The sequence below is a fragment of the Dermacentor andersoni genome, chromosome 3 (assembly GCF_023375885.2).
Source record: "Dermacentor andersoni chromosome 3, qqDerAnde1_hic_scaffold, whole genome shotgun sequence".
Taxonomy (NCBI): Eukaryota; Metazoa; Arthropoda; class Arachnida; order Ixodida; family Ixodidae; genus Dermacentor; species Dermacentor andersoni.
Window position 1 is genome coordinate 166,226,369 of NC_092816.1, and position 144,179 is coordinate 166,370,547.

General features: G+C 46.6%; 1 protein-coding gene and 1 long non-coding RNA gene across 5 annotated transcripts; both read left to right on the forward strand.

Annotated features, from left to right (window-relative positions):
• Positions 1–6,183: 6,183 nt before the first annotated feature.
• LOC126524504 (2-Hydroxyacid oxidase 1-like) lies at positions 6,184–55,399 on the forward strand. Of its 4 annotated transcripts, XM_050172806.3 has the most exons (6): positions 6,184–6,434; positions 16,932–17,098; positions 28,668–28,759; positions 39,094–39,252; positions 40,775–40,844; positions 54,717–55,399. In XM_050172806.3, the coding sequence occupies exons 1-6, from the start codon at positions 6,202–6,204 to the stop codon at positions 54,782–54,784; spliced, it is 789 nt and encodes a 262-aa protein (XP_050028763.1). In that variant the 5' UTR covers positions 6,184–6,201; the 3' UTR covers positions 54,785–55,399. The 4 variants fall into 4 exon arrangements, with proteins under 4 accessions (XP_050028763.1, XP_072142899.1, XP_054923316.1 ...); XM_072286798.1 differs by lacking the exon at positions 39,094–39,252; XM_055067341.1 differs by lacking the exon at positions 54,717–55,399 and having other exon boundaries at positions 40,775–41,290.
• Positions 55,400–76,916: 21,517 nt separating this feature from the next.
• Positions 76,917–96,304, forward strand: LOC126524500 (uncharacterized). The gene is made up of 4 exons (XR_011893148.1): positions 76,917–77,025; positions 79,660–79,730; positions 92,458–92,550; positions 95,921–96,304. It is a non-coding gene; the product is annotated as an uncharacterized lncRNA (long non-coding RNA).
• The last annotated feature ends 47,875 nt before the right edge of the window (positions 96,305–144,179 follow it).

Sequence of the window (144,179 nt, forward strand, 5' to 3'; positions counted from 1 at the left end):
TGCAGTACGGAAGAGATGAGTATGCTGGAAATTGGCTATGGGACTCGGAAGGCCACTGTCTGCGGCAATAACGAGCAATGTGTCCACCTCGGCTGCACCGGAAAGAGATAGGCTTATCGTCGGCTATTCTCCATTCCGGCGGGTTTCTGCAACGATGAAGGGTGCACAGACCACGATGAGCCTGTCCGCAGCGACTGGGGCGGCGTCAGGAATGTTGATGGCTAAGACAGTAGAGAGGATGCCAAGGTTCGCAAATTCCTGGTTCGCAAACTGCCCGAATAAATGAAACAGCCGTTGTTGACGTCTCAGATAAGGTGGGTTTATAAGAAGCCAGATATACGACCTCGAATTTTTGGTGGACGATGAACGTAGTGTCGTCTGATGCGGATGGCTGACAAGGAGTTAGCTCCCAGGACTACGTTGCAGCAGTGTTCGGTAGAGACTGGGATCGATGCTCCGCACCTCCACCAAATAAATGTTATGTGGAAGCACAGTAGGTAAACAATTTGCACGGTGTACTTAGAAGGGCTACCAAGCACTGTCTAACATGGAAGCCAGTCATGATCAAGCAAGGCACGTGAGTCAGAGGCCAGTTATGGGTACGTTCTACTAACTTCAAGTGTTCACACCATCGTTTTCGAATAGCACGTAGCAATACGATGCAGTCAATGGGTAGAGAACGTGTATGTTTTGCCTGTTCTAGCCCTTCAAGCGAAGGGTACTAAAAATTGAAGTTCAAATTGAAAAGTTCAAGAAATATGACGCTATAAGCGTGGACAATGCAGGTTCTGCGTATTGAGCACCGTGTGCTATTTTTACGTTTGTGCTGAGGTCGTACAACGTGGAAAACTATATTGACAAAATTTCTGTGTTGTGTGGAAAACATGGGCCCTGGAAAACTGATTTCCATTGCTTGGTCTGTGCTCACTACTTTTGTTTCGCAGGCTGCGTCTTCTTCCATGGATGCTAAGGGATGTTGCCATAAGAGACCAGACAACGACAGTCTTGGGCCAGGAAATTTCTCTGCCCGTGGGATTCGCACCGACGGCCTACCTGAAGATGGCACACCCGGATGGAGAGGAAGGATCAGCAAAAGGTTTAATGGCTGCTCAGTTTTGCAATTCTCGGAGAACCTACTGCAGGGCTAGTTTCGCTTGCATTCTAGCAGGCCATATAGATGCAAAATTGCTTTCAACCACAAATACAATATAGACGAGAAGGAGCGCTCATCTTCGTCTGATTTCACGTCCTTATTTCCTTTCTGTTCGTGCACTATATTGCGCTTTCAGCGTTGTGCCCGAGTCAGCTAGTAATCCGTTGGCATTCTCAGGCTAGTTACTTCACACACTTTTCGGTGGCTGTGTATCTATCTATGTTCCTATTTAACCGTTTTCCCGCATACCTGGGTCACTGATCGAATGGATAGCGCACTTGCTTGTTGTACTCAGGGAACAGGTTTCGAAACGAACAATAGGAACAACTTGGATCATTGAGTACGTGTAAGTTGTCTACATACGTGCCGCTCTTCAATGAGCCTATTTCCCGCCGACGTAGAACTCTTTAGCTGCGGGATTGGCTAGGTACGACGTTTCAAAGAAGCTCTCTGACGCCGATTTGGAGCACTAGGTATGTGCCACTCAGTCTGTGCTGGTCTTCAAACAACCTCTTCCATGGCAAGTCGGGTCATGGAATTTAACTTTACTATTCTTTAAGTACAGTAAATGGCTTATAGGCCATTTAAAGGCGGTGGTATCAAAGTCAAAGACTGCTACGGTGCCCTCTATTAATAATAACAGTGTACAGACGTATGAAAGACGAACCAACTAGGTAAAACAAACATAGAGGCGCAATCGCTAAATATGTAACACAAATAATGAACAAATTAAGTACAACTGTCATTAGACAATCCTATATTGCATAAAAATATTGTGAATACGTAAGATCGCAAAGGTAGTATACTGAATCATGTAAACTTAAACATGTAAAATAATCTTAAGGGCATGTATAAATGCGTGAAAGGATGATGAATATTCAATGGTTGGTGTTGGGTAAAGTATTCCATAGACCTATAGCCATGAACGACTGTGTCGTTCGTACATAGTCAGAATAAACCATAGGCAGTACAAAAATTTAAGCTGCGTGCATACCTCGTAATTTTCTTCTTAAGGAGATACCTGGAATCATGCGAAACCTGTTTAGAAAGTAACCTAATCAATGGAATTGTGAAATGGTAGCTGAACAAGGTCGCCACAAGGAGGATGTCATCTTAACGAATTTAACAGAGTAGCATTCGGGAAGAAACCGGTCTTAGTGATGAAGTGTATTCCTTGCTTTTGTAAGTACTTAGTAGAATAGATTTGTCAGTAATATGAATTTCCCGAGGAAAGAGTGCCGCAATTGGTGTGACTGTGAATGAAAGCAAAGTATAATGCTAATAACGCATCTTTGAAAATATATGCTCTTGGTTTCGTTGATGCTGTGATACCGAAGGTGCACTTTTGCTTAAGGCAGTAGGCCTCATTGAAAAGTTTTTTTTTCTTTCACAAGACTGATTTCTTGTTTATAGAATTTCATGTATGCCCAGACATTCAGAAATAGGTTGCGAGAAAAATCACCTTCCGATCACCACTAGTTTGGTAGTTACAGTGAGTTTTAAAACCCATACCCTCCTATCGCGATACCGAAAAGCAGTGCTATCTCTCCTAATTATATAAAAATATAAAAAGGTTTGAGATGTGTGTCAATATTCAATGCAACTTGAAATTCATACTGAAGCTGCTCGGCGGAATCAGCTTGGCTGGAAATTTTGCTGGGTTCTGTAAGGTCGCACAAAGGCACTGCGTTTTTTTTAGATGTTGAGGTTATATCCCGATAACATTTGAGTGCATATTAAAGATAATTAGTCAAAAAGAAGACGCCTGTAATGCCACTTGCAACGTAGCGCTTCGAAAATTTTTTTTGTGTTTTCGGCAGTAGCATCTACTAAATTATTTATCCTAACCATAATAGAATTCCAGAAGTGAAAAGTTATTGATATTTAGCCAACACGACGCAATTCTAAGATCCCTGCCTCTTTCATTCTCAAGATGCTTTACAAATGTATCCTGACAATACATCTACTATTCTAAGTCGAACTTAAGGGGCAGGTTTAGCTTGGGGGCCACTATTTAAATACATGGGCAAAGGACAACGATTTTTGAGCAACCAGTGCACCGAATTTGATGAGTTATGTTAAATTTAAAAACGCAAGTTATAATGTATCACAAGAAGCCAACAAACAAAGCCACCATGGAAAACAGGAAAAAATACTTGTACTTCCTAATTGAACTAGAAAAATGATAAATAATGGCAAGTAAAGTTGATGAAAAAGCAACTTGCTGCACTTGTGGAACGATCCCACGTCTTCGCATTATACGTGCGACGCTCTAACCAATAGCTGCCGCGGCGCCGTTTCCCCATCCACTTGCTTGCGTAACTGTTTTTACTACTAGAACTAACCTTGGCAGTGTTAGCCAGCGCCACGACTCACAAACCTGCGCGGTGGATGTGGAACATCCTTTCCTCCGCTGGCGTCTCGAGTACGCGATCTTTTTGGGTGAAGACAACTGCTCAATACACCCACACATGCTACCTGAAAGCATCAATGTTGCTGGATTCAAGACCCTCGTTATGAAATGAACGAGAAGGAAGGGAGTTAACGCAGGACCCTAATTCTTATTATTCATATCATAAGAAGCCAACAAACACCAAATGCACTGGCTAACACTCCCAAGGTTAGTTCTAGTAGTGAAAACATAACTACCCAAGAAAGTGGATGAGGAAACAGCACCGCGGTAGCTGAATTGGTTAGAGCATCGCACGCGAAATGCGAAGATGATTCCCCACGCGCGCCAAGTTTTTTCATCCAGTTTCATTGCCATTAATTTATCATTTCATCAATTCAATTAGACATCATCATCATCACAGGCCTGTTTTATGTCCACTGGAGGACGAAGGTCTCTGCCGGCGAGCTCCAATTACCCCTGTCCTGCGCCAGCAGATTCCAACTAGCACCCGCGAATTTCCTGATTTCATCGCTCCACCTAGTCTTCTGCCATCCTCGGCTGCGTTTCCCTTCTCTTGGTACCCATTAAAATCTCTCGAAGGCTATTCACTGCGTGCATGGAAGAAGTATTCAAACTATTAAACTGGGAAGGCTTAGGAGTAAGCATCAACGGCGAATATCTCAGCAACCTTCGGTTTGCCGATGACATTGTTTTATTCAGTCCCATGATCACATAGTAGTGGCGCCCACTGATACGGCGATGCAAAATGTGTTCATAGCTATTTACCTAGAGAGCATACATGCCATGAATAGCGTAGTCCACTTTTGAACTCGCGTGAGCTCCGCCGAATGTTCTGCATAACATGAGTACCGCGGTTTTATCTGACGTCTGCTACAATTATCGGCGATTTCGTAGTGACTTGCTTTCATAGGGGCTTTCCTTTATCCACACAAGGTTCCGAAACCTAATTCCATTCTTTCAATTCATCCCTCTTGCCCATGTCCCGGTGTTTTAGACGCCAATGTTGCTTTGGCACAGTATCCTTATTTTTTTTAGGTATCGCGTAGCCAATTGTAGCCGTATTGTACACAGGGTGTTTGGGTAAATGAGTTAGCAACATCAATTACAAAAAATATTTATGCGGTTTTACTTGCCGAAACCACTTTCTGGTTATTAGGCAAGCCGTAGTGGAGGACTCCAGAAGTTTTGACCATCTGGGGTTCTTTAATATGTGCCTAAATCTAAGTACACGGGTGTTTTCGCATTTCGCCCCCACTGATATGCGGCCGCCGTGGTGAGGGTTCGATCCCGCGACGTCGTGCTCAGCAGTCCAACACCATAGCCACTGAGCAACTACGGCGGGTCCAGCATGAATAAAATTGCCAAGTTAACGAATTAAATTTCTCGCTAGCGCATTTATTTCAGTCGCAGACCTAAAATTGACGACGCAGTAATCGGACCAGATAATAAAGTATTGAAGTCCACAGAGTCAGACGATCCATACTAATGCCGGACTTGAAGCCCAATAGTCGTAAACTTCATGAGCGCCTACACGCTTCCAGATAGCTAACGCTGCTAATTTCTGCCGACTGAGCAATAAATCGTGCACGATTTCACGCATAAAACTGCAACCTTAATAGGGAAGGGCACATCGGAATGTCGCCCCTAGCAGGTGCCTGCAGCGGTCTTCCGAACCTTCCTGCATAACGATCGCGGGAGCATAACCTCGCGGCGATTTCCATCGCCCAATGCTCTCCTGGCGGCGAGTGGAAACAAGGGCGCGAACTCGCGGCTGTCCGCTGGGTGCGTGAGTGGTCTGCTCTCGAGCCTTGCAGTTTCGTCTGGTGGTGAAATTAGCGGGGAAAAAGAAATGCCATACTCCACAGAAATGAGAAATGTGAGCCTTTGGCAAGCTTGGAAGTGCTGTGAACTCTTCTAACCACGGGCGTCAAATCCTGCATTATGATCAATCAGCTGTCTTTCCCGTTTAAAAATTTCATTGTGGTATTTACTCTTCTATGGCTCGCACTTTATTCTTCCCGGGTGCTTGCGTTAGACGCGACAGGCTTGTGGCTACTCACTGAAATTTTGAACTGCACTGAGACGACTATGCAAATAAATGCAACCACTTTCCGCCGTCTATAGCACACACAGTCGCCGATCAATTTTCGGACACAGACTTGTGCCATATTGTGGCGGATCGCGGGTGTTACCCAGCACACGAGTATCCTCGGCGCGCTTAGCGACATTTTTCTTTCTTTTTAAATAAATTTTCGCACTTCTATAGATGATGCGGGATTACACCAGGACGCACCTTAGACGGTTTAATACGATATTGTAATTTTACTAATTACTTGCCCACCTTCTGGCTTACGCAAAGCATAAGTCGAGACAACGGTTTCTGTGTTTGCTAGTGCAGGCAGCTAAGGTTGCTGGTGATTTAGTGGGAACATTAGCTAATGAATAACACTTTTTATTGGTTTACACGCCGATCATAGTAAATTTTTCATAATAATTCCGTGAATACAGCAGCGGTGTAACTTTTTCAAAGACAAAAGAATTGGGCACTGTTTTACACAACGCATTTATTTTTCTATAATGATGCCTACTTTCCGTGAATGTTTTGCTTCCAGCCGCCAAGGACGCGGGAACAGTGATGATTCTCAGCCCTATGAGCAACACTTCCTTGGAAGACGTTGACTCTGCGGCGCCGGGTGGTCTCCGCTGGATGCAGACGTTCATCTTCAAGGAACGCGACGTCACTAGGAGCCTGGTGCTTCGAGCAGAAAAGGCTTGCTACAAGGCCATTGTAGTCGGTGTCGATTGGCCGCTCTCGGGAAGAAAGATATATGACACTAAGTGTGGCTTCGACATCTCTCCTAACCTCACGTAGGTTCTTGTGCGCTACCTCAAGCTATTTCTTTTGCTTTTGAAAAGCTCATAAGGCACAGTTGGGGTATTGACAACCGCATAAGAAACGCATTTCACATCAATATGCATATAAAGTTACACAACCGGGGCCGCAGATTGCATTGGTGTTATTGCGATTAGCATTGTTTGGGAATCTACCTACTTTGCGGTATGTTAAAACGAATCTTTCTTTGCGACCTCCTTCGACTTTCCCGCTCCTGCTGCTGCTGCTTGCTGCTGTCTTGCCGAATACCTCTTGCCGAGTACGTGGCTCATAGTGAAAGTAACCGTTGTTATCAGGCCGTTGTCATTTGACCTTTGTTATCCATGCTTGCTCTTGGCCAGTCCTTGACGAATGGCCGGTACAAGACATAGTGCAAACACCGAATACACTGCGAAAAGAGGCAGCTCTTGCCGAATGCGTTGGTAGTACTGAAAATAATCGACAGTTTTAGAATAGCATTTGCAAGTAAACGTAAACGCATTACCAACGTAATGAAATAGAGTCGTCCTTGCTGCGCATGCTTCGAACGTTATTGGGTTTCTGTGGTTTAGGCGTGCTATGATAGCGTACCTTATTATGCGAGTTTAACGTTCGTAAAGTTTGCCGACGCTAAGAAATAGCGTTGTAAAACATGGCGGCACCCATAGCTCCCGCTTCAGCGTGAATTCTCGTGATGGCTACGCTGCCATTCGCGTTGATCGCCGGAACTATTTTAATGAGCTTTCGCTTTCTCTGAATACAGCTGAAAAGTTATGAGCGCATAGCGCGTTCATTTTCTGAGATTGTTCGCCAATTCTGGCACCCGTAGGCTTAACGAGTCGCGTCCGTAGAGGAACAGCAAAATAGCTGCTAATGGATCCTCTTGGCTTCGATAAGTTTGGCACTATGCACCAGACGGCGCCCTGCTTTATAACGGCCTCTTTCCATTTGCGTTTCCGTACGGTAAACTAGACATGAAACGACGCGCACCGTAACACCCCGAAAAGGTGCTTGTGTTTAACGTTCGTATGGCGACAAACGCTATTCTAAAACTGTCTAATATCGTCATCAAGCTGATGTCGACGTACCATAGTTATCACTGCTGGATTCCCGAAGCAGTCTTGCACGATAGGCCAGGGCCGAACATAGTGTAAACAAAATTTCGAAAACACCTAACCACGTCTTACCAGCTGTGAATGCGAAAGCACTGATGTCAAATTGAACGCCACTGAACGGTGCTTCGAGGTATGAACTCCTCGTGGTCAAGCGAGCGCGTTGAGGCGTTCATCGCGCGTTTAAGGCGAAAGCCTTAGACGGCTTATGAGACGAGAAATCCGGTGTCCGGCGTTGTGGCATAGAGTAATATAGCAAACATAAAGAGTGGATACACCCGCAAGCCCCGCGGCGGACTTTGGTCCTCAGCGCACTTAGCCAAATCAGCGAAACGCACCAGCCTCCAAGATGGTCGCCGCACGCCGTCGTATCGCGGAGGCCATGATTTAATTTTCGTTTATTTTATTATTTTGTTTTTGCGACCAGTAACGTTGCGTAATTCGAGTGATTTCATGCAGGGGCTTCTGCCGCTGTTTACTTGTGGCGACGAGGGCACAAATGTGTTTTACTATATGTAAGTTTTTTTTTTTTTAATTCATATTCGTTGCGTTTCAAGCTGTAGCTTAGCGCAACAATTATGCCAACTGTTAATGACCAAGTAGAACTTTATCGTTTGTGATATTGTACTGATAACAACTCACACTGAAAGGAATGTCTTAAATAAATGTGTCATGTTCCTTCAATACCAATCAGCTTGCTGGACAGCCAAGAACACGAAAATTGCAAAGGATTAATTGCGACAGGATGGTGATAAAAGTGGCAGACGAATGAAAACGGGAAGTGCGAAATGCAAGTAATGGAGAATAGTCGTAAATCAATGGCGTGATGGCAATAAACGTTACAAAAGCGTAACAACACACACAAAAAGTTTCTAGAGAATGAAAAAAAGCTGCACAGACAAGCCAGCAATTAATTTACTCAAATTGACATTGCTTTAGAAGGAACGAATATGACACTTTTTCTTGTACTTCTACGAAGAAGGGTAAATAAAGATAGCAAATTTATGTGAATGGTTGCGTACCAAAACAAAATGGCTACAATAGCAATTGGGCACGCCCAAGATCCTCATGTGGAATCTGCAATCCAGTGAGCCCTTCATTAAACAGCTGCAGGATACTGGCATCTCAGTCAATTAAGCACTCCGTCTGTATTGAAGGTCTTCATCTGCTGTCTTCGGAGCCTTGTAATCGTGTTCTGATAATGGCAAATTTGCCCTTGAATATGCATGATGTCCTTTGGTTGCAGAGTATATTTTGTGGAAGGAATAGCGGAGATTCCTGCAATACGTTGAATGACAGGCGAAATGTAAGCAATACTGGAGGCTTGAAAGCTATTGAATGTTGATGCTACGTTCCTTCGTGTAAGTAACAGTGCTGCCTTAAGCTTTTAAATGGAGATGCTATGTTTCTTCGTTTAATGCATATTTTTCTGATCTAAGGTCTTGGAAGCACTGTTATAAATGCTAATAAACAAGGAACTGAGGCCCGTGCGGGCCGCACTTAGGCCACGTCGCCGATCGCTTTCAACTCGCCCCTACGGCATCCACCGAAGGCGTCTACTGCAGTGTCCGCGTCTCGCGTGGCCAACACTTAGTAGACGCCACGGTTGTCCCTATTCTGGATGGATAGGCGAGAGAGGAGGACATCGATTAGGCATAGCAGCCGCCAGAAAAGAGCGCCTCTTCTCCCTCTCCTGAACCCCGGCCTCAGAGCCGATAGAAGAGGGCACGTACCGGGCCGCTTTCCTCGCTCGCGCACGCGAGGTCGACCCGCGTTCGCCGGCTCGCCCTCACAAGCTTTCACTCGCACTTACGGCGCGCGGAGATCGTTCTATCGCCTTTGCACTTTACAAGGAACCTCACGGCGACGCCGACTGCAGAAATGCGCCTGGAATTTTCACATAATTGCTATCGGAATATGCAGAGAATAAGTGCGAAAGAACGTGCAAAAGAACTTCCTGTGGCCTTACTATGAAACGACGACGAAGCAGTACAAGACGCTGGCAGAAGAACCCAACAGCGATCCCCTGGCGTATTTTAGAGACTAACGACGCAGCGAGCCCGACCGGCAGGGCTTCGCACGCTTTGGTTCGTGCTGCCTGTCAAGCTGCTAGCCTCGGCCGTAGGCGCAGTCAAATTTTTTCTTGATGTGCTCTGCCACCTAGCATTAGCGGCGAATCTCCATATCTCGGCCGCGAAACGTCTCGAGTGTCTACTCATGTCGTTTATATGTGACTCTGTGGTGACATTACCAAAATGCATGGCCCCTAAATTTATAGGGAGGCAAGGCCTCGACCTTTTGTGAGAGTTGAATCCATTACCTGCGCTGTTAATTAAGGCCAATTTAATTAAGACCCACGACCTTTGTCGGCGTTTTCTGAGGTGGCTGGCTGTAAAGAAAGACACTAAAAAGAAAATGCGCGCTGTCATTTGCCGTTTCTAGCCATCGTTGGTGGAAGGATGGGGTTTGAATACGAGGAGAAAACGCAGACAGAGCGGGGCGGGAGGGGTTGTTGGGAAGGGGGCAGGATAACTGTCCGGATAACTTGACAGAAAAGATAGTTGTCATAGGGGGCCTGCGTTTGTGGTTTTTAGAAGAATAATCCGATCAGCCGGACAGTGCAGGGGCAAACCAAGGCACATTTGTTGAAACATGGCTCGAGTGGCCTAGTACAGGGCGCCCGGAAAATTTTAAAGGTATTAAGATGGCGACATCGACTCGCATGGAAACAAGGGGAAGGGGGTGAAGTAGACCCGGTGTATCGGTGTTGGTCGGCCTTTAAAGGAATGTTATCCTGAGTAGATCAGCGTAGGCGTTGTCACGGTTGTGTACAGAAGTGACATGACCCCGTTTCCCGCAACGATTGCTAGAAACGACAAATGACAGCGCTCATTTTCTTTTCAGTATTTTACACATTGCTGGTGTTGACAACGACCACACGTTACCTCACCCTAATAATCCGCTAAAGCTAACCCGCCGAAGACGACAAGGCCGCCTTTGGCAAAGATAGGTTCAGCTATCTAAACATTGGACAGCCTTCGTGAGGTACTTTGCCGGGTTACTATAGCGACGTAGCTTGCGGTCGTTGTCTGCGCCGCCTGTCTGTAGAGAGACTAAAAAGAAAATGAGCGCTGTCATTTGTCGTAACCTTACATGTTATGTAACGTCTGCTAATGATGACGATGATGATTATTATTATTATAATTATTAGCATCCCCTTCGAAGCGGGGCCGTGACAAATAGCCACCTAGCCTGGTTTATATAATCCGGTATACTGTACATGTTTTTTTTTTTTATTCTAGCATTTCTGTTACGTCCCCGACATGTTTCTTGTTCTTATTTCCTCAAAACTTCTTTGTCCACTTTATGTCACTACCTATGTTTGTAAAGGATCAGGTCGCGCCAATTTCTTCCCTGTTTTTTTTTCACTAGTACTCCAAACATCTCTTGCTTTTCCCCGCTGCTTACCGGTTGATGGTTCGTCCAGTTTAAATCCAAGCGCTTCTGGAAGGTATAAGTTACCTCCGGGTCTCACTGGGTGAATCATTTCTGATTCCATTAGGATGTGCTGAGCTGTCTGCAGATTTAGCTGCAGCATTCATATGTCTCATCTTGATGCGAATATATTTCCCAATATTTTTTTCTTCGCCCTTAGGCAACCAGCTCAACCCTCAGATAGCAGTTATCGCACAGATTTTCCTTTCTAATTTAGTTCTTGCCATTTTTGCGAACGTCCATGATATTGACACGTGTACTTATCTTTATCGGGCGACCACGTTTCGCTGCTTACCAACTGTAATCGCACAGCGATGGACGCGCCTGCATGTATCCGACGTTTCTGGAAAGTTATCGATGCTTCTACCCGGCTGTCGGTTGTCGCCGCACCTTGTGTTATCTAATTTCATCGCGTAACGCGAATGGTGTAGAACTTTGTGGAAGGCACGCGGGTCCAAACGATTAGTCTGGAACATTCGACGACTGCTCTATAAAAGCCGACGCGCTTGACCCGCTGATCAGATTTTCGACGATCGCCGACTGTGTTCGCCGCTATCGTTGTGCTTTAAGTGTAGCCTGTTTTGTGGGCACAGGTTCGCCCAATAAAAGCTAGTTTTGTCTTTCACAGTACTGCGACTGTGCTCTTTAACGTCACTACCACGTGACAATATTTTTCGCTTCTATTCTGTGCACTCAGTTACCTGTCGCTCTTTCTCTCACTCCAGGTTGTCTATTTACACTTGCAATTACCCTATACTTGATTGCCAGCTTCCTGGACCTCTTACCCCATTCCGTGTCTACGCTTTTCAGATAGAGATACTTGTGCACTTTGACCTGACCATTTATTTTGATCCATGTTCGTGAGTTTTCAAAGCTAATTTTGTTGTGCGCTTCTCTCACTTCAACAGACGCCTAACCCATGTCACCCTGCACTGCCTCACTTGTGGTTTTACCGTGCACTCCAAAATCCAACCGCCCAACCAATTTTTGGTTGAGTTGCATCCCCGAGAAGGGATCTGGCACTCAGGAATATTGCGACATCTCTCGGAATATGGGATACGTGAAAACATACCTAATGTAAATGAAACTTGTTTATCCACTCGTAGGTTCCGTGTTATAGTTGGCAATGCTTTGTCCAGACCATTTTTACTGCACACAGGAGTACTCCAGGTTGCAGTACTTAGTTTACATTTTTAACGCGACAGCGTTAAGGAGCTCGTGTAGCAGAAAAGCCAGTGTCGTCGGTGTCGGCGACGTTGGCCATGAGCGATAAATCCTGGGAGGCATTTCATGAATAAAAAACAACTTGCAAGATGGGCCGGGTGGGAATCGAACCAGGGTTTCCTGAGTGTGACACGGAGACGGTACCACTCAACCACGACTTCGATGCTTCAAAGCGGTACAAAAGCACCTCTAGTGAATGCGGCGTTGCCTTAGACACGTATCGTCGACAGTTATACTGCGGTGTATATCGGTAATTACGAGCATGCAACTTACAGAAGTCGCAGTTACACGAGTAGCGAAGTACGTTTCCGCTACATTTCTTCTGCGCTCTGCGCACACGCAGAGCCATCTTGCGGCAAACACAGAAGACACCTTCCTCGCAATGTGCGGCGCTGCCCCGACACGTGGCGCGCCACTCCCCCACTTCTCCCCTTCGGGCCGTGCGGGGACCGGTACGAGGATGCCCCACTACCCTTGCGTTTAATAAGTTTTCTCGCTCTCTCCCCTTCTAACTTCACTCGTCACTAGAACCCTCGTGTTTTGGCGACGTGGCTCCTCTTTCCGCTCACAGCGCGATTCCTAGGTACAGCGTCCGATGCGGGACGCCGCTGACGTGATCGCTGCGCCGTAGCGCGTCTGGTGGGAAAGCGTCCCCTGCAATGTGTGCCGAGCTGCTTCCGAGGAGTCATGCGTCTGCGTGATGCTCCCAAGCGAGATAGAGGACGGTGCCATCGAGGCGCCAGCCCTATGATCTGTCGGCCTTGATGGCACGTCGAGGCCCGGCTTTCCGTGCCGATCACGACGTTTGGCTCGCGTAGATCGTTTCTCCCTCGAGACACCGAGTTCTTTGGTTCGTTCCGCTTGCTCAGGCGCACGTTTCGTTGCCGTGCCGAACGCTGCGTTGCTCGGCGCTCACCGCGTCATTGGTGGGTGCAAAGTCCGATGCGGAGCGCCCCATAATTGATCGCTGCGCCGTAGCGCAATGTCTTACACCCCTTGCTTGGCGGGTCGGCGAGAACGCTGTGGCGTTCCACTCTTGAAGCCGAAGCTTAAGCTTCCTCCAATTTTTATTGTAATAATTAATTCACTGCGTTCATTTATTACACGAAGTATGTTTTCTGCCAATTATTTTGGTGACGTGCAGATAGGATTTAAATCCTGCAACCTCGCAATCTGCGAACGGCACGTTTAACTTGGCCGGACCAAACTGTCGCAATGGACAAACGAGAATGAATTTAGGCTTAGTCTCTTGAATAGCTCCTGTGTCCTTCTTTAAGAAATAGAGGCCTGGTGCCAGATCCCCATATTGAGCTGCATGTTTAGGACTTACGGATATATAGAGAGAACAAATATTGAAGCAGAATTTAAATCACTAAATTAACCTTTATTCGACACCTAAATTAAGTTAAAAAGAAATGCCTAAAAACCATCAGCATTCTTAAAATTCTGTCACATGCAGCGTGGGGCAGCGACAGGAAGCGCATCATGAACCTTTAAAAAAAGCCTCATCCGAACATGCTTAGATTACGGGGGCATAGTGTATCAATCAGCTACTGCTAGTACCTTGAAGATGTTCGAACCTGTCCATCTCCTAGGCAATCGCCTGGTCACCGGTGCCTTCAGGACAAGTCCGATAAGAGTCTGAGTTGAAGCTAACGAGTCGTCGCACCATCTTCAGAGGTCGTACTCCAATTTCATGTACTTTTCTAAAGCGATTATCTCCTTTTACATAACCGTGAAAGGGCTGACATATGCAACGTTGTTGGAAAATTGACGTACTGCTAGGGAACCATTATCTCTGCGAGTAGGAAAATTTTCTAAGCAAGTCGCAGTTCCAATTCTTGAGCCTAACCTGATGGTCCCAGCAAAGCCATTGCCACCGTGGCAGTGGCAGTTCATAGAACGCGATAGATATTTCACTGGTGTGATAAGCCACGCTCCAAGGCACGTATTCGAATACATTTCCTATAACATCACTCGAAGTACTCGTAGAGAGAATTTTACACCGACGATTCTAAGAGACACGCCGGCGTGTTTTATGCAGTACTTGGTCCATCCTTTAGAAAATCTGATGCCCTGCCCACGGAAACAATTATTTTTATGGCTGAAGTCTTGTCGGCTATGAAACATTTAAGGAAATGAAGAGTTAAAAAAAACAAATATATTTACACACTTTCTAAACGTCGTAGAAGCGCTAATGTCACTGCATAAGCATAAACCCTGTACTTGTGTCCTATATATCCTGTCCTTGTGTCCCTCCTTGTGTCCCTCCTTGTGTCGTCCTATATACCCTGTCCTTGTGTCACAAGGACAAACCATTTTCTTGTGTCCTACTTGTGTCCAAGCTATATTCGGGCCTTTGCACAATGCATGTGCCTCACCAGCCTGTCATCATATGCTGAGTGCCTGGGCATAGGGGTATCGAGGGTAAAATGCAAATTGATCAAATTGTCACATTATATGCATCGCAAGCTATCAATCCTACCACTCTTGTCCCTGCTCTATATATCAAACCTTTCCTACGAACGAAACTCAGAAGCCACTGGTGGCACTTGTGGGACGCTGAAACAATTAACAATATTGAAGTAATTAGGCCACAGTTAGGTCCCTGGCCCCCCACAATGAAAAAATGATGTACTATTATCTCGTCTCGGAATAGGACAGACACATGGCACCCACAGTTTTTCCCTCATTGATAATGAATCTACAACTTGTGGTAGATGAGGGGAGAGCCTTACCGTCCGCCACGTCCTCCTGGAGTGTCTGCAAGCAGAAGCTGAGAGAAAGAAACACTTTATTATAGCATACTGACAGCAAATACCTCTTCACCGGTTAATGTTACTTGATGCAGAAAAGCTTTTTGACACCAAAGCAGTCTTCGGTTTTCTGAATGATGTTGTGCGACATGGTATGAGCCCAAGAAATTTGTAGCACATCGTCTCGCCAGAGGATGCCGCTGTGATAGTAATGTTTTGTATAGCACATGCCTCCAGACCTTTGCGTTTCAAGGTCTCTATCAAGGCCTGATGCTTCTTGCATATTTTTGCCTTTGGCATATTTTGTATGTCATAATTTTCTTTAGCAATGCATTTTTCATGTTCATAGCACAGCTCATCAGTCATCTCCTCAATCTTAGTAGATCTAGATTCTACACACTTTATAGCGACTGCATTTTAGCCGTAACACCTGCCTCTCGTATCTCATCGCTCCGATGACATCTCATTAAAACTGGCCTGGAACTCTTTTGCCATACATGGTTCTTGCACCAGAAAACACCACATTCATAACTTAGTTTTGCTAAGGGTGCTCTCTGACGAACTTGCATAGTGCATAGTGCCACTTTTCCACCCAGCGAAAGATGCTTGGCGCTTTTCGCTTTGACATATTATTTGCCATGTCAAGGTGCTGCCTTTTCACTGCCCAGCTGCGCCCTTTGAGCGTTGGACCTGGGGCAGCCCGCATCTGCAATAATTCATATTGCCCTAGTGACTTGCACCGTCGTCATGCAATTGGCGTCATGCCGTCATTGTCATTACATCGATGTCGTTGAGTCTGCTTCATATAGTCATCCTTATTGTCGGCGGGGTCGTACCTTAGTCGTCATCCCTTCATCGTCATGAGTGGTATGTGCATGATCGAGGACAACAAGTATATATTGAGCAAGGCAGTTGCCAGTAAAAATGTGTTCAATTGGGAACTTGTTTCAAATAATAGGGGAGGGTGGCTGAGCAATCAACAAACTTGCAAATGATCGCTAAGCAGCAACAGCTTAAGCCGATTTCCACAGCTTGCGCGATACGAAGATATTTCTTGTCTCCATCTAACCTCGTTTACCGAGTGACACAAGTTTTCCGCTAGAATTAGTAGCTTATTATATGCTGGTCGATATATTGACGAGCAAACAACAGCGGTCACAAGGTGGGTGCCCCAATATAGACAACTTGCTTCCGCCTACTGCCTCACATTGTCGAGAACTTGGTGCGCTACCTATGCCTCAATGGTTATGTTCCCGAACACGCAATTTTGGCACCACCTATGCGATACTGGTAAGTGTCCACATTTGACCAATTACCCAGGATGGATGCGCCAAAGTGTAACAAGGGTTATGTAGCCCAAAATAATAAAGCCATAGCGCCACGCACCGACGTCGTAGTTGCGCCGCCAGATATTGCAGAGGGTCTAGATCTATGCGCGAGAGAAGAGACTGGACGCATACGCTGCCATATAGAAGCCTCATACATGACGCATTTCGGCGGTGACAATTTACAATGACACTGCTTTGCTTGAATGCTAATCGCATTAACGTTGACATTCTTTGTGAGATGGATTCTGCCAAAAGCTTTCGACTGAAAGTTTGTATCTTCGCGCCCTTATGATCTACCCTTCCCCCAGACGAGTTTGTTTGAGAGCGCTGTTAGACTGAGTGTGCGCAGCAACTTCCTGTGTCATTTCATCTGGCGTGGCAAAAATCTGGCTCACTTGATATGGGCGCTCAGGTGATAAGCACGAGCTCGAGTGTTCTATTCCCACTCATGGCGAGTTCGTTCGCATGCTAGTGATACGCAAGAACGCTAGTGAACCTAGATTTAGATTTAGCTTTGGAAAAATCCTGCGTGTTGTTAACAGCCTTTCGGTGTGACTTACGCATTTCTATTATTTCAGGAATGCCAACTTTGAAGGCAGGGATTTCGCTAGTCCGAAAACGGCCCAAGGAAATTCGATTTCCAAATTAAAAAAGGCTCTCATTGACCCGTCTGCAGTGTGGGACGACGTGGACTGGCTGCGCAGCATCACCAAGCTCCCAATCGTCGTGAAGGGAATCATAAGGCGTGAGTACACGAGACGCGCCGCACTTCGCCGTTCTCGAAGCTTCTGCTTTTAACACGCCTTCCGATAGTATCTTTAAAAAGGCCACTCTGACTCATAATTGGAAAATGCACTCCGGTATAGATGTGGCAGTTTTCGCGGATTAGATACATAATTGACCAGAAAATGTCACTTACTGCCATGGGCACGTTGCAAGTGCTAGGCGGCGCCCTGTCTTTCCCACCCCTAGCGCCATCTGACGAATGGTTGCGCGAATGCGGTATTATTACTCACGGCGCCAGCAGCTCGCGCTGCGTGTTTGGCGCCCTGTCAAATGGTAGCGATGGCGCGAAACAGCGTGCCGATATTAATTCTAACAGGGTTTCGCGAATTACAAGATCTTGACAGCTTTTTTAGTGAAAAGAATTTAGAGAAAGGAAGTCGTCTATTTGAAGTGGGGCACGTCTACGACGTGAGGGAAGTGTTGAACTCACACTGGTCGGAAGTGACTGCTATGTGTATTCCGCAGACGAAAAATAACGCACCAACGAAATGCGTGATGCTCAGCGTAAGTTACTTCGTTATCTGCGGGGTGGAGGCATGAAATTATAGGTGACATTGATTCTTGAAGATCGGTGACAGCAGACAAATCCTAGCGTGGAGCTGCGATTGCCGTGCTGGCATCGCAGGGAATTGCAAGCACGCCGGCGGCAGTTTTTCTGTACATACAGGACGGCAAATGCGAATCCAAAACAGCTCATCCAAGAACGTGGGGCGTACGAACGACTCGTAAGACCTACCCGAGGTATTCTAACGTTGCTCTGCCCAAACACAAAAAAGGTGAGGAACTTACCAGGTTTGTTATACTACGCTGGCAAAATATTTTCGCCCAAGTTACTGGAAGTTCGATACTTTTATGTTGCGATTTTTTAGTGCGTCCAAAGGAGGTTCCAATAAACGACGTCGTCAAATATTTTGGTGATCTCAACTGCCCCTTAGCCCATATGCTGGGCGCAGAAGGGTGTATGCCAGCTGAGCCAGCTGCAACCCTTCCTCCTAGCTCTCAGCAAGCCTTAGCGCTGTTTGAAAGGGAGAGAATTGGGAAAGAGTTCCACAGCTTTACTGCGGAACAGTGAGGAAACAAACTACTTTGTTTGCTGCATATCCTGGTACGCACTGCAGGTGTCCCGTTGCTGCCATCATTTCTGTAAAAGCAACGAATTCAGTGTTAACGCACTTGACATAACGTCGGAACATAAAACAGCTTATGCCTTCGGACGAGCGCGATCCAGTGTTGACGCCGTTCTGCTTCATACGGTCGGCTTGGAAACCTGTAAAACTTTGTTCCTCGTGAGTTGGTGTACCTGCCGTTGCAGTCCACTAGGCAACAGCTCGAGTTGTACTTCGGCATTGCTCAGAAAAGGCAACAGCTACGCGCGAAACAGTGCACAGACAGGCTTTCCGAACGCAAGCGGGCCGGTCGTATCCTGCCGGGTCCGCGCTCGCCGCCGCCAGGGGCGCCCTACTAGGCGCGGGAACTACGTTCGCAACCTGCCTGTAGGCATTCCGGTTATGCCTAAAAAATGTCTTCGAGCGCGAGCCAACCCAACCTTCGTCGTAAAAGGTTAAACACTTGCCTCCTATCAGAAGGTCAACGCCCTCGTTAATTGCTAAGGTACACCGCGAAGCTGGTTTACAGCGTCGTTCTTAATGAGCTATCGTTAATTGAAGCCTACAGTGTTCACCTGTCATATACACACGTGCAGTTGTTATCCTTCTCCGGTGACTGTTTTTCACCGACTAACAAATATTAAACGTTATCGCTCGGCGCAGGACGTGCCTGCATGTGTCGGAAGTCCTGTGTTCTTCTAGTCTTCGTCTGTGTCACTTCGCACCACAAACGAACAATATGTTTCTTGAATAACATCGATACTTCTAACCATTGTACATTGTCACCGAAGCTTCTGCAATCTGATGTGTGTGCGACGCAAATTGTGTAGTGATTTATGGAAGGTCCACGCGGCACCACCTTCTGCAAGTCATGCATAAAAGCCGACAGGCTTGATCCGCAGAGATTTCCGACGATCGCTGACTTTGGACACCGCTATCCTTGTGCTTGAGTGTTACTTGTTTTGTTGGGCCCAAGTTCGCCCAATAAAGGGTTAGTTTCGTCATTCACAGTTTTGCTACTGTGCTCTTGACAGTCATTACACATTACATCTGGTGGAGGTGCTTTTCTGCCTATGTACCGTACGCACCGCCCAACTGAGAGCCTAGTTCAAAGTGTGAAGAGGACGACAGCGTCACCCCGGAGCATCGTGCCAGCGGCAGGCTAGAAAACCCGCCCCCGGAGTACGGACTTCTACCTGAGGTGACTAGAAAGATTGTGACAAAGTCAACAACCACAATGGCAGCCTCAGCGTATCCCATTGTGTTGAATTGCCCAGGGAGCCACCGACCTTCCGCGCATCATCGTTTTAAGACCCGGAAAACTGACTGTAAACACGAAATTATACATGCCTTCCACGCATCTATGAATTTCCGAGACAATTCACATGATCGCTGTGTGCACTATAGACGGAACGCCGAAACGTGCTGCGCAGATCTGCGTGGTTTATAAGTCTGATGTTTCTGAAAAATAAAACCAGTTGTAGAAAGCGCTCGTCCTTGTGTCCTGTTGTTTTTTCCACGTTTATTCAGCGCAAGCTTTCACCATGAAAATGCGCACCCGACAATACTACCGTCAAGTGCTTTCATCGAAGAGCGAAATCCAAGCACAAGGCTCCGACGACTTCCAAGAGACCATGAGAGCCGTTGTGAGCGAATAACTGCGCAGGATGTTCCCTTCCACGTAGCCACAAGTAGATTTAAATGCTGACATCGTGCGAGAGGGGATCTAGAAGTCATTCGGAGTCCCTGAATTGGCACGGCCTCAGCCGGAAGCGATGACCTACGCTGCTGTAGCGCCCAGTCACGCTCCCCTTCCGCCCCCGCGCCAGGGGCCAGTAACGCTGGAATTACGTCGTTCGCCATCGCAAACGCCAGTTCTCCCGCTCGCCGCCCAGCGCCAGGTACACAAGGACGACAGATGAATGGCCCGATCCAGACGACCGGCTGCTCAGCTGTCACAGGGGTGACAGCTGAGCTGCTGTGCTGATGTGTTATAGATAGCAGGCCCTCTATACCGCCGGAACTTGGGACGACGAGGCTATGCTGTGAACGCGCTGCGCGCGCAGCAAGCTGAACGGCCTCGTGATATCACCTATTACCTCGCCGCTACTCAGTGGAGCCCTCGACAACCGCCCCATTTGCCGTCATCAGGCCGCTACCTGCCACCGCAGCACCGATAGTACACTGGCTCATTACATGGAAGGTGCCTTAGTCCCTAGCTGGAAAACTAAAAGCAGCAACAGGTGGATGTGCGGTTGCTGTTCGTCGAAATGCCGGAGACCCTCTGCCGCCACCGAAGAGTCCAAAAAAACCCTCTCCACGACGTAGCGACGACGCGATGTCACCCGAGCGAAACCTCGAAGCCATTGAAACGGCGCCTAAAGAATACCTGAGAACCAGACCTAACTTCAAAGAGACAGCGCGACGCCGCCTTGACCCAACGCCTAGCCCTAACTGCAACGCAAAAGAAAGAACCACTGACCTCAACGTGTTCTTGAAGGCCACGCAGCCACCGCTTTAGTGGGCACAGTAGCCGACTGCATCATGAGTGGATCCTTTACTGCCAAGTTTAAGAAAGTCAAGACTACATGGGAAGGCACCAAATCCAGACAGCTAGAGGACGCCTGATAAGAAGTAGAGGAACGACTGGAATCGGCATCGCAAGAATAACCGTCCATGACCAGACCTACTCTGCGACCTTCGTTATCCTCCAACAGTGCTCGCGAGACGTGAGTCCGCATGTACTTCCAGTGTAACACGGCGCAATCGTCGACCTGAAATTGAAGTCGACAACGCTATTCGAAGACAAAGTGATACCACCGGAGAGATACTTGAGTCACCATGCCTTGAGTGTGTTTGAAGATCAAGTCAGCATGCCGCATTACTCTAGTATCATCATTTTCTCTGGAACCAAAACACCGAAAGACATAGAAGGCGTCGTCGAGGGCGACCAACATTCATTGCTATAAGGGCTATGAATTGGGCTAGTTCGTGTGCATTCATTTTTCCTGCGCTGGGTGCTGTAAGACGCAACGGGGACGAAAGGAACGCTGAATTGCGCTCCCCTGTGTCACCTTGTGTATGCTTCATTTCTAGTGTCCCCGTTGCAGCTTACCGTACTTAGAGCAAGAAAAATGAATCTAATGCGAGAGCGTGAAATTTGGGTCGCAAAAGAAATCGCTCTATTGCAATGAAGAAAAGCGAAAGTACTGCTGACAAACTTCAGCCAGGAGTACAAACACCTCATTATGGGCATGACGATAGCATATATCGAGGAAATTGTGCAAGCCGGCAATGCGTTGGTCCTCTCGGATTCTGCCGCATTTACTCCGACGGCCATAGTTCCAGAAACAGCCTTGGATATCAATCCGAGTGTCCGCATGAGTAACGAGTGACAGTTCAAAAGTATCATCCGACAATAAAAAGATTTCCTTTCGATGTCATTGAGAATGTGACGAAGACAAGTTGCCAAGCATCACATAATAGATTAATATTGCGCTTGACCACTAAGCCAGAGCCGCTACTGAGTTTTGTAACAAGAACCTATAAAGCAGAAGTCGATGATGTGCAGCGCCATCAAATCATCGAGCCGTCGAAATGCCTGTGGGCGTCTGCTATTGTCGTACTGAAGAAGAAGATTGGGAGTCTGCTTTTTTTGGCGTCCATTATCGTCACTTCAGCAAGGTCACCAAAAAGGGCGTATGCGCCCTCCCACGCATAGACGACGCACTGGATCGACTCTGCGACGCAAAATATTTTTTGTCTATGGATCTTAAGAATGGCTACTGGCAAATCAATGTCTACGAGAGCGTAGAGAAAAGACGGTCTTTATTACGCACGACGGCCTCTTCGAATTCAAGGTCATGCCGTTTGGCCGTTGCTCAGCACCTGCAACATTCCAGCGCGTGGTGGATACGGTCCTGACAAGTCTAACGTAGCAGACATGTCTAGCCTACTTGGATGGCGTCGTTGTCATTTCCAGCAACTTCGACGATCACCTCGGCCTGTTTGTAACCGTTATCGAGGCAGTCAAGTTATTGGGGCTCACTCTAAAGCCGGAAAAGGGCGCTGCGCATACGAAGAGCTCATGTTCCTGGGCCCCGTCATTATCAAGTTCGGAGTACGTCCTGACCCACAGAAAATTGCTGCGATAACTAAATTACCGCAGCCCATTGACAAGAAAGCAGTGCGCGGATTCCTTGGCCTCTTTGCCTACTATAGGCGCTTTGTTAAGGACCTTTATCGTATCGCTGAACTATTGACCCATCTCACGTTATCAGACGTCGAGTTGTGCGTGCAATCCTTGTCGTAGCGCGTATGGGCATTTTCATTGGGCAGTGAGAAATTCGCAGCAGGGCACAGCGGACATTTCGCATGTGCTTTTGGACACAGCCGGAGCACACTGAAATTCTCATGCGTAAGCTTTGTCCACTAAATGCGCTAAAATTCATCGTAGGCCTGTTTGTTTACAACACTTGAATTCTCTTCTAAAAATCGCAGGACTGGTTTAATTGCGAAGCAGTCACGGGAATAGATAATTCTGTAATAACAACGGTATTATTTGAGTAAAGTGGCCAATTTCAGACAGACAATGCAGGCGTGATGTTTTGGACAAGTCCGGCCTGCAACAAAAAGCGCCGGATAAGATGTGATATCGGGCGTTTAGAGATGGTGTTGAATTGACCAGTTACGTGCAGACCTTCTCTGTACATAGGCTTAACCACAGGTGCCACTTGGCTCTATTTTTCTCTCTGTAAAAGTAATAATATTATTGTTTACCATACTTAGGGCACGCTATGGGTTAAAGAAGGTGGCTGGGGAAGACTCTGGATTGGTCACCTGACGTTCTTTATCGCTCGATCAAATCTTAACTGTATGAGAATCATATATTGACAGGTTGTATAGATTGTTGTCTCCATGAGAAGCATTATGCTTAAATGTAGCCATCGATTTAGCTGTTTAGGCAAAGCGGTGCCTTTTTGCTTATTACAGCGAAATTGTATACCTCTACCGTCCAAGGAAATTTTCGTGTCGCTGTGGTAAGCAAAAAACTCCCCATACGAGGGCCGATCTCGGAGATAGTGCGATGCCGGCCCGACTCTCGGGGGAGGTGAAGCAGGCGTTAAGCACTCCCCATACGTGGGCCGATCACGAAGAGTGTGCAATGCCGAACCGACCCGCGGCGGAGGTGAAGCAGGCGTTAAGCCATCCCCATATTTGGGCCGATCCCGAAGGTAGTGCAATGCCGGGCCGGCCCGTGGCAAACCTGCAGCAGGCGTTAAGCACTCCCCATACGTGGGCCGATCACGAAGACTGTGCGATGCCGAGCCGACCCGCGACGGTGAAGCAGGCGTTAAGCACTCCCCATATGTGGACCAATCCCGAAGATAGTGCAATTCCGGGCCGACCTGCGGCGGACGCGCAGCAGGCGATAAGCACTCCCCATACGAGGGCCGATAACGATGATTGTGCAATGCCGAGCCGACCCACGGCGATGAAGCAGGCGTTAAGCGCTCCCCATACGTGGGCTGAGCCCGAAGATAGTGCAATGCCGGGCCGACCCCCAGCGGAGGTGCAGTTCGCCATTAAGAGGTCCATATACCCAGTTTCGTTGGTCATCCTTCTTCAGAGTGGAAGGGCACTTGGTTTTTTGATACTGAGGCATTAAAACGTTAAGGAAGAAATGTTAATGACTTGTCATTTACCTGTTGGAAGACTGCATTCTACTTTCATATGATGGTAATATTTTTTTATCAGCGAATGATGGTTAACAATCTCACAAAACGGGCAACAGAGCGCTACATAGAAACCAACTTTTGATAAATGAATTAAGACCAACTTCATTATGTTCACATCAAAGAATTCCAATATGGTGAGCGCAAACTGTGTAAAAATTATTAGCTCATTGTTCTTATGCTAATACCGCCTCCCGTTCTTGTGTTAAGGAACAAATAGCACGTGCTTTTTAAAGGGATGCCAACAATGGCTGCGTTGAAAACAGGCGCACATTTTGAAAACAGGCGTAACACCACTGAGCATTTGTTGTGTGCCACTGAGTATGTGCTGATCTTCAATGAAACTTTCTGATGCGAACTTCAGTCTCTGAGTACGTGCCGGTAGGTACGCAGAGCTCTTCAATGCAGGTATTTGAGGCTAACTTGGGTAACTAGATACGTGGCATTGGGAATGTTGCGCTGTACAATGTCGAAAAATATTCCTAAATTTATCCGATGCTTAGCAGAAATATGTCCACGTCGCATAAATTGCTCATGGACTTGCAACACGAAGCATTAGGAAGCTGCACCACAAATGCAGTGAGTATGTGTGGCTTATTATTCAACGCCTTTCACGCCAATGCGTCAGCGAGCTGCGTCCTTAAATGCACTTGGTATGTGTCACACTCACCAATGAACCTCTCGCCTACTTTTTCGACTGAGTGTGCGCCAAGCGAGTGAACAATTGTCAGCGTTCTCAGGCAACGGTGCGCCGCGTCATTCGTTTCGGATGACAGGCGCGGACTTCTCAGCAGCGCCCGCTGCTGTACACGCATCCCGCTGCTGTACACGCCTCCCACATAACTCGTTTCGACAGTGGCGATATGTGGTGTCGCTACACTGATTCAATGCTAGCGTATTATTGTCGACAGAAACCTTCAGATTAATTCGCCGGCATTTTTTTTCTTCCCCTTTGTGCCTGCGATCTCCCACCGTCCCACACTTTTCATTTCAATTTCTCTGTGCCGCAAGGGACACTTACTTCTCGTCTTTTGTGTCGACATCTTCGCGAAGCACGGGAACGCATGACATATACTTAAGCAGCGAGCGTCCAACTAACTCGTCCATTGACCTTTATCTGCGCGACAAGAAATGTAAAGGCTCCCGTGTACAAGAAGAAAAAAATGTAGTGGAATGAAAGAAAGACAACGACTTGGTTTTCGTCTCGCTGAACCAAGATTTGCAATTCCTAGTGAGTACAGCCTGGCGTGGCGTTTCAGGAGCCGACCATCGTTTGCGCGCAGGTGCGAGTAAGATAGCCAGCGAGAGAGAAAATATGGGGGCTTTGGTCCTTGAATACGTGACTTTGTCTAGGTATTACGGATGAGAAGTTTCATTGCTCGTTTTGCATGCGTCTGTCCCTAGGCGTGCCGGAATTGCGGAGTGAGGTCGCGCGGAAGCCATGCTCCTGCGAAAGTTTGATTATGCTCTGACCCGGGCAGCCGGCGCGATGGAATATTTGAAGTAGAGGGCACTAACGACCCATTTCGAGATCAATGTGTGCAAAGGTTCGTCGCGCGTACGCGAATCGCAGAAGCTAAGAGTACGTTACACAGACTTCCTCTCGCTTGTGGCACTCATGCCGAGTCAGTCATGCCGGGTTACACCTTTCTCTTGCCTTGCGGCGCTGTAGCTGCATAATACCATCACTGATTTCCCCAAAGAGTAGCAGGGACCGGAGTAGAGGCTGCGCCTGGCATCCTGGATCAGTATCGTAGCTCACGCCAGGCTAAAGATACATCGGACTGACCTGCTTTGTTTCCGTTCTGCTATCTCCATGGCTCCAGCCTACCGATTTTCGCACGTGTTTGCGCACGAAGAAGTTTATTGAACTTGTCGCGAACCGAGAGGCTGCAGCGGAGCGCCTGGACCAGAGGATCAGCGTAGCAGGCTTTCAGAACCGACTAGCACGTGCCGTGCTTGAGCCGCGAGCACGCGCTGCCAAACTTTGTTTTTCTCATTTTTTGACATGCCGACCGACGGCTCCAGCCTTTAGTGTCCGCACTCACCGGTGTCGGTGGGCGCTACAGGGCCCCCCGCCCAGACACAACGATGAAATTTACTCGTCGACGAAGTGGAGCGGTGCTGTTTTGGTTACATGCAGATCCACTGATACGCCAGTGACATCCGCGGGGAGCTTCGTGAGAGGGATTGCGAGGTATGCCAGCTTTTAGGCGGTCTAATGAGGCTACCTCTTCGCGACCATTCGATAGGAGGGTGGTGGGCTTCGGCGCCTTGTGGAGGACACGTTACGGCCCGTCGTAGGAGGGTGTAAGAGGTGCCTTCAGAGCGTCTCGTCTGAGAAAAACGTGGGTCGAAGATGCAAAGTCCGAATGCAGAAAGATGGTGTGGCCCGAACATTGAGGCGGGATGACGTGCAGTTGCTGAATACAGTCCTGTAGGCTTTGAAGGTACTGCACTGGCTGGGGCGAGGCAAGAGAAAAGAACAAGTCTCGAGGAAGCCGCTGGGGTGGACCATAGACCAGTTCGGCCGAAGAACAGCCAAGGTAGTGACATACAGCGCGTAGGCCAAGAACCACCATAAGAAGGTGGTTGATCCATTGCCCTCGATCCAGGCGCGCAGTGAGGGTGAGCAGGCCGTGGAGTCACTTAAACACGCCGTTGGAACAGGTATAATCTGCAGTGGTACGGCAGTGCTTAGCGCCAAGCACGTGGTTGAGGACAGTGAAGAGGGTACAGCCAAATTGCTGACAGCGATCAGTTGTCACATGCTGGGGCAGCCGAAGCGGGAAACCCATGCTGAAACGAAGGCTTTGGCGACCGTTTCTGCAGTGATGTCTGAAATGGGCACGGCTTCGGGACAACGGATGAAGACGTCAATCATTGTTAGAATGTACCGACAGCCGTGAGAGGGAGGAAGTCGTCCAACCAAATCAAGATGGAAATGGTCAAAGCAACAGCCAGGCGGCAAAAAAGACTGCGTGGGAGTCTCCATGTGGCGAGTCATTTTGGTGCTCTGGCACGTCAGGCACAAACGTGCCCACTGGCGAACATCGAGGTTAATGCTTGGCCAGATGTAGTGCTGTGTAACCACGTGCCGCGTGGCTCGCATGCTGGGATGGCAGATGCCGTGAAGGGATTGGAACACCGCATGACGGAACGCTCCGCGAAGAAACGTCGTGCTATGTTCGTTTACTCTCCGTAACACTGGCTCTTGTGTCCGACGGACGGCAAAATTAGTAAGTCGAATGTTTTCTAAATCATAATGTGGGGCAATGTTGTCTTGTCTGATAACTGTTGCATATGAATACATAGCGTCGCTAGGAATTACGAATGATTCTGTGAAAAAGATCCGCATATGTCGCTATACATTATGTCTGTTTGCTGGTAATAGTACATTTCATCCATTGAAACATGTTTTGTTTGGTCAATTATATTGGTTGCATTATTCGATACGAATAAAAGTGACGTTGCTTTTGAAGCCTCTGTGGCAGTGCGTTTAGTTGCATCCTATTCGCTCACTTTCCTAAGGAAGTTACTGGAGCAATTGCCGTCAATAAAAGCCTAATTATGTTCCCATTAAGACATGTACCACTCTTATAGTTAAAGGACACGCTGGCGTTTCAGTTGAGGCGAGTCGCAAGCTCGTCTCAGCCTCAGAAGAAAAATAACTGCTGGCGTAGCGATCGAAATGCCGGACGCTAAAGAAATTCAAACACTCGCGCCAAACAGCATACGGTCTTGACGTCACTGACATTTCCGGTTGTGACGTCAAATTTTTTTTTTTTTTGCTTGCTGTTAGTTGTCCCCACGATACGTAGATGGCGACGGTTGCAATGAGCCGCCATTTTCTTGACGTATGGGCTTCTATGAAACCTTCGCTACCAGTTTACATATACCTTGGTATTGCTACTGTGCTCTTCGTCGTGACTGCAACGTGACAATATATAGATGTATATGTTCAAATAGCCTCTCACTCGAGCTGGCCCCATTCAACTGCTTTTTTCAAACGCGAGCTCATCCGTAAAACAGCTCCCGCGTAAACGCCCTAAGGGTAGACTAAGCTGCGGGGGCGCCACCTAAGATTGCCGCGCAGCTTGCATAAGAACGACGAAGCAGGCACGAGCAGATGAACAACGCGCTCTCGTTCCCGGCTTGGCTGGTCGCTGTAGCCACACAGTCACTTCATGTTCGTCTTTCCGAATAAATTATAGGGAAGACGGCACTGCCCATTGGCGATCATCAGGCCTTTCCACAATATAATCAATAAACTGCTTCTGATGCCACTCTGACTAGTTCATTTGTGGACAACATATACGGCTCCGCTATTGCGGCGGTTGACGTTGTCTAAGTTGAAATTGTTCGAAACCGCCATCAAAAAACGATAAAGGACGCGTTTACCAGATTAAACCATATCGACGGCAGCACAACCACAGGACTCACAAACAGTTGGTGACGAAAATATAATTGTGCTTGTTCTCGTGTGTTCAATAACTGCGCGACTTGGTAAGTAATAGGAAATCGTCTTGAGACTTCTTTAATGCTCCATTTATCGTGGAAATATTGGCGATGCAATTCTATTTTGTTTCCACGCCTGCCTCCCGTTATACTAGTTGTTGAATTGTTTACTTAGTTGGTAAGTTTAAGAAATTCAGAGTCCTGAGTGCTGCTCGATATTGTGTTGCAGCGGAGGATGCATTGACCGCGGTGGAGCACGGCGTCTCCGGAATCATAGTGTCCAACCACGGCGGTCGACAGTTGGACGGCGTTGCTGCAACGGTAAGAATTAGGCGGAGCATCGGTATCGCAGATTCTGCAGCTTCCACGAATGTCAAGCGGCTCAACAACGACCGCCACGCAGACAGCAATACAGGCGGCGCCAACAGCGCATGACACAAAATTGGAAGAAAATATGGCGCTTCTTTGCTGGAACATAAGCGAAATGAGCATCGAAATTCCGCTTCATACCTGTCAATGGCACGGCTGGTCTTTAAGCAGCCTGCCACAACCCCTGTGGCTCGTTATTTGCATTTCGCAAGCTTCCCGTACCAGTTTTATTGTAATATTGTTACGTGAAGCTGAAGCCGAATACTATTTACAACATATTTACAGGGAAGCTCACGGAGGCCAAAAGGGCGACGCTATATCAAGCCGGTACACACGTCGTCTTCGTCTTCCTCAGTGCAGCCACACTGGCGGCTGTTCCGTAGCATCACCCCCGGCTGTAGAAGCACCGTCCCGGTGCTTAATCTACACATCCGCGGTGAAAGGTGTGCGGTATGCTTTTAGTCTTGCCACGTGAACGATGTCACTTGCAGCTGATGATGACGCTGAGAGATCGGCGGGGATGATTTCATACATGACATCGGTCACTTGTCGTACCACACGGTAAGGGCCAGTGTAGCGCGACAGCAGCTTTTCGGAAAGGCCCACACGTTGAATGGGTGACCAGAGAAGCACCAGAGAACCCGGAGAAAAGTGCACGTCACGATGGTGGCAATCATAGAGGCATCTCTGATGCTCCTCTGAGGCCTCGAGACGGGTGCGGGCGAGCTGCGCGCGTGGTCGGCGTGAGCGATCGCGTTGCGGGCGTATTCAGTGGCGGAACGTGTGGCCGAGGGCAGCAAAGTATCCAAGGGCAACACGGTTCTCGGCCATATAGGAGATAGAATGGTGAGTAGCCGGCGGTGTCGTGACGCTATGAATTATATGCGAACGTCACATATGGTAAGTGAAGATCCCAATCGTGGTGGTCGGTCGCAACGTACTTCGAAAGCATGTCGGTGATGGTCTGGTTGAGGCGCTCCGTGAGGCCGTTAGTCTGTGGGTGGTAGGACGTGCTGAACTTGTGCTTTGTCGAGCAGGAGCGGAGGATGTCCTCGACGACTGCCGACAGAAAGCTGCGGCCACGGTCAATGAGTAATTGGCGCGGAGCACCATGCACTAAAATGATGTCATAGAGCAGAAAGTCAGCAACGTCAGTAGCGCAACTTGTCGGGAGGGCTCTGTTGATTGCGTATCGCGTAGCACAATCGGTAGCGACGGCGCCCTATTCATTTCCGGAGCCCGAGAGAGGAAATGGTCCAAAAAGGTCTGGACCAACACCGAAAAAGGGTTCGGGTGGGATATCGATCGGCTGGAGACATCCAGCTGGAGGTGTGGAGCGCTTCTTCCGGCGCTGACAGGGCTCACAAGCGGCAACGTAGTGCCGCACGGAGCGGGCGAGACCCGGCCAAAAGAATCGACGGCGTAAACGGTCGTATGTGCGCGAGACACCCAAGTGTCCAGCCAAGGGAGCATCGTGAAGTTGCTGGAGGACAGTCGAACGCAGGTGCGATGGAATGACGAGCAGAAGGTCAAGGCCGTGTGGATCAAAATTGTGGCGGTATAATGCCCCCTCCTTAAGGAGAAACATCCGAAGAGAGGCGTCGCCAGGAGTTGACTCCAGACGGTCGATGAGTGCTCGTAATGCAGGATCGCGCCGTTGCTCGTTGCCGATTTGAAGCAACTGGCACACAGGAAAAACGCAAGCGATGGCGTCCGCATCAGCCGGTTCGTCGACGGGGTAGCGGGACAAGCAATCGGCATCCTGGTGCAAGCGTCCCGTCTTATATACCACGGAGAAGGTTTATTCTTGCAGGCGTAACGCCCAGCGAGCGAGTCGTCCCGTGGGGTCCTTGAGCGAGGATAGCCAGCAGAGAGCGATATGATCAATGACGGCACAGAAGGGGCGTCCGTACAAGTATGGATGAAATTTCGCAACAGACCACGCAAGAGCGAGGCACTCGCGCTCTGTGATTGAATAATTGCACTCGGCGGGTGATAGAAGTCGGCTGGCATAGGCTATAACGCGATCATGTCCACGCTGGCGCTGTGCTAACACTGCTCCTATGCCGTGACCACTGGCATCAGTACGAACTTCCGTTGAGGCAGACGGGTCAATGTGGGCCAAAATTGCAGGCGTGGTAAGGAGAGTAGTCAGCTGCGAGAAAGATGCGGCATGGTCAGGACCCCAAGAAAAAGGGGCGTCTTTCTTCAAGATGTCGGTAAAGGGACGTGCGATGGTCGCAAAATCCTTCACAAAGCGTCGGAAATAAGAGCACAGCCCTAAGAAACTACGAACGTCCTTAGTAGACTTCGGAACAGGAAAATTCGTAACGGCACGAATTTTGTCCGGATCGGGTCGCACGCCTCTGGCGTCTACGAGTTGTCCAAGGACGGCGATTTGGCGGCGAGCGAAATGACATTTTGACGAGTTCAACTGGAAACCGGCGCGGTGGAACGCGTCAAGAATCGCTGAAAGACAGTCTAGATGCGTGTCGAATGTGGGCGAATAAACGATGACGTCATCCAGATAGCACAAACAGGTGGACCACTTGAACCCCTGAAGCAAAGAGTCCATCATTCGTTCGAAAGTGGCGGGCGCGTTACAGAGACCGAAAGGCATCACCTTGAACTGATAAAGGCCGTCAGGGGTAACAAATGCAGTCTTCTCTCGGTCCATGTCATCGACGGGTATTTGCCAGTATCCGTACCATAAGTCGATTGAAGAAAAATAGGTGGCACCGTACAGGCAGTCTAGAGCGTCATCAATACGTGGCAAAGGTTACACGTCCTCTTTTGTGAATTTGTTCAGGTGGCGATAATCTACACAAAAGCGCCACGTTCCATCCTTCTTTTTGACAAGTACGACGGGAGATGCCCAGGGACTACAGCAAGGCTCGATAATGTCCTTTGCAAGCATCTTTTTGACTTCCTGTTGGATAACAGCTCGTTCCGACCGCATCCCCCCATCCCCGACGGACGTTTGACCTAAGGGTCTATTGTCAAAGTCAAAATGTCGCGATAGCCTTCAAGAACGCGGCAAAGAGCTTCAGCTTGAGCAGGTGTAAGGTCAGAGGAAACCATCTTCTTAATGTCGACGTCAGTACCGTGCGATGACGTCACGGTATGGGCTGAGCTGTAACGATCTTGCACTGTGAATGGCTCGACCTCTTCATCCTGCAAAGCGCTAATTATAGCCAAGGAGATCCCCTGAGACAGAGCTTGCGCGGTTAGCGCGAAATGGACAAGTGGAAGGCAGGTGCGATTGCCCGTATTTTTCAGCACAGTGTGCGGAACGCTAACACCATGTGTAAGCATAACGGCCGGAATTGGTGCGGCCACGTAATTGCCGTCAGGTACAGCTGGTGAGGACAACAAGTCGACGTGTGTCACAGAGTGAGGCGGTACGCGAATAAAATTCATGCAGCTCAGATGGCTTTGAGGCGGGTCCTAAGGGTCGGCAAAAAGAGGCAAGTCAAGGCGAAGAGAGCCGGCCGAACATTCAATGAGGGCAGAATGATTGGCAAGAAAATCCAGACCGAGAATGAGTTCGTGAGGGCAATGCTCGATGACGGTGAAGAGAACTACGGTGTATCTATCAGCAATGGTGAGTGGGGCAGAACACATGCCAACAATAGCGACAGTCCCTCCGTCGGCGACTTGTACAACTCGGTTCGGGGCAGGCATCAGAACTTTCTTGAGCCGACGGCGAAGAGCAGCACTCATAATGGGCACATGCGCCCCGGTGTCAATCAACGCGCACACGGGAACATTGTCGACGAGAACGTCCAAAAGATTCTTGTTCGTGGGTAAGGTGAAGCGACGATTTCGTGCCAATGTCGTCAATGCAGCTTCACCTCCAGAAGTTGCACTGTCTAGTTTTCCGGTCGGGGGTTGCGGCGAGTAGGTCGGAGAAGGAGCACGGCGTGACGGGAGCGAGCGAGATTGGCGGCGGGAGGGAGAAGGCGAGCGGGAGTAGCGGGGTCGTGTCAAAGGTGTCGCAGGGTCAGATGATGGAGCGGGAGTAGAGGGGGCGAAGGAAAAGGATGCGCTAGAGGGGTGAGGGGGCTAATCAGGATAATAGCGCGTCGGAGAAGTCCAGCGGCTGCGGCAGTGGCGAGCGACGCGTCCAATGCGTCGGCAGTTAAAACAGATCGGCTTGTCGTCCAAGGTTCGGCATTCGGAGGGGTTGCGCTGTCCATATGAGGAGTAAGAAGAGCGCGGTGGGCACGTGCGTGGAGACAAAGGTTCCGAGCGTACGGACCGAATGGATTGCAGGCCGACGTTGGACAACTCTTGACGGACGACGGCCTGGATCAAGGAGATTGTCACCGGACAATGATCAGCTAACGGGAATGAAGGGGCCGCTAGTTGTGCCGCTTCGACCTCACGACGAATAATGCTGGTCAACTTGTCACATCGCGACGGCTGATGGAAGAGGTCGTCACAGGATGACGTAGCAGCTGTGTTGGTAAGTCGCGTGATGTGCTGGTATACCCGGCGGCTTTTAGCATGCTCGAGATGGCGGCACTCCTTGAGGATGGTATCGATGCTGTTCGATGTTATCTGTTGATGGTATCGATGTTTGTAAACACCAGTAAAGTGAAGGCGTCGTCAGCAATGCCTTTGAGGACGTGATTAACCTTATCGTCCTCTGTCATGTTCGGGTCAACCTTTGCACAAAGGGCCAAGACGTCGAGAATGTACGACACGTAGGACTCGGTCGACGTCTGTACACGTGTGGCAAGGGCTTTCTTGGCATTGACTTGTCGACCAAACGGATTGCCAAAAAGGTCGCGTAGCTTGTCTTTGAAGAGATCCCAGCTCTAGATCTCCTCTTCGTGTGGAACCACGCCAATGGAGCTCCGTCGAGGTAGAAAAGTACGTTGGCAAGCATAATAGTCCGATCCCACCTGTGACTGGTGGTGACACGTTCGTATAAGCGTAGCCAATCGTCAACATCAGGACTGCCGACTCCGTTGAAAACACCAGGATGCCGAGGTGGGGAAACGGCGACGTAGGTCGAGGCGGCAGGCGGAGACGGTTGCGTAGATGAAGTGCCGCCAGCAGGAGGCGAAGTTGCATTGTCGCCGTTGCGACCGCTGTGAAGCTCCATGACGGGTACGGGGAACGTCCACCTCCACCAAATTAATGTTACGTGAAGCTGAAACCGAATACTGTTTACAATTTATTTACAGGGAAGCTCACGGAGGCCAAAATGGCGATGCTACATCAAGCCGGAACACACTTCATCTTCGTCCTCCTCAGTGCAGCCACACTGTGGCGGCTGTTCCGTAGCAATATCATTTATGTCGACACTCCAGGTGATTTACCACTGTTGTAGTTGGCGACTTGGCGTGGCCGTCACCACGATATTCCGTGAAAACACCAAGTACGACAAATAACGACCACGTATCATGTGCTGTAGGTCCGAGTAAAAGTGGGCGAGGGTGGGCGAAGAAAGATCGTCGCTTGATATCGCACCCGCAAGTTAGGAAGCCCGCCGTCTCCCATTACGCGTAAGTCAACAGCGGGCGACGGGGAGAAGGACATCCTGCTCCGACCGCGGCTGCATATGGCGCTGCCGAGTGCGGCCGCGTGGGCCCTATGCCGAAAATGATCTGCAGTGGGTACAAAGGCTAGACTAGCCGAGACCAGGTGACTTCGTGTGCCCTGGGTTCTCGGCTCTCAGATCGCGATGAAGCGATAGGCAGAACGATAGGCTATTCGTTCTGCTGCCGCTCTTCTGCTACATTTGCACAGGAACATTTGGCGTCCACAGCGACCGGAAATTTTCCACCACCAAAATGACGCATCGTTCACCTTGCTTGCTCACCGCATCCCCAGAACTTCAATATACTCCGAAAGAGAAGAATTCGGCCTCCATTTCACCCTGTAAAAGCGGATGTACAGTGAAGCTTTTAGGTAAGCACAGCCGACGTTTGACGACGTTACACACGCATGACTGCCACCAGAAGCGATGTACGTCATGTGCGCGTGCAGGCGTGCGGAAGAGCACCATACATCCTCATTATTCTAGGCCCTCCCTCCACCACGCACAAGCACATTATTGAGCTAAATAAATATTTAAAAGTAAATTGCGTCTGAAGATGTGTAAAGTACGACTTACACACAAGCTGCAGACATGGTAGCTTGAGATTGTTATTCCAACATGCAAGAAAACATAAATCTGCTACGCGGAAACTAAAAAAAAGCCCTTTTACAGATGCTGTTTGCGGTCTGTATGAGCTACCGCGGCCGCAAGCTGAAGGCGCCGTTAGTACAGCATACTTGCTCATTCTTGTAGGCCCTCTGCCTGGTGCAAGTGCGTTATTGGACTAACTGAATTTCTCAAAGTAAAATGCGTCAAGAAATTCGTAAAGTACGACTTAAACACAACTGGCAGATATGATGGCATCGGATTGTAATTCGAATACACGAGAAAGCATAATTCTGTTATGCGGAACTCAAACACAAAGCCTTTCCGCCCCGTTTGTTTTTAGTTGAACATGTCACGAAACATCCCGACCAACTAAAGGCTAGCAACTCTGCTGTAAAAGCAAGATTGTGCAATAGTTTACCTCTAGCGCCATTTGCCGAGTATGCATCAAATGACAAGCGCCGCGGGGTATCCCGTATGTTCAAGCATGCCCCATGCTTCCACCGCCTGCGTCTAGATTGCGTGCTTTTTTTTTTCACGTTAATTGTAAAGATAAGCCCCGAGTAAGAAGAAGCGGTATTTCTGGGTCACTCGGCACGTACATTTTACACCGCGGCTCCTAGGTGCCCGTTCCTGCGGCGAGCGTTAGCGTTGTCCCTTGTAACCGAGCGAACGATCACAGCGAAGGATGAAAGCGCAGCGGGAGATGAAACACGGCGACAGCGAAGAGAGCGCGAAGAGGAACGCGAAGAAGGAGCGTATGGCGAAAGCGTGAGAAGAAAGCGTAGTGCTGCGCAAGACGAGCTTTGCGTAGGAGATGGCTACGAGATGGCGCCAGTGTAGCGCGCTTCGTCTGTATTTAAACAAAGCTCTGCATGAGCGCATCTCTGTCACTAGCAGCAGGTGCAAATTGCGCCCACAGATCACCCACGCGCTGCCTGTCCTCATCTAGCGATTAGCGGGATAGTAGCGACGTACTTCGCTCTGTTTGTAACGTGCCGCACGAAACAGATTTTCCGCGCGAGGGAATATATCGTGAAATGAACGCGCGTATGAAGCTGTGCTCAGATCTCGCATTAGGGAGTATCTTAGGAGAGAGAGAGAGAGAGAAGAATACAGGAAGGCAGGGATGTTAACCAGTCAATAGTCTGGTTGGCTACCCTACACTGGGGGATGGGAGAAGGGGAAGGGAAAGAAGGGAGAGAGAAGAGAGAGAAGGTGTAGGTACGTGTACGGACAGCACTTCAGTTAAAGACGCTCGAGCAAACCAGAAGTTCTGAGAAAACACACAAGTGCCTTCACTGCCTTCTGAGCCGATGATCGGTCGGGACGGTGCTCTAATATTGTCTGTTCACTCAGAGGACGATCATCTAGTTTCCTCAATTTGTCGGACAAATACTGTCTTTGTGCTTGAAATTGAGGACAATGCCACAATAAGTGCTCAATGTTCTCCTCGCATCCGCAAACATCACATGCAGGACTATCAGCCATTCCAATTAGTGCTGAGTAGGCATTGGTGAAGGCCACTCCAAGCCATAACCGACACAGAAGAGACGCTTCACGCCGGTGCACACCGGCTGGAGGTCTGAGTTGAAGTGACGGGTTTAGTCTGTGCAGTCTTGTGCGCCTTGTATGTACGGTATTCCACTTTGCTAAGGAGATCGTGCGTACCAGAATGCCAAGTTATCTCGCGGCGTTGGTCCTTGAGAGCGGAATGGGGACGCAGCGGTCTTCTTGGTTTGACGTCCGAGCTGCCTTATCGGCGTCATCATTTCCAATGATACCGCAATGACCATCCACTGAAAAAAGATATCATGGCCTTTTTCTCTTAAGTGATGGACAAGTTCCGCGATTTCCCACGTGAGCTGATCGCGAGTTCCATGTCGGAGAAATGACTGCACACATTGCAAGGCCGGCCTTGAATCACAGAAGAGTGCCCATTTTCTAGGACTTTCAGTATTTATCGCTTGAAGCGCGTCGCGGAGAGCCGCGAGCTCTGCAGCTGTAGACGTAGTGACATGGGAAGTCTTGAACCGCTTGGTTATTCTCATTGCTGGTATAACTACAGCGCCGCCGGAACTGGTTGATGTAGTTGATCCATCAGTGTAGACGTGTGTGCAGTCGTTGTATTTCTCGTACAAGAGAAGTAAAGTTAGTTGCTTGAGCGCTGATGATGGTGACGTACGTCGAGCACCAGAAGTCCTGCAAAAGATTATCTGCTGCCCTGTTTCTGGATGTTAAAGGAGCGTATGATAACGTAACGCACGAAGCGATTTTCAACGCACTAGAGGCAGTAGGACTTGGTGGCAACGTATATTTTTGGATAAGTAGCTATCTACATAAGAGATGCTTTTTCGTACATACCGAAGATGGCCCGACCTCCCAGTATTACAGTGACCGTGGGGTGCCTCAGGGCGGAGTACTCAGCCCAACGCTCTTCAGTCTAACACTCATTGGACTCACCGACATCCTGCCAGGCACCGTTAGGCTCTCCATCTATGCCGACGACATTTGCATTTGGACGTCGGCTGTGACGCGACTGCAGCTTCGCGCGCGGCTTCAAAAGTCAGCTACTTTAGCATCATCCTACCTTCGAGAACAAGGACTTTGTATATCATACGAAAAGTGCGCAGCCGTGGCATTTACCAGGAAATCGATGTCTCCATACGTGATATCCGTCGACAGACACATGATCTCGTACAGCGCGAGTCACAGATTTTTGGGGGTGGTCCTTGACAAAAATCTCTCCTGGACCGCTCATGTGAAAAAACGCCTGAGAGGAATTTGCCATATGTTTAAGTTCCTTGCAGGAAAGACCTGGGGAGTGCCAATACACTCTATGCTGCAACTGTACAGGGTCCACTTTATTGGATTCCTGCGGTACAGCCTACCGGTCATGTCCAACACCTGCAGAACTAACCTGAACATAATCCAAAGCATCCAAGCCCAAGCAATCAAGATATGTCTCGGTCTACCACGAAGTGCGTCAACGACTGAAGTTATTGCAGTCGCTCAAGATTTCACTATTAGAACGCACATTAGCATTGAAACAATGCGTGTGCACATAAGACACTTCGCCCGGACCCCTACCCACCACCTAGCAAGTCTCCCAGTAGATAGGCCCCACACGACATTCAGTGCGACTGTCTTCGCGCACCGTGCCTCTTTCAGGTCAGGTTACGCACCTGCGGCAAGGCCTTAATTCTATTCCTCCATGGTGTATGCGCCGTGCTCAAGTGAACCTTACAATCCCAGGACTTCAGAAAAAGTCGGACTTGCCATCTTAGGAGAGGTTAGCATAGGATACAATAGTATAGCAGAGAACTAGTTGGCCTAATGAACTTAGAAAATTCAGACGTCGGGCAATTGCACCATGGGAGCCTACTATAAACTTTCCAAAATACTATAGTCAAACACACTTTGCGTCTCTAAAGGCCCTCTAACCGTCCGTAGGCCACCTGCACATGCGCAGTCTGGCGAGAGCACTACCACGGCAGCGGTGCCGGAGGGCTGGAGTGGCACCTTTTCGCCTTTAGTGTCCGTATAATCGCAATCGCAATAAAATTGGCTATGACGAGAAGTGCTGCTGTATGCACCAGGTAGCGCACAAGTGCTGTCACTGGGCAGCGAGACCGCCACATACGGGCATGACTAACGCTAAACTCACATCTATTGTTCTTATGATTGCTTACGGATACAACCTTCAGAAATCTTTACCTCTATCAAAGGGGTTTCAGTTCAGTGTTGCTGGCTGTTTGTCACACACGAAAAACCCAGAAACGTTTTACTACACTTAGGTGCTGAAGTCGGTGGCTACTTATTTGCTGCATTGCAAAGTCTACGGCTTACTGCTGCAGCGAAGTGAGGAATGCAGGTGCTGCATTCTGGGATGTATCAGTTATAAGGGGTTGGACATATGTCAAGTAAAGATTTTTTTTACTTTAATAAAGACGCATCTCCATTGTTGGAAAGCGCAGCAACGGTAGTCTTTGTGGAGATGTGCATGGTTAGTAGCCACCCGGAATGTCACTCTTTTGTTCCACGTGTTTGGAGCTGATGTAGGCAACTACATTACTTATCTCTTGCTGAATTTTTCAAGTCTCTACAATCGTTGTGCACGTATATGCAGATCGAACTTCTTCCCGACATAATAAAAGCGGTCAACGGGCGTTGCGAGGTGTACATGGACGGAGGTGTGCGCATGGGTACTGACGTCACGAAGGCCATAGCAATGGGAGCGCGGGCTGTTTTCGTCAGCCGACCTGTCGTCTGGGGCCTTGCTTACAATGTGAGTGAGACATGTTGTTGGAAGCTCTTAAGGCATAAGCTCGCCACAAAAGAACGGCCAATCAAAGAAATTCGTAAAGCTACATAGCGTCGGCCCGACGTTATGGCGGTATAAGGCGATGCAACATTCGTATTTCGTGCACGCTCATACCAGGCTCGTTTCATGCAAACTTTCCTCGAGAATATTGTCGGACGATATGTGATAACTTATGGTTTAATCAGGCTATGCAAAATACCTGAAAAGTAAAATATTGTCTCAATGCATTTCCCGCAGTAAAAATAACACAAGAAATTTTAAACGTGCCAGTTTTTGCGAATTCTATTTCTTTTGATCTACAATTATATTCTTAGAGTCAGGGTAGTTTGAGCCCCGTTAAATTGTCTGTACTGTGCCAAATCAGACCTCGAACTCCTAATATTTCAGTGTTCTGCTAATAGTAGATAGCTTTCTGCTTTTCTGTCATCTCTGACTAATATATCTCATAGCGGATTTCAAAAAGTAATAAATGTGGGGTCTAAATTGGCTCAATGCCAATTGCTGGAAGCATCATTAGGAAGGCGGTAAGGCTCTGTTGCTAACAACAAAGCTTCCTGCTTGAATCAATATTCACAGACGGACACGTCAACAAGTATACCGGGCGTCCCATGTAGACAAGTTTCAAGAATATTCAAATGCCACGTAGCTAAACGTAAGCAAGCTAATGTTGTTTGCCGCCACATAGAGATACCCAGATTTTTTTTCGCACTCCGCTTATTTCGTCATTCCTCTTGAGTAATTAATCACTATCTCTAACATTATAATTATATCAAACGCGTCCTTGAGAAAATGGTAGAGTAACACGAAAAAATTCATCAGCCCTTCCAGTCTGTGAACAAGGACGAACAGAGAAGCAGTGGTGCGTTTTGCTTCAATCGACGCACTTTGTATACAAGTATTATTATTACTATTCTTGTTATTATAAGGTCGCCTTGGCGACTATGACGTAACCCCAACACACAACGCCCACTGGCGGTAATAGTCTGTATAGGACGCAGGTCGCCGTTAAACCGAGCCTCACGGCGAGCGACGATATGCGTTAATTCAGAGCATTCGTGAGAAATTAGACACAAAAATTTTTTAGTGTTGACGTGACGCGTAGACAGACGGACATCCGCCATAGCCGCAGGGTAGCTATATACAGCTTCGCTGCAAAACTCCCGATGCAGGTTTCTGTTGCTCAATACGTGCTACGTAACAGCGTTTTTGCAAGCGTAAAAGAAGCCTGCAAATATACGCAAAGTGCCCCGAGTGGCCAGCCGCACGGCAATTTTGTACCAGTTCAATGCCTAATACAACTACTTTCTGGAGGACAAGGCCCTTGTGCTGGAAAATGTGGTCTCGATAAAGGTGGGCGTAAGCCATGCACTCTTTCAGCTTTATACGCTATACGTACTTGCGGGTTTTTTTCCAAGGGCATTTCAGTCAATTGTGCGTAAAATACACTTGCGCTATTTTATTGCAGTTACGGTATCGATTTTTACAGGGGCAACAAGGAGTGGCGAAGATGGTCAGCATATTCAGAGACGAGATCGACAGAGCCCTGGGTCTCCTTGGTAGGTATGAGCCTTGCATAAGACTGCGACTTGGACACGCATGTGCTCTTTTGCCATACGATGTTGCGATAGAGGTTCGTGGGCACACGGGCTCAGCACACAGTGATGAAGCCGTATCGATCCGGCGTTCCCTTTGTCTACAGTATATCAGGGCGCGTACTACATTTACAAGCGCACCGAACATTGGAATGCATGCAACACTTAGACAAGTCTAGAGCCGGCTTCAAGTTGACTATGCGATAGAGTTCGCCGACTTGAAGTGTCCGTTCCTCTTGACGGGCGACACACCCACGCGCAGTACCACGGCGGGGTCCACGCAGTATGCCGACTGACGAAGGCCGCAACATCAGGCGAAGCTAGCGCATCCCGGCGCCAGGGAAAGGAAAGACGCTCACCGCTCTGGGCTCGTGGATCGTGATTGACCCGTTGACGGTGAGCTCCAGTGGCTCCGGTAGGGTGGCTAGAAGGGGAGGTGTGAATACCGGCGGCACAAACGTGACCCCACAGCACACCGATGCCGCGGGGCGGCGCTGTTGACCAAGGCGGGGTAAGCACGCAGCCGAAATGAGCGCCTAGCCAGCCTCGCGTCAGCTGCATCTCTACCACCGAAGTGAAAGTGAGCCCGTTTCGGGTATCCCGTGCTTTCTGCGAGCGTCAAAGAATGAATCTTTATCATGAAAACAATGTTATGTCAGCCCAAATCATTACTCCTGTGAAATTTTACGGGCCCAGTTCGCACTGTATCGAGATTCAAACGCGTTTTGTCTGTGCGCATTTCGTGAGCTGACTTTGGGTGTTAGGAGCTAGTGGGGGCTTTGCAATAATTTCGACCACTTCGGGTTCTTTAACGCGCACTGACATCATACGGCACACGGGCGCCTTGCATATATATCGCCTCCCTGAAAATGCGACCGTCGTCCTCGAGATCAGCAGTCAATCACCCTATGCGTTCCGTAAGACCTGTAAACTGCAGACATTACCTGATAAAGTCTGGACGTATTTACAAACCACTTTTTGTCTGCACTTGCAGACCTGTAGCATGTCATTTTGACGCTCATATAAGGAATTTACTATGATTGCAGACAGTGAAGCAACAGATCTGGTCATGAAATCGTTTATTTACAAGCGAGCAAAAAAATTTACAACACACAAGGTTTCAGTGTTTTCCGTTTCTTCTTACCTGTCTGTTGATTGACACCTTTAAGCAAAAATTGAATCCATGTGAGGCAATAAAAACGTATAACTGAGGCTGTCAGGGTAGCAGAACGGTCTAGGCAACCAATCTTTGACATTTAACCAATTGACTGCAAAATCTCGGCCACAGCTTTGGCATGCTAGCGTATTACACTGAATTAAAAATTATGCGGTGCTACGTGCCAAAACCACTTTCTGATTATGAGGCACGCCGTAGTGGAGGGCTCCGGAAATTTTGACCACCTGGGGTTCCTTAACGTGCACCTAGATCTAAGTACACGGGTATTTTCACATTTCGCCGCCATCGAAATGCGGCCGCCGTGGCCGGGATTCGATCCCACGACCTCGTGCTCAGCAGCCCAACACCATAGCCACTGAGCAACCACGGCGGGTGTTACATTGAATAAACGAGTGAGCTTGTTTTCAAGGGCATTGTCCAGCTTATAGAACGATTCTGAGGGATATAAAAGGCCCTCAAGGTCCCACTCTTTGGACGCTTGTGGTGGAAGCTCTCTGCGGATATTGCCTTTATGGTGCTTCGCAATCTTCACAATGTGTGGGCAAAACACGCCTTCTCGCTACATAACCTGCAATGTAATAAACTAGCCGTGCGTCGCTGCGGCGCTCAACATAACTTTGGTGGTCCACAGCATCTCGCCCTCGAATGACGGAATGTCGGGAGGAACACTCCAAAACAGGCGACGAGACCAACTGGCAGCGGAGGGCGCAGGCCAGCGCGGGAGTACCACGCCGTAATACCACGCCGCGAGCAGCAGCGCCATGTTCCCCCTGGTGGCATCGGTGCGCAAGGGGGTCACGCGCGCCCGAAGGAAAGCGCCGCCGGTATTCACACCTCCCCTTCTAGCCACCCTAGCTCCGGCCCACGTACAGGGTCGTCAGCACTGCTAGCGGCCACGCGATCTGCAGCGCTGTCTGGTTGCGGCGGTGGCTCGCAGGTGGGACCACAGGCACGGCCAACGGGGCGGACCGTCAGCCGCCGGAGCCGTTCCCTGGTCCCGATGAACCTAGGACGGTTGCCCGAGCGGGCCGGTAGCTGCTCGTGCGTTGACCCGGTCGCGTTCCAAGAGCAGGTGCCAAGGCTGCAGCCGTCGCGACTGCCACTGGAGCCCGTTCTCCTGAGTCGTCGCCGGTCCGTCCGATTGCGAACCGCAGCGCGCGCTCTCCTCGCGTGCCACGCTACTACGCACCAAAACACTGGAATGCATGAAACACTTAAACAGTCTATAGCCGGCTTCAAGGTGCGCATATAATTGCCCGTGACTACGCGATAGAGTTCGCCGACTCCATAACATTTTGATGACGATGATAAATCCTTCCGTACGTACTACGATGCCTTCAAGATCCCTTAGAAACTGTTTTGCTGTCGTAGACGCCGGATTCTGCCCGGACGCTACTAGCGTTGGCACATGCGCCATGTCCTACTGAAAATCGCGTTCTGTCGCCATTCCGTAACATTTTGGCGACAAACATTATCCACGTACATCGAGCCTACCTGTAAGTTGCACCTGCAAACTATATTTTCCACTGCATCTTTCACTCCTCCTGCCCTTATTTCAAGCAGTATTTCTGCACTTTCTACGGCTGCCTGGTTCCTGCTTCCTACTTCTGCAACCAAATCTTCCACTTCTGCTGCCCGGCGCTACAGCGGCGTCTTCCTGACCTCACCATTCGGCCCTGCCTGCTCCTGCTCAGCATGAACGCAGCAATCTCTCGCCCCCCCCCCCCCTCACCCTTTTTGTCATGCCCGGCATACCGGCCACTCCATGGCTAAAATGGCGACGTGTGTTGCAGACGCACGTCGACGCCGCCGCCAAGGCCGCTACGGCGGAACACAAGAAAGCACAACTTCAGCTGCAGGTTGCTTAGTTTTAATTCCTTCAGCTGCTAACGCCTGCAACCAGCCATTGAAGGCCCAAATACTTCTACATGTCCAACCTAATATTAGAAACGTTTGGGAATATGTGACCATTTGAGCTATCTCACTAACAATGTGGGCCATGCAATCGACTTGCAATTGAATTGGTATGTCCATGTCTAGGATGAACCACTTCACGTATCGCCGTAGTATATATGCTCAAGAGAACAGCCTCACAGCCATAGTTGCCATGCCAAGGAATTTTATAGTATATGCACTATTGACTCCTTTTTTAGAGTTATTTTATTTTTTAATCTGTTGGCTGTACGATCCGGCGGCGGCGGCAAGATTATTAGAAAACTTGTGGTTTATAGTAGCCGAGTCTGTAACGGCATCTAAAGCTATGGGGATAGGTAATAATTAAATTGTGCACGGCGCAATATTGCTCTTTCAGCACTTTGGCAATGTTACCAATACTTCAGTCGTGTGCTTCTTATCGGCCGCTGCATCTTAAGATATCTCGGGGTCCTACTTGCATGCCATGGAAATCGGTTTAGGCGAAGCTCGTCAAAAAGAATGCTCGTCAAAATTTTCCAAATAGATAACGACATCATCGAGATGGACGAGGCAGCTTTTCCATTTGAGGTCAGCGAGAACTGTATCCATCATTCGCTGGAATGTGGCTGGCGAGGGACAGAGGCCGAAAGGGAGTACTCTAAATTCGTGAAAGCCGTCCGGAGTCACAAACGCAGTTTTTTTAGCGGTCCCGCTCATCTACTTGGCGCGGGCTGGGCGACCGACCCCGCACCACGCTCGAATACGTACGGCGAGTCGGAGAAAACCGCCGCGGCGAAGGGGAGCGTGACTGGTGTCGAGTTGATGGGGATCCGCACTGCTGGGCAACGTATTCTTCAATTTCAGGAGGACGCTGGCCGAAACTAGGTCGCGGCGAGTTTGCTGAAAATCCACGTAGTCCGAGCTCTCGATAGGAGCACAGTCGGTAGACGTGCCCAGCTTCGCCACAGTGAAAGCAAACCGGACGGCGATCAGGTGCCCACCACACGTCTGATTTCCTTGTGGCACGTCGGTGGTCCTGGTAATACGAGGCTGCTTCGACTGCCTGTAGCATGGTCGGGCACGCGGTGCGAAGCGGGGAGGGAGGTGGGGCAGGTTGCCTCAAAGCTTGGGAATACGACATACGGGAGCTGTAAGTTCTTAGCGGTGTAGCTTCTGTGTTGAAGGTGGTTCTATCAGCGCTTGCTGGACTTCGTCACAGAGAACGCTGGACAAGGAGTTGAGCGTCGGCTGTGAGGGTATCGACGACGGTGCACGTGTTTGGTATGAACCGTGCAGACGCCCTAACTTCATGGGCAGAATTCAAATGCCGGATGCTTGACACGTATGCGAGCCCAGATCGCCGAGAGTTACCTGAGCGTGATCTCCAGTCCCGTATACAAATGTCGAACGAAGGTGTCGAAATGTATGTCGAGGACATGACTTGTCTCTTTCGACGAGCCGACCACAGCATGTCGGAAGGAAAGAAGGTGCGGTACCTGATGCGCGGAGTGAAAGAGCAGCTGTTCGGTGGTCTCGTGCGCAATCCTCCCAAGACTGCGTTAGAATTTCTTTCCGAGCACCTGTCCCGTCTCGCTTCTATGTGTTGTCTTTTTCGGCGCTACAGCCCTCTTCTGGAAACATGCACCAACTAGCCCCCCAACAAGTATTACTCACGGTACCGACAGTTTCTTGAGTTCTTCGGGGATTACGGAACGAATGAGCTCTCGAAAGAAATCGACGTGGCCCCCGAGAGCTCCGAAGTAGTCCGTAGGTGAGGTAGCGTTTACTTGGTGTTCGTATGATGGTGCCCGCTGCCGAAGCGTCTGTTCCATGATGACGGCACCGGAAAGAAATTCTGACACAGTCTTGGGTGGATACTGAACTGCTGAAAAAAAAAATTACTTTATCGTGACTAGTCTGGCGTATTGTTTCTCCTCTTTTATACACACACGCACTTTTACCATGACATTGACAGGCGCTGCCTGTGATGACAATTTCTGGGGTAATGTGTTAGGGAGCTGTCCCTGATGGCCGTCAAACATTTAGGGCGGCGCAGGAAAGGGGGATTGCCCGAGGAACGAGTGTCGCGGCGGCGCCGCCACAGCTTTAAGAGCGGGTGATCGATGCGGTTATGTAGTCGTTTTGTCCTTGCAAAGTTAACGTGGTGCACACACTGCCAATAACATAACGTTCGTGACGGGCAAAACATGGTCGATGGGCAGAGGCGTTTTAAAGCGCAGATTTCTTTGCCTCTTTCTTATTACTTTGCCGCTGGTGGCGATTGTGCTGCTGTTTGATGATGGCGGTGGAGGCGGCGGCAGTAGCAGCGGCAGCAGCTGTAGTAATTGTTATTTTCGCAAGAAGTAGTTATTGCACTGTCCGCTTACAATTGTTGTGCTGCCGTTGCTTTCATGCGTTCGTCGAAATTCCGTAGTCACCATTGCGTTGTCATCACGTTTTTCACCCAATTCTCGTCATGTCATTCTCGACACTCAGTCTGCATGATAGAGCAGTTGTCATTCCAGCATTCGCATACAATTGTTCTTTCGTCGTTGTCATACCATTATAAAAATGTTAGCATCGTCCTTCCATTGTGGTCGTGTCATCGTCGGCAATCCTGCTCCGACAAGACATCGCTACGCCCGCGTCTTCATTTCAATTCAATTCACTTTATTTCAACACCACAATGTTGAGGACCGCAAACAAAAAGCCTTTTTATGGCTTGACAAGGTCCGCAGCCCTTTTTAACAAGCAGTGACAGTGAAGAGGGTAAGGTGTTACTACATATTCAGCTAGAATCACCTAAGTCCCAATAACCCGAGTGACAGACACAATGCATATATATATATATATATATATGTGTGTGTGTGCGTGTGTGTGTGTGTGTGTGTGTGTGTGTGTGTGTGTGTGTGTGTGTGTGTGTGTGTGTGTTGGTGTGTGTAAAATGAATTCAAGTGAATCAGAATGTATATATAGTACACTTGTGCTCGTATCCGATTGAAACCGAGAGAAAAAAAGAATTAACGCTAATTACTAATGCACACTATACATATATGAAATCTACAAATGCGTCACGATACATACTGCAATGCACAATTCGCCAAATTCACTGTTACAAATACACACTTTCTTCCTTTTTTTTCGGAAACTTAGAAAAGACAAGAAAGAATCACAATAACGAAAGTTATACAGTGTAAATTTAGTTTAGACAAGACGGTAACGTAAAGCTCAACATTTGATATGTGTAATTAGTCCTTGCCCGTGGCATCTCCCATAGTTCGCAACTGCGCGTATTTAGCCTCCCATATCTGCGTTTTAAGTTTGAGATAGTATTTAGCGTTTTATTTCATTTATTACCCGTCTTACACAGATGAATAAGTGTTTGCTCGTAAATATCAGGCATACGCAGTAAATTCAGTTTATCTTTTTTTTTTTTTTAAATGGGCGCGTGTGTGTGTCGTGGGGAATATCCAGTATACTACGGACGGCCTTTTTTTATTTCTGTGCAATGTGGTGATAAAAGAAAGTGTCGTAGTATCCCAAACAAGATGGCAATGGTGAATTTGAATGAGAAGCAAGGACTTGTATAGGAGAAGATTGATGCTTTTAGGCAGAAAATATCTTAACCTGCACAAAATTCCACTCACACGGAATATTTTAGCAGCGACTAAATCCACATGCAAGCTCCACGACATATGTTGTTCGAATACAACCCCAAGACATTTAACACTATTCACAATCGGAATAATAGAATTTTTACGATATAATGTTAAGTATGTAGCGACATTACTATTTCTCGGTCTGAACAGAACAGCTGTTGTTTTCTTAGTATTTATACTAAGTGAATTTGCGGTAGACCACGAGGACAGTTTTGTTAGTGCTTCATTTGCGATACCGATAGCCTCTGCGGAATTCCGTGCGGTAACCAGAATAGTTGTGTCGTCCCCGTAAATAATAAATTCCACATTATTATCTATAGTAACTAAGTCATTCATACAAATACAAAAAAGCAGGGGCCCCAGAATTCTTCCTTGTGGCACTCCTGCGTGAACTGGCTTTAAATTCGACGCATATCGTTCTATGATCACTTGCTGCATACGGTGTTCAAGAAACGACTGTATTAATTCAAGAAATACGCTACGAAATCCATAATGTTCAAGTTTGTTCAGTAGTGTAGAATGATTTATACAATCAAACGCCTTCGAATAATCAACAAAGATACCCAGAGTATATAAGTGCTGTTCAAACAACTGCAATATAATTTCCTTTTGAGTAAGTAAGGCAGTTTCTGTCTACTGCCCTTTCACAAAGCCATACTGCATACTAGTGATCAGGTCGTGTTTGATTATAAACGATGTCATGCGGGCATGTACTAGTTTTTCTATACCTTTAGAAAAAATGGGCAACAGAAATATTGGACGGTACTTTGTTAGCTCGTTTTTATCACCACCTTTGTAAAAAACTACTACCTTCGCAACCTGGTCTTTACGGGAATGAGCCCCTTGAAAATATAAAGTTGAATACGTGTACTAATGCAGGTAGAATCAAGTCTAGGACATGCTTAATTGGTATGATCTCGAATCCTTCGACGTCAAAAAATCTGCGGTTTTTGATAGACACAAAAGTAGTAAATACCTCATTTTCCGTAGTAGGCTCTAAAAATGCAGATTGTTTAGTCCTGAAGTCAAGATAATTGAAAGAATTAGGATCATGAACACTGTTTACTAAGGTTGTAAAATAGTTATTAAATGTATTTGCAAGCGTCTCATTTGGTAAAACTTTATCACCTAATGTGATTTCTCTTATAGTCGTGTTCTTATCTCCTCGCCCAAAAAAACCATTAATACGTTTCCAGACAACATCAGCTTTCTTTATTACGTCATTATTGAACAAATTATCCAAATACTGTCTCTTCTCTCTACGCAAAAGACTTTTTACTTTGTTGCTTTGTACCTTAAAATTATGCAAAGCTTATTGAGCCCTGGTGTCAATAAACGTTTTGTAGAGGCGGTTTTTGGCATGAATTTCACGGATACAGTTGTTATTTATCCATGGTTTTTTGGCTTTACGTGCTGGTTCAACTACTTTGTATTTGAAGCATTTATCATAGGTATCCTTAAACCCAACGCAAAGGTATTCATAAGCAGTTTCTGGATCACTGGTACGTATCACTTCTGACCAATCTATTAGCGATATTGACTCATGAAAACACTTCAGGCTTTGCATATTGACATCACGAACCATTTGTGGGAAACGGTGTTTGCATGTTGAAGATGAACACTGGGTCACGAAAATAAATATTGGAAGGTGATCACTTATATCAGCACTCACAACACCAGATAAAATGTTAGAGTGGTCGATGTTGGTTATGAAGACGTCAATTAATGACGATGTATCTGTTGAAATACGAGTAGGACTGTTTATAACATTTTCAAAACCATTTGATTTGATTGTCTTGCTAAGTTCTTCTCGAGAAGTAGAAGCCTTTAAAAAATCAATGTTTAGGTCGCCTGCCAGAATAAACTTGTAACCATTATCAGTCACCCAGCACAAGCATTTTTCCTTAAAAGACAGAAAGTTCTGCGTGCTCGATCCTGGCGATCGATATAGGACGCAGAAAACATTATCATTGCACTGAACAGTAAGCACTTCATAATCCAACGTAACAAGGGAAAAAGATGCAACAATGTTGCAACGGGGTGTGCTTTTTGCCATTAACAGAACGCCACCACCTCTTCGACATGATCGATTCGTAAAAAATGTTGCGTAGCCGGGCAACTTAAGAACTTCCGATTCACATTGATACCATGTTTGTGTCACGATCAGTATGTCAGGAGCAAAGCCGAAAGTAGCGATGAGCGCAAGAATCTGTTCCTCTTTATTTCGGGCAGACTGCGCATTAAGATGGATAAAAATTAGGCAGTTCTTATTTTTGCCATACAGGCTGCTAACTTCATGCGGCGCAAGATATAATGCGTGCGTAGCGCTTCCAGACATGACGTCATCATTAGTAGCGATGAAACCTTGGTTAGCCAATTTTTTCTAGATCAGAGACATGCATTATTTGCAACGACCAGGAGGATTCACTGTTCCTAGCGAAAATCTTGCCGTCCCGCGTCCAAGCGAAACGCCAATTCTTTTCCCTTTTTTGTGCAATCGTCATGCCCAAAAGTTTTTTTCAATTCAGAGTACAGGTGTTCATTGACAAACACAGCACAAGACTGTGTAGCCAAGATCAGTGGCTGACAGTCGCTTCTTTCGAATTTTGTTGAGGACTGCGTCGCGTTTTGATCGGCTGCGGAACTGTACCACAATGTTGGACTGCCCGGAATCCCTCGTCGGAACTTTGACAGATCTCAACATCATTTTCACTAATAGGCTCCCCTACAACTTCTCCGACTTTTCTAAGAATGGTAGAAAAGTTCTCGCCCTGTGAAGTTGGAACACCTTTGATTTCCAGATTCTTTTTTCTGGAATAGTGGTCTAGTTGTACAATTCTGAGCTCAGCTTCCAGTACACGCTTCTTCAGTAGTGTGCACTCAGAAGTGAGGCAAGCATTCTCAGCCTTGATTTCAGCGTTTTCATTCTGAATATCTTTCATGGTGGTACACATTTCCTCAAAACATTTGTTCATATGATCCAGGCTATTCTTAATCTCTCTATTTTCCTTCCTAAATTCTCTCTCCAGAGATGCGCGCATATCACGAATTCCTTGTTTCAAATCTTTCAGCATTTTTTGCTCTTCAGGGGACATTGCAGCAAAAACAAACTGACACAGAAAAAAAGAAGACTTTGGCAGTAGTAACAGCAGTAAAAAAGCAACGTGAATAATTCAGTCGCACATAGTGCCTAACCTGCGAGGCATTGAAGAGGAGACACAGCCTAAGCCGTGCTGTCCCGCTGCTGCCGCCGCTGCCAAGTGAAGTGTCCCAGTTCTTGCGTCGGGTTTACGTAGAGCTGGCACTGCGGTATGGTGATGACGTAGACCGTGACGTACAGGTGGGCTCGTGGCTTGTCACGGGATTATTATGGGCGGCCAGATTTTATCGGCGGCCAGCCGTCATCACAATATCGTCACGCCGTCATCGTCGTACGATCGTCTGCACTTCAGCATCGCCATCCCATGTTCGTGATGTCAGCGTTGTCACATCGTCGCGGTTATTCCGTCGTCGTGATGCAATTGTCATCATGGCGTCGTCATCACGCCGTCGTGAGCGTTTCATTGTCCTCTGTTTCCCTTAGCGATTCCAGTGTGGTCACGCTATTAGCGTGAGGCCTTCGGCGTTATTCCGTATTTCTCATTGAATGGTCATCATACAATCGTCGTTATGGCATCAGGGTCGCGCTAGTATCGTCATAGATTCGTCCTAGTGCATAACATGTGCATCGTAAACCACTCCAAGTTCATGCTGGAGGGGGGGGGGGGGGGGGTTGTTTCCCAGTTTGAATGTGCCCAGCTAGGTTGTGTAGTCTCTGCTACCAAATAATCGCTAAAAGCAGCAACACTGTTCTTCAAAACCACCATTGAAAGCTTAGCCTAAACCGATTTCCATGGCATGTAGGACCCCGAGATATCTTAAGATGCAGAGGCCGATAATTATGACTGGACCATTGGCAACATTGCTAAAGTGTTAAATGTGCAATATTGCGCCGTACACAATCTAATACCTGTCCCCATAGCTTTAGATGCCGTTACAGACTTGGCTACTATAAACCACAGCTTTTCTTATAATCTTCTGCCGGCGCAGACGAGTCGTTCATCCAATAGATAGCAAAAGATAACTCTAAAAATGGAGTCAATGGCGCATACACTCTAAAATTCTATGGCATGGCAACTATGGCTGTAAGGCCATAGTTGCCACTAGAACAACCCTGATGCCATAAAGACGATTATACGATGACGATGCAATGAGAAATAGTTGCCATACTATGCTCTTGAGCATACTACGGTGATACGTGAAGTGGCTAATCCTAGACATGGACACAACAATTCAATTGCAAGTCTATTGCATGGCCTACATTGACAATGAGATAGCTCAAATGTGCACATATCCCAAAAAGTTTCCAATATCAGGTTAGACATGTAGAAGTACCTGGGTGTTCAATGGCTTGTTGCAGGCGTTAGCAGCTTAAAGAATTGAAACTAAGCAAACTGCATTTGAAGATGTGCTGTCAGAATATTGTCAGTAGCTGGACAATTTCGAATAACAAGGCACCACGTTTACACCTCTGAATACGCACGCACGCACCAGCATTGGGGCCTTGTAAACAGCCTTTGACACTACGTCTGAAGCTTAGAAAACGTTTCTTTTTTCTGAATTCAGACGAGTAATATTATTGTAGTAACTGTAGACACTAGAATTTTTCGCTACAATTTCCTAGTATATAAAATCCTGATATCAAATATGATCTACTACGTTGGGATAACAAAAATACGGGATTGCAGTCCCGGGAAACAAAGTGGCAGCATACAGCATGCAGTCACCAGCTGTTCGAAGTCAGCGGGAAAAAAAAAAAAACAGAATGAAAGCTGCTTGTGAAGGCCGTGACGAGGGCGCATGTACAGCCCGGCCCGTGAGTCTCGTAGTAGAAAATGTTGATCTGGGCGGCCAGCTACGGCCATCGCGGACAAGTGTACTGCATGGCTTGACATTGCTTTGCTTGGTGCCAACTTTTCTCTCTGTCGTAAATTTAATTATACCTTGGTTCAGAGCTACACCGCCGTCCCCTCCTTCATATTTCTCGTGGGGATATAGGGTGCACCCTACAACAAAGTCAATTCGTTTCATCTGTTAAGGCAGATGTATGCATGTCTTTTAATTTTACTTTGGTGCCTTATTTCGTTAAACATTTCTGTATTTCTGAAGACATTTAAAGTAATGGCAAAGTAGCTCATAAGCAAAGAAATCCTCTTCCTCTGCGCCGTAGGATACACTTTGTTTTTAGCCACTTGTTTCATTCATGTTTCCTGAGCCATGGCGAAGTGCAACTGAACTACAGCTAAAGCTTTCCCTGAAGCTACATCTATACTTCAGTCTAGAAATCAGCTTAACTTAGGTGATTGAGTTAATAAGCCCCGATGGTCACGCCGGCCATTGTTCATTGGGAAGTTGTCTGACCGTGGCATAATGCGATACTGCAATAAAAAAACGTCACATAAAAATTACTTGGCACGAGCCCCTCTTTCTGGCGTTCGTTATTAAACCACGGCATGAAATAGAACGCGCAATTCCGTCGTATAATGTTTTAGTAAGGTGAAAGCCTTAAGTGGGTCATTGCACGGTGACCTTGAGGGAAGCACGGCAGGCGCAAAAAATTCTAAGCAGCCCGCGTGACCTTCTCGGGGCGAGGGGCATGTGCAGACGGAATGAAGGGCGAGCGCTGAGAGAAAAACACCTGACCTTTTCTGAGCGAATGGCGGGTAGGGAGGGAAACGACCGGCGCGCGCAGACGGAAAAACAGGTGTTGAGTCACTTACGCCACGCGGTGGCGGTTGCGGTTGCGCCGACAGTCGACTACGAAACGAGAGAGCCGGCGATGGAGGACGCTCGCCCGGGCTCTAGCGTATTGCCCGGTAGGCCTCTGAAGTACGTTACGACCGTGGATGCTACGACAGCGGAGCGAGAATCGAGATGTGCCGCGCGAAGCAGCGCGATCAAGTCCTTCGACCGCGAGTAGTACTTTCCCCTACTGAGATGATGCAACGTAATTGTGTTCGGCTTGTGTTGCATATTTGTAACACTTACTGACGACAAGCATGCTGCACCTTTAGGCAGTCCATTAAGCGCCCGCATGTGTCATTGAGGAGGTCGACATAAAAGCAGCACACGTGTATTTCGCACTGAGGCTTATGTTTTTCAAGAAGTCTGGTCCCCGAGTGAATAACTTAAAGGGACTTAGAACAAATTTTCATGGCACTTTTTTTTAATGCAATGGAAAGCTTACCGGTCAGAGTGTCTAGTCATGAAGGTGTAATGCGGAAAACGCATTCGAACATTTTTTATCAATTTTTCGGCCTGCAATCAGGATGTAGTCATTCCCTGGAAGAATGCTGGAAACGGTTATAGGTGCGCGCGATAGCAATTATACGCTGGCACTAATGGAAGGCAGACGACAAGGGCGGCCATAATAGTGAGAAAGTATTCTTTTGGTTATGAAGTTGATGTTCCTACGAATAATGTTGGCGAAGTGTGAAAGTATTTCTGCGATAATATCTACGTATTTTCGTGGTTTCCTGTTCAACTTCTTTGGTATTTAACCAGTCAAAACAAAACCGTTCGGATCGAAAACAAGACGATGCGTTCACACATGGTACGTAGTTCAGCGTCTGCCTCAGGCATGCTTGCGCTTTTGATTTAAGAAGCATATAATAAAGCGCAAGTGTCTAATAATATAGGAACTGTAATTTTACGCAATAATTATGTCGTACATAATAACAGCCGACTTACGTACAGTGATCTCATTTACTACATCCGATACACCGAGATTCCACCGTCAGACCTCTCAACATACTGGTTTTTGAGACTTTGTTTGCCAATTTAAAACTACAATTGCTACCTAAATCGCGAACGGCATGCTGGATTCTATCACTATAAATCATGAACCTTTCATGTTCATCAAAGTCTCACAACACATTCTGGCCAGTCGTTAGTCCCTTTGAGGCATTACCAAGTGTGCAGCAGGCTTTCGCCTTGAAGTGTTACAGAGAGTTTAACACGCTGCCAAACTTTTTTTTTTAATTGCAGGTTGTTCTTCCCTGAAAGACTTGACACCAGACCTAGTCGTCCGTCAAGAATACTACTCGAGACTGTGAAACGGATTGCCATTCTTACACAAGAAATGCCAGGATATGGCTTTATGGCACAGGGCCATGGAAGTTCCAAGCCCACCATAGCCATATCCTCGGCGAATAAAATTTTGATCGCTGTCAATGCCCTCACTATTTCAACTCCTTCAATAACTCGTATACGACAAATATTCATTACTTGTCTCTCTCTTGCTCGGATGCCCGGTAGGCCCGGTACCCGGAACAAGGGTGCACCGCAAGCTTGTCCAACCTTGGGGAGAGGCTGGTTAGTTTTGTTTTTTGTTTTTTTTTAGCTGTCGTGCTTCGGTGATGGCAGCCCGAACCTTTGGATTAGCCCAGCGTTGTCGTTGCGCTTCGACTTCAGCTTCCGAAGGCCTGGATTCGCCCGGCAAGCGCGTTCACGGGCCCGGTCCCGCTACCGTTCCTTCAACGCAGCCTGCTTTCCGGCAGAACGAACGAAACACGGCCTCCCCATATAACTGGCGGGCCTGAACTGGCACCAGCACGACGAGAATACTGCTCACTTCGCTGCGGAGAAAGAGGTCAAGAGGTGGTAGCTCATCATATTGAAGAGCGACTGTCCAAGGGGAACTCCCTTGTCCAGCATGGTCTCAAATACAATAAAGGAAAGAAAATGGGCTGATTTAACCTAAAATACAAAAAGAAGTAAATGCAGTAAACGACAAACTAACCAAAAGCTACACGGTACTCAATCAACCCTTCCCAGAGTGCAAGCAAAGAGGAGCTAGATGCGACTCGTCAGCATCCTCCCATCTGGTGCAGTTCTTCCCTGAAACAGACACACAGAGACAGCAATATTTCTGGGTGTTTCTTTCTACGTCCTCATTCAATATCGCTTAGACATTAAATATTTGTTAATTAGTAAACAGATGTCTACAAGTTTATACGGCCGATAACAACTTCTATCCTTACTTGGTATAGCTACCTACGAATTTGCCCCCGCAAGGTCCTCTGCGTCAGCAAGGGTTTCGTGTGTTGCGACACCACGTACCCGCACACATGAGGGTTGGGCCTTTCCGCGTGTAGCCATGCGCGGCTTAGCCGTGTCTGCGGAAGGAGGATCCTCGCGGTTGAGCCGATGGCGGGTGTTCGGACTTTTAAGGCCCCTCGGCAGAGGCAACACACCTGTTTGGCCTCTGCTTCACACAGACGGCACCTCCAGACTGATCCGCCTGAAGGAAATCGGCAGTCGCCTTTTCCTGTCCTCCTCTGAAGTCTGCGTATTTCGCCCTCGCCTTCTCATCATTCTTGTCTTCTGTTTGTTTCTTATCGCTCCCAAATTTCCGGACGGGAAGAGTTAAGCATTTGTAATATATCCAGTTATAGATAGATAGATAGATAGATAGATAGATAGATAGATTAGATAGATAGATAGATAGATAGATAGATAGATAGATAGATAGATAGATAGATAGATAGATAGATAGATAGATAGATAGATAGATAGATAGATAGATAGATAGATAGATAGATAGATAGATAGATAGATAGATAGATAGATAGATAGATTACAGCAGTGATGTATGGCTGCAGGGCGTCTACAGGTTTTACATGGTCCATCTATATAGGTCGTGAAGCTCGGAACGAAAAGCGTGCCAAAGCCTATCGCCAAGGGTATCAATTAGTGATGCAACATTGAAGCGCGACTAGGTGAGAGGGGTAAAAAGACAGGCACTAGAGAACCTATGCGTAAAAAATGCTCTAAAATTTTTCATCAGAATACTGGCATACGAGCAAATTTTCCCTTTCAGATATTTTCCTTGCACTGTTTTTTTTTTTTTTCTATTTCACAATTTACTATTTCTTTCTGGGCGACCCCCATCAACGAGTGATTCTGGCGCAAAACTTGGCAAGGCTGTCCAGGCCAGCTCTCATGCCGTTCGGAGTGGTTGCACACTTGAATGCGGCGGCATGCGGTGGTTTCGTGCAAGTTTTTTTTTTACTAATTTTATTTCCTTGCGTGTTTGTTCAAAGTGTGGCGTGCGCTTCACTTCAAGTTTTCCGTGACCTAGCGCTCGGCATCCGTTGGCGACAAGTGTAAGCGCTGGTTTTTTCTTATCGTGCAAGTTCACGCTGCGGCATCCGACGCGCCTGTCTTCTCGTCGTGGCGATAAATTCGGAACGCCCCTCGAAGAAACGTCGCGCTACGTTCGTTTATTCTCCGTACGATAGACTCTGAGCGTCCGACAGGCAGCAAAATCAGTAAGTCGAATGTTTTCTAAATGATAATCTGGGGCAATGTCATCTTGTGTGATAATTCTTGTATATGAATACATGGTGTCGCAAGGAATTACAAACGATTCTGTGCAAAGCGTTCGCATAGGCTGCTATGCATTACTATGTGAGCTGGCCATGATACTTTTCATTTATTGAAACATGTTTTCTTTGGTCACTTATATTGGTTGCATCATTCTAGACTAATAAACGTGAAGTTGATTTTGAAACCTCTTTGCCAGTGTCATATATTTCCACCCGATTCGCTCACCTTCCTAGGAAGCTACTGGAGCAGTTGCCGTCAATAACAGCATAATTACATTCACATTAAGGCATGCGCCACTCCTAATAGTTAAAGGACACGCTGGCGTTTCAGCTGAGGCGAGTCGCAAGCTCGCCTCAGCCTCGAAATAAAAATAACAGCTGTCGTAGCGGCCGTAATGCCGGACGCTAAAGAAATTCAAACATTCGCGCCAAGCGGTATAAGATCTTGACGTCACTGCAATTTCCGGTTATGACATCACTCTTTGTTTTCTATTTTTCGCTTAACTTTAGCTGTCCTCACGATACGTAGATGGCGACGGTTACAACGAGTACCATTTTCTTCACATGTGGGGTTCTATGGAAGCTTCGCTCCCAGTTTACATATACGTTGGGTATTATCCGAACCTAGCAGCGTTCCCTTGTAAACAGCCTGTTTACAAGGGTGATTACAAGGTTTACAAGGGTGCGCTCGCGAACATACAAACCGAGCGGACCTAAACAGAGATCCTGAGGATTTCACGACAGTGATCCCAATGTACTCTGACATACTAAATTACCATAGAGGGACGAGGATCAGATATCCCCAGCCCCACAATGCACTCACTCAACAACAGGCAGTTTACTGGCGAAAGCTGCAGACAGAGACTTTCCCAAATTTATATGTACTATGCAAAAAATTCCCAAGTCAATACAGGGACACATGCCCATGCTGCGGCGCAATACCCACTCTTTATCAAATCACATGGGAGTGCAATACGAATAAGGCATTCCACAAGATAGAAAATCCGAGTGCGGAGCAGTGGGAGAGCGTGCTCTCCAGCGGTGACCCTAGCCTCCAACGGAGGCTGGTGGATCATGCCCGACGAGCAGCCACGCTCACTGGTGCCCTGGAATAGGGGCGCCAACCAGGCAGGCCGGAGATCGTCATCAACCAATAGAAGATGAAGACATCCGGCGAGACCACTGAATTACTGTTTCTAGAGCAATAAAGTTTACTTCCTCTTCTTCCTCCTCCTCCCCTTGTCAGGATCGGTAGTGGGTGGCTACCATCGCCGCTATTTTACAAGGTTTGCATGGCAAACGCTTACCGCAACTTCAAAGATCATCCTCAAAAGCGAGGGCGCAAAGATGCAACTTTTCAGTTATTCATTAAACATAAGGAAGACACCTTTCCAAAGTATCATGTCCTTCACAGGGAGGACCAGGCAACTGTAAGAAAATTGTCATCTTGTATCTAAATGCCTAGCAAACACGATTAGACCAGGCTACAAAGCGTCAAAGTTCGCAAGCGGACTCCTCCTCCTCGAACTCACAAAGAAAGATCAAGTCGTAAAGCTCACTGCACTCAGCAATATAGGTGACATTAACGTGACGATCTCTCCACATTGCTCGCTCAGCAAAGGCAGAGGAGTAATATCAGAAGACTTCCTGAACCGCCGTGACATACAGTTGCTTGGAGCACTTCAAGAGCAAAACGTAATTAAGCTACAAAGAATCCTACTACAACGAAATGACCAACAGGCTCTTACGAAATTTGTAATAGTGACATTTGGTACCAGTACTGTGCCCGATTCAGTTAACGCAGTATGCTTGAAAATCACCGTCCGACTATACATGCTAAACGTGAGGCTCTGTTTAGACGGCCAGAGGCTCGGGCATGCAACGCAATCATGTAGAGGAAAAGAAACATGTACGAAATGTAGTGCCAACAACCATCCATCTGACAACAGCAATGCTCCTGCACAATGTGTCAGTTGCAAGGGTGATCATTCAGCATACTCACGCAACTGCCCTTGCTGGAAAATAGAAAAATAAATCATCCTAATCACTCTAAAGAAAAAGATCGCATTCTTTGAAGCGATGGCAAGGCTAAGGCACCAACCTCAAGTAAGCTATGCAGGGGGTAGCGCCGCACCAGTTTCAGGAGTCTACAGGGTCCCTGTGTGGTAATCTTGTAGAAACTCCATCCGACCCGTCGGTGGCTGCAGCCGCTGCTGCTCCAATACCATCGAAGACGGGCCGGCAGGCTGCAGTGCCGCAGGGCCTAAAGTTGATCCAAACTCCGCGGCTCTAGACGCGCGTCTCAGCGTTTGCCTCTCGGTGATCCAGGGCCTCGGAGAAGGAAATGAAGGTCGACCCGAAAACCCCGGCGTCATTGACGCCAAGAGATTCGCGCTATCGAGCACGTCATGAAGAAACATATTGTAACGGTGCCGAAAAAGGACAGGTAACCTGAATGGTTACCACCCTTGATTAGGGCAGTGATCCTTTCATTGCATATCATCAATGAATTAGTAGCTCATGCACATATAACTTTAATTGCTTTAACTTTTAATTGTAATTTAATTTAATTGTAATTTAATTTTAATTTTAACATAGAAGTTTTAATTCATTTGGAATGGTTCTCATCATTCAGTGGGTTGCAGAGGCCTAATTCATAACCCACGAGACATCAAAGACATAAATAAATTCTCCCCAGTGGGCTTCCGTCTTGAAGGATTAGCGTAGGGCCCAAGAACAGTCAAATTCCTAAAGGTTCTACGGTGGTCTGAAGGAGCCGCGAACACTCTAGCTGTTTGTCAGGAGGAGACACCATTGTCGTTCGGGGTGGCACTCCTACCCGAAATGTCCAGTTGAATACCTCTTTCGAGGCTGTTGCCGTCACCGTTCTATCGCATAAAACCATCACCACTAGTTCGAATTTTTGAAACCTTCGAATTTTTGAAAATCTTTTTAACAAAATTCAGGTCCTGAATCGAAATTCCGCTCCCATCAGTAACTATAATTTAACTTTCTCTCTCAAATGCAACAAATTTTAATAATATCGGCCCAGGGGTTATATCATAAAAACGTTTTTGCCTTTTAGATGTACTTGAATAGGCCGCGTCGGAGTTAGGCCCGAGCTAAAGCTTCCTCTTAAATTAATAAGCCCTTTATCTGTTACTGAATATCGCCTAATGATGGGATGCGACGCGGCCCCTACCCCTTGCGCAGCGCCCTTGGCCCAGGAGGCTATTCGCAGCATCAGTTGCTCACCGCCAACGGATGGTCAAGGGCGCTATATAGTTGCTGTGCGTTACATGTCACACAAGAGTCGTCCAGAGTGTCACTGTTAGCGATGCCGTGAGCTCTGCATGCGATTCAATGTCATGACTATGTTGCATTCGAGCGACGCAGGAACCCGAGCTTCTCAGTATGAGTAGGAAAGTTATTCAGCGCGTGGAATGTTTCGAATTTTTTTTTTATTTAGTCATACGGCACTTTCTAGGGGCAGACCACGCAAGAACCATGCAGAATAATGCAATAAATTATAGCTAGTCGGCAAGAATTGGCCAATTTAGACAGGAAGATTGCGGTTTTTTTTTTTATGCATTCAGCACGACGAAGTGGTAATGTAGTTTGCCAGTCATGGGGTCCTGCTGTCGTACACGAGATAGTAGGTCTGTTTCCCGACCACTGCGCCTGCGTTTTAAAAACACGACCTCTCCTCTTGAGTGGTGTGGGCAGGTTAAAGAATCTTACGTGGTCAAAATTCGGAGCTGTTCACTTCGATGTATCTTAAGGCTCGCATGTTGCCGTGAGACGTGAAGTCCTAGAAATCACAATTAAATACCGCATAGGTATGTATGGCCTATTTCAAATGGGCATTGATTGGGCGGTTTGACTCCAAAGCTGCTCCACTGAGTCTAAAGACCTGCCAGTGGGAAGAGCGGGAGTTATCGAAACCGGATGCTTTTCTGTCGGAGCTTTCCCCAAATGAAACATTCACGCATGCGTTTTGTGGTACTTGTCAGATGCTTTAGTGCTGCTCGTTAACAGCTGGAGTAAATACACGTGTTCGTTGCGGGAAATAAACAGGGCCTCTACAACGTAGCTATTTATATCACTTGATTGTACTTAATAATTATCCTCCACCGATGACTACGTGCAGATACAGATCGGTAATAACGCAGGACAGAGCACGGCTGGAGGTATCATGAAGCATAAATATGAAAATCATTATGATTAGGATTGTTACGTTTCCGTGGCATAAACTATGGATCCGTTCTTGCTCTTATATATTATTTTTCTGTCGTGGAAGACGGTTTCTTTTCGAAAAGTTTGTTTTATCCTTCTTTTTTGCGTGGCCCACACTCGTATAGCTTAAACTTTGGCTTAGACAAGGCTTTCTGCGGCTCCTTTTCTGCCATAGCGTCAGGAGAAAAGATGGATTCATTTATGTGCTATTTTGTTAAGTTTAGAAAACTATTAGTCTTATATCTGACGTGAAACTGTATGCCAAACCAGCTAACAAGACTTACGCTTGCAGCTTATTTGAAATCATTCAATGCAGTCAGCTGTATCGGAAAACCGCAGTGGATATTTGATCACTGAATATGCATGACCACGCCACGATCAAGTTCAAATATGATTGCCATATTTGAGTTAATCAACTACAAAATAAAACTTGCGTGAACGTTACCGTCCTGTTTTCTAATATCACTGCGTTTAATGAGAACTATGTATCGAACCGCCACAGGCGACGGCTAATGCTACATACGCAGGTAAATTGGAAACATCGTCAACTAATCAGTTGAAATGCCTCTCTCATGCTAGTTGTCGTATTGTTAAAATTAATTACTTGAAACAATATTATATTGTGTACTCTAAGCTCTGCGCATGATCTTTAATTACCAATTCCTTGTATTTTATTCTAGTACGGATATTGCTTCAATGGACACTGCCTGACACAAGAGAATCATCATGCTTTGAAGCGCAAAAAGCGCTCGCTAAGATCATTCTTCGCGGGACTGTATCTGGGAAAACGCTGGGGAGAAGCACGAGCCAGAAGGTTAAGTAGGTACCGTGGATGGATTGGTCGGCGCTAATTTGGTGGCGCAATGAGATGAGAGTGGCTGAATAATTGTCTGGCGCCAATGGTCTTAAATGGGTACAAGAACCATTTGGTATGCTGGGAGCCGTAGTTTTTAATGACAGCTATGCTGATGGTGTTGGTGGTTGCGTGCGGGTCCATGTTCTGACCCCTACGTAAACGTATTAGTTATTTCTGCTGGAAATAAATGTTCCTTGCCCATGTGACCTCCTGTTGTGAAGTCGGAGTATAATACTAAAGTTACTGCGCCTTTTTCACTATTTCTGACTTCTGTAAGCACTGTTAAAGGGGAGTGCTTTGCACGTATGGTTCAACAAATAAGAAAGAAAAAAGTGTTTCAGCATTATGCGATCGGGAGCTGATTTAAGGCACGTTCACACCGAAGGCGGAGCGGACAAGCGGACAAGCGGATCCGGCCAAGCGGCCGCGGATTTTCCGCTTTGCGGAAAATACGCGGGCGCTTGGCCGGATCGCGCCCGGACCGATTTTTTCCGCGCGGATAAGTTGGCCGCTTTGGCCGCAGCCAATCAGAACCCGACACTGCGGAAGCGCTGGTGAAGGAATGTAAACGAATGTCTTTCTCTGGGCTTTTCGCTTCTGTTATTCAAAAGCGTCAAAACGGCAAGTTGGGCCAGTTGGTTGGGATTCATAGTAAGGTTTGTTACAGCGCAACACAAGACAAGGACAAAAGAAGGTATAAAACGACGACACGGCGCCGTGTCGTCGCTTTATACCTTCTTTTGTCCTTGTCTTGTATTGCGCTGTAACAAATCTTGAAAATCGACTAGACAAGTGGCGAGTAAAATGCCAACGATCTCGTCTTCTTCGTCTGATCTCATCTTTTTGCAGAAGTAGATAGCGGACGGAAGCGCGCCGACCCACGAAGAAAGTGCGCACACAAACCCAAAGTGCCGCGAGATGGCGGCACGTCCCTGAAATTGCTAAAGAAATTGCGAGATGCCCCGCCTTCCCAGCGGCGCGGATAGGCAGACAACGCGGCTGGTCTGAACAGGCGCGGGCGCTCGCCGCCTCGCCGCTTTGAAAATCCGCTCGTCCGCTTAGACGCTCCGCTTTCGGTGTGAATGTGCCTTTAATGTCTCATTAGACCACGAGGGGTTTTCAGTGCACGAGGCGTTTCCTCTTTCGCACCCGTCAAAAGGAGGCACCTGTGGCTTGGAATCAAACCCGCTACCTGTTTCTCGCCAACAAAACACCATAACACACACCAAGTTACTCTGGCGTCAATGGGATCAGATGAGAATGCCGAAAGATTGAGAATTGCTACATTTTTTTAATTGCCTGAATGACTTCTAGCGTACGAAAGCCGCCTGTCCTGTGCGGTCATCTTCACTGCTACCACTGCAGCTACAGTAGAGACGCGGTCCAGAACATTTTCTTCAGCGTCTAAAACAGGTCTGGTTTTAAGGGCACCTCCTCGCGAATTAGAACTTGTAGGGGATTGTTTTTGAACGTACAATGAAGCTACAGCTCCTCCGCCCAGTACCACCTCATAACAAAAAATACCAAACTTCGAGAACTAACGTATAGTCTAGTATAAGGGCCGCACCCGGGTAAGGGCGGCATGCCCCACTTGGCAGCCCAAAATTTAAAAAATTTCCCACGGAGAAGCAATCGCAGACGGTGCCCCGATGCCGCGCGCGTGCATCCGCGAATTTTCGCGCCCTCCTTACTTCTGCATGGCGCTATTAGATGGCGAGAGCTGCGCGATCGCCTCTGATTAGAGTGAACTGGACAATGGTCGAGTGGGCTGAACGGCGCCTCAGCGACGTGTGGCAAATTATTGCGTGGGCGCTGCGAGCAAACTGGATTGCAGTGGACACGCGCTTCGTGGCGTATTCGACGTAATTTCGCTGCGGGCCCTGAGACCGATTGCGCGCGTACGCTCTTATTTCCACACTGCAAATTTTTATGAAGACCTTTTGCTACGGGGCAACCGATCTACTGACACCATCGGTCTGCCGACGCCCTGGTGGCCCGACGGCATCGGTCTCCCTACGCGGGATCGGTCTCCTGACGGCATCTGTCTCCTGAAACCGGATTGGAGGAGGAGACTGGGCAGTGACGACGCATGGCATAAAGAGCGGATCCAGACGGCTGTGAAGGGAGGGAGGAGTACGCTCGGAAACAATGTGACACTCGGACATGCTAAGACCATAGTGCGGTTCTAACTATCGCACCATAGTGTGCTCCGATAGTTAGAACCGTTTTGTAAATCTCAACTATGTAGTTGTTCTGAATATAATCCTTTTTTTTTCTCTTAAACGTCGCTCGGAACTCTTTCTCCCGGCACCTGGCACGGCACCGTCCATGGAAACTTTGTTCGCCGTATGACCCCCCACGTCGCAACAGTCTCCTTCAACGTGCCAGCAGCCGACAAGAAGAAATATATAGTTTCATCGAATTGTATTTGCTATTCTGATCGTATTCGTCTTTAGAATTCACTATTAAAAATTTATAGAAAAGCCGTTTCCGTTCGAATGCAACGCCTAACAGCTTTTAGGAAGTCTCGAAGGTGAGGGGCCGATGGAAGTGATGGATTGTTATTCCGAATGATTGTGCTGCTGGAGAGTCGTGGCTGTTAACTGCGCAGAGGCGCACCAGTTCCCGAGAGGATTACGCACTTGTGCTAATCAATTCTGCCGAACAAGTTCGCAGCGGTCATTTAAACGCCCCGTTTTGGGGCAGCCTGTAAATCTGCTAACTTGATTGAAGCAAGGAAAACATTTTTGACACTATCGGCATGTCTGCATCCCATTAAAATTGGGTGCCCACTGTGGTGCCACAGTTATCTTTTTCAACGAACGCAGCAGATCCACAAATATCTCCACGTGTATGTGAGGCACTCCCCTCCTTTAATGGCTTCATGATTGTCCTTATGATAGTGCACAGTGTAACTGAAATGAGTCGTTTATAATACAGAAGATGCTTAGTTGAGCGGACGTACATTTGGGAATGGCATTAAATTTAGGTATGAAATATAAGATTAGCACAACATGTTTTTCTTAGAAATCAGACTCGGGAATAATTTATTTCGGTTACACCCCTTAAAAGAACGGAAGGACGCAGCTACCTCCCTTTATTTATTTCTTTAATTAAAGAATTCTCGTGTTTTATGTCTGGCGATGTGATTGAAGCACCCTGTTCAGTTCTCATTACCTGGGGTTCTTTAACGTGCACCTTAACAGAAGTGCACGAGTGTTTTGCATTTCGTTCCCATTAAATTCCACGACCTGGTTTGAACCTGTGAGCTTGAGTTTAGCAGCGCATCGCCGTATCCACTATGGGGCCACTATTAGGCTACCTCACCACCTTTTTTTCTTTCGTTGTTGTTGTTAAGCATGGACTGGAGAAGGGAGGGAAAGAGAAAAGCAGAACGCAGGGAGGTTGACACGGACTGGAGGAAAAAAATTCACACGGCTTACGGGCCAAAGATTAGCATATGTATGATGGATACCTACAACTGTTTTCTGCGCCCGAGGTTCGACCGCAATTGAACACAAAATGTATGGGCACTTTGCTGAACTAAACTGCGATAGGCGAAAGCCTATCTATGACTGCCTCTGTTGCTGTTGTCTGAACTGTTCTGCGAACGGACGCCGCCGTGGCCGCGAGCATGGCATGCAATCACAGCCATATGGCTCCAAGCTTTGTCGCCGATGTGCGCGCACCCCCACGCGCATGTGCGCGCTCGCCCACGCTCCCGCTCGCACAGCGCTACTGACATGGCGCCTCCTCTCCTTGCTCCCCTCGCCGGTGATCACCGCTTTCCTGCGTCCACCACGGACTGCGCCCGGACACTCATGAGCCAGTAAAGACTTACGTCCTAATAACCCGTACCAAGTAAACCGCATTCTGTTACGCGAGGAAGACGGAAACATGGATGAAATGTTGCACTGCAGCTTTTTTTTTTTGTTCCGTAAGAATACTTTGCGTAAATCTCAGTACATGGCACCGGACAAGGTAGGTATGTTTTGTTTGTTTGAAGCGGCAAGCAGGAGTTTTCATGTGTTTTTCCGCCTGCTCTTTCATTAGACCTACCGATGAAAAACTATATGCACAAGAATACACACGAGAGATACTTACTGCTTGAAGATAAAAAAAAATGTTTGTTCGCCAAAGGGAACCGCACAGTAACATAGTAGAATTAAAATGGACACTGCGGCCGCAATACGCGCAATCGCCCAGCGGCATTAAATAAAAGATAAAATGTATTAAAGAAGATAAGAAAAGGAATCTATTGCAAAGGCATAAATACATGTTGTATTCAAATATGCACGCCGTTTGAGCGGCCGTAACGCATATACCAGCACGCGAAGTATACGAATGACCCTTCCGAGAAGTACCGCCAGCAGTTTCCAACGGCGCGACGTTGATGCGACCCAATCTACTTGGGTCGCGACGCCACCACAGTATTTTTCGTCGTCGCGTGCCTCACTGCAAAGCACGCGCCGCCCCAGCCGCTTGTCACACTCAATCGTATTGCAGTACACTCTACCTCTGATGCAATGGTACATGCGGGAATCCGGTGTGTATAAGAATCGCCGGCTGAGGCTGCACCATTTCGACCAAAAGGTTCAGTCCCGTTTAAGGACCACCCCTCTTCAGAATGGAAGAAAAAGTGCAGCCCTTAGACGAGTCATTGCGGTACCTTGTTTCGCAAGAATATTTGTCAGTTATATTGCGTCCATTTACTTGCGTTAACGCTGCCCGCCTGGTTTTTTCAGGTGATGAACGGCATGCGCGCATAAGCGTGACAAGGCGTTCTTGACATGAAAATAGGGATCGCAGAGTCGCAAGGAAGCGAAAGGTCACGGGTGCGATTCCTGGCCGTGGCGGTCGCATTTCAGTGAGTGTACAATGAAGAATGCACGTGTACCGTGGATTGGTGCGCTTTAGAAAAGCGCAGGTGGTCAAAATTTATAATCCGAAGACGTCTACTACGGCGTGCCTCATTATCTTATTGTGGTTAGGCACTCAAGACCCCTGAATTTTATTAATTGAGGCAAATGTTCGCACATGTATGTGTGAGCCACATTAAAATCATGGGGGTGAAAGTTGCTTTGGCTTCAGTTTGCATCACAGCCGGTTAAAGTCGAAAGGTCATTAAGAGGTTTCGCACCGTTTCCTCAGTTTCCTAAAGGCCTAAACTAATGCGTAAGCCTTCTTTGGCGAATACCCCAGCCAGAACCGTCCGTCCCGTGACGTCTTACATCTGCAAAATAAATGCATAATCGGTCAAGTTGCGCAAGTAATGGTTATAACGGTGTAACGGTAGGTTCTTGGTAGCGTTAGAAAAAAACATAGCGAAGGAGCAGCTGAGCCAAAGAATGCTGACGCATTAATAGACAGTAGTGAGAACTCCAGTATTTTTTCCTTTATTTCCTGCTTGGCTAAAGTCAAATTCGATGTTATGATGCCACATCAAACTTGTTTAAATCGAACATTTTAGTCACACTCAATCGTGCATATACACATCAGGCTCTCTGACAATTATTTCCGCAATGTATTCGTACGTAAATCGACCTTTAACATCTAGTGGTCTATACATAAACAGACTGAGCAATACCGCCTGCAGCCCAAGCATGAAAGTAACGTCAATTTCTTCAAAATCACGTTCTGATGACACAAAAATGGAATGCCGTGTGGTTTGAGTAGAATGCCTATCTTTAACGTTCTCTGTATTATGTGCCCCCGGAAAATGGGATTATTACAGTCAACGGAAACGCCTTCGATAGTCAGATGGTTTCTGCACAGAAAATACCTGCTTTCCAATGCTACGTGTATTGATATAACCCGCGCAAAAGCAGACACAGAACACAAGAAGAAGCCACAAGGCCAAGCGCTGACTTCTAACTGATGTTTGCCTAACCTCGCGCACAAAGCCAGCGCTTGTCCTCGCTTGTTCTTGTGCTCTGCGTCTGCTTTTGCGCTGGCTATATCGATATGGAATATCAGCTAGCTCGGTCTCACAACTGGCTACATATACCCCTATTTCTTTAACCACATTTAAACAGGTAAGTTTCTGGTATGGAACTTAAAGAAAACATTCTGGCTCTCGCGTAATCGAGACTATGTGTAAGCATGAAATAGCTACCGGCAAAGCAGATCGGTTGGAGATGATACTAGCCACAATATTAAAACGGGTGCAATGCATATTCGCAGTGGCACACCGTACCACACCCCACCCCACCTGGCCATACTGTGCATAGGTCTATCGGAACGCAATACTTTCCTGTCGCAGACAGAGCTCATTAAAGTCTCGTCTCGGTCAAACAGCCATCCGCGGTGCAGCGGACGCTACCAGCTTGGACGCTGCGGGGCGCTACCAGCGGTGCCGGCGCGCCGGACGCGCCGCGTACCTCACGGACCGCTGGTTCTGAAAAGAGCGCAGGCAACTCTGCCTCAGCGCCAAAAGATGACAATCAAGTGTATAATAACCTGTATCTTCCTTTTGAGCGTCATTATTCGAAATCACAAATAGAACTTGAGCTTACTAGATGCTGCCTGATAAAACCTTTATTATCGGAAATTTCACATGTCGCCATCGTTGTTTTAATAATTCTAGTAATCATACACAGGAGGTCCCATTTCAGTTTCTAACTACAGGACCTCATTCTGCATATACTTATCATGTAATTATCCCCATTTTTGTTTTGACTAAAACTGATTCTGCAGCTTGAGTGATATTGTGAATAAACATTTGGGAGAATTCGCAAGCCATATTCTTACAGCGAAGCTGTTTATGGCTAGGTTCTGGCGGATCTCGTCTCCGTGGCCATAGACCAACCAGTTATACCCCTCTCCACCGCCCGCGCCTCTTTCCCAAGTTGTGCATACTCCTCCCCACGAGCGCCGTCTCTCTCCCGACAATCGCGCATAACCGCGGCGCGCGCCCTTCGGCAGCCACCTGTGCGGCGCAATAGAGCGCGCACCGTGATTGGCGTAGCCGCGCTATAATAATACATCATTGTCTCTGTGCACCAATCGTGTGTGACTGTCTTTGCCTAGCCAGACACTTGGCCGTAATTGGCGGCGTGAGTGATGTGCAACAGTGTGAACTGACCGCGGGTGCGTTGCGGCCGTGCGTTTCCTCCGAAGACGTAAAGCAAGGGACTGTGTGTGGGACGCGTCGCGATCGAAACGTTTATGGTGCATGTTTTCGGGAAGATTAGGCGCGCCGAAAATACATCCATCGTCACCGTGGGAGATTTCAATGTCGGTGAGAGCAGATCCGACGGGGCGTGGATACTTACCTTCATGTTGAAGTGGTTGGGCCTCAAATGTTTCACCGATGCCGCCATACCCACCACTCGTTACCGATCTTGCACCGGCCTAACCTTCTGGAAGCACACTAACGCAGTGAAAGTGCACTCACTTTGGGTGTACCACAGTGATCACAAGGCAATGACTACAATGGTCATGAAATAAATTATGACAACCTGGATCTCCGAGTAACTGTTCTTTTTTCGCCCAATACTCAACTAATAATAGCAAATTCGTCATAGCAAATCCCCAACACAGCACCAGCTTCTCTGGAGTTCCCCTTTCAAAGGGTGGAAGACAGACAGACAGACAACAAACTTTATTTCATCCTGAGGAGCTGCTGTCAGGAGGAACTAACGGGAAGCCGTTGTAACCGCTGGGCGCGCCCACGTAGAGGAAGGCTCTCAATTTTTGCAACTTGTTTGGGAAGTAAGTAGCGCATGTAATGCGGTCTAGGCTAGCTGCCCAGAAAATCTAGATTTGTTATCGCAACTTGCATGGTTGTTCTCGTTTGGGTACTCCGATAACGGCTCTGGTTTCTGGCTCAATGTCACAGAAGGTCGCCGTCAATGGGAGCTAAAGCATTTCATGCTTAAAACGTCTCATCATTCGACGTTATCCACACACACTCCTCTCGTGTCAAAGCTGGCTGCCTCGTAGAGGCATTTGGCGCCAGCGTCACGTACCACTTTTTCATGTTGTTTCTTCGCGATAACTCGCGCTTTGAGAAGCTGTTCTAGACCGAATAACCGCCGGGATCGGCGCACATACACCAGTACTTTCTTCGTAGCAGCTAACGCTACTTAGAGAAAGTGCGACACTTTACCGCCTTCATGATCAGCCACCGGCTAGAACAGCTTTGGACGTTTCATCGCCGGAGTGCATATGCGATCGTTGTATTACGACGCATCACATGAAACATCCATAGGATTTTGTTGCATCGTACCGTTTATTTAAGCACTGTAAGCCATAAGTTCGAATGGCGGTATAACACGTAGTAGTTTCTGGCGTTTCAATCCGTACTTCTCGCGCTTACGCTATTCCAGTACCTATGTGGAACCTAGCTGGGGATGTCGTAAGGCCGCGTCGGACGGACACCGCAGACATGGCGTCGTTAGCGTCACACGATCGTCATCCATGTCGTGTTGCTGCTGCCGTTATGTGCACGCTCGCATCAAACCCGTGCTTGTTCTTCCTACAGAACCAGGGTGATTCACCTGGTAACGCATTGCGTAGTCCCAAACGATTCTGTGTAACCATGATATCAGCAAATTATTTCGCGTAACATTCATTGCCGCAGTGCGTGCATGGAATCTGCTTCATTCTTTTCCAGTTCTTTTCTTGGCGTGATTCATTTCTTACATTGCTTTTCTCTGATTCTAGTCAACTTAGATCAATTATCGCGCAAAGCGAACAGTCATTGTGATTGCCGCTTTGCAGCGTCCTGTGCGGAAAGAACGGAGTACAAAACACTTGCTAGGTGAACAGTCGCTGCAAATCAGGGCTCCTTCTTCTAGTTCGATGGTGTTAAAACATTTATTAAGTGTGACTGCCCCAGCTTTTGTTTCTTTATGCATTATTCTGCAGCATTTGAAGCCCTTTACCATAGGCGCAGACTACGGGGGGGGGGGGAGGGGGGGGGGGGCGTTGAGCCCCTCCCCGGCCGATGCCGAAGCGTTGGGGCGTTGAGCCCTTCTCGGCCCCCCCCCCCCCCCCCCCTCCGCCCACGCACACCTAAAGTGCCATTATCAGGGCTTTGGCGCCCGCGTCATTTGAGGTTTCTTTTTCCTTTCCTCGACTTTCTCACTTGAAATTTTACTGGGGCTAATAGCTTACTGCGTCATTTTTGGCGCGGACGTGCACAGCCTTTAATTCATACTTTCGCTTTATTTCTGCAAATCCTGACAGAAGGAGGAAACGCACAATAGCATCACTAGTGGCGGCTGCCTCATCCGTATTTTGTCACTTCAACATTGTTAGAAATTTCCAATGTAAACGCCATGCACATACACAATATATTTAAATATACTCACACGACAAAGTTTATTATATTTTTGAAAGAGGTGGAGGTAGCCAATTAAACATTCTCTTCAAAGGTGTAGATAGCTCATTACTAGAGAATGAATATGTTGCTGTATAATCAACACGCTTCAAGTTGCTTTGCGTGCCTTTTTGACCATGGCAAAAACCTATAGACTTCAGCGACCCCTTCGGCAGACTCTTTTATCAATGGCGTCTGAAATGCATGTGAATGTTGTGTGTCCCCGTATTGCTTCTCTTTTCAGTAAGCAATGCTAACGACTCATGAAAAAAATTCTAATAATTTACAACATTTATTAGGACTGGAAACATCGCCAGTTGCATGCACAGGTCAAATATGTACAGGGTACCCCAATTAACTATCAAGCACCAAGATTTAAAAAAAGAGCAGTGGTTTACTTGAAGAAAACCTACTGCATATTGTTTACAGTACAATGGAGTAGTTGCCAGTAATTCTTTCGTTAATGAGAATTAATTAAGTAATTTTAATTATTTATCTAACTTGAGACGTACTACCCTAATTTTTAAACTGTCAATGAGGCATCTGCAGGCATAGCCAAGTGACATCTGGCTGCTGTATATTCAGCGACATACTAATTGCGTAAAATTGTTTCTTGACTGACATATAAAAACCGCGAAATATGACTGACTGACCGTGACTTCGGTCCCACCCGGATCATTAAGCAGCGCCCTCGGACAGGCTCCCTTTGAGTTATCCAGAACGAAATGAAAGAAATAAAGAAAAACATCGTGATCGACCTAGTGACTTATCTGCCGGACGCTGGCCGAAGTAACACGTAGCGTTTGGTGTTAGTTGGGAACAAGCTGTGATATCGGTTGTCTGAGCGTAATTAGACTGCACGGATGTCGTCCTCTTTTTTTTTTGCCACCAAACCTATCACCATAATAGCGAATCGGCAACGTCATTGCAAAGGTTTAAAGGTGCATTATGTTTCGTGCCGGTCGCCATGTCTTTCTCTAATAAGCAGAAGGCAAACATGGTAAACATGATCCTTGCCTTGGTATCTGCAAATGGCAACAAGAGGAAGGCCGAAAACATGTATATCAGTCATGGAAGTGTGGCGGCACAACAAACGCGTCGGCACTCATAAGAAATTATGAAAACCTGAGACAAACCGGCGGCTTCAAGAAATAGCTGCAGAGGATTCAGCAACGCACAGATGTTCTAGCATTTATGGCCTCAGACCAGCATGCTAGCGTGCAGGACGTGGCCGCCCAGCTAGCAACTTCCAAGTCATCAGTTCGGAGGATTCTAGATGACGGCCTTTCACCCGTACCACCAGAATCTGCAACCCGCCGTGGTTGCTCAGCGGCTATTGTGTTGGGCTCCTGAGCACGAGGTCGCGGGATCGAATCCTGGCCACGGCGGCCGCATTTCGATGGGGGCGAAATGCGAAAGCCCCCGTGTACTTAGATTTAGGTGCACGTTAAAGAACCCCAAGTGGTCAAAATTTCCGGAGTCCTCCACTACGGCGTGCCTCGTAATGAGAAAGTGGTTTTGGCACGAAAGCCCCATAATTTCAATTTCAGAACTTGCACGCAGCGCTGAAGCTGCAACAAGAAGGGAGTTGGCGTGGACTGGCTGAAAAATTTTCTTTGCATGGACATCATATTGCAACGAAAACAAAGACATTCAGTGCCTAAATACCCTTTGAACAAAGTCGGGGATCCATTCCAGTAACTCGACAAGGCTTCTTAGCTCTCGCTCTGCTCACTCTGTTCGGCGAAGTCGTCGGCACTTATTGTCCCTAGGAAAGAGTCGTCGTCTTGGTTAACTTCAGCACGGGAGAGGCAGTCGGCATTAGAACGTTTTGATCTGGACTTGTATATCACAGTGATGTCGAAATCTTGCAGTCGCAGGCTCTACCCGGCTAGGCGCAGAAAAGTCATTTGAATTGGCAAGCCAACACAGAGCCTGATGATCGCTTACAACTTTGAACGGCCTCTCATTTAGGTAAGGGCGAAATTTCGTTGTAGCCCAATATATGGCGAGGCATTCCTTATCTGCAGTTGAATAAATGGCTTCCGCTTTCGGCTGCGAACAGCTACCCTAAAATATGACCATTTCAACTACTTGTTTTCCATAGACTACGACAGCGCCAAGACCTTGTGTGGGTGTGGATTTCGGTATCGGCGTTATCGTCGAAGTCGAAGCAGGCGAGTACTCCTGGAGGCTGCAGGCGTTGTTTTATTTTTCCCGGCGTCATATTTATGAGAACTGTCAGAAGCGCGGCAATGCAAGATAAGTTCGTGACAAAGCGCCTATACTAGGCACACAGAGCAAGAAACCTGTGTACTGATTTCTTGTCGATAGAATGCGAGAAGTTTGCAATGGCAGCTGCTTTCCGCGGATCACGAAGGACTCCTGACGGGTTGTACACGTGGCCCACGAACTAAAGTTCTTCGGACGCGAAGGAAATTTCTCCGCCTTCATGGTCTGCCCAGATGGCTTTATAGTCTCTAGTACTGTTGCAAGGCGCTTCAAGTAATCGTCGATGTTTTGAGGCAAGGACGACGATGGCGTAATCAAGGTAGTCTAAAGAAGTCTGACATTTTAAACCCGTCATTACCGGGTCAATTACCCACTGGAGAGTTGCAGGAGCCGAGCAAAGACCGAATTGCATGACCTTGAATTCATAGACGCAGTGTGGAGTGATAAAAATGGTATTTTCTCTATACCTCTCTTCGACTTCGATTTGCCAGTAACCTGTCGAGGTACATCGAAGAAAATAGTTTGCAGTGCAGAGCCGGTCCAGCTCGTCGTTTATACGTGGAAGCGCGTATATGTCCTTCTTTGCGTATGTGTATACTTTGCGGGGGAGTCCAGCATATTCCCGCAGAAGCACCTCCACCGGATGTGACGTCGTAGTGACGGTGAAGAACACATTATAGCAAAACTGTGAATCACGAAACTAACTATTGATTGTGTGAACCGGAGCCCACAAAAGCAAGTGACACTCGAAGCACAGCTATAGCTGAGAAGCACTGTCGGGGATCGACAAAATGTGATCAGCGGTTCAAACACGCCGGCTTTTGTACATGACTCGGTGAAGATTCCAGCGTAACCGCTGGTGCCCACATGTCGTCCAGAAAGTATTTGATAATTGGCGTCACGCATACAATCAGATTACGCAAGGTTTCGGGATAACAGACAACGCGTAGAACAGTCAATAACATGCGGTAAACTTCCGATACATGCAAGTGCGTCCTGCTCCGAGTGATAACATTTAACAGTTGTCAGTCGGTGAAAAGTGGTCAAAGAAGAAAGACAAACAAGGATACGTGTCATATAATCATGACCCTTGTTTCCACCCTCCATTCTAGAAAAAAAAAACGCGTATATGGCCTTATCCCTCTCAGGAAAACGCGAGGAACGCAGTATGTGCGAAGAATGTTGCTCAAGATTGCTCGTTTGAGTAGAGTAAGCATATCTTTTCCGGAAATAAGGAATAGTGAACTGGGAATGTGAGTACATTACAGCAGAATGGGAAAATCGACAAATGCAGCTGTTCTGAGCAGTACAGTTTAAACTCATTTTTTGGGGAGCAAAACAATACTACAAAGCGGGAGAAGCCAATTTCAAAGACTATTGGGTATGGTTTACAAAAAAAAAAAGAAAATCAAATTTTTCGCCATCTAATTGCGATTCCAAGAATTATTCCGTAACATATTCTACGTGTTTCTTGATAATCGTAGGCAATCACATTGGTGCCTTCGGTGTTGCACTTAGACCTATGACAGGCCATCGATCCGATGGCCCACAAAAACAATGAAATGTGGTTATAAATCTATTATTTTGCCAGTAAGGCGTGAACTGCTTAGAAAACAGTTATGCGTCCAGACTACTACGTCCTGGACGTCTCGTTGTTTGATCAATTCAGGTTTTTGATCGCTGTACTTTTGGAACTCGTCTAGTAAACCCGCAGAATCAAGACACAAAGTTGGCTCCACGTGGGAGTCCAGAGACCGAATATCAACATCCTTCAAATTACGCTTGCGCACGAAATGCTATTAAGGCCAACTTGTGGCAGAAAGGTGCAAGCAGAAAGGGCCATTTTATCATGTTTTAGAAGCTGAGAACCACGGCACACAGCAATTCCCTACACTGAGTGTTTCACAACTGATATACGAAGGGAAAACCTATAAGTAACTAGAAATGCTTAATTCCTACACTTCTTCGAAGATTTCAACACATTAACCTTCACGTAGCCTCTCATGGACGCAATGGTGATGTCCTATATCCTGGTGCATTGTTCAAAGCTGTCAACTAAATATGGCGAACAGATGGCCCTCAGTGCATTGGTCGTTCTCTTCTTTATCTCTTCCATATTTTGAAAGTGCTTTGCATAAGTGCCCTTTCAGTGTTATGGAAAAGAAGTCGAAAGGGTTAGGATACCAGGAGCAGAAAGGGCGAGGTAAAATATCGCTGTCACGCCATTTTGTCAGAAAGAGGTGCCCGCTCAGCACTGTGCGACAAAGATGGTAGTCGTGGTGAGCGCACCATTGGTCTGAGTTCTACGCGTTCAGGCATTTTTAGTTAAACTGCATCACGCAGGCGCTTGGTTACTTGAACGCTGAAATTAATGTCTACTGACTGACCTTGCGGGCGCAACAAGATTAGCAAGTTTTCTGATATAAACGAAAAATTATAAGTTAGCATGGAGCTTGATCACAGAGGTTGTCTTTGCACGTTCGCAATCGGAGAGCCGATGCAGACGGCGACAGAAGCTCAGAAGAAAGGAACGCAGTGGCGCAGGCATAATTTCCCATAAGGACGCTGCTTGCTCAACAGCAGTCTACTAGTCAGCGTCGTTATGTAAACGTTTGTCTAATTGAGACTGTATAGTGCATTACATGCAACTAGGTGCACTCGTTAGTATTAGCTACCCTTTCTGAATCAGTAAAATATTCTCACTGCTTTTAGGTTCACCCTCATCTATTACAAATTTATTTTAAATGGAGGAATGCCACACACAGAAAACATACCGTAGTCAAATACCATTAACATGCTTCGAAAGCTGCACTAGCAACCTCGCAGTTTTGAGCAACCCTTTCACAATTCTCAAATTGTGACTAAAATTGTCATATTTTGTTCCCAAAGAAAGAAGGAATCAAAGAAGTCATTCTTTTCTCTTTCCCTCAACTACGCCTCTACGCACGACCTATCCATAATTTAGGCAATATGCGATGATTAAAACTCATAATATTAGTTTATGGGACTCTACAGGTTCCACATATTTGTTTTTCTATCAAACAGGGCATACGCAGGCGGGTACTGCTTAAAGCGGAGTATCGTTGCTTTCGTACGGGTTCCATTTTTAGGCTCTAAAACAATGCACAGCGAACAATACCAGAAGGAGTAAGAGTTCTTTTTTGCTCTCACTCGTCCTTGACGAAAAAAGAAAGTAGGGAACCCTTCTTAAAAAGGGTCCTGTTTACTATTGCAGGTGGATCGTCACGCAGAACGCTCTGAAGCCTGTATCTATGGCGGCTGTCCTGTATATGTTAACTGCTTTGCACATTGCGATCGGTAAGTACTTGTAGAACTCTTCTGATTTATTTCGCATCAAACTTGAGATTGTCTTTCATCAACGCCGTTTTTTGACGCCTTGGTGGCGAGAGGACGCCCACATTTGAATTTCAACATAAGCCTAAAATATCGAGTGGAGTCGGCAAGCTGTTTGCCACTAGGTCTTTTCCACGCATACGCTGGACATTTACTGCAGAATTGCTGCAAGTTGCCTGAGTCGGAATTACTTCAGTGTAATTAATGCACGAAGGACACGAGAAGAGCAGTGGGGAGATAACGACATTAACGCAGCCGTCTCGCAACAAAAGCAAAATTTTCGCCACATGCACCAGTGTTTAAAAAGGAAAAAAATTACAATCACGCGACTTACAGCAAAACGAACATCCACGTCAAAGGATCCCGCATGCCCAACGAAGCATGACAATGCAATAAAGGAACAAATACTTGTCCGGATAAGAACATCTGAAAATGCAACTTCTTTTCTGGTCATTGCATGCATAGCTGGCACACCTCACGTGGGATTGTGGAACGTTTGCATGATTTCTCTTGTACCTTTATTTTATTTCTAAGCAGGATGCAAGTTTTTTTTTCATATTACCGAGTCACCTTACCTGACCTGCAGTCTTGACATAAATGGCCATAGTGCGGCGTGACTAGTCGCGGAGTCTTCTTGCACGTTTTCGCAAGCGTCTTTGAGGCTTGGAAAAACAAAGCTGTTATAGCACGTATTGAACAACAAAAAGCTGGTCAGGAATATTTCAGGATCATGTACAATTTTCTCAGTAACTTTTGCTCTGAATATGATACTTAGTGAAGTTGAATAAGTAATAGCTAATGTATTTAAGCTTTACTGAGAAAACAAATTTTCATTTTTGCCTGTTTTAACGAAGAACATGATCTCCTTCATGCTCAAGAATTCAAGAATTTGGCGTAGCGCTCGCTCCTGATCTTAAAGAGCGGGAACACATACACTACATATTCCTTCAGGCACTACGCGAACTGGTTTAGTTAAAGCGCGCAATAAAAAATTTCACCAGAGAATGCAATCGAACCTTATACAAGATTTGACCCATGCCAGGTATTGAGTACGGTTTAGTTATGTATATATATTTTAGTTAACATACATACTGCGTCCCGATTAGGCTGTGAACAAGGAGTGCAAGTCACATACACATTGCATCTTAATGATGCGAAAATAACTGGAACTGCATAGTATGCCAGATTATTACAAAATGAAAATGCAAGCCAACGAAGCAAACTTGGCTAACAACAATATAAGCAAGTTGTAATTAGTAATGAGCAAGTTGCCTCGTTCTACATTTAATATACTATTCTTGAACGTTTACGAATTCTGACAATCAAAACCACCGATTTGTACAAGGCAATGAATTGCCCTGATAGACTGTGCCTGAAAGAAAATAAAGTGATTGACGCGTCTGTCTGAAGAATAGGTCATCATAATAAAATGAAACGTGCATTCTAAGAAGCGATGGTAGCTTTGTTGCACTTTCACAAATACATGTCCATAGATGTGCACGGGCTTTTAAGAAATTACAGTTTCGGTAGAAAAGCAAACAAACACAGCGATAGTAAGCACGTGAGGTCTCTGCTGCTCCGCAGCGTAAGCAGCACCCCGTAGTCGACCTGGCGCCACGTCGGGCGTGACAGCGAGGGCCTATGTGGTGAAACTCCGTCCTATGTGTTCTGGTGGCAAAGCGCTCGTGCACCTATGCACATGCTCAAAGGTGAGCAGATGCAAGAAAACGACGTCATCGATTAAGGAGCCGTGACGCTCATCCATCGAAGGTCATCCGTCAAAGTACCACCTCTGGAAAAGCTCCAGCAAAGCCTCAGCACCGTTGTCGCATGTAGACACTGACCAAGTTTGACCGCAAGACACTTGCAAGGACTACCGTCTTTACTACCGTTATAGGTGTCGAGGCTGCCGGCCGTGATTTCTGAGCAATTCCCATTATAAAACAAATTATACCTAAATATCTTCATTACCAGAAGTATATATTATTAGGAGTACAATTCGTTTAATTTCTCCCCGTGTCGGAATTGATTCACACAACCACCGAAAAGAACTTGCTTGATAAATAACCCAAGTGTTGAGGTTGCAAACTGGTTCACAAGGCACTGACTCTACATAACTACATCACGCCTAGCGACGCCAAAGGAGCATGTGCTTTTAGGGCTTCGAAGATTTTGAATGTGGCGCTCTGGGCCCGTATTCACAAAACCTTTTTACGCTAAAGGTGTTCGTGCGAGCCAATAGTGAAGTCATTACTTACGAAAAAAACAGTACTTAGAACGAAAAGCTTTTGTGAATGCAGCCCCTGATTCTTATGTGTGACAAAGTGAACAAATTTCTACCTCTGTCCTAAATCCAACCCTCTGTAGTTCGCGTTTGCCTGCACTATTTGTGTTAGTCACCATGTCTGATTAAATATAACGCGTTTTTAAGCTGCTTTTATTCATGTGTGTTTTAAATTTATACGCAGATTTGTTGCAATCGAATGTGGGTAAGGCTTTAATATATTCAATGCTGCATCAATCCGCAAATCTGCCGATTTTCTACCTTTCGATTTGTGTTGATGACAGCAAAATATTAACTGCATATTTCATCTTTAGGAGTGCTACCTGAAATCCACGCCTTCAATGCGCGACAGTGGCAGTGTAAACGTGACATTCATATGGGCAAGGTAGGTTACTACAATTTTTCATATTAGTCTACGTACGAGAGAAGAGCATTTGGTACAGGAATACGCACGACATAGCGTGTCATCTATACTACAATGTTTAGAGTTTAGGCGTGTCTGGTATTTCGGTGTAGGAAAGGGCCTTGGCGTGCTGCCAGATTACCGGACGCTCGTGTCGACCTCTTGCGGCGTTTACGCCTTATAAGGATATTTCTTATTTCATGAGTGTCCTTGTCGAAAAAAACATTAAAAAGGCAACGTGCTCACGATTACGCCACTGCCGAAAACTGACACCAGCCGCGAAGAAAAATTCTCTTTTTTACTGCGATATTAGTTCTGCGCTATTCTAGTTGAGCTCTGCACCACCAGGTTGCGCCGCCAGTCCGCCTGCTCACGCTGCTAACCCGGTTCTCCTTTGCGTATACCAGAATACCGGACATGGTATAACTCTCGAATGTTTGTGTATTTTCGGTTTCAAAATAGATAAAAGAATCGTAAGGGATAAGCTGAATTTTTTCTCGCGATTGTTTTCTGTTTTGACTGAGGAGTGTCAGTAAAAGCAAATTTGCCAGAGAGTTAATACAGTAATCAGCTTGTAGCTGGCAATCACATGCGCTCCAATCCGTCAAGCTAAGATGATGCCAAGGTCACCTGCCACCTAGCATACCTCTAGTTGTTTGTTGATTGCGTTAATTTTGCTTGTCATTTCCACGAACACAAGAGACTGGGAGGAGGGGTACAAAGAGGGGTCGAATGGAGCGCTAGTCCTGGTACTTACTGTCATCACACTGCGGTGAATAAATCACGCAAATTAGCTGACTTGAATACACGTATCTACCTTGTCGGTTTTAAACGAAGCTTCCTATGCGAACGATCCCGGACAGTGCTCTCCATGGCTGCCGCTGCTGCGGCTGTTTTGCCAGATACCCTGCACGTGTAACAGCATTATTATTACTCGTTCAATTGAATTCAATTCTAATTCATTGTACTGACATAAACAGTCTGATTCGACTGCATGTAGGCGCCGGTACATTTACGCTACCCCTACAGATGAGCAGAGGTTGATTCTGTTCTCTAAAGAATCACGCTGTAAAACAACAAATGATACCTAAATCTTCTGAGCACCTTCATTCACATAATTCATTCATATCAAGAGAAGATTTATTGCCTTTTTTCCTGTCGTTCGGCGCGCCTGCCCAGTCGGCATCTTGCCGGTAAGGTGGCCAGTCTTGAAAAACAGTACTAGGGGGGTGCGTAGGCAATTCTTATGATGTGTAAATGCAAGAGCATTACATGTTGCTGAGTGTCTTGCTGCGTGATGTCGCTGAGTTTACTGTTGCGGGGAAAGGCTGCCGAGTTTAGTGCTGCTGCCTTATGTTTCTGAATGCAATGCTGCTGCTTATGACGTCGCAACGACGCCAGGCGATAAACTGGCCATATTGCGACCTCTCAGCTGTTTTATTTGCGGCGTTCTAAATTTAAGTAGTGTTTCACGCGCATCGTGTTGAGTGTTCTTTCTCGATGACACGACTTTGCCGAGCATTGACAGTAATTTTCGGAGGGGCACCATGTTGTTGACAGTGCCATGCTTCGTCAGCGGTTAGCTGATGCCTCCGGCCATGCTTTTCTGTCTCGTGTGATGACGTAGACGCGAGCGATTCAACTTCGGACCATGAAGACTCCACAGCGAATAGATTGGCATTACTCGTATCATGCCACATCTAGTGAATCACCCACCAGATCGAGCCAGTCACAGCCTCGTACATATGTACTACTGTCGCCTGCTGTCCCGCTGATGCAATGCAACGCTGACGCCGTGGCAGGCGCTTTCGACAACGGAGCGGTGGCAGTGGTGGTGGGTCATGGGATCAAATCCTCACCGTGGCTACTTTTCAATTCGAAAGCATTACATGGCTCTACAGAAGGAAAATCCGGCGTTCTCGATGTTGGCGTGACCAACGATGGTGCAAAAAGTCCAAATGGTCCAAGTGAACCAATCGACGCCAACTGACGTCAATTATGGCAAAGTTAATTAAAGCATAGTGAATTAAATCGAAGTTGATGAAGGCCGGTTTAATTAGGATAGATTTCATTAGGTGCTCGAACCAACAACCTTCGGCAAGAGTCGGACCCTCGACCTTTGTTGTGAGCCGAACTCGCGACCTTTGCTGTAAATTAAGGGGAAGTTTAATTAACATGACTGAAAGAGCGTAGGCATCGCGCAGTGGTCCCAATACTTTCGCATTCGGGATAAGTAAGTGCCTCTTGATTTTTTTTCTTTAGTTACGTGGAGATGGCGCAATTCGTGTGCCGTTTTCCGGCCCCGGGTTTTTCATGACGGTGACGTCACACAATGAGCCAAGTAGCGCTCTCGCATTCAAACGCACGTCTAATCGATTTTACCTCAGAGGTGGTTTTTCACAAGGTATCTCACAATCTGCGGTTTGACGGAAACTACGTCCTCGCCCGACGTGACTCAACGCAAGACAGGACACATATATGAAGTCAAAATATACGTGCAGCGGTGTATATAAGCGTTGCAGACGCACCGGTCACCTGCTCTGTTCAATACAGTATTAAGCAATGAAACAACAAACTCTACTTAAGTGCCTTAACCGCAACAAACATGCGCCCTCAAGCGCACCATTCCTTAATAAACCAATATTTCTGTAGTTCTTCTATTTTTTTGCGTTATGAAGCGACGTCTTTGTCCCCGCTTTCGAGCGTGGGCTTTCTGCACTAAGATGGCACTTGCATTTGCATAACCGTGTTGCAGGCCGCCTTCGTCGCCAATCGTCAACTAGATCTTTGAGAAGCAAGCGCTGTTGCACGAGACTTTCAAGCCATCTGGTCGCTCGTACGTGATGGTCGATGGTAGCACTGTGTCGCGTTTTTCCGCCGACTGGTCTTAAAGTTCCCGGCCGCATTTGTGGAAGAAATCCGCTGTGCGTCTCTTGTCGAGTTGCGCTGGAATGGGCCCTTCTTCCGTGGGTCATGTAGATCTCAGAGCCACATATTCATATTTATTTGCGATTACTTTCGCTGTTCCTATATTTTGAACTTGGTGATTGCCACTTCTGCAGTAACCTAATATTGTTTAAAAATAATATCTGTTTTTTTTTTCTCACTCTGGTATTTATTGGAGCTCAAGACCTCCATAACGTTACAAATCAAGTCCAAGTCGGTGCGCGCCGGAATTCGAAACTCTTTATCATAATTTCTGCAGTGGCTGCGCTTGAGACAGGGACTCCTACAGTGTTTCATTTTCTCAAAGCTACACGTCCGCTGTCTGAATGAGTTATCTAGTACACAGTTCATATTTTCTAAGAATATATATTTTCTTCAGGCGCGAAAAATAAATCATGAACATATTCTGTGGCGCAGCGCGATTAAGATTGAATTTGCTCCACTGCCGCGAATTCATATATTGTTTAAGAATAAAGGTAAGTTAGTACAAAAAATGTACACATTCGCGCCTAAATAGCTGTTTGTGCAGCGCAGCATACCTCTCGAGCATGCGATACTCATTGCAGGTGCGACAACTTCAACCCTTTGAGATCGCGAAATAAACCTAAGTCAATTAAGCAACCTACCATGTAGCTGGATATTGGATTCGGAGCAAACCTCCATCGTATTCAAATCCTACTTTTCTTTTACTTTGCGAAGCACAATGCAGAAGCGGGGTTTATTTGAAAGGAATCAAGGCAAGCTTGAGACGGGGGAAAACGTCCTTCTCCTCTTTCTCGTGCGTTTCCACCCACCCTTCTCCCACTCATGCGCTACATTTACCGTAATATTTCTCCCTTCCTAGCCGAAGTCCGTCGGGTGAGTCAGTTGAGTTCTCGGAGTGAAGGGCTTCACACGAGTGACGTGTCTTGGCGGAGCATCGTCCATTGGGGTGAGACGCCCCAGTCGATAGTTTACCTCACTGAGCTTCTCAACAACAACGTACGGGCCTTTATAGCTTGCGAGAAGTTTCTGACACAGGCCACGTTTGCGCAGCGGAAACCACAGCAAGACTGTAGATCCCCTGGAGAATAGGTAACATCCGCTGGTGCCTGTTGTACCGAGCTTTTGACCGGTCGTGCGAAACCAGTGTACGGGTGCGGGCAAAGCATCGAGCCTCTTCAACGAGGCACAGAGCCTGGCCGATGGAGAGATCGTCGTGGGTTCAGAAAGAAAATGTGGTGTCCAGTGTGTGGCGCAGCGGACAACCGTATAACAGGAAAAACGGGCTGCAGCCAGTAGTTTCGTGCTTTGCAGTGTTAAAGGTGTCTGTAATAAAGGGCAACATTTCGTCCCAGTTATTAAGGTCCGATGCGACGTACATGGACAACATGTTCACCATTGTGCGGCTGGTACGCTCGGTCAGCCCAGTTCCTTGCGGGTGCTATGGCATCGGCTGGCTAACAGCTAGAAGCAAGCGCACAATCGAAGAAGCTCTTCTACGACATCTGCAGTAAACTGACAGCCGCGGTCACTGATGATTACTCGAGGAGGGCCATGACGGAGATTGATCGAGTGCAGCAAGAAAAGGGAAACTTGGCTGGCGGTGGCAAAGGGTAAGGCTGCCGTCTCGCAGTACCATGTCAGATGACCGGCAGCAACGATGATCCAACGCTTTCCTTTCCATGAGCGCCGAAAGAGATCCATGAGATCAATTCCAACCTGCTCGAAAGGAGACCTAGAAGGCGTCAGTGATTGTAGGAGTCCGGCTGGCGTGGTAGGCAAGTGCTTGTGGGCCTGGCACTGAGCGCAACGGGCCACATGCATTTCAGTTGACCGAGGCATTCGAAGCCAGTAAAACCGCTCTTGGGCACGATGAAATGTACGCGCTGCTCTTAGATGCCCGGAGGTAGGGTCGTCGTGCATAGCCCGCAGAATAGTGGAGCCTAGCTTCTCCGGAACAACAAGAAGGAAGCGGGCACCAGTGGTTGCGAAATTTCTTTTGTAGAGGAGGCCATCACGTACACAAAAGCCTTGCGTTGTGGAGTGATGCGCAGCGTTCAAAAGCGGCTGTAAGATGAGGTCTTCTCGCTGCTCTTTCTCAAAGATCTCTTTATCAGAAAATACTGGCGCCAACAAAGCAATCAGGTGGTAAAATTACCCGCATCACAAAGTGCCGTGCTTAGCGGCATTCTCGAAAAGCAATCTGTATCAGCGTGTCGGCGACCATTCTTGTTATAAACTGCCAAGTTGTACTCCTGGAGACGTGGAGCCCAGCGCGCGAGACGACCAGAGGGATCACGGAATTTGGCAAACCAACACAACGAATGATGATCAGTGACGATACGAGCGGAAACGTTGCGCAGCAAAAATGGCCGCTTGGCGTTCTTGCTCCGTAACGGCGTAAAGGCGTTCAGGATTACTTGTGCTCGTTCCAGTCGCATCGTTGAACGAGGACTCCACCGACGCCCACGCTAGTCGCATCGGTGAGGATCTCTGTCGGTGCGGCTGTATCGAAATACCGAAGAATGGGGTCCATCGTCAGTAGGAACTGCAGTCGACGAAAAGAAGCGTCGCCCTCATGAGTCCAATCAAATGCGGTGTGCTTATGCAGCAGACTATTCAGGGGATAGGGAACATCAGACATCAGAAAACCGGGTACAAATCGGTGGAAAGAGCGGGGGCCTAGGAAACTACGAATCTTTTTAACAGACTCAGGAGGCCTAAATGCTTCAACAGCTCCTCTCTTTTGTGGGTCAGGCTTCATACCATCGTTGCCTACAAGATCGCCAAGCACCAATGTCTGCCGCTCAGCGAAGTGACATTTCTTAGAATTGACTGCTATGCGGGCGTGTTTGATTCAGCCTAAAACAACTTTCAGGCGCCAGTTGTGCTCTTAAAAAGTGCTTCGAAAGAACAACATCGTCTAGGCAGCACATGAAAATATCCTTTTTGGGGCGGCGAAGAATGGCCTCCATAAATCTTTCAAAAGCCGCCTGTGGGTTGGAGAACCCAAACGGCATGACGTTGAACTCAAACACGCCATCCGGGGAATAAATGCCGTGTTCTTTTTGTCCGCCGGGTGCATTGGGATTTGCCAGTACGCCGATCGCAAATCAACAGATGAAAAGTAGGACGCCGAATGAAGGAAGTCCAATGCATCATCTATCCTTGGAAGAGGGTAAACGTCTTTCTTAGTAGTGGAATTGAGACGGTGGTAGTCCACACAAGATCTCTAAGTTCAGCCTTTCTTTTTCACAAGTGTAACTGGATCAGCCCACGGGCTGGAGTATTCCTGGATTACTCCTTTCTGTGACATTTCACGAACTTGTTCTTCGATAATCTTGCGCTCTGACGGTGATACTCGATAGGGTTTTTGACGAATAGGCTGCGCAGACCCTGTGTTAATTCTGTGCTTGGTTCGACACGCAGGAACGGACGGCGCGTTATCCGCCTGGGCAAAGCGAAGATGGATAAGTGATTAGTTAGAATGTTCCCTAATGTACGGCGCTCGTCCGTGCTCATTGACTTGCTGATCATAGGAAGAATCTTTGAGTCTTCTGAACAAGCGCCAACTCATTTATGCGGAACATATGCGAGCACGGCGACATGCGTCGACTTGTGCTCTTTAAAGAAAGAAAGCTTCGTGCCAGCAGGTATCACTGCGTTTTCGTGTGAAGGGTTGACAATGCATAATTGAGAGCGTCGCTGAGCCACAGACACAAGACAATTTGGTAAAAAATGTTCTTCTTCGTGCACGTTAAATGCACAGGCTCCACTGCAGCGTCAAAGGCCTGATGATTGCTACTAGCAGAGCCCACGGAAACACACACAGCGGACAAAGCAGGCACGAGAGTGTCCTCACGGGCATGAAATGCACCATCCTCGCTTGGAGCATCCTGCTTGAGATCTTACAAAATGTCTCCACTAATAAACTTCTCACCTGTTCTGCAATAAACTGCGGTACCGGACACAGTGGCGTAGCTAGGTCGTCTGGCACCCGGGGCCCATAGGTCTTCTGTCACCCCCCCCCCCCCCCCGCGTGTAGTCGAGGAAGGCGAGGATATCGACAATTTCCGGGTTTCAGCACCAGTACAGCCGCCTTCGATACCGCGCACGTCTCCCGGGTCCCCCTCTCCTTCGCTTTCTTTCCTAGAGATCGCGAATGCAGCAAGTGTTGGCGGCGAGGAGTTAAGGAGTCGCTATCTATCGGAAGCGCCTCGCTGGCGTAGTATGAGGGATCACGCGGCACGCTCCTCGTAGGTTTTGCTGTCAGCGCTCATTGAAAGCATCACGCGGGAGCTCTCCCGGACATTACTGTAAGTATTTTCGAAACGACAGAAGTTTTTTACTGTCTAAATAATAATCTTGGGCAAACTGAAAGCACAGAATCGTTTACAGACTATATCTCTTTACCGAATACGTCGCCGCGATGGAGTCTCCCGAACCGGCTTCTTGCGTGGAAGGTAGGCAAACGCTGCGGGTCTGTATGCTTGTCCGCGCACTGTTTCGCTTTCGCCGCGTGCACGTTTTCGCAGCGTGCCATGAGCTTTAGGCCGCAGCATATGAGCATTTGACAGTATACAAGCAACCATTGTTGCGTGGGCGCTTCAGAGCTGTTCAAAAATTATTTCATTGTAGAGACTTCGATGCCTACGGGGACTGTGATGTGCCGTCGCGACGATTCAATGTTTCTTTTTCTAAATTCTTGGACGTTTCAATATTATTTCTCGAGTTGCGTCGCACTATATGTTTATCGGTGTTCTCAGCGTGCCGTTTCCCGCTGCTTCTTTTTTTTTTTGTAATCCAGTGCATTATTTCATAACACAAACATGACCATATGCCATGCTTATTTTTAATGTGCTTCTTACCGCTCCCTTTCCACTCCAGTGAACTTGCCAGTATCAATAGCATCGACAAGCTCATAGACCAAACCGTCGTGACATTAGTCGGGCAGCGGACAAGGGCGAGCGTCTCAGTGCGCGTTTTTCGAACATGGTTTTATGTTTCGCGAGCCAAGCTTCAAGCAGCTTCTTGTCCTGCGGCTACGTGTGAATAAGGCTGACACCGGGCTCCGTTGCGTACATCCGGCAATGTGGCACCGAGCAGTAGCCTACCATGTTGCGCGCCTTCAAAGGCAGCCACTACCTATTGTAGCGCTTCAATCGTTGTAAAGAAGACACTCGAAGTGGGAAAATCTCGCCACTAAATGAGGACCGCAGCGTACGAGGGAACTTAAACTCTCGTTTCCAGCTCGCTTCAGCGCTGCCGAAGCAGCCGACGCGGCCGCTATGTCCACGTGATCCCTAATAGCACGTCACACCGATGGTGGCGCCAGCTTTTCCAGTGGTGGAGCTCGAGGCCAATGCACGCTGTTTTTTCTGCGCCATATAACACGGTGCTGCACTGATAACTTCTGATAAGCGCATGTGGACATCTTCTTTCAGACTGTAAGGGCCAATACCACCAATACAAATGCGGCATCGTGGCAAATACGGCTCACGTCACAAGTAAAAAAAATTTATAAAGTTTTAATTACCAATTTTCGCGGCAACCTTGCATTTGCAAAATTGAAGGCTGACATTCATATGTTGCCCAACAACAACTTCACAAAAATCGTCGTAGGTACTATGGCCCGCTGTATTTTGGCTGTGGGCAGCCCTGAACGAAAACGAAAATTAAGTTTTGTCTCAGTGACGCTGATCTCCCCGCCATATTAGAAAACCGGAAAACGCCACCTGCCTCCCTACTGCGCGGGCCCCAATACTATAACAATTACGATTTCTTTTCATTCTGATCAATAAAGCCTTGTTTTTATTTGCTGCTGTACGGACAAACGTGATTATCCGAGCTGCGGTACCACCAAAAGATTGGGAACAGAATAGAGCGCGCTTCGCGTCGATTCTTGGCGTCACCTTAAAAAAATAAAGAAGACCGCGATGAATCCCGTGCCAGCGAAACCTGTTGGTCTGCGCTCGCAATGGAGAGGGTTGAGGGATCAACGTCACGGGTCCACTATATTATATTTCTTTCGCTACTGCCATACTGGGCACCGCCCGCAGTGCCAAAGTACTGTAGGTTGTAGCACCCAAAACGATTTTCTTTAAGAAGTTTTTGTTGAGTTAATAATATGACTTCGAGTCCTCAATTCTCGGAATTGAAGTGCTTCCTCTATAAGTACTAATTAAGGGACTATTAAGGATATGGTTATTACTTATCTGCCCTATTTTTCACGCTACCGAGTTCCTAGTAATCAGAAAGACACATTACTTTATAGAATATCGGGAAATATCCTTACAAAATTCACGTTCTTGTAAAATTCTGTGCAGCTGACACAGACACTGTACTTGTGACATGAAGTCACACAACAACAACAGTTTTCTGGAACTTTCGAGGGTAAGAAGGAAAGCGTGAAACATAACGGCAGGTTTCGCAGCGGCTTCTCGGAGCGAGCGGGAGAGGGGAAGTAAAAGCGAGCTGAACATCGCGGCGCCTGCGACTACATACAGCCTGTCGAGTCATACGCCGCCAAACTCTTCGGCCGCACCGAGTTTGCAGACGATCGAGAGAATCCCATTCGCGACTTTTGACGGCTGCACTTATGCAACGTCGCTCTCAACTAACGCTTCGCCGTAAACGCGAGCGCCGGGCGCGCTGGTTCAACGCCCTCTTTCTGCTGTCTTTGTTCGGCTTCGCTGCACGTTCTGAACGGAATAGGGACCCAAGAGCCTCAACGCCTGACAACGCCTCACTGTATGTTTAGCGACTCCTGCTCCCAGCATGAACGCACGGCACGAGCGCACCCCACATGAAACATTACACTGCGAATATTTTAGCGATCATTTCGCGAATTAAATTTTTTAGCCTGCACATTCGTGCAATTATTTCGTGGGGTGTTGACAGAGCTGCAGCCGACAATTCTGCGGCGCAACGCGTCGGGTACATGAGCTCGGGCTACTGGATACTGGAGCATTCTTCGCCATTTGCACCCAGTCAAGCCGGCGGAAAGAGGGGCGTCTTCAGGCGTATGACCCCCCCCCCCCCCCTGGCCCCGTGCACCCGGGGCCCACGGCCCCCCGGCCCCCCCTGTTGCTACGCCACTGACCGGACATCTGTAGAAAATCAATACCCAGTATAACATCATGTGAGGATCGGCGGAGAAAGGTAAATTCAGTCATGAAAGCTTGACCACCGAGTAACACTTACGCAGTGCCATCACCAACAGGCTGCAACAAATCCTTACTTACGCCACAAAATGTTGCCACTTGGTTCCATTCAAAGACCACTTTGCGTCCTAATAACATGTTAAAAGCAAGGCTCATAACAGAAACAATAGCACCAGTGTCCACTAACGCCGTTGTAGACACACCATCAACAAGGGCTTTCACTTTGTTCATCAACATAAACAAAGGCGGAGGCATATCTTACAGCAGCAAATTTCCAGCGACCTCACCTCCATTGGCCGTGCACTCTAATTTTCCGGCAGTGGTGACCTCCAACGACGCCGTGGTGAAGGAGACCGGAGCAGTCGAGGTGGAGTCACGCTACGGTCGGAAGCGGGGGAGCGGTTCTGGAAGTTTCCTTGCCAAAAGGTGGTGCCAAGAAGCGATTGCGCCATTGAAGGTCATTGGGCGTTGGGCGCTGGGGCTGCAAGTTGATCATACCGAGGCCTTTGACGATGAGGAAAAAATCGGGATATGTGGCCAATAACGCCACAGATGTAGCACGGCGGAAGCGAACGGCTTTTCCGATAGTCATCAGAACAGTCAGGCACTTCAGCACGCCTAGGACGAGTGATTGGGTTGTAACGTGGAGCACTGCCACTCGTCGGACGTCCAGAGGAACGGGCGTAACGAGGGCGAGATTCAAATCTCGTATCCGAAGAGTAGGTGCTGCTCGATGCCGGTGCGCGTCGGTACTGTGAGAAATCTGCGACGTTGAACGCGGCTGCTACACATTCGGAGGTGGAGAAGTGGCCGGGGCTTGTGGAAAGGAGGCGTCACAGACATGAGGCAGGCGACGTGCCGTCTCTTTGTGCCTTCGCGGACCTGGCGGTCTTGTGGTCGACGCCAGGTCAAATGAAGAGCTCATGTCAATACTGGGCACAGTGGTAACATCCACCAATTGTCCAAACTTTGGAGTTATTGGGCGCATCTTCAGTGCCTCGAACACACGTAAGTGCTTCATGACGTCAGATATGGTAGCGAGACTGCGCTTGCCGGTGAGGAAATTGTAGACATCTTCTGCTAATTCCCTTAAGTAGGTTCCTGACTTCATCTGCCTCTGACATTATTGCGTTGGCTTGCTGGCAAAATTTCAAAATCTCCTCGATGTAGGTAATTCATGTCTCACCTGGTAGCTGTGCTCTCTGTGCCAGGGTGTGTTCTGCGCGTTTCTTCTTACGTGTCAATCACCGAAGCATTTCTTTAGTTCAACGATGAAACGCTCCCGCGTCCTGAATAATTAATCATGGTTTTGAAACCACATCAGGGCAGTGTCAGTGAATGCGAAGACAACGTTGGTTAGTTGGTCGGTAGTGTCCCAGTTGTTGGACTTGCTTACTCGTTAATGCGCAAGCCACTCGTCCACATCTTTACCTGCTTTCCGGAGAAAACTCGAGGTTCTCGGTAGTAGCGCCACGTACCAGCAGGCATGGATTCCCGAGCAGCAAGCATCGGACCCTGAACGTCATGTCAGCATTTCAACACGCATGTCAGCAGGCAAAGGCGGTAGTCTAGCGAGGCGACGACTCCGGTGAAAAATAGATGGCTCCGGGTCCGTCGTTACTTCCAATTACCCCACATTTCCACGACAACTGTAATGTCAGGAAAGAAGCGTGCTTTATTTAAAAAGAATCAAGGCCAGCCTGAGACGGGGCAAAGCGTCCTTCTCTTTCTCGTGTTTTTTTCCCCGACATTTCTTCTTCCACTCGTGCACTGCACTTATCGTAATACTGTATACACGTTCTCAATGGTTATTCAAGAAGTTGTAATCTTCGCTTTATGAAGGCTGCGCAATAAAATAATCTTTACTTTTGACATTAGTTTAGAACAATATAAAAGGTAAACAATTGCGTATCAATTTGTCAAAATTTTCAATTGACTGCTTCTTCTAGAGAGAGAATTGTTCAATTCACAACTAAAGCAAGATATTGTTATGACTTCGTGGGACATACCGCGAGATGCTTAGTGTCAAATGCTATGTTTAAGAACTTAGACAATTTTATTAGGCTACTGCACAGCGTAAAACCTTCAGGGAAATTTCAGTAACTCTTGCAATGTATAAAATGTCATCAAGCGCGTATTTTTCTTTATCTCAAAGAATGTCCTAAATGACGCATTTACCGGACTACGCATTCCAGAAAAATTATTTAAACAAGATGTGTAGACGTTTCTGCAGTATATTCCGGATTCATTATATGTCCATCTCTCGGGAGTGCTGAGTTTCAAAGTAAAGTTTGCAAGCACAAAAGAATATATAAGGAGGGTACGAATGATTCGATTACATGTTTGAACAGTGAATGTATGAACATCTCAAAAGATATTCATAAGTGCATAAATGTAGACCCCTAATCTTGGTTTTCTATTACCTTGCCAATCACAATGCATTTGCCGTATGTGCATTCTGTATGGTAATTCAGGAAAGAAATTATAATTTTGCCTTTATAAGGAATGTCTAAAATAACTTATCTGGCATTACTAGCTATGCATCTTGCCGGAAACCGATTACGAGTTCTTGTATAAGCGATTACCTAAAGTATCCTCACTCTCTCTCTGAATTTCAGGTTACTGCTTGCAAATTTCTGTGTTTCATGCCTTTTGCCATGGAACACCAACACTTTGTCCTCCTTAATGAGCTAGATGGAACACCGTGCATGGTAAGCTCAAAACTTCAAGTTCTTCATTGGCTAAAATTTGCATCAAGGAAACAGAGGAGAGATGCATCTGACCAATTCAGATGTGTGCTGTTTACTAAACACATCCGTTCATTATTAAATTGTGCTTTCTGCGATATTAATGCTCGCCAAGTTTAGATGCGCCAGTCGGTCGCATTTCGAAAACATTGCAGGCAATTTTCAAGGCAAACAAGCAATGTAACACATTCGAATGATTACCACTATGCAATAAACACGGATAACGAGACAGGTGACGGTTTTAGATAAGAAACGAGAAGTGCCGAATAGGAAGCAAGGAAATGTCACTCTGTGGAGATACTGATGTCGCCAACTCAAGTTGATAAGGGCTTTAGAACGCGCTTGCCTGCCGGGTGGTAAGCGGTGGAGATCTTGTGCTGAGTAGAGCCTGAGTGCAAAATGTCGTCCGTCGTTCTTGACCAGAAAGACTGGCCTCTGTCAGAAACTGCCGAGAAGCGCTATGCTTGGCAGTTACATTAGCAAGAATGCTTGCTGTGGTCGTGCCCAGGGGCGTATATTGAAAATACAGAAGACACAGCGCATTAGCAACTGCGATTTAATGCGGTTGGCAGAAACACCGCTAGCGACGTTGTAGTGTCACGCCGTGATTATTGCCCTTGCATGTCGCCCACGATGGGTTGCGTTAGCCGGTGGCGTTTCAGCGAATCGCGTTCAGCCACGGTTGATAAGGTACCGTGCCTTCTAAATTTTCAACATATGCTGCCGGGGCCTACAGCGAGCGCGTATTCGGCAAGACAGGCTGTTCTCCTGGCTCGCAATATTTGATGCAAGAGAACAACTACCGGTCCTTGCTCGGCTTTAGGTACGAAGCAAACTTCTTCGTGTGCGTGTGATGCCATTGTTTATTTCTTTTATGAATTGTATTACGGCTAAGGGCAACCTGCCTAATAACAAAGAAAGGCGGCAACATCCGCTGCACAACTAGACGGGAGTACTTTTGTAGTCAATACCGCTTGACGCAGTCGGTTCCGTCAGACGTCGAGAGCGTCAATTCCATAACTATGTCGTTCAACATCCACAAGACGGCAGTCGCTGCATAAACAGCTGATCGGCTCTACTAGCCATATTTCGGTTCTTTTATTCTGTGGCTCTTCAAGAATAATTGATGTCTCGGCTAAAGTGGTGTACTTGCGATCAAAGAGCGTTCTTTTTTGTGTGTGTATGGTTTTGCTGGTGTCATCTATTTCTTTCCGAACAGGGCAGTCAACGCCCATTTCGGGAAAATTTCAGGGCTATTCGACATAGTAATTTATGTTTCCGGTGACAGTGTTTTAGTTCTTTGGTGTAACCTGGTGTGTGCCTAACCTGTATGCTTTGTGTTTATTTATATAATAGTTTTTTTATGATTATTAACCAGTGCATTTTTCTGTACATGCCGTAATATCAATTAAGGTTGCACTATCCTGCACGGTTTTTACTGCCCTGCACCGCACGGTGATAGCAGTATTTATAAAGGAATAATAAAATGTGTAGTGCGTAAACGCACTTTAATGTGGTGGTTTCTCGCGGCTTTTTGTGACCTCACGTGATATACAGGCGTAAAAGGTGTGGCAGAAGAAAGCTGACGAATAGCTAAGGGCTAATCGCGACCAAAGCGTAAAAATAGAAGTACTTTTTTTCGTTTGGTGGGAAAGCCATAATTGCGCACAATCAATGTGTACACGTCAATCAGAGTTGGGGAGCTTTTACGGTGCTTAACAGACATGTTAAGCGGTCGTGGCCTGAAATTTTTAACCAAATACGGAGGACTAATGCGAAAATGCAAAAGAAACACATTGAAATAGCTTTACGTATTAGCGCCCCCTGCATGTCATTCACTGCCGCAGCTGTGTTTTATTTTCGAGACTCAAATACTAAAATGTACACTTGTGAGCACGCACCAGAAGGACTTTCAGTGCACGGTAAAGCCTCCGCGTTATTTGTTCATTTACATGGTATATGCTGTTAGTCCACAAAAAAATGGCCATTGAATTGCATCGCACATCTTATCAATCAATATCTTATAAGTACAAATTTATAATGATGCACAAATGAAAGATGTATCGGCCGCTAGGGCGAAAATAGAGGCCAGTCTTCTCCGTCTATTCCGTTACTGATTTTTGCAAATAATGTTATTTCGATAAAGCGCCGTTGGCTAGAAATGAGAATTTCACAATTTATGACCTTCGACTTTCCACTGTTAACGCACAGATTCCGCAACTGTTAACACTGTCGCTTCAACGTCTGTGGAAACTATAGCTGCTTAATGTTTAGAAAAGAACATTGGATTTTCTAACTCAGTAGATCCCTTCTATTATAAACATTTACCAATAACATAGCAAAAGCTGTTGCAGGCGTAGCAACACCACCCGCCTGTTGCCAGAGTCAACAACACCCGCCAATACCAACTCGACCACCGATCATTTCTCTGCGGTTCAGTGGGCGCGTACCCTGTACACACGCAAAAGCTGTACTAGCCTTGCTCGATATAGAATCAGGTACACGGTTTCATTGACCTACATGACCAGGGCCTATATTGTGCAGAGCTTGCGTCACTGAATTGTATTAGTTTCTGATAATTCAGTGGTCACGACCCACCTATTGTGGTGGCAACGCAGATAGAATCGACACTCGCATTAACGTTTAAAAGCGCTAAAAATTAAACAAACTATGGCTAGAATGGTTACGTTAGCACGGCAAAGAATTTGGAACAGGTTTTTCTCGCCTGCTTCTACATTTTTTTCTTTCACAAATGAAATTTTCTTTTCTGAGAGGCACTCTAGAATCCATTACCATGTTTTGATCTAATTGAAGTTATTCTTTCGGAACTAGAAGTGACGCATTCATTTGTGTCATATCGTGTAAAGGTTAAACACAATTCAGCTGATACTTGACGTTCACCTGCGTGCCAAAGCCATAAGGAGCCTTTCGCTTGCAGCTTCTTTGAAAAGTTGTGTCACATTCAGGCGTATGTGAAAACTTGTATGGCAGGCTTGATCAAGGAATATGCGCTATCCTGTGCGATCAGGTACTAATACAATTGAAATAGTTGAATGATTCTACAACTAAAAAAAACTCGCCTGTACATTTCTGCTTTCATTCCCAGAACCAGTCCCCTTAATGAGAGCTCTTTGTCAATACGCCGAAGCGTAGTCGACGGCTGATGCCATATTCATGCACCGCGGGAAAGAATCTCTTAACTGGGAAACAATGTTAGCTAAAGAATTATATTTTTGTAATACCAGTTGTAAAAGCGCTGCATCGACATTCGTGCCGGCGGTACTTTACATACTTCTGACGAATTTGACGACTGATTTCTTGTCTTCTATTCCAGCATGGCTACTGCTATAATGGCCAGTGTGTGAGAGGGGACATTCATCACAGTTTGAAGCGTACGAAGCGGTCTGTGAGGTCATTCGCAGCCGGATATGTTCTAGGAAGAAGCGTGGGAAGAGCGCAAGGCCGTCGACTTGGTAGGCGGCGTGGATTGTTGGGTCGGCGCTGAATCCTGGAACGCAGTCACGCTACAGGAGCCTGAACGTTTGCCAGGTATAATTAAACGGAGGTCTGTATTAAGTGTAAGAATCACTTGGCCTGCCTGAATCTTGGCCATTAATCATGAACGGGCTGGTGGTGGTGGGGGCATATGTGTTCGTAATTTGACCTATACGTAAGCATACTGGTAATCAGCACCGGAAATAAATTTACGTTCCTTGTCCATACGGCTCTCTGTCATGCAATTACAGTGAACTGTTTGTATCCTTTACACCATCAGGGCGATAAAATTTGGGAAATCTATCAGCACTGCGGAATGACAGTAGGGCCAGGTAGATACCTTGTACTTAGGAAGCACCGAAATAAACACGTTCTGCAACTCCATCTACTGCGGAGCAGAGCGATTGACTGATTTGTGGCACATAACGTCCTATAACAATAATAGATGGTCCTAGAACTGAGTAGTTTGCGTGCGTGAGAGCAGTACGTTTTGGATAGAGCACATGTGCAGGACGCGAGACTAACGGCACGTTATGCATGGCGTCCGCCACGCACGCGCGCATCTGATTCTTGAGCGCGCGTTGAAAGGTTCGCGCGCTACTTACGTTGATGTCGATTATTGGGGTCAGCGCGTGACTTCTTATTTTCATAAAATGGCGGTTACTTTGACGTAATCAGGCAAAGAATCCTGTTAGCATGTTTGTATTGGCTTGGCTTGACTGTAGACAAAGCACACTTTTATTTTTGTCTTCACAGCAGGTTCCATGTCACGACACGAGCTGCCACATTCCGTAAGCTGCTTGCGTACTTCGTACGCATCATCATTGTGGAGTAGTGAAACTGTCTAGTGGCGCTATAAGAAGTCAGTAGTGGAGCACTCCAAAATAAGTTTGGCTATATCGATTTATCTGACGCGAACCTAAGTACAGTGCAACAACGCTTTTGCATTTTGCCCCCACGATATGCGACACCCGCGGCATGAAATATAATCAGCGGCTTGAGCAGCTGAACGGCAACCACTTAGCCAAAGTGGCGCGTAGGGGAAGACATCAGAATGGGCTATGGTGGCTCCGACGTATCACTTGGGTGCGCACATCAAATCCTGGCAGTGGCGAAGAAAATTCGAGAACGCCCGCCTACCTTGCGTTAGGTGCACGCTAAAGAACCACAGTAGTCAAAATTAATAGGGGGTTACCCACTGCGGTGTGCTCCATAATCATGTCTTAGTTTTGGCGCGTTAAAGCCCAGTACTTATAGTGCTCCTTCAAGATGCCATCGTGTACATCGTCAGAGGCTGTGTTTCCTGTCCGCACCGATGTTCCCCGTGCTGCGCATCGTAGTCCTGATTCCTTGTGTGTCATGATCTCGACGTAACGTCGCGTAACCATCCGTCGCGCCGGCCGATCTGGGTGATTGTAGTGTCTGCGCAGTTCGAACATAAACTATTGCCAGCGAAAAAAGAGAGAAGAAACACAGGCACAGCGAGCGCTGTACTACTAACTGAAGTACAGCTGGATGCACGGAAACCACTACAAATAAATGTAGATACTGTGCACGCCCCTTGGAAACGGACAGCGAGCATTCCGCATGCGACAAAACAGAAGTAGGTTTAGTTTCTTGTGCATCATTACATAAGGTCTGCTGACACATGCGGTACCTGCAGCCTAATATATGTGAACAGCTTCGAGCAGTGAGCGCAGGTCTTCATTTTTGTGCATGAACTCTTGCAACGACCAAATGGTGAAGTGCGTCTGCAGTTTTGAGCGTGTAAGGGCGTATTCTAAACGAGTGCACCAGATTAACGAAGTTTTGTATTCTTGCAATATTTAAAGACCTTGCTTAGCCCCTGTGGTGCTCACGCAGGACAACCCCACACACAAGCTGTTTCACTGCGCGTTTTTTTTTAAATTTCAGTTAGATTCGTGCCTCCAGCCATGCTCTAGAAGGCGGATGACACTCCTCAATAACTTCTTTGGATTTTGATGATAACTATGAGAATGCCGAACTTTCCTTCATCGTTGTGCATCCTTCTATGTTATCATCACCCCTCATCCATGCTTTACGCCCCCGTTTCCCTTTCCCCCTGTGCCGAGTAGGAGGCTAGTGACGGCTAGCTCAGGCCTACCTCTCTGCCTTTCTTCGAATAAATTATCTCTACCTTTGTCTCTCTCTCTTGGAGTCATATTTTGGGTATCATCCATTGCGTCCTACATATGAACAGCTTCTGGTTAGCGGAACATTGTGCATATTTATTGAAGCAAAAGCATTAAATCGTTCATTCAGCGAACAGCCGGCGTCTGTAGCAGCAAAACGGCACATGAATTGTCACTGGCTGCGACGCCACGTCACGTGTGCGCCTCCATGGAGCAGAGCGGGCGAAAGCGAACATCTGCTACCGCGCTGGCGTGCCAGCTGTTGGGTGAATGGAAACGACTTTGCCGCAATGCCACGTCACCCTCACTCTCGCTCTTGGAATCTCTCACGTGCGTTCTAACTTCGCCTCGGTAATCGCTATAAAGAAATAATCTCTAAAAAGTCATTAAATTCTGAAACAAAAGGACATTGGCCGGTAGCGAGCTTCGAACCTGAGATCCCTCATGAGAACTATTTTGAAATAGCACGCAACGGGACGGCACAACAGAAAGGAAGACGAACACAAGCACAAACGAAAAAGTGACTGTATTGAAGCCATACCCAAAGCTATAGATATCCATAAGCTGCGCAGGTGCGCCGTTACAAAGAAAAATTGAATTCCTCAAACAGGAAGCGATTGCACGAGACGCGAAATGAATTTCATTTCTGCATTCCAATGTGCAGTCGATGCTTTCCTTGCGCAATGCTGACATTCTGTTGGGATAAAAAATGCCTCTAACGTTGCACGAGTGGTTTTTAGAGCGGAGCTGCACATAACTACCCTTCTGGGGCGGTTGATGTTCGTTCGTCTACGCATCGCGTCGACAGGAAAAAATTTTCGTCTGCAGTTTCTCGCGAATGCTCTGTAGCTCTCAGTCTAATGTAGGTATCTTCGAAAAAATTACGCCGACATTGGCTGCTAAGGCGACTATGTCATCACGCCGAGTTTCATTTACTTGTCAGGATTAGTTAGTTTAGAGTGAAGTTGTAAACTTTGCAGAATTCCCGCCTGCTGTCAGTACATGGCCGTCCACAGATGGATTATGAAGCAATAAAACGACGGACATCGACCAAAAGAAGTACTAAAAAGGAATAAATCTAAAAGACGTTTCGGCTTCCCGTCGGAAGCCTTGTTCACAATGGGATAAAAGAAAGTTCACGGAAGCTTATGTATACTCCAGAACGAGACATAAGCAGCGCGTGTATGACGGGGTTGAGGGTTCCCTCATTTCGATTGAACGTGTGACGTGTTTCTTGTATCTCCCAGTGATTCCAGATACAGCCGCAATTTCAGGTTTCTCTCTTGGCCGATAACTCTCGAGCGATCCAAGTCAATCTTGTGGCCCATTGCATCCGTGTCCTCGGCAAGGGCATTCTAAACGGTACACTTCTTTTCGACATCTTTCTGATGCTGCCTCAGTCTCTGTTTGTAATTGCCGGATTCACCGATGCATGCGTGGTCGCAATCTGCGCAAGGTGTCTTATAGACTAGGCCGGTAAACGTTTCTCTCTGAAGCCTGTCCTTACCGCCAATGAGGGCTTGCCTCAGCTTACACACGGGCACGTGCGCCACCTCGACGTCATAACTGCGCAGAACGCGAGACAAGGTTTCGCTTATCCCTGGAAGGTTTCGCTTATTCCCGCTGCACGCCGACTTTCAAGCCAACATACGCGCCCGTCAGTCGGAGTTGGTGCCCAGTGTCAGGCTTGACAGACTTTCGCAAAATACCAGGCCATACCGGCCGCACAGCAGAACTACGGTGTACAACGTTTCTTCGCACAGTGACGACCCAGCCGAGGCCTCGGTCCTGGAGCTAGGTCTGAATTTCAATGTTGCACCTGCCGCTGAGGTCAGAAAGGTTGTGTGTGCGGTGGAATGCGCAGTTAACCAAGTTGACCCGTCCAGCCGTGATGAGGCTCACACTCGCGCTATTGGTGCCCTTTTTGGTCTGCACCGGCGGAAGTTTGTTTCCCCTCTTTCTGCTGAAGAACGGAAAGCTGTCAAGCGACTTCAGGCGAATACTGGAATCGCCATTCTTCCCGCTGACAAGGGGAATGCAACAGTAATAATTGACATGGCTGTCTATAAAAACAAGATGTTGACCCTGCTTAATGACCAGGACACTTACGTCCGGCTCACTCGGGACCCCACCTTGAAGGTTCAGAGGGACTTCCAGGCTTTCCTGGCTGACGTGTTCCCCTTCGTAGTTCCCGAGTACAAGTCCTTGTATTTTAAGCTTCTCTGTCATAACGGTGCTGCACCTGCATTTTATTGCTTGCCGAAAGTTCACAAGCCTAACGTCCCCCTGCGTCCAATCGTTGACTACACCTGCTCCCCTCTCTACAAATTGTCTGCATACCTGCACTAGCTTCTGTCTCCAATCATCGGGAAGAGCTCCAAGCATGTGAGCTACTCCTGCGACTTTATTGAAAACTTCGTGACGTCACTCTAGACGACAACGACGAGGTGATGGTTTCGTTCGACGTGGTGTCGCTGTTTACCTAAATTCCGACTGACATGGCTGTGGAAGCATGCACTTCTGCTCTACAATCTGACAGGACTTTGCCAGACAGGTCGCCCATTGAAGTTCTCAACCTCAAGGGGGTCCTCTGTTTTCGCCTTGGAAACACGTACTTCTGCTTCGACAAGGTCTTCTACAGGCAAGTCCACGGTACGGCAAAGGGTGCATCCGTCTCTGTTACTGCTGGCAATCTTACGACGGAGTGTTTGGAAGGTCGTGCTCTCGCGTCCTTCAGTCTTAAGTCAAAAGTTTTTCTGCGCTATGTGGACGAATGTTTTTGTGTGATTCGGCACAGCGCTTTGGCTTCGTTCGCTGCGCACCTGAACAGTCGGGAAAAGGCCATTCCATTTACAGTTGAGACGGAGGTCAACAGCAGACTCCCATTTTTAGACGTACTTGTCACCAGACGCGATGGACCGCTCTCGTTCAGCGTATACCGTAAGCACACTCACACTGGCCCTTACCTGAACTTTCAATTCCTTCATCCTGACGCTCACAAATGGTCGGTTGCTGCCACCCTGCCCAACCGTGCGAAACGCATATGCACCACAGCAGAAAGTCGTTCCACCGAACTGGACCACGTGCGAGGAGATCTCTCGGCAAGCAGCTATCCCACGTCTTTTTTGAGTTCTGTGGAACGCCGCCTGTCCAATTCAGTCCGACCGGCTTATCCCCGACCAAGAAAGCGTGCTGTCATACCATACGTTCTAGGGATAAGCGAAACCTTGTGTCGCGTTCTGCGCAGCTATGACGTCGAGGTGCGCACGTGCCTGTGTGTAAGCTGAGGCAAGCATTCGTTGGCTGTAAGGACAGGCTTCCGAGAGAATCGTTTCCCAGCGTAGTCTATAAGATACCCGGCACAGATTGCGATTACGCATGCATCGTTGAATCGGGCAACTACAAACGGAGACTGAGGCAGCATCAGAAAGATGTCGAAACGAAACGTACAGTTTCGAATGCCCTTGCCGAGCACATGGATGCAACAGCCCATAAAATTGACTGGGATAGCTCGAGAGTTATACGCCAAGAGCGAAACCTGAAATCCGGGCTGTATCTGGAATCACTGGAGATACAAAGAAAAAAACACGTCACACGCTCAATCGAAATGAGGGGACCCTCTCCCCACCATACACGCGCTGCTTACGTCACGTTCTGAAGTATACATAAGCTTCCGTGGACTTTCCTTCATCCCATTGTGAACAAGGCTCCTGTAGGGAAGCCGAAACGTCTTTTAGGTTTATTCCTTTTTTGTTACTTCTTTTGGTCGGTGGCCGTCATTTTATTGCTTCATGCTTCATCCCGACCAGATGGGCTTCCGTCAAACCCTCGATTTCACAGAGGGATTATGGTTAGAGAAAACGGCTGTAACTCTTGTTTTATCAAACCTATCCCAAAACAAGTTATATGAGAACTAGCCGCTAAGAGGACTCTAGCAATATTGCGAGTTTCATCTACTTTTCACAAATACGTAGTTCACAGTGAAGTTGTAAATGTTGTGGAATTCCCGTCTGCTGTCAATACATGGGCGGAAACGGACTGGAGGGAAACGGACCGCCGCATGCTTGCCCGCTAGAATAAAACTTTAGTTCTTCCAAGTTTCATTCAGCTAATTGACTAGAAAGTATGCTCGATCGCAAATTACAAACAAACGTGTTTTGTTTTTGTACTCCTTTGACTGTACCCAGGTCAGCGCATATTGTCGCTTGTGTCGAGGCTCGGTTTAACGGCCACCTTGCGTCCTATACGCACTGTTACCATGAGTGGGCGTTGTGTGTAGTGGTTACGTCAAATTCGCTAGGCGACTTATACTACTACTACTACTACTACTACTACTACTACTAATAATAATAATAATAATAATAATAATAATAATAATAATAATAATAACTTTGCAGTGAAAGCGGACACTGTTTCGGCGTCCGTGACGCCGAAACAGTGTCCGCTTTCACTGCAAAGTTGGAACATACATCTAACCTCTACTACCATCTCCATTGCCGCGCACCTTCCCTCCATTTGAACGCTAGTTCCCTTTTCTTAAATTCCTGCACTTCTACAATGTATTTCCTTTCCTAATAGTTGGTGATGATGACCGTTGATATGTGTGCCGGTTGTCTTGAGGTAAGAGATTGCTTATGGTATTGCACGTAATGTTGTTCTCGTACTATCACTAGCTTGCTTTTTTTTCCCTTCCCATTTTTGTAACAGACTGCAATCCTGTGCCTGGTTGTGCTTCGCTTTTTTTATTTGAAATAATATTTTGTGGTGTTTGCACATTGAGCATGATCGATAGGGCGTTGATTCGCCTTTCTTGGCAAACTGGTGGTAAACCATCCTCGTGGTTGTGCTTCATTTCGTGTGCGCAGCATGCACGTTTTCGCAATGTTAATTTGAAATTGCGAGTGATCTTTGCCTTAAATGCTCTATATAGAAGCTTGCTTTCTTCTCTTTTTGCTCCAATATTATTCTGAATTTAGATTTTTTTCACAATGTACTTGATTTTGCACTGTTAAACTTTATTGTAATATTCATGTTATTGCTTGAAAAACGGCTTAGACCATATTCATCGCTTTTATGCTACCCTGGGGGATGTGCTTCGGTATTTCCTTGTCGATTCTTTTTGTTGTTTTTTGTTTTTTTTTCTTTGTCTTTTCAAACATGATTGTCTTTGTGATGCCCACCTGCTATGCTCTCAATTGAGAGTGGCAGTATTGAAAATAAATCATCATCATCATCATCATCATCATCAGCCTGGTTACGCCCACTGCAGGGCAAAGGCCTCTCCCATACTTCTCCAACTACCCCGGTCATGTACTAATTGTGGCCATGTTGTCCCTGCAAACGTCTTAACGTCATCCGCCCACCTAACTTTCTGCCGCCCCCTACTACGCTTTCCTTCCCTTGGAATCCAGTCCGTAACCCTTAATGACCATCGGTTATCTTCCCTCCTCATTACATGTCCGGCCCATGCCCATTTCTTTTTCTTGATTTCAACTAAGATGTAATATACCCGCGTTTGTTCCCTCACCCAATCTGCTCTTTTCTTATCCCTTAACGTTACACCTATCATTCTTCTTTCCATGGCTCGTTGCGTCGTCCTCAATTTCAGCAGAACCCTTTTCGTAAGCCTCCAGGTTTCTGCCCCGTACGTGAGTACTGGTAAGACACAGCTGCTATACACTTTCCTCTTGAGGGATAGTGGCAACCTGCTGTTCATGATTTGAGAATGCCTGCCAAACGCACCCCAGCCCATTCTTATTATTCTGGTTATTTCAGTCTCATGATCCGGATCCGTGGTCACTACCTACCCTAAGTAGATATATTCCCTTACCACGTCCAGTGCCTCGCTACCTATCGTAAACTGCTGTTCTCTTCCGAGACTGTTAAACATTACTTTAGTTTTCTGTAGATTAATTTTCAGACCCACCCATCTGCTTTGCCTCTCCAGGTCAATGAGCATGCATTGCAGTTGGTCTCCTGAGTTACTAAGCAAGGCAATATCATCAGCGAATCGCAAGTTGCTAAGGTATTCTCCATCAACTTTATCCCCAATTCTTCCCACTCCAGGTCTCTGAATACCTCCTGTAAACACGCTGTGAATAGCATTGGAGATATCGTATCTCCCTGTCTGACGCCTTTCTTTATTGGGATTTTGTTGCTTTCTTTGTGGAGGATTACGGTGGCTGTAGAACCGCTATAGATAGCTTCCAGTATTTTTACATATGGCTCATCTACACCCTGATTCCGTAGTGCCTCCATGACTGCTGAGGTTTCGACTGAATCAAATGCTTTTTCGTAATCAATGAAGGCTATATATAAGGGTTGGTTATATTCCGCACATTTCTCTATCACCTGATTGACAGTGTGAATATGGTCTATTGTTGAGTAGCCTTTACGGAATCCTGCCTGGTCCTTTGATTGACAGAAGTCTAAGGTATTCCTGATTCTATTTGCGATTACCTTAGTAAATACTTTGTAGGCAACGGACAGTAAGCTGATCGGTCTATAATTTTTCAAGTCTTTGGCGTCCCCTTTCTTATGGATTAGGATTATGTTAGCGTTCTTCCAAGATTCCGGTACGTTCGAGGTCATGAGGCATTGTGTATATAGGGCGGCCAACCTTTCTAGGACAGTGTTCCCACCATCCTTCAACAAATCTGCTGTTATCTGATCCTCCCCAGCTGCCTTCCCCCTTTGCATAGCTCCCAAGGCGTTCTTTACCTCTTCCGGTGTTACTTGTGGGATTTCAAGTTCCTCTAGACTATTCTCTCTCACCTTATCGTCGTGGGTGTTACTGGTACTGTATAAATCTCTATAAAACTCTTCAGCCACTTGAACTATCTCATCCATATTAGTAACGATATTGCCGGCTTTGTCTCTTAACGCACACATCTGATTCTTGCCTATTCCTAGTTTCTTCTTTACTGCTTTTAGGCTTCCTCCGTTCCTGAGAGCCTGTTCAATTCTATCCATATTATAGTTCCTTATGTCCGCTGTCTTACGCTTGTTGATTAACTTAGAAAGTTCTGCCAGTTCTATTCTAGCTGTAGGGTTAGAGGCTTTCGTCTCCTGCGATAGCTTACTGGTTTCCTGTTTAACGGCGTTGCCACCGACTTCTATTGCGCACTCCTTAATGATGCCCATAAGATTGTCGTTCATTGCTTCAACCCTATGGTCCTCTTCCTGGGTTAAAGCCGAATACCTGTTCTGTAGCTTGATCCGGAATTCCTCTAGTTTCCCTCTTACCACTAACTCATTGATTGGTTTCTTATGTACCAGTTTCTTCCGTTCCCTCCTCAAGTCAAGGCTTATTCGAGTTCTTACCATCCTATGGTCACTGCAGCGCACCTTGCCGAGCACGTCTACATCTTGTATGATGCCAGGGTTCGCGCAGAGTATAAAGTCGATTTCATTTCTAGTCTCACCATTCGGGCTCCTCCACGTCCACTTTCGGCTAACCCACTTGCGGAAAAAGGTATTCATTATCCGCATATTATTCTGTTCTGCAAACTCTACTAATAACTCTTCTCTGCTATTCCTAGAGCCTATGCCGTATTCCCCCACTGACTTGTCTCCGGCCTGCTTCTTGCCTACCCTGGCATTGAAATCGCCCATCAGTATACTGTATTTTGTTTTGACTTTACCCATCGCCGATTCCACGTCTTCATAGAAGCTTTCGACTTCCTGGTCATCATGACTAGATGTAGGGGCGTAGACCTGTACAACCTTCATTTTGTACCTCTTATTAAGTTTAACAACAAGACATGCCACCCTCTCGTTAATGCTATAGAATTCCTGTATGTTACCAGCTATGTTCTTATTAATCAGGAATCCGACTCCTAGTTCTCGTCTCTCTGCTAAGCCCCGGTAGCACAAGACGTGCCCGCTTTTTAGCACTGTATAGCACTGTTTTTAGCGCTGCTGGGGACTTAGGGCCGGGGTTTGATTGTTGTGTTCATATAGGAGGTTGTGGCCAAGTACTGCACCAGGGTGGCCAATCCTGCTCTGGTGAGAGAGTGCGTTACCGGTTCTGGTCACCGGTATCAGGCCGCACTCCAGGCCTGTTTGTGCAATTTTCTCAACACACGGTTGTTGTTTTTTTTTTTCTGGTATTTTCCGGTGGAGAATTGTGCGGCCCGGGATTTGAATCACGGTCCTCTTGCATGGGAGGCGGATACTGTACCGTCCCCGCAGGAGTTAAATTTTAAAATATATTGTGGGATTTTACGGGACAAAACCACTTTCTGATTACGAGGCACGCCGTAGTGGAGGACTCCGGAAATTTCGACCACCTGGGGTTCTTTAACGTGCACCTAAATCTAAGTACACGGGTGTTTTCGCATTTCGCCCCCATCGAAATGCGGCCGCCGTGGCCGGGATCCGATCCCGCGACCTCGTGCTCAGCAGTCTAACACCATAGCCACTGAGTAACCACGGCGGGTCCCGCAGGAGTTGTACGCCTCATTTAATATACAGTGGTGCCCTATTTGATCAGTCAAGTTGGACCAATCTGAGCTCGGTTATACCGCACGGATGGCACTCGGCTAGAGAACCTGGTATTTATGACCTGCACATGTGAGGCCCTACATATTTGAAGATATATATCTTTCTTTTTTTTTTAGGAGGGTTCCCGTACAGTGATAAAATAAAGGAAAAGACATTAAAAGAAAGAAAAAAAGAAAGAAAAAGGGGCGAAAAAAAAAGGAACATAATGGTTGATTTGAACTCGTGACCCTTCGATGTTGCCCGGAAAGATAGCTCAGTCGGTTGGTTCGTCAGGCCCCAGGCTACTTTCAAGCGCCACAGCTCCTGCTCCGAGCCTCACACTTACGTGGAGAGGGACTCATGTTGTCCGCGATAGTGGACAACATTCCGAGTGGTTGGAAGGCATACTTTCTTATAAAAATGGCTGCCCGAGGAGAAGAGCGAACTCGAGCGGCTTTAGAGACAAGGAAAACTGCCTTAAAATATTTAGACTTGAGGGAAAGCTTCGTTAACAAACTATAACATGGCAATCAGAACTCGAATACGACGAGAGAAATTATTGAGACGTGGAAAATTTCCTTGAAATAAATATGGTTTGCGAGACAGATACTTGTAAGTATTGAACCTCTTAAAAGATGAGGGGAAATTTGCGCTCACCGAGAGGGCATCGTCCGTACGAGACCACCACCAGGCACCTTAGTGAGACGTGGAGAGCTTCGCGGCCGGAACAGAGCCTCCCGTCCCCGCCGGCGAAGAGGGGGAAACGCGCGTTCCGATCGCTCAAGGTTGCGCGGACATAGTATGACTCTAGCGTCTAGGAGAAGCTTAACCAGGTGCGATGGCGGCACGCATAGCGTGGGAAGCTAGCCGCCAGAATAACAATTTCAAGGACTGCTGCTGACGAGGGCGAAATACCTTCGTGTAATTATAATAACCCTAATAGGACTGCTTTCGAAAGAAAAAAAAGGAAATGGCCCAGAGGGCTATACTACGAGAGCTATGACTGATAGTTCTCCTTCTCTCTCTCTCTCTCTCTCTCTCTCTCTATATATATATATATATATTCATCTCATCTATGGGATCACATGCGCGCGCTCTATAAATAATAATAAATATCTGTATATACATAGATGCGTCTATTCAGGTAAAACACACCATAGCTTCGCTGCTCGTCCTTCTTCACAGAGTCGTGGGGTTGACGACCTTTTCTTGCTTGCGCTTGCCTTGGATATTCACGCTACGGAAACGTGGTTCACAATTATTAGTAATACGGCGAATGCACATCTTGCTGACCACTGCAGTAGCTGTTCCACTTGTGAAACACGTTTCCGTATGCTAAAAATCCTAGGCAAGAACTAGCAAGAAACCGCTGGTTGAACGTTAGAGCCATTTTTTTTATGAGAAAAGCTGGTAAAGATTGTGTAAGCGAAACATCGATTGAACTGTGTAATACAGAAATGAAATTCCTGTCGCGCTTGGTGTAATCACTTCCTGACTGACGAATTCCGTTTTTCTTAGTAACCGTGAGCCTGCACGGCTCGTGGATATAATGTATATAACTGTCGGTTTGGCTTCAATAAAATCACTTTTTAAGGTGCGCCTGTGTTAGCCTTCCTTTCTATTGTGCCGTCCCGTTGCGGGCTATTTCAAAATGGTTCTCTTGTAAAAACACTAACTCATCTCAAAAAGACCGCACGCGATGAAGCCAAGTGTCTTACCAACTGGACTAAACCTGCGCCTCCTAGATAGCGGGCCTGTGCCTTGTGCTTTATGACATCATGCTACTGACCGAAATTTCTATTGACAAGGCCAGCGTTACGAAAGTGGGGACGTCAAAATTATACCAATACCATCAGCAGTATACGAATTAGCGTTGCCATAGCAGCTAGGCTACCACGGCGGACACATAAGTGTTGATTTGGTGGTCGACCGCTTCCGTAGTGTCGCCTAAACCATGCGGTGTGCTTTACTTAATGCACCTCTGCTTCTGCACACCCGGCATAATTTGCCCGCTTGACATATTTGTACGTCATTTATTTTTCAGAAATATCAGGAACGGACTGCATCGTACATCGAACATAAGCTTATCCAGTTTCTCCGTAACCGCTGTCGTATAGTAATAGGGTTTCCTTGCCTTCTCACATCACCCCCCCACCACTCTTTTATGTGAACTGGCTCTTCTCCTCCCTCCTCTCTGCAGTTCTATCTACGTCCCTTCAGGACTCGCACGTTAGTAGACTCGGAAGCGCTGCAGTATCTGCAGTGCTTTTGAGGAGGGTCACCTATAATTACAGCTGTGAAGAGGCTAATGTGGCGATGTCCATAGAGATCCAGAGGTCATTGTACACATTCGACGCGGTGGGGTCCAAACGAGTTGCTCGCGTCGCTTCCTGTCTGACTCACTCCTGTCATGTACGCGCACGCTCTGAACCACCTCCCCATGCGGCATACCAGACAGCAGCAGCAGCAGCAGTGGAAAAGTCGAAGGAAGAGGCAAAGAAAGCTTCGGTTTAAAAGTGGTTAGCTAATACAGCATAACTGATTAGTTAATTGTATCCAGGAGCAATGATGTCTGATATGGTTGAACGAAGCTTTCAGTTGTCCTTGATTGCAGCAACTATACCGGGAATGTGGTTCCATTTTTCAGAGGTGCGGGGAATAAATGATTCGTGACAGGTTCTGGTATGGCATTGAAATATTCCAACTTTGTGGCTATGATCAATGGCATAGGAAATGTACGTAGGAGATGATATAATGTTATCGCGCAGGCAATAATTCTCGAAATATAGCTTAAGGAATATAGCAAGGCGAAATCACTTACGCCGGACTGAGAGCGGAGGAAGTAGCAAGGAGTTTTCCATGGAAGTCACACTTCACGTGCTGCTAGAATTGCCATAAATTAACCGCGCAGTTTTACTTTAGATTAGTTGAAGTGATTGAATAAGGGATTGTACTTGTGGGTCCCAGATGGATGAACCATACTCCATTTCACTCCTATAAGCGTTTTGTATAAGATTACATTTAATGATGCAATAGCACAAGAAATTTCGGCTAATATAACGTAGCATGCGGTTGTTAACCAATTAAAGACCAGCGTGACCATATGGTCACGTTAGTCTTCACAGTGGATTTCAATTAATTAAGATTAACAAAGCGGCACCAAAATCGCCTTTGACGTGCCGTTTGACAGATTACAGTTCCCTTTATGGATACCAAGTCGCAGCAGCTGTCAGTCGTTTTGTGGGAGCCCCTCGCAAAGGCGGGAATAAGTGTTGCTCTGCGAGTAGCGTTGCCATGCATCGCTCCAAGGGATAAGCGTGTTCTTTTTTCACTTATTGTTTAAGCAATAGTCAGATATCCTTATCTCCGTATTGCCCTTTGAATATGTGACCTTCGATGAGCATTTGTGAGATTAATGTTTGATTTATCCATGAAGGAACGTGTCATCTTGCGCGTTGCCATATGGTGACGCTGGGCCTTTAGGCTACCGAACTTTTTATTTAACTTCATTCTCATCTCTTGCACGTCTGCTGCCGCGTTCTCGCAGTGGTTATTTTTTATTTTATTGTCTGAATAGGTTGATGTTGGAAAAGATAGCGAAGATAGTCGTAGAGGAAGATGACGTCGTGTCAGTGATTTATATCGAGCCGCCAGAGGCTAGCACCTATTCGGATGAAGACTCGGTCGATGAAGACTCAGGTGGGCTTATTGACAATCTAAGCAGGTGGCAGCTATGAGCCGGCGCTGAAACGCGGAAAGCCTATCCCCTTCGGGTATAAAGTGTGGTGCCTAAATGCCAAGAACAGATACCTTGAAAACTTCAAAGTGTATCAAGGCAAGCAGCTAGGGGGAGATCCCAGCACATCTGAAAAATATGAAAATGACTTCGGAAGAGCAGCGGCGCCACTTCTTCAAATGGAGGAAGAAGTCGCAGCAGAGACGCACGGCTTTCCTTTCTTTTTCTATTTTGATAATTTATTCACAAGCATGAAGCTACTCAGGCATCTCAAGGCACACGGCTACGAAGGCACGAGCACAGTGAAGCAGAACTGTGTTCCCAAAGAGTGCTCTATCGCTTGACCAGAATACGTCAAGTGCCAACCTCACGGGCACGAAGATCCCGTGCTGAGCGACCACGGGATAATTGCGGTCCGCTGGATGGAGGATTCTGTAGTAACGATCGTAAGCACCATTCACGGTGTAGAGCCAATGTCATCTGCAGACAGGTACTCTCGTGTTGAGAAGAGGCGAATGAAGATGGCTCGTCCAAACACTTTTGCTCAGTACAAGTTTTATAGGAGGTATGGACCAGATGGATGCAAATGTAGGCGCCTATAGGATTGCAATCCGTGGCAAAAAGTGTTGGTGGCTGATTTTCATATGACTTTGTAATCTATCTATCAGCAACGCTTGGGCGCTAATTCGTAGCACAGGGCTCAACGTCACGCAGGTGGAATTCCGCAGGCAAATTGCACAAAGCAACCTGATGCGATGGGACAATAAGCCTAGAGGACCTGGTCAACGCAGAATCCCAAAGACTTGTGATGTCCTGAATGGTACACGGTATGACCAAGCGGCCCACTTTGTTGCAACAATACCTAATGGCAAGAGGCCGAGGTGCGCATGAGATAATTGCAACAGCGCGGTGCACACACAATGCACAAAGTATGACGTCGGCATGTGTATTCCATGATTTAAACCATATCACACTAAATAAGTGCTCGACTATTCGCTATGTATGTTTTTTCTGATGTTTCATGGCTTGAAATAAATGTTTTTAACTTTGCGTATTTTGCTGTAGCGTAAGGGCCCAGTGTGACCATATGGTCACGGGCTATATTTCCAAAACTAATTACGCAAGAGTAATAAATGCTTGCATGTGAATTATTAGTATAAAGGTAAGCTAATATATTAGATTTATTTCAAGATAGCAAAAAAAAATAAGAAACCGGTCCCTAATGGGTTAATGTTAATTGCCTTATCGATGTGTAAAGACCAGGAAGGTGTCGAGGTTATGTGAGCGCCTAAGTATCTACGGGAGGTTACGGCTCTGAGGGAAGTATTAAATAGTTCGGCGGAGAAATATTGCTGCTAGTTACACGCATACCTTTACGTTTAGTTACGTTAATATGCATTACCCATATTTCACACCAGTTAGAGACAACGTTAATATCGTCGTGTAGGAATTTGTCATCACATTTGTTGAAGATTTCACAGAGGATAACACAGTCATCTGAGAAAAGGTAAATGTTAGAAAAACATCATTGCTTAAATCGCTAATGTAAATTAGGAAAGAAAGATTGCCTTGAACTGATCCTCGGGGCACACCAGAGTCTACGGGGTTAAATGGGGATATATGGTGTTTTTGACTGAACATACTGTGTCAGATTAAAGACAACATTCCCCGCAGGGGCGTCTGCGGGAGCAGGCGCTTGGTGTGTTGCGACATCACGAACCAGAGTACACGATGGTTGGACCCTCCCGCATGTAGCCGTGCGCGGCTTAGCCGTGTCCTAGGAAAAGGGGATCCGGGGGGTTGAGCCAATGCCGGGTGTTTGTACCTTTACGGTCCCTCAATGGCGGTAACGCACCACTTTGGCGTACGCTTCCCGTAAACGGCACCTCCAGATTGACCCGCCCGGAGGAAATCGGCAGTCGCCTTTTCCTGTTCTCCTCTTCGATCTTCGACTTTCTTTCTCACTTTTAATCTTTCCTGTCCTCTCTTCACTTCTCACTTCAAACTTTTTGGGCGACAAGAGTTAACCTCCTGTGGGTAGCCAACCTTAGGTACACCATATTTACTTATAGCAATAGCGCACAGCTGGCGTTTGTAGGGCATGTGTCTCCAGGCCTTGCAGCGGCCCCTTGTTGGGCTCCACGGTGGGTGGCTGGCGTTGCTGCCGAACAATTTGCCTTTACATATGGAAACGTCATACCTTCCACTCCCTCATCGCCCTCAGAAACGAGTGTGCACCGAAGTTCTCAAATTTTTTGGACGAAACATTGAAATTTTCCAAGATTTCCTGTAATACATTCAGAGAAGAAAGAAAAGGCAGCGAGAATGATCTCACCTTTTCTGGTTGCAAAGACACTGAAGCTTTTGGCCCAGGCTATAGAGTCGCCAAGTTAGCAAGCGGTGATCTCCTCTTAGAACTTCGTGAAAAGAAACAGCACGAAAAACTCTCTAACCTAGTATCTTTCGGGAGTCTTCCAGTGACGGTCACACCACACCGCACAATGAACACCACCTGCGGAGTCGTTTCCCATGCTGATCTCACGGAGCTGACTGAAGAGGAACTGCTGGAGGGCTGTAGCGATCCAAATGTGATTACTGTCAAGAGAATAAAGATCAGGCACGATGGCAAGGGGATTGAAACAAAGCACCTAATTCTAACTTTAGCATCACGTGTGATAACTTTGACTATAGAGGCTGGGTACATAAAGACCCGAGTCAGACCGTACATCCCCAATCCTCTCAGATGCTTTAACTGTCAAAGATATGGCCACAGTTCACAGAACTGCTGAGGCCTCCAGACTTGCGCTAAACGTAGGGCCCAAGAACACCGATCTGACAATTGCGAGAATGCTCCACACTTCGTGATCTGTGATGGGGAGCACGCCGCGTAGTCGCGGTCCTGTCCATCATGGAAGAAAGAAAAATAAATAATCACAATCAAAGTTAAGAAAAAGATATCGTTCAAAGAGGCACGCAGGCGGGTAGCATGCCTGCCAAAGAACAGCTTTGCCCAGGTGGCGCGTCAGGGGGCAGCGCGACAACGGCCTCCGGCGGCTGTCCGACCCACACCCAGTGAGGCGGCAGTCACGCCATCCGCCCCGCCCCCGGCGGCGGCAGCTAGCGCTGCTCCGCTGCCCAAGCAGCACAGGCCATCTACCTCAGGAATGGTGGCCTGAAAGGTTTCGTCTATGAAGACGAGGCCTTCACATCAAACGCAGCGCTCGCAAGAGCGCCTGTCCAGCGCCTCGCAAGATGCGATGGACACAACAACGAGCCAGAGGGAGCCACCAGCGCTTCTGGAGCGGCGAGCTCCAGAAGCGCTCGACCGCTCCAAAAAAGACAAAGCTCTCGTCACGGCGCCTTCGAAGGGCATGCGAGCTAATCCTGGTCTCTTAAACGCACAGCACACAACACATTTTCTATAATGGAGACACAAATACTACAATGGAAAGTACGAGGAGTTCTACATAACCCCGATGACATTAAAGAATTCCTACATGAATATAGTCCAAAAGGGCTGTGTGTTCAAGAAACGCAGCTGAAACATACGCAAAGTAATTTTCTCCGACAGTACGCTATTTTTCGTAAAGACCGTGATGACACCGTCGTGTCGTCCGGGGGTGTCGCTATTATAGTTGACAAAGGTGTTGCCTGCCGGGAAAAAAAAGCGTACGCCCCTAGAGGCTTTTTCTGTCCGAGGGGTGTTGTTTAACATGCTAGTCACTATTAGCTCTATATACATTGCTCCGAATTAACAAGTTCACAAAACAGCATATCAAAACTATATAGATGAACTTCCGGCGCCCTACATAGTTGTCGGCGACTTAAACGCACATAGCACTTTGTGGGGAGACTGTCGTTGCGATGCGAGAGGTCGCCTAATTGAAAACTTCCCTCCTCAGGAGCATGTATGATTAATAAGAAAGAGCCAACGTACTACAGTGTGGCACATAACACGTACTCATCCATAGACTTAAGTTTAGTATTGAGTACACTAATTCCGTATATTGAGTGGAGTGTTCTGAAGAACTGCTTTGGAAGCGGCCACTTTCCAATTATATTAAACCTAACGAAACAGGTTGGATGCTCGCAACATTTTCCGCGATTGAACATGAACTCAGCAATCTGGGGACTGTTCCTAGAGCTGACGTATTTAGGCGGAGATAACATTGCTGGCTTCAATGTAGACGACGCTGTGGCATATCTAACAGGTTTTATTATTGACGTTGCAACTAAATGTATCAAGCAAACTAACGGACTGGCAAGTAAACGTCGCATCCCATAGTGGAAAGTCGAATGTGGGAAAGCACGACAAAATCAAAATAAGGCCTGGAGATTGCTTCGAAATTGTCCAACCGCTGAAAACCTTATTAATTTCAAACAAGTGAAGTCACAAGGCCGGAGAACACGTCGACGTGCAAAGAGAGAAAGCTGGGATAGGTACATCTGTAGTATAAATTCGTACACTGATGAAACAAGACTATGGAATAGGGTAAATAAGTTATTGGTCGGGAGTCGCATCCCCTACCATGAGTAAGTAGCCAAGGTGGTAGCCTAGAAAATCCGGTGGATTCTCTAGGCGAACACAGAAACATTTCTAAGACACAAAGAACGCAAGGAGCGGCATCCCCTAAACCTCAAAGGTCATCGAGTGATGCTTACGATTTCCGCCAAGTTCTGCCCATTTACTTTGGCGGTACTTGAGGCATCTCTAGCCTTTTGCAGCAACTCGGCGCCAGGTGGCGATCGTATCATATACGAAATGGCTAGGCACCTGCCCCATGAAGCACTCGAAGCACTGCTATCTCTTTTCAATGCCATGTGGGCGGCGGAGTATATTCCATCGTGCTGGAAAGAAGCTATAGTCATCCCCGTACTTAAACAAGGGAAAGACCCTGCCTTAGCCAGCAGCTACAGGCTAATAGCGCTAACAAGCTGTCTGTGGAAATTTTTACCAAAAATGGTAAACCGTTGATTAATCAGTTTCCTAGAAAGTAACAACAAACTAGACCCGCTTGAATGCGGTTCCCGAGGGGGAAGGTCGACAATAGACCACCTTTTCCACATTGAGGCAAACATTAGAGATGCGTTCATTCATAAGCAATTTTCACTTTCGGCATTTCTAGAACTAGAGAAAGCGTACGACACGACATCGCGATTCGGGATCCTCCGCGATCTTTCCGCGGTGGGCGTCCGTGGGAACATGTTAAGCACAATTGAAAGCTATATGTATAACCGCACTTTTCGAGTAAAAATTGTTAATGTCTTATCTACATCATTCACCCAAGAAGCTGGTGTTTCACAAAGGGACGTACTTAGTTGCACACTGTTTCTTGTAAAAATGAACAGCCTGCATACAGTCGGTCCACGAGCAATGTCTTATTCCGTTTATGATGATGATGTACAAATAAGTTTCAAATCATGCAATATTGCTATCTGCGAACGACAACTGCAGCTTGGGATAAACACATTGTCTAAATGGGTGGATGAGAACTGCTTCAAAATAAACACCCAAAAGAGTACCTGCGTACTCTTCGCAAACAAGAGAGTGGTAGCACCACTGCCTAGTATTAGGTTCAAGGGAGACCAACTCTCTGTGAGCAGCCAACACAAATTCCTGGGAATAACTTTAGATTCAAAGCTCACATTTATTCCCCATATTCAAAATCTAAAAATAAAATGTCTGAAAACAATGAACCTTATAAAGCTTCTGTCATACACTACATGGGGTAGTGATCGAACGTGCCTTCTGAACTTATATAACAGTCTTGACGGCTCCTGCCTTGATTACGGAGCAATAACTGATAATTCTGCAACGCCAAGTGCATTTAAAATCTTAGAACCCGTCCACTATCTGGATATCAGTCTCGCGAACGGTTATTTCAGGACAAGTCCAATCCAGAGCATCTACGTAGAGTAAAATCAGTAGTCACTTCATCTGCAGCGGTCATACAGCAGTTTTACATATTTTCTCAGAGTACAAGCGAACATTGAACATCCTTGTTATTCAACCATAAACGATATCGCCGCTGTAACCATAACCATAACCGACTTGCAGTGAGAACGCCGTTTGCTTTGCGTGTGAGCAACCTAATTGAGGAAATGGGTGTTCCCCTCCTTGAACATTGCCCTATGACTCAATCGAAGCTGTTACCGCCGTGGCAGTGGCAGCTCATAGACTGTGATATGTAGTTTGTAGATGTCACGAAACATGCGCCAGAGGCACAAATTAAAATTAATTTTTTTAGAACTCTAGTATAAGTACTCTTGCACTGAGTTTTACGCGGACGCTTCCAAGTCGTATGCAGGGGTTTCTCACGCAGACATCGGCCCATCTTTTTCCGAATCCGGCACACTGCACCCGGAAACTAGTATGTTTACGGCTGAAGCCCATGCGCTATCGTTGACAGTGAAGCACATAATGAAATAAAAACTTCGAAAAACAGTCATATATACAGACTCTCTAGGCGTCGCAAAAGCCCTGAAGTCACTCTGTAAACACAAGAATCCTGTACTTATTGAGCTATACTCTGTTCTGTGTAGAGCATACATATCTAACCAGCCTATCAATATATGCTGGGCACCTCGCCATAGAGGCATTGAAGGAAATGTTCTAGCAGACCAAATGACCAGATCAATTACGTTGCAAGCTACTCTTACCGCTGCAGTCCCTGCTACTCATCTGAAGCCTCTCTTACGAAGGAAACCGCGGAACCACGGGCTACGCTTGTGGGACGCGGAAACAAATAATAAGCTGCACGTGACAAAGCCACAGTTAGGTTTTTGGCCCTCCGTAACAAAATAAAGGCGAACAGGTGTCCTATTCTGTCGACTCAGAATAGGACACACATTTGCTACCCATAATTTTCTACTTGCTGGAAATGAACCCCCAGCCTGTGGTAGTTCTGATGAGAGACTGACCGTCAGCCACGTGCTCCTGGAGTGTTGGGAAACCGACGCTGAGAGAAAGAAACATTTTCCTCTTGCATTCCGTTAGTACATCCCTCTTCCCCTGGCTAGTTTCTTGGTAACCAACCGCTGTTTAACACCAAGGCAGTCCTCGCTTTCTGAATGATGTTATCTTACATGTTATAAGTCCATTAAATTCATAGAGCATCCTCGCTCCAGAGGATGCCGCTGCGATAATTGTTTTGCATAGCACACGCCTCCAGGCCCTTGTGTTTCAAGGGCTCAAGGAGGCAGTAGTGCTCTAGCCAATCTTAGAATTTGATATATTTTACATATCGCATCATTCTTTTGAAATGCAACTTTATATTCATAATACACGTCATATGTCATCTACATATTCTTATCATACATATTTTACTCACTTTAGAGCGCCTATTTTTAAGGCCCCTTTGCAGCCACGTCCCACCGACTTAACAGAACTCATAACTACACTGCGAACTCATTACCACGGGCATGGCGCTCTTTGGCCGTACTTGGCCCTTGCGCCATTAAACATCCAACATTTATTGATTCAAAGACAACATGTTCAAGCCAAGCAAACAGAAACAGGTTAAGATCAAGACTATGTTTGCTAAGTTTAAATAGGAATTATTTGTGATAAACTTTCTTAAAGGCCTCGGCGAACTAAGAAGAAACACAGTCCTCGAGTTAACCTTTGTCGAGGATAAGATGAAGGCTTTGAGTAAAAGAAAAGTTGAGTTTCGCAAGTCAATTTTTTGGGAAACCATGTTGCGCTTTCGTGAAATATGAAAAATTGTCTAAGTGTTTTGCTAAATGTGAGTACAGAATATGCTGGCGCACCTTGCAAGGAATACTGGCGAGGGTAATTGGGCGATACTGGAGGGGCGAATTTTCGCTGCCGGACTTGCGAAATGGGACCACCTTCACAACCTTCCGATCTGCAGGGATCTGATGGGTGTCTAAAGATGGCTGAAAAATGCTTGAAAGTAAAACAGAAGAAATATAAACAGTATTTCTCACAAATATGGGGTTAATCAAATCAGCACCAGCACTTGATAATAACTTAGGAGCATTAATTACATTTTCGACCCCAAGATATTCAATGACAACAAAATCTGTAGCGGATTGAGTGTAACACTCAAGAGTTGGAAGCACAGGATCAGTGCATACGACAAAGTTGTTAAAGAAAACAAAATTAAGGATACGGAAACACACATTATAGGGTACCGGTGAACCACTGGACTCATCCGCTTGACCGAATTATTGTTGGAGGGGGTAATAACATGTCAAAACTTTTAAGGGTTAATTCGCAAACATTATGCGCAAAGTGTGTTCTTGGAATGCCTTTTGGTAAGCTTTGTGGCCTCTGCGTAGGTATTTTTCGTCGCCTTATACGCATTACATTTTCAAGCCAGTGCACTTCTTTTCGAAATTCGATACAGTCGTTTTTCTTTTTTTTCGTGGAAAGCTTTTTCAACAGGGAGTTGAACCAGGGCTTCTTGACATTACATGATATTACACTTGACGGAATAAACCTATCAGTGAACTAATGTATATTATTTTTGAAGACGACCACATAGTTCTGACGAACCATGTGGTCATCAAATTCGCTTGGAAAAGCATCAAGAAGGTTAGCCAGCTCAATATTATAGTCGTCAAAATTTGCCCTATTATAGCGATAATTTTTAAACTGGTTTTAGCACAGGAGACAATATGTTGAACGAAAGACACAGGTGACCGATTAAAGCCGGTAAGCATGAAATATTGGTAACTACGTCAGGTTGACAGCATAAGATTAAGTCAAGGAAATTAGCAGCGCTGTCTGAGATCCTAGTTGGTTCCAATAGTCCCAAATGGAAAAAAGCGCAGAGGACCAGTATTCCAACATGTGTTGGGGAAGTTGGGATTCCCAATAATATAATGGGGTTCGAAGGACGCCGCAAAGTAAGTGTGTTAAGCACATCATGAAGCTCCGCGGTGAAAGTGAATGGGCAGGAGGGAGGGCGGTAGCCAACAGCGATCGCAATTCCACCGTGACCGATATCAAAGCAAGCACACACAACTTCCGGGTTTAAGTGAATGTGGGCGAGATGCTACTGCAATGACTGTGAAATACCGAGTAGTACGCCTCTGCCTTGGCGAGCATTGAGATCGCAACAGAAGATACGAAATCGAGAAAAGTCAAAGATTTCACAATCTTGCACATGAGATTGTAGCCAAGATTGAGATAATGCAATAATACCAGCATCACAGCTATCGATGAGCAAGTCAACTGCCTCGTGCCTGTGCTTCCCTCCGCTTCGCTGCCCTTCCCTTGGCGCTCATTGTCTAACTGTAATGGCCCACCAGTTATCTACCCATAGTCTTACCCATAGATATTGTTACGCGAATGAGGGAATAAGAACTGGAGACTATTTACCAAGTGTATTTACAAAGGATAATGCAGCGCTAGTCAGTTCAGCCGATAGCTCGAGAGCCAGAGAGCGTTCATCGTGTTCGTCGGGGCGCCCGCGTACATCGGCCACAAGAAACACGCAATATGGGGCCGTATAATGTAAAACTCTGATCAAGCTACAGAACAGGTATTCGGCAACCTTGTGGGCATCATTAAGGAGTGTGCAATAGAAGTCGGTGGTAACTCCGTTAGACAGGATACCAGTAAGCTATCGCAGGAGACGAAAGATCTGATCAAGAAACGCCAATGAATGAAAGCCTCTAACCCTACAGCTAGAATAGAACTGGCAGAACTTTCGAAGTTAATCAACAAGCGTAAGACAGCTGACATAAGGAAGTAGAGTATGGATAGAATTGAACATGCTCTCAGGAACAGAGGAAGCCTAAAAGCAGTGATGAAGAAACTAGGAATTCTCAAGAATCAGATGTAAGCGTTAAGAGACAAAGCCGGCAATATCATTACTAATATGGATAAATAGTTCAAGTGGCTGAGGAGTTCTATAGAGATTTATACAGTAGCAATGGCACCCACGACGATAATAGAAGAGAGAATAGTCTAGAGGAATTCGAAATCCCACAGGTAACGCCGGAAGAAGTAAAGAAAGCCTTGGGAGCTATGCAAAGAGGGAAGGCAGCTGGGGAGGATCATGTAACAGCAGATTTATTGAAGGATGGTGGGCAGATTGTTCTAGAGAAACTGGCCACCCTGTATACGCAATGCCTCATGACTTCGAGCGTACCGGAATCTTGGAAAAACGCTAACATAATCCTAATCCATAAGAAAGGGGACGCCAAAGACTTGAAAAATTATAGACCGATCAGCTTACTGTCCGTTACCTACAAAGTCTTTACTAAGGTATTTGCAAATAGAATCAGGAACACCTTCGACTTCCGTCAACCAAAGGACCAGGCAGGATTCCGTAAAGGCTACTCAACAATAAACCATATTCACACTATCAAACAGGTGATAGAAAAAATGTGCGGCATATAACCAACCTTTATGTATAGCTTTCATTGATTACGAGAAAGCGTTTGATTCAGTCGAAACCTCAGCAGTCATGGAGGCATTGCGGAATCAGGGTGTAGACGAGCCGTATGTAAAAATACTGAAAGATATCTACAGCGGCTCCACAGCCCCCGTAGTCCTCCATAAAGGAAGCAACAAAATCCCAATAAAGAAAGGCGTCAGGCAGGGAGATACGATCTCTCCAATGCTATTCACAGCGTGTTTACAGGAGGCATTCAGAGACCTGGATTGGGAAGAATTGGGGATAACAGTTAATGGAGAATAACTTAGTAACTTGCGATTCGCTGATGATATTGCCTTGCTTAGTAACTCAGGAGACCAACTGCAATGCATGCTCACTGACCTGGCGAGGCAAAGCCGAAGGGTGGGTCTAAAGATTAATCTGCAGAAAACTAAAGTAATGTTTAACAGTCTCGGAAGACTGAAATAATGAGAAGAATAAGAATGGGCTGTGGTGCGTTTCGCAGGCATTCTTAGATCATGAACAGCAGATTGCCATTATCCCTCAAGAGAAAAGTTTATAACAGCTGTGTCTTACCAGTACTCACGTACGGGGCAGAAACCTGGAGGCTTACAAAGGGGTTCTACTTAAATTGAGGACGACGCAACGAGCTATGGAAAGAAGAATGATAGGTGAAACGTTAGGGGATAAGAAAAGAGCAGATTGGGTGAGGGAACAAACGCGAGTTAATGATGTCTTAGTTGAAATCAAGAAAAAGAAATGGGCATGGGCAGGACACGTAATGAGGACGGAAGATAACCGATGGCCATTAAGAGTTACGTATTGGATTCCAAGGGAAGGGAAGCGTAGCAGAGGGCGGCAGAAAGTTAGGTGGGCGGATGAGATTAAGAAGTTTGCAGGGACAACATGGCCACAATTAGTACATGACCGGGCTAGTTGGAGAAGTATGGCAAAGGCCTTTGCCCTGCAGTGGGCGTAACCAGGCTGATGATGATGATGATGAATGTAAAACTATTCCAATGTGTTGTTATTCAAATCTGCTGAGGTCAAATTTGCGTAACCGCTGACGCAAGCACCGCGCGTTCGCCCGCAGGGTTGTCTGAACAAACCAATAAAATGCTCCCCTCGTTCATAGAAGGTCATTTTTGTTTGCTTCAAAAACAAATAACATTGCCTGCACTGAGCGGCTTATCTAATTGGCTCACGAGAGGTGAGGAGCATGCTCAAGTGGAGAGGGATTCGATGAGGCCGAGCCACTGCACTGAATATCAATAACCGGATAAAGAGGGTGGTGCCGGCGTCTGCGATTGGTTCGCTTTCTCTTACTTAGCTTGCGGTGGCTCGTCGACAATCGCGGCGTTAAGAACCACGCTAAAACGGATTCCCAGCAGAGTTTGCAGAACGAGGTTGTAAACGGGCCGAAAGTTCTCGAAAACGTTACACGGCCTCTCAAAAAGCTTTATTAGATGTAAATAAACCCATGCTCTCCAACAGGGACGAGTAGGCAGTGCCGGAGCGAGCGGCAGCACTCATCTTTTATTCCTTTTGGAACGGGGTAGCCTGCGGCTATTTAGACGAAAATTCAGCTTTGTTCAGGATATTAATGCATCTTTAATGCGTATGCGTCACTTTGACGCGGTATGTTTTTCCAGTTTTGTGACGTCGCATGAGAGCCAGGTGAAGTTGGTGCAGCCCGAGAACTTTTGACCAATAGCCGAGGGCTAATGGCAAAAAGGCGCGGAATCAAAAATAACTATTTTTGTTTTGTTTGGTCACATTATGCATAATCAGTGTGTACACGTGATATCAGATGGGGAGGTATCGCGGATTTAGTGACGCTGCGTGACAGACAGGTGAAGTGGGGTTGATCCAAAAATTTTTTGACCAATCGTGGTGCGCTGATTGCAAAACTGGAATAGTTTTACGTTACAGCGCTCATGCGTGTATCATTATCCCCGGCTGCGGAAGCCCCGTCCCCATGCGTCTAAATATCGGGGATAACAGGAGAGTAATATTGTTTGAGGCGTGCGACATGCACAGCGTCAGTGGAATTCGGGGAGGATGAGGCAATGGTACTGACTGGGGCGATATTGTACGTAACTGGAGTCACGGCACGCAGCACTCGATATAGACCTGTGTACCGAGACAGGAGTTTTTGTGACAGGCCAACGTGGCGATTCAGGGACCACAGGAGCACCAGAGATCCAGGCGCAAAGTGGACGTCTCTGTGTTCGCGATCGTACCAACGCCATTGCTTCTCTTGCGAGGTCTGGAGGCGAGCGCGGGCAAGTTCGCGTGCTCGAGCTGCCCTGCACTCTAAAAATTTTCACACCCTTATGGGTGTAATGCGGGTGTATCTATCTTTTCACCCTTGTAAACACCCTTGAAACACCCTTTTTTAACGGAAAAGGGCGTTCAACAAGAAAACACCCGTGAAACACCGCAGTCTTTCTAATTTACACCCTAATTATAAGGGAGTAAGGGAACAAGCTTACAGTATATGATAAATGAACATTGCCAGTTAACGCGTTGATATTGGCTATACATGAAACGCGCGCTACCTCCGCTTGAATCAGGTAGCTGGAATGATTAGATCGGGGCATCTAGGCAGCAGCGTACAGACTCCGAACAGCGGTCAAAAATGAAGTTTCCCACGAATGTTGATATCGAATGGATGACACTAACGCGCAGACTTTGCATAGCCACACCCGCCGTGGTTGCTCAGTGGCTATGGTGTTGGGCTGCTGAGCACGAGGTCGCGGGATCAAATCCCGGCCACGGCGGCCGAATTTCGATGGAGGCGAAATGCGAAAACACCCGTGTACTTAGATTTAGGTGCACGTTAAAGAACCCCAGGTGGTCGAAATTTCCGCAGTCCTTCACTACGGCGTGCCTCATAATCAGAAAGTGGTTTTGGCACGTAAAACCCCATAATTTAATTTTTTTTTTTTGCATAGCCAGATATCTGCAAAAGGCTTTATATGAGCAATGGCAAAATATTTACAATGATATCACTGAATACTTAGAGGTGTGCAACCAGTTAGACTGGGAATGGTTAGGAGTGAGGGCTAACGGTAAATAGCTCACCAACTTACGGTTTGTACATCACATTGGCATACTCAGCAACGCTGCAGACTATTTGCAACAAACGCTTGAGGACCTTGGCGAAGAAAGTGTAAGAGTCTGATTGAAAGTTAGTATGCAGAAGAGAAAAGTAATGTTCCGCAGCCTGGCGAGAGAATGAATGTCATGGTCGGCAGTCAGCCTCTAGAACCTGCGCAGAAATACGTTTATTGAGGTTAATTACTCGCAGGGGCCTCTGATCAAGGAAATTAACAAAAATAAGAATTAGCTGGAGAGCTTACGGCAGGCATTACTAAATCATGACAAGGGAGCTTACTGCTAATCATTGCTTTCTACCGTTACTAATGTATGGGGCCGAAACTTGGAAGTTACCAAAGAAGCTTGGGAATTCGTTGAGGACCGCGCGACGAGCGATGGAATGAAAAATATTAGGCATGGCGATAATAGACTGTAAGACAGCGATGTGGATTAGAGAGCGAACGGGGATAGCTGATATTCTGGTTGACATAAAGATGAAGAAGTCGTGCTGGGCAGACATTGCAATGCGTAAGAGAGAGAACTGCTGGTCTATTGGAGTTGCAGAATGGGTGCTAAGGGAAGGGAAGCACAGTCGAGGACGGCAGAGAATAATGTGGACATGATGGAATTAGGAAACTTGAAGACACGTGGAACTAGTTAGCACAAGACAGGGGTATTGGTGATCGCTGGAGAAACTTTCGTCCTGCGATGGACATCAAAATAAGCTGATGATGATGTGACGACATCCATGCCAGCTTCGCGGCTTGTCATTCATATTATGTCATGCATGAGTGTCATGCACGTTCTGACAGCTCGATTTGCGTCGATCGCGGGGGGGGGGGGGGGGGCGAGTAGCGGCGTAGCCAAGTGGGGCACGCCGGGCACTTGTCACGCTCACTAACAGTAAATTTTTTGCTGCAATGGCAATGGCCCTGCTTCTTCCCCCTCCACGGTCAATTGGGACCCCCCCCCCCCCATCACAAGAAATATTTTCTGGCTACGCCACTGTGGGGAGGGGGTGTGTAAGATTGCTCTAGACCCCTCCCCCTAACTTGTCAACGGAAACGGGGGAGGGGAGGGCAGCTGCCGCCGGGCCGCATACCTTAGGCAGCCATATACCGGCTGCATTTCCTTTTGGACGTGAATGCTGCTCTATGTCATTACACAGTAGGATTCATGGCGGTTCGAGGCCATGCGACAATAAAAAAAAACACATACAGCCATCAGCAAGTCTTAGCTTGAGCACATCCTTGGGAGCTGGGCAAGACTCTCATAAAAAGAGAAGCTTGGCACCCGTCTTACATGCATTGTCAACTCTGGATCACCGCTGACTGTACATTTCCGGTAAAAAAAATCACACAGGAACTCCTCTCGGATTTGTCTGAGTATGCGTAAGCATTGTGACTCTTCCTCATCTACACGCAGTCCATGTCGTTATCAATGTTATGAGACTTGATCCGGCCAGTATAAGCGACAGCGCTGCGGCGACACGAACTGCTGTGGTCGGCGGCGCCAAGTGAATGGCGCAAGCAAAGTACTGCAGGTGGCGGGGCCAGGTGCGCTGGTGACGTTCCGTTCATTTTGAGCCGTTATCGCTCTTTAGCACTTCTAATCCGCGTCGAACCATTATCAACCGTTATCCGGCGGCGGCTGCTTGTGGCACGGCCGCGCGAACCGTATCTCGAAAGCGAACTGCAATGTGGACAGAGTGTGCCCACTGCTGAAAACTTCACGCGCTGTGTTCTCACCGCTTACTTCGCTTTGAAAACAGACGCGCGTACACGTATCTTGAAAGTGATCTGCGAAAAGAGCATAGTGCGGCATGAGCTGAGAGCTTCGTGAGCGCTGTGTTCTCGCCGCTTCGGTCGCGTTGAAGCGAGAGCTAGCACGAAGGTGAATTCACTCGCTGCTGCGGGTTCTATTTTGAAAGGTATCGTGCGGTACATACTGACGGACGGATGGTTAATATTTGTGGGTAAGTACAGAAATGCTTACGTTATAAAAAAATCGCAGGGTTCGCGGATGTCGCGATAACAACGAACTCCGTATTGATCGCCCCCTCCCCGCCCTGGGAAAAGGGACACTACGCCTCTATCTCAGTTGAAGAAACGATGATGAAACGTTAACAACGACAAGAACGGCATTTTCTAACGCGTTGTCTTATGGCCTCCGAGATTTGCGCGCGAAGCTGGCGCGCGCGAACCTGGGGGGGGGGGGGGGGCATAATTGGCTGCTTAATAGCATAAAAAGACAAAAAGATAATACCAAACGACACATTAAAAAATGCAAACAAAGAACTGATCTTAGCTATACTGTTTGGGGAAAAGAAATAAAAAATTACACAGCCGCAACACACGCCACTAAAGCCACCACCGCCAGCATAACGCGGAACCAACAGTTGGCAACATTCATTCGCGCTTCATTGCTTCGTGCTTCGTCCGCTTCGTCTCCGCAACGAAAGCCGCCATCCCTTCGCGCCTGCCGTTTTGTCATAGTTTTGTTTTCTGCAAGTCCGTGCACGCAGCTCATCGGTAGATGCACGGGTGCACGGCGTCGCATTGCGACCTGCGGCATTTTCTCGTGTTCGCGCAATCGGTGTGCGAAATGTCGGATGTGAAATATTTGATAGAAGTGCCTCACGTCTAAGTCAAGCCGCCGTACGGGTGTATGGCTGTGTGCCCCGTTCTCGGAAGCGTCGAGGGGCTTCCGGCATGCGGATTTCAGGTACGTGCAAATGCGTTTCGCCCTCCTATTGAGCTGCGGAGCAAAGCGTGCAATATTTCATGTGAAAGATGCAGTGCCCCTCATCATGGTGTGAATTTAGAGCGGCAAACGAAAACTGTGGCACCGCGGCTGCTAAGTCAGCGTGGAAATTCTTTTACGTTACCGTAATATGTTGCTGTCAGTCTAATCTGCGGCTTGTGGACAGCTAGCCCATTGACTTTTGCTTGTGGCAGCGATAGGTATGTAAATGGAAGCGGTAATAATTTTCGAGAGCAGACGGTTGTTTCGCTCGATGTTTGGTCGTGTTCATGGCGTTATGAAGGCTAGAAAACTGACCTGATCGTGCTTAGTTCTAACTCCAAGAGGCGTAACGTTGGCGCTGTATTTGTTTGTTTTCCGTGCCGCGAGTACCACTTTCATGCTTTTGTTGCATGAGAGTGGTAGCTGCTACATGCCGCCTGGGCAGAATACAATAAAAGCAATTTCCTCACTTTCATACCTATGCAATGTGACGTAGTAATATTTCCAGCGTTTTATTCGGAGCGTAAATATTCAGTATAGTTTAGTAGGAAACTCAAATTCTATCTTAGCTTAGTAGGCGTGAAACAAGTGAAACTCGCATTCCTTTTTGAATTTTTCGCCCAAACCGCACCGCCTGCAGATGCGTCATCGGGTATTTGACAGTAGCTTCGCTACGTGAGTTGTTTAATGCGCAAATATTGCCCGGTTAAGTGTCCTGTTAATTTGTGCCGACGCTCGTTCATCTTAAGTTTAAGCGATTACTATCTCGAGTACCGGACGATGCCAAACTTGTCGTCAGGTGTAGCAAACGCGGGAAATTCAAAGTGGCGTGGCTGCAAGTTCCTGTTTTTACGTTTCTTGCATTCAAAGCCAACAGACACAGTATCACTGATTTATTTCCATTTCTGCTGTACTTTATCAATCCAATCTGACAACTGTATTTGCTCTTTAATGTTCTCCATTTACAGCCAGAAAATGCTTGAGTTTTTTTCAGTATCCAAGTGACGAAATATTTCACTGACGGCCGTGTGTGAAACACGCAAGATGACAAAACTGATAGCAAAATGATGAGATGTTTCTTTTATAGAGTTTGGACTCGACTTTTGGTGAGGATGTCGATCGACCTTGGACCTAGTGACAGCACACCCGACATGGCCAAAGTGCAGCCTATCAATTGAGTGCCCCCGAATGGACCATCAACATCGGAAAATGAAGCAGAGCCAGGTAGGGGCAATTTTTTACTTTGGAACAGAATACTGACAGCTGCCTCTTTATTTAAGAACTAAATAACGTATTTACAAACCAATCCTTTCTCTTTGTGCAGCCTACACAGAATTGTTTTTTGCTTGTTATACAGATCTTCAGAAAGCAGTTCTTCTGAACCCTTTTTGCATGCACAAATAAATAAAGAGGAGTGCACTTTCTGAAGAAATTGATGCACCGAAATGTGCGTTCGACACACACAGAGATGCAAAATAACCAACAACTTTAAAGCGGTAAAAAAGAAAACAGGTTTGAAAAATGTTCTAACATCCTAACCCGCCTTGGCATACGGAACTAAATATAACAACAGAGGTGCATGCAGAGAAGTGTTTGTAATTGTTTGCAAGATATAGACATTGTCTAAGAAATTGTTTTTATTTACTCGGAGTTTCTTGGTGTCATGGCAGTGCAGTAAAAGCTCAAGATGATGTCCTGCTCCTAATAAAGCACCTTTAGATTTTAAAGTTAAATTAAGGGCTTTTACATTCCAAAGTCACAGCCTGAAGTTTTGGGAACCTGGCCTTCTTTAATGTACACCTGAATCTAAGTGCCCATAAGCGTTATTGCATTTTACCCCCATCGGAGGGTAGCTGCCATGGCCTAGATTGAAGCTGTGACCAGCATGACTGAGCAGCATGGCATCATAGGAACTGGACTATAACACCAGGTCAGGGTGGGAAATACTACTTAGAACTACCAACTTCTTGGCTCACAAGCACTTTGCACTAAGTTAAAGGAGTATGGAGTACTGACAGCGACCGCTTATGTACCAATTTCTTTTTAGACTGCAGACTCCATTATTAGAGTGCGAAGCTTCAAGTAGTCAAAACCAGCCTAAATTACAGAACCAGCTCAATACACGCATCATGTATAGCTAAATTTGGACATGAAAATGGAGTCAATTCTTGTCGCCAAAAATGGAGGTGGCAGTCACACTATTTCATGCATTTGGCCTAAAACATAGTCAATAATAATTAATCAATTTCTAAAATATTCTTTTCAAATAGTTTTTTTCAAGCATGAAAGGAGGAGCCAAATGGTGTTCAGGTGCACGAGTGATTAGTTTCACGGCACTTCTTGCATGCATTCACAGGCTTCTTTCAAGCTTGAAAAAAAAATTTGTATTGCACCTATTGAGCAGTAGAAATCTGGATTGGGAATTTTTCAGGATGCTCTCCGATTTTTGCACTGACACTTTTGCTTTGAATATAATATTTGAGCAGTTATATAATCGTTAATAACTAATTACCTAATTAGGAAAAACGCGAAAATTGGTTTCACTTGCTCAAAACGATGGCAAACGACATTACCTTGGTTCTGTCCAGCTACGTGGCACTTGTACATATTCAAAGCTTGCACAAGTCACACAGACCACCTGATACTTACAAGGCATATATAGAAGCGGCTAAGTTGTGTGAGCCAGCCATGTGTAGCAAATCATGAGAAAGAGCCATGTTTCTTTGACTTAAGGGCTTGTTAAGATTTACATGCTAGACACCTTGTATCAGTGTGTTCTAGGCCTGTTCGTAGTTTAGCTGTTACATAAACAATATTTCTCCACATGTAAGCTCATATGCATCTTTCAAGTATATTGTCTAGTGTGTCCAAAATAAACCATCCTCGCGCTTCCTTCATTATGTCTTCATCTGTTGCTGTGCTAAATTTTTAACATGCAACTGCACAAATTTTCATCTAGTTTTCATATTTCCTCGTTGTTTGACGGCTTTATTTCTGAACAAGTTGCTTTCTTTAAACCCTGTTGCACACAGCAGTACACAGCACTTCTGTCTAAAGTGGGATTTTTTTTCAGATTGACATTAATACACCTTGCCTGGGCAGTGTAAGGCATTCTACATAACACGGCCCTGCAATAATGTTTTATATTGCATTCCAGCATCATGCAAAAGCTGTTTACTTACCAGATGAGAATATGTATAAGTGTTGGAAGTAACAACTGGAAGAAGCCAGCAGAGAATGAGGCCAAGGAAAGCATACAGGAACATGTTTTAAGTTTTTTATATGAAGTAAAGAAATGATAAATTCAAGGGAAATGAAAGTGGATGAAAAGACATCCACCTGTGGGTAGGGAACGGACCCATAACATTCACATTACGCATGTGATATACTAACCACTGTGGTACTACGGCCGCGTTCGAGTGTCGACAATCTGAGGGGCCATTGTGGATGGTTGAATGCTGTCTTGGTAGCACAGTGGTTAGTGCATCGCATGCCTAATGCAAAGACTGTAGGTTTGTTCTCCTCCCGTGGCTGGTTGTTTTTTTTTTGACAATTTTAATTTCCCTTTATCATTTCTACATTTAAATAGAATATTACAAATAAGTTTCCACGGGCCTTCCCTGGCATCTTCCAGCTGTGAGTAAGAAAAATTTTGACCCTCAGTATCCTTTCTTCCCGTTTGCAAGAACAGGAGCTTCATTTTAAAAGTAACGAATTCACCTTGTACAGCATCTCAATGTGGTCTCAAATCTTATCACAGCATGTGTATTACTAAGTGAAGTTTTTGTTAAGATGATGATAAAGCATGGGACCTAATTAGTAGCCTTTGTGTACAGAGATATGATTAGTCTAATAAATAGGAGGATTTTAAGAAGCACTTCTAACACCTCCTGAACTAGTTGAGAAAGTGCAGGTTAATCGAATGGAGATTATATAGTAACCGAATTTGAGTGATTCTGCATTACATTCACAAAATATACTTCCTGATACCTTTCCATTTATTTCTTCAGTTATTAAGAATCCCTTTTTGCATTGTTAGACAAAACTACAGAATGCCAACATATTTTCTAGCATTCACTGGTAGCAAACATGTCAAAACTTGTTCTAGTTTCTGGATTGCCGCTTTACCCGTAAACCCCCAAGTTAATTCCGGAAAAATGTACCAAATTTTCCAAATGTTTTATGTACTCATTTTTTCGGTGTCATTCTCATTCTAAAATATATTACTTCATTGGTCTCTGGTTAGAAATAACACAAAAATAAAAGCTGGTCTTGAGGGCAGCTTTTCCTCAATGCCAACTGTAACTCATCTTTGACAGTCAGAGCTGCATAACATTGGGCAGAGAAAATGCGACTCGTCATTGGCGATATTGGTACTACCTCCAGCCACTAGTACAGCCCGGGATCAAGGGTTAAAATTTGCGGCTTCCTTGCTGCCAAATTTTGATTCTGCAGCTGTTACACTTGGGTGTAGCGTGTGTATGTACGTGTGCATGCATCAAAATGACTTTATGCTAGAGCAAAGCAACTGTAGTACAGAGAGGCATCAGTCATCTTTATATATTTGCTTTGTTAAGATGCGCTAAGTTTATTTTTTGCAGTATAAACTTAACGCTCTTTGGCCAAAGATGCCCTTGTGCTACTAAAACCTATCAATTAATTAGCTTCTTGCAGTAGCAGGTGCTTATTCTTTTTTTCAGGATCGGTGTGCCAGCTTTAATTAGTTTTTCTTGAACTGTGAATTCCCATTCACAGGACGGCATGTCATCTGAGGTGTTCCTTTTTCAATCAAGAATGTTGAGGTTGTCATTGTGAAACTCGATTTCTTGCCTCAAACGAGCTTGTACAAACTGACCAAGCTGATAATTCTACCTGATTATATATGAAATATGTTGCGGTTATGAACCCTCATAATTAATGACACATAGTACAAAATTTCATGTGTTAAAACAATTTCATGAAATGTTTCATGTTTTTTGCGTTCGTGTTCACTTCTCTGCTCTTGTGTCCTGTCTGCGCGCCTCACCTCTTTTTTTTACATATTAAATATCGTCTAAACTTAACCATGCTTTTTTTACCACAATGCAGGGAGAAAAGGTTCCGGTAACACCATGCATTCAGTATGGGGGCCCAGACGTGTATGCAAGCAACCTCCTTCATGTTGACCAAGAACTACTCTTCAGTGTCTCGCAGACTTCCATGCAAAGCCCTCAACATTCTCGTCTCAGTGGAATGGCTGCTCATTTATCAGCGTGTCCATCACCAAGACTGCCAGTTGTAAAGCTTCTGAACCCGTTTAAGAAAGCTTAGTGATTTTTTCATTTAGTTTTCACGGTTGGCCGTAGAATCTTACAATTTTTTATTTTTGTAACATTTTTACCTGGCACAATGCGGTGCAATAACTTTAAATCAGTGTAATATATTTAGGTGATGCTCACTCTAATGCCTATCTGGTTTTGTTAGTGTTTAAGAAATTTGAATGTCTCATGAGGTAACAGCATTTGAATTTGTCATCGTGGCTGGTTTCAATGAGCTGCTAGGAAATAAGACGCAAAACTTATCACACGCCAGTTGTAGCATTTTTGTTTTCGTGACAATATACACGTTTCAAAAGATGGAAAGTGGGGAAGAAAGCCTCAAGAACATAATCATCCTAGGATTGTCATGTCCTTACAGCTCTGCAATGACTAATGCCTCATACATCTTGGGAGCACATTGGTCGCAATGCCTACAGGTATATTTGATAAGAGAATACCTTGCGCCCAGATTTGCCACACAGCTGATGGCTTTTTTGTCGTCTTTATGTTACTACTATGTATTCATTATTCATTCAGATGTAAATGACACTACAGGCACTGAAGTATCAAATGGCACTTGCATTTCAGGGGACAAAGTGTACAGCATGCCTGTCACAAAATGTGTTCTAGGGGCTACCTTGCCTCTATAGGTAAATGGACACCAGATGCCCTGTGTACAGTGCAATCGGTGTACTTGTCTGGAGTGCTTGAAAGATGTGCTACGGGCTGTACTGGCACTGTCTGAAGATAATGCATGGTTCTAGAAAGCCTGCAGCTGAGCATCTGCCACCGTACTGAAGGAACTGTCCTAATTTATTTTGTTGATGTGGTTGAAATTTCGGAGCTGCAATGAATAGTTCTGAATGGTGGCAGTGCTGCCCAATTAAAGCACAAATTACACACGCCGACCCACACAATGCACTCTGAAAGTTTTGCTACGTGGTATCTGTGTTTGCTGCCTGACCTTATGGCACCTTTAGGAGCAGTCGCAAGTGATTGTAGCTGCTGAGGCTTTACCAACTGGCAAGGTGAAAAAAAGAATGCTGTGCCACCAGTGTGGCTGCACACTCTGAGATGCAAGCTATCTTGAACCAGGTGTTCGGTAGACAGTACGTGTGCAGCCAAAAGATGGTGTTTGAGCCCTATAGGCAACTGCGTCCACAACTGCCCACAAGTGTGCTGTCGCAACAGAAAGTTTAGAACAAGCAGCATTTTTACCGGTGTTCAAAACATTAGTGCAAGTCATTCTTTCACCAAGGCTGGTAATCATGCATAGGTAATGAGAACAGGGCATTTGTGACACACAAGGGGTCATGTATCAAATTTAATTAGATCAGTAATCTATGAGATGGAATTATAGAAAGTATACCTTTTGTTCCTCAGTGGTCTCTTGGAGAGATCACCATTTCCGGCAGTATAGTTTTGACTTTTTATGTCTAGATTTGGTGTGCATATTGCAACTATAACAGTCAGTGCTCTGTCCTGCTCTGTTTTTATGCTGTCTCTGTGATATTTGCAATATTTTGCAGTTCAGCTGAGCGAAGTATATATCTTTACTATTACTAGTTTTCATGTTCAACTTTTGTAGTGCTCACTATTATTACTAGCCATGTTTTGTTCACATATGCTCTTGGATTGTTGCGCATAAGTGGCACGGAAACAGACTACAAGCAGACAGGATGAGCGCTAACTCTCAACTAAATTGTTATTGAAACGAAGAACACACACACATATATATATATATATATATATATATATATATATATATATATATATATATATATATATATAGGTGACTGCAAAAAACCACAGCATAAGAACATGACAATGTATGAAGACATCAGTTAAACATATCAGGAAGTAGGGACGTCAAAAAAGGACACAACAAAAAGACAGTACTTCAGATTAAGACACGTGTTGTGAAGATGCTGAAATTCGCATTCTAACAGAGACAAAGATGCCTGGCTAACGCAAGTCTCTCCTAATCTTTTAATGTGGAATGCCTCGATTATTTCCCGTGTGGTTTGGCATTTGTGTCTCGAAATAATTTTGTGTCTTCAAACAAAGGTTTACAACCGCAATTGAAACAACGTGACGTTATATGTGAAGCATTAGGGTTGTAAAGTGAATGTTTGTGTTCTTTTAGTCTAATAATAATGCACCTGCCGCTCTGTCCACTGTAAGTCTTCCCGCATTTGAGAGGAATATGATAAACTATACCAGCGTTACAAGGCACAAAAAGGGGCACATGTCTAACACCGCGATCATCTTTTCTTTTTTTGCCACCCTGTTCAAGTTTCCTATTTATCATAGGGCACATGATAGACAACTTGCGAGGCCGAGAAAACTTTATCCACGTCATATCTATTGGCCACATTCCCTAAACCATGGGATAATCTATGTACATAGGGCGCCACAGCAAACCTTATTTTTCTGTTTTTCTTGTTTCTTAGCGGGGCCTTTTACCCATTTTAAAAGCTTTTCGCAGGTTAGTGATCATAAATGCACAGGGTAACTAGGCTTCTCGAGCCTATCTATTTGTTGTGAAAAACTATTTCATATTGCGTGGACATGACTTAGTAATGGCAAACTTAAGAGCTGAGTAAGCTAGTCATGTCCACACAATATGAAACAAAGTTTTTCACAACAAATAGGCTCGAGAAGGCTAGTTATCCTGTGCATTTATTATCACGAACCTGCGAAAAGCTTTTAAAATGGATAAAAAGCCCCGCTAAGAAACAAGAAAAAAAGAAAAAAAGCTTGCTGTGGTGCCCTATGTACATAGATTATCCCATGGTTTAGGGAACCTGGCCAATAGATATGACGTGGATAAAGTTTTCTCGGCCCCGCAAGTTTTCTATCATGTGCCCTATGATAAATGCGAAACTTGGAACAGTGTGGCAAAAAAGAAAAGATGATTGCGGCATTAGACATGCGTCCTTTTTTGTGCCTTGTAACACTGGTATAGTTTATCAGATTCCTCTCAAGTGCGGGAAGATTTACATTGGACGGAGCGGCAGGTGCATTATTATTAGACTAAAAGAACACAAACATTCACTTTACAACCCTAATGCTTCACATATAACGTCACGTTGTTTCACTTGCGGTTGTAAACCTTTGTTTGAAGACACAAAATTATTTCGAGACACAAATGCCAAACCACACGGGAAATAATCGAGGCATTCCACATTAAAAGATTAGGAGAGACTTGCGTTAGCCAGGCATCTTTGTCTTTGTTAGAATGCGAATTTCAGCATCTTCACAACACGTGTCTTAATCTGAAGTACTGTCTTTTTGTTGTGTCCTTTTTTGACTTCCCTACTTCCTGATATGTTTAACTGATGTCTTCATACCTTGTCATGTTCTTATGCTGCGGTTCTTTTGCAATCACCCATATTTATGTGTTCTTCGTTTCAATAAAAATTTAGTTGAGAGTTAGCGCTCATGCTGTCTGCTTCTAGTCTGTGTCCTTGTCACTTCGCGCTACAATCCAAGATGATGTTACCGTACCAACTCGCCCAACTTCCTATCCTTGTGTTCACATAGACACACTCAGACTTGTTCTTTCTTATGTGGCGGGTTATTTTTGTACTTTGTAATAAGATGCAGTGCTTTTCGAATGAAAATGTGATAGTTCGTAGTGAGGTTATTTAAAAAAAACTTTTATGCTTAAAATTTAATTGAACAAGCCTGTGCCATTATTCGTTGCTTATGTCTGTGTATTGGTATGGTTTTACTCCTTATGTTCCTTTTTACTTTTAAAATGTGAAAACATTATTATGTAACCATTTCTCTTTAATGAAATAATAAATACTTTTCTTCTGACATTTCTTCACAAAATTTACAATGATGTTGTTCAATTAAGTAACCTTAGACTAGCTGATTGTTGTTCTGGTAGCTTAACTTACAATGCCTGTGGGATATTCAGTGCAAGCACGTGGTGAAAAATAAACTAAATTGTTGGGTATAAGCAGGTCACTGGCAGTAAATGAAGCATACATACATTTCAGGAAATAGTGCATGCTTATATATTAAACAGTATGCACAACTACACATGCAGTTTTGTTTGTAAATGCTGAAACATTATTCCAAGTGGAAGCGCTTTGTTCCACTTTGTTTGGCTTTCAGTGCTACCTTTAAGTCATATGTGAAGGTACTAGTAGAAGCATCCCGTGGAGACAAATGACAACTTTGATGAATAGAGGTATAAAATATGTGCTTAAAACGGCAAAAAACTGATTGACAGGCAAACGTATGCTTCTGTAGTACTGCACTTGTTACCGTCGCCAATCCATGCATTGCTTGCACTCTATTGCATTCAATATGAGCTACAGCAACGAGCTGTGGTGTCTTTCCCTCCTGGTCGAGCTGGTGTTGCTGCGAAAATTTTTGACCAAGAAAAGTGGAGGTTTTTAATTATTTCTGAAATGCATGTAACATCATGCTTTTGGCTGTGTGCTGTTTCCATGCAATGATACGTACTGGTGCACCAAGGTGCGGGATATCCTGTGTCCTCAGTGCAGCGCGCGTTGTTATTGCGTTCTGCATCCTGCCGGCAGTGTACTATCACTGCAGATGAAGATTACGAAAAGCATAGGGTGTGTGCATTGCTGCGATCGTGAAACTTAAATTTTTTTGCCTGAAAGGGTCGGAGTTATATATGCTACCACATGACGGACCAGAAGCGCAATATGACGACGTCTCACAGATTCTGGCTCATACTGAACAAGGTAGTACCATAGCTAAGACTAGGCAGCATTCACAACAGCTAGTCTGTCCATTAACTACATGGCTGTAGTGAACGCTAAAATACTTGCAGGGACAACACCCTTTTGGAAGGGTGTTGTCCATGCTACACCCATATTGAAAGGGTGGTGTCTGTGTTACGCCCATATAGAAAGGGTGTTGTTTGTTTTACACCCATAGGCAAGGTGACGTCATATTAACACCCTTCCCTTTGTGGGGTGTTAATTGACACCCCTTTGGGGTGTAGCAATATACCCAAAAAGGTTGTCACCCATGGGACAAGTCATTTACACCCTTAAGGGTGTTAAACATTTTAGAGTGTGGTGATGGCATCAAGTGCATACTCGCTGGTGTCTGCTGCGGCGGATGGGAGGCATGCGTCCAGTGGCAATGTAGGCTCGCGGCCGAACAACAGAAAGAACAAGGAATAACCGGCAGTGTCGTGACGCGAAGAATTATACACAAACGTGAAATAGGGTAGGGCAAGGCCCCAATCAGTACGGTCAGACGAGACATACTTTGCAAACATGTCTGTTAGGGTACGCTTCAGACGCTCCGTGAAACCATTAACCTGTGGATGGTAAGACGTAGTCAGCTTGTGCTTGGTTGAGCAGGACTGCAGGATGTCGGCGATGACTTCAGAAAGAAATCTCCGACCACAGTCAGTGAGCAATTGGTGTGGAGCGCCATGCTGCAGAATCACATCGCGTAAAAGAAAATCGGCGACATCTGTGGCGGAGCTTGTTGTAAGTGCTCTGATTAGCGCGTGGCGTAATCTGTCGCCACAGCGACCCACTTGTTGCCAGGTGTGGATATGGGGAAAGGGTCAAGTAAGTCCAAGCCAACGCGAAAGAACAGCTGCGAAGGAATGTCGAGCGGTTGAAGGCACCCGGCATGGAGCGTTGATGGTGTTTTTCGGCGCTCGCATTTCTCACACGCCGCAACGTATTTCCGGAAGGAGCGGGCAAGGCCTAGCCAAAAGAAGCGTCGGCGAATCCGGTCGTAGGTGCGGGAGACGGCAAGGTGACCTGCCGTTGGTAGATCATGAAGTTCTTGGAGAACAACTAACTGGAGGTGCTTAGAAATGACGAGGAGTAGGGCAGGACCTTCGGGGCGTACATTGTGGCCATAAAATACACCATTCCGGAGAACAAACAGGTGAAGGGACGACTCACAAGGCGAAGATTCCAAGCCATCAATGATGACGCGCAAGGCGGCATCACGGCGTTGCTCGTCGGCAACGTGTAGCAGCTGATGAACGGAGAAAATGCAAGCGTCGGCATCGGGCTCAGGGTCGGCGGGTGGTTCGTCCACTGGATAGCGTGATAAACAGTCTGCGTCTTGATGTAATCAGCCCGACTACTACATATGAATATTCTTGCAGCCGCAGAGCCCAGCGACCAAGCCGGCCGGTAGGATCCTTGAGTGAGGAAAGTCAGTGAGTAGTGGCGCCCCATCAGCAAAATTTGGAATAAAGTGGCGGAAATCTGAGCATGTAGGCCCAGAAAACTCGGTAGGTCCCGCAGAGATATAGGATTCTTGATCTTGCTGACAGCGGCCACTTTCTGCGGATCAGGTCTAACACCATTCTTGCTCACAAGGTATCCCAGAGCTAGTGCTTTGCCTTCTCCGAAGCGACATTTCTTGGAGTTCAATGTTAGTGCAGCTTTCTCCAAACAGGTTAGAACAAGATCAAGGCGATGGTTATGTTCCTCAATTGTTTGGCCACCACATCGTCCAGGTAATACAAACAGATTTCCCAGTTGAAGCCCCGCAAAGTTGTGTTTATATATCTTTCAAATGTTGCGGGAGCATTACTCAACCAGAACAGCATAACATTAAATTGAAACAAACCGTCTGGCATTACAAAAGCTGTCTTTTCTTTGTCAGTCGAATCCATAGGAATTGGCCAATGCCTGGAGCGCAAGTCTACCGAGAAAAAATGAGGACCTGAATGTAAGCAATCGCTAACGCTATCCATGAGAGGAGCTGGGTAGACGTCCTTCTTGGTTATGGTATTTAGAAGTCGATAGTCAACACAAAACCTCCACGACCCGTCCTTTTTCTTAACCAAGATAACAGACGCAGCCCAGGGGCTCGACGATTCTTGAATAACGCCGGTGGTTAGCGTCTCGCTCACTTGCTCTGATATGACTTTACGCTCGGACGCAGAAACTCGGTAAGGCTTCTGTTAGAGAGGATGCGCAGATCCGATGTCGATCTTGTGACGAGTGCGTGAACTCAGTACCGGAGTTCCGTGCGTTTTCTGTGCAAAATAAACTGCTTAGCGTGTCTGGCGAACAATGTAACTAAGGCTCCGCGCTTCTGCGAGGGAAGAGACTTGCTAAGTACTCTGATTCTGTCACATAACATCAGGAGAGTCATACTTAGCGCAGTCGCTTCCTTTCTAAACAGGGCAAGAAGCATAGCCTCTGGGGGTATAACTGACTCGGCTGTACAGTCCACCAGCCATAATTGTGTTTTTCCGCCAGTAAGCGATACAAGGCAGCGAGGCACAAACATGTTTCATTCACACTAGGCAAGGGTAACGGCTCAATCTCAATGTCAATGGCTCGGGTTGGTTTTCGAAGCATTAGCTAGTACGCTGGGCGTAGACCAAGCCGGAAGAACAATCTTTTTCTACAACGAGGTGGTCGCTTGGAGTGGGAGGCTCCTGGGCAAGAGCGGACAACAGAACTTCGCCTGCTCCGCAGTCGCATGACACTCTTGCAAAAAGTCAATGCCAACGATAACGTCGCGCGTGAAATGAGCAAGGAGTGCAAATTCTGCTTTGAAAGCCTTGGTAGCGACACAGACACGGCGCATACACCGGCTGGGCACCAAGACGCGCAGCTCACTGTCCGAAAGGTCGTAGGTTTATCGGAATAAAGCTTAAGTTTACGTCCAAGTCTTCTTGAAAACTAAACTCATCACAGAAACAGTTGCTCTGTGTCTATCAAAGCCATTGTGATAACATCGTCAACAAGCAGACGAACCTTATTTTGAAGCATCCAAACTGGTGGGCGCATATTTGTGTACAACGCTATACGTCCAGCCACCTCACCTCCATCGGCCGTGCAGGCTAGTTTCCCGGTGGCGGAGGTGCAAGCCGCGGCCGGGTCCGTGGAAATGGTGAACATCGCTGGCGCTTGTAGGCGGTGTCAGGCTTCGCACAGAGGTGCGAAGCCTGAGTTCACGCACTCGTCACAAGATCGACATCGGATCTGCGCATCCTCTCTAATAGAAGCCTTACCGAGTTTCTGCGTCCGAGCGTAAAGTCATATCAGGTCACTACGGACGTTCTGACGGTACACGAGCTGCTGGGCAGTTGAATCCGAGAGCCAGTAGGTGTAATCGGGCCGTTGGCTTCGCCGGGGGAATGCCACAGATCGCTCGGAAGATGGCATACGTGAGCGACGTCGCGTAGGGCAGAACCGGGTGATGTGTCCATAAACACTGCACTGGTAGGAAACACTGGTTCACGCGGCATACCAAAAGTCGCGGTATTGTGAGTGTACTCGGCACACTGCTCCCACTCTGGAACGAAAGTTTGGCTGCTGTAGCTGTAGCTGTCACGGGGCACATAAGGCGACTCCGCGTTAAAGGCCATTGGTAGTGGAGCCCTCAGGCGACGCCCGCGGTTGGAGTAACTGCCATCGTCGAAACTTGCAGCATTGGTAGTTGTGAATGGTATGTCACACTGCGTGTCTCTAGCTTGCACAGGAATATAGGCATGCCGGCGTAGTTCTTCGCGTATAATGAGACGAATGGTGGAGGAAAGGTCCGCAGGTAGTGAATCATGGCATGCGTCGGCGGTGGCGACCGTCGTGACATTGGCCAAACGACCTAACTTCGAAGTCATGCGACATGTTTTAAGGGCCTCAACGGTTAAACAGTGATTGCCGATGAGGAAGTGTTAAACATCCTCGGCAATACCTTTGAGAATGTGGCCCACGTTTTGTTTCGCCATTTGGGTGTCCACCGGCTTGCACAACTTATGTATATGTGTAATGTACGATCTGCAAGTCTCCACGGTGACTTTATCCCTCTGCGACAACGTCTGCTTCGCACGTTACTTGTTCGTTGCTGGGTCTCCAAAGCATGTCTTCATTTCCTCCACAAATAGTTCCTAGGTTTTCAAAGTGTTTTTATGGTTCTCAAACCATACCAACGCAGTGAAATCAAGAAACATCCTCGCGTTAGACAACTGGCTAGCGGCATTGCAAACGTTGGATCAGCTCACCCGCTGATAGTGGCTGAGCCACCCATCCACGTCGTCGCGGGGTTTTCCTCTGAAGGTCCGCAGCTGCCTGTAGTGTTAAGGAGATGCCCTTGCGGACGGTTGCTGGGTGTCTCCGTTAGAGCTCATTTCGTGAGGTAGTGGTGCCAAGCGCGCAAGTCGACGGCTGCGGCGAAGCTGGTACTGTCGGGCTTCCGTCTTTGGCAGACGGCGACCCTCTGGTAACACTAGGTAGTAGCTAGCTTACCCCGCAATATCCACTGCATTTGCGACGATTGATCACGTTCACTTACCAATTGAAGAATGCACAGGTATCGCTCAGCGAAAGCAGTTCACAGCGCCGCACGCGAGCCGGCGCAGCTTCTTTCTCCTCTTCATCCAAACTCCGCTAGCACGTTTCAATGATAATATAACAAATCACCAAATAGTAGCGCAATGTTGTCACAGCCAACACCTGGGTGTCGCTCCCAAATAGGGCACTGCTGATTTTTTCTTAATATCAAGGGGTACTTGATCGTCGACATGTAAAAAATAATTCGTCTCAACCATAGGCTTTTTGGCATATGCGCAGTTTATTCCCGATAATCAATGTGTATCCTCTACGAGAAATAAATATAATAAGCCCGGAGTAAAAAAAAAAATGACATCCGATTCACGCTGTGAAGGTGGTTAGCCAGCAAATCTGTGGTATCATCTGAACCGATAGACCAATGTGACGCAGCATTGAACTGGATCCTGCCGAGCCAGAGCACGATGCCGTTCTGCATATTGACCTTGCTGTTCCCGTCGCCTCTCAGCGTGCTCATATGCCCTTCGAGAGCCATTACTATGTCTGGCCTTTCTATAGTTCTATCAGGACACAAATGATACATGAGTTGCGAGGCGGTTTCTTTTACATGCGAAAGTGTACTGACGCCTCTCTCCGCTTCGTACGCTACATGCAGCCGTAATCTAGGCGGCGTAAGGCGAGCATCCTGGTTGCTTTTGCTTCGTTCCCCCACGCGGCTGGTGCTGCGGTTGCGCGGAGGTGAGCGCCATCTGGTGGTGCTGCAAGAAACCAGCGACGCATGTGGCGCGCGCCGGCCTCTTCGATTGTTTGAGTTTTTGCCCACTGACACGACAAATGCATTGATGGGTTGAGGTATACAGCTTCACTTTAAATATCTGAGGGCACCTAATCACTTCTTACTGGTATAGGAGAACTTGTTGTTGGGCGAGTTGTGCCATATTAGCAAACATTTTTTTTTAACTGGGCGAACAAACGATCAAACCGAGAGCACACAAGGACAAGGGCAGACTTGCAACTAATCTTTATTCCACAAAGTGGGCACCTTCTTACCCGCTGCTTGGCGTGCCTGTGTAAGCCGATCCATAAAAGAAGTGATGATTTTCTGTCAGTGCCGAGATAGCTGAGCAAGAGAGTTACGCGAGGCGTATCATATAAGAAGGTACATGATTGTACCAGTGACACCTTAGTTTATCGGCACAACTGTGAGATGATGTTAACTGATGAGTGTAGTTAGGTTGCGTACTGCATGACCAGAGTTTTGTGTGTGTGTGTGTGTGTGTGTGTGTGTGTGTGTGTGTGTGTGTGTGTGTGTGTGTGTGTGTGTGTGTGTGTGTGTGTGTGTGTGTGTGTGTGTGTGTGTGTGTGGAATAAAGATTAGTTGGAAGTCTGCGGCTGCCCTTCTTTGCGCCTGTCCTCTCTGTAACCGTTTATTTGCGCTATTAAAACATTTTCACTTCTTATTAGTTGTAAGTGCGAAAGCATTATTGTCCAATTGAACGCCGCTGAACGGTCTTTCGAGTTATGAACTCCTCACGGGCCAGCAAGTCCATTGAGATGCTTAGCGCGTTTTGATTTGGGCTTTCCGAGGCGTAGTTAGAACGCAAGCGAGAGCTACCGCGGACAAGGAACGCGTGGATAAGACCAGCAGCCAGAGAACAGTTTCTGCATGCAGCGTTGCGTCGCCGTATCTGCTCCGTCGAGGCGCGCAGGTGACGTGCGATGCGGCGATGCGGCGGTGCCCTCTTCTCCCCCCACGCCACACATGGCGCGCTAACGATCGCGTGCTAACGCCGGCACTACACTGCATTGGACGCCATTGCAATGCGTCGAGTTTTGGAGGGGTTAGGTTAGCTAAGCGTCCACGCCTACATAAACTAGATGTATCAGGCAGCGTTCCTTTTGCCTAAGTTTCGTTGCGTCTAGGCGAGCTACGAGATGTATGGCGGACGACTAATTGAACTATAGGGGTAATGTGTGTGTTCATTGCATTATGGGCTAAATTATAGGCAGACAAGTTGTGACTAGTGTGGCGTCAGGGGATATAGACCTAACATAGGGTAACACGAAGAGGAAGTGAGCCAGTGACAAAGCACATAAGGATAATAGGCAACCTTATTCCTTTCCATTTTGTTTTATACATAAATTTATTTACAGCGATTCATCTTACGCAACAGGACTGGCTTCCTCGTTGAGTAGGCGTAGAAATGCTTACACATTTAAAACGTTGGCGGTGATAAGTTTCGAAGGTATGACCCCACGCTCAGAAGCTGAGTGTCTCTCCCAGTGGGCTAAACACCCACCCTTCCAGCAGGTGAATATATCTGAACCAAATGTGTCTATTGTACCGATGGTACAAAACAAATGTCAAAGATAAACAGCTTCTATGAAGGCTGTGTTGAAATATTTTGTGATGGTGGAATAAAAGTCATTTCTACGACCCCATGTAGAGCCAACTTGGAGCATTGTAGACATCAGGAGCATTCCGATTTCGTGAAAATTTAATGCCAAACACGCCCCATCCGCGATGTCTGCCGGTGGTCGCGCTATGAGGCTTTCCTGGGGGCGGTCCATCACCGATCGAAATGCCACCGATCTTTGAGGGCACATGCCCTTCACGTCGTGCAACACAGACAGACAGGGACTCAATGAGTTCAAAAGGACGATACGGAGTAATGAAGGAATATATGGGTCTCGTAACGGTTTGTAATGGTCCCACGCGAATGTATAACGTGCCAAACATCTATAAGGGCTTATAATGATAAGGTTAATACGCACCGATGAGCGTTGATGAGGATCGGGTCATGCCCGCTAAGGTTGATAAGCACGCACAAAAGTCGGATCATGTCCGATAATGTTTATAAAGGCAGATAAGTCTTGATAAAGATTGGGTAGATTGAGATAAGGTTAATAACGAGTGATAAGGGTTAATCAGG

What these genes read in the sequence shown, in the direction of transcription:
- LOC126524504 (XM_055067341.1), top strand. Translation starts at nt 6,202, where the DNA reads ATGATTCTCAGCCCTATGAGCAACACTTCCTTGGAAGACGTTGACTCT. An exon ending in CGTGAAGGGAATCATAAGGC is followed by an intron (nt 17,099 to 28,667) that starts GTGAGTACACGA and finishes ATTGTGTTGCAG; the next exon opens with CGGAGGATGCATTGACCGCG. An exon ending in TCTGGGGCCTTGCTTACAAT is followed by an intron (nt 39,253 to 40,774) that starts GTGAGTGAGACA and finishes CGATTTTTACAG; the next exon opens with GGGCAACAAGGAGTGGCGAA.